The sequence below is a fragment of the Elaeis guineensis genome, chromosome 1 (genome assembly GCF_000442705.2).
Source record: "Elaeis guineensis isolate ETL-2024a chromosome 1, EG11, whole genome shotgun sequence".
Taxonomy (NCBI): domain Eukaryota; kingdom Viridiplantae; phylum Streptophyta; class Magnoliopsida; order Arecales; family Arecaceae; genus Elaeis; species Elaeis guineensis.
Window position 1 is genome coordinate 152,269,764 of NC_025993.2, and position 144,179 is coordinate 152,413,942.

At 37.2% G+C, this 144,179-nt stretch overlaps 5 protein-coding genes across 7 annotated transcripts; 2 read left to right on the forward strand and 3 right to left on the reverse strand.

The window, feature by feature from the left end:
• The first annotated feature begins 26,764 nt into the window (after positions 1-26,764).
• On the forward strand, positions 26,765-40,294 carry LOC105039050 (uncharacterized). Its single transcript, XM_010915027.4, has 5 exons — positions 26,765-27,279; positions 29,204-29,360; positions 39,368-39,588; positions 39,756-39,929; positions 40,021-40,294. Exons 1-5 carry the CDS (start codon positions 27,013-27,015, stop codon positions 40,105-40,107), a joined length of 906 nt encoding a protein of 301 aa, XP_010913329.1. The 5' UTR covers positions 26,765-27,012; the 3' UTR covers positions 40,108-40,294.
• Positions 40,295-43,013: 2,719 nt separating this feature from the next.
• LOC105039378 (peroxidase 40) lies at positions 43,014-45,141 on the forward strand. Its single transcript, XM_010915518.2, has 3 exons — positions 43,014-43,262; positions 43,412-43,603; positions 44,400-45,141. The coding sequence occupies exons 1-3, from the start codon at positions 43,014-43,016 to the stop codon at positions 44,949-44,951; spliced, it is 993 nt and encodes a 330-aa protein (XP_010913820.1). The 3' UTR covers positions 44,952-45,141.
• Positions 45,142-52,641: 7,500 nt separating this feature from the next.
• On the reverse strand, positions 52,642-57,300 carry LOC105039052 (heptahelical transmembrane protein ADIPOR1). The gene is made up of 4 exons (XM_073244029.1): positions 56,909-57,300; positions 56,702-56,797; positions 55,116-55,164; positions 52,642-53,500 (listed from the first exon to the last, which is right to left on the reverse strand). The coding sequence occupies exons 1-4, from the start codon at positions 57,151-57,153 to the stop codon at positions 52,814-52,816; spliced, it is 1,077 nt and encodes a 358-aa protein (XP_073100130.1). The 5' UTR covers positions 57,154-57,300; the 3' UTR covers positions 52,642-52,813.
• Positions 57,301-64,484: 7,184 nt separating this feature from the next.
• Positions 64,485-94,395, reverse strand: LOC105039053 (probable sucrose-phosphate synthase 1). 3 transcript variants are annotated; one of them, XM_010915030.4, is made up of 14 exons: positions 94,075-94,395; positions 93,832-93,921; positions 89,241-89,482; positions 87,651-87,714; positions 86,756-87,454; positions 86,491-86,604; positions 86,151-86,282; positions 85,806-85,982; positions 84,126-84,179; positions 83,982-84,044; positions 82,913-83,848; positions 82,662-82,789; positions 65,198-65,504; positions 64,485-64,711 (listed from the first exon to the last, which is right to left on the reverse strand). In XM_010915030.4, the coding sequence occupies exons 1-13, from the start codon at positions 94,255-94,257 to the stop codon at positions 65,228-65,230; spliced, it is 3,159 nt and encodes a 1,052-aa protein (XP_010913332.1). In that variant the 5' UTR covers positions 94,258-94,395; the 3' UTR covers positions 64,485-64,711; positions 65,198-65,227. The 3 variants fall into 3 exon arrangements, with proteins under 3 accessions (XP_010913332.1, XP_010913331.1, XP_019704018.1); XM_010915029.4 differs by having other exon boundaries at positions 64,554-64,793; XM_019848459.3 differs by lacking the exons at positions 89,241-89,482; positions 93,832-93,921; positions 94,075-94,395 and adding an exon at positions 89,111-89,210 and having other exon boundaries at positions 64,554-64,793.
• A 26,588-nt stretch (positions 94,396-120,983) lies between these two features.
• Positions 120,984-122,606, reverse strand: LOC140856679 (uncharacterized). Its single transcript, XM_073254799.1, has 3 exons — positions 122,525-122,606; positions 121,988-122,296; positions 120,984-121,363 (listed from the first exon to the last, which is right to left on the reverse strand). The coding sequence occupies exons 1-3, from the start codon at positions 122,604-122,606 to the stop codon at positions 120,984-120,986; spliced, it is 771 nt and encodes a 256-aa protein (XP_073110900.1).
• Between the last annotated feature and the right edge of the window lie 21,573 nt (positions 122,607-144,179).

A 144,179-nucleotide genomic window follows, 5' to 3' on the forward strand; every position in this document is an offset into this window, starting at 1 on the left:
TATCTACTAGGTTTACAAAGATGAGCAGCCTAGCTACAAAAGACCGCTACTTGTTGATGTACTTTGGTGAACTGATTGCCAACTTTCATTTACATATCTACATGGAATCCTTCAGTTCAGCAAACTTACTGCTTTAGGGATACTCGAGCAAACTTATTGCAAAAAAGCAAGATAAATATTTGCAATTAGCAAATGGAACGTGCCGAAGGCCAAGATGATGCAGTGTTCTATGGTGAAGTCTAATAAAAGGCCCATAATAATAATAAAAAAACCCTTGTTTACTATATAAAAGTTAGGAAATTTTTTTGTGCACTGCGGGCGGCGTAGAAAATTTAACGTGCATGGAGTGTATCATTTTATCTGATCAATTCATATAGTCATCATTTTTTAATATATATTTAATGTCTGTAGTTTTTTTTTTTAAATTTTGAACGATGAAAATATCTTTTCTCTTTAAAAAAATTATAACATCTTATAATATATTATGATATTTTGTAGTCAAATTATGATTTTTCGTGTACAGGAAGTCATAATTTAGCTCTCGGATGTCATAATATGGGAAGGGTATTTTTGTCCAATTATTTTCTAACACGCATTCACTGTCTGCAGTTTTAGTTTTTCATTTGAAATTTTAAATGATCAAAATATTCTTTTTCTTTGAAAAAATTATGATATCCTGTGGTATATTATAATATCCTATATCACATTATGATTTTTTGCACGTAGGATGTTATAATATGGCCCAAGATATCATAATATGGGAGAGATATTTTTGTTAACCACTTTCCAATGTGTATTTAATGTCTGCAGTTTTATTTTTTCGTTTGAAAATTTTGAATGACGAAAATATTTTTACTCTTTGAAAAAAATTATGATTTTCTGCACGCAGGATGTTATAATATAGACAAAAGATATCATAATTTTTTGGAAAGAGCAGAGGTATTTTCGTCATTCAAAATTTTAAATGAAAAAATAAAACTGTCGGTATTAAATACGGTTGAAAAATGATGACTATATGGACCAATCAAATAAGATGTTATACTCCACGTTAGATTTTTTATACCGCCCGTGGTGCACAAAGAATTTCTCATAAAAGTTATTTAGCAGGGGCTCATCCTGAGGTTTGGTGCTGGACAAACTTTGAAACTAGTCATGCAAATATTGGTTGGTTATAGATTAGATATTTGTTTTGAGAAACTTTTAATCCTATTTTATCTCATAGGGCCTATTCTTTTATGGATAAAAAAATTATTTAAAAATTTATATTTTTTTAGATAAATACTTTTCAGACAACATTAGATACGAAAATAATGTACCTATATTCTTTTACATATAAAAAAATAGCTTTGAATTTGTTACATATGTTTTTTTGCATTATCACTTTCGCGAATAAGTTGATAAAATTTATGCATATTTTTCTTAATATCTTTTATACTTTTTAGGCTTGGAGAAAATGGATAATTTAATTATTGGGCATGGAATGATGAAGGCATTGGAAATAAAGATGGAATATTTTAGAAATAAAAGTAAATACTTACTTTATTGGTTGATGAAAAAATGATTTAGCCACCTCTTAGATGGATAAGATTTTTTTCTCATTTTATGAATAAATGCTATTTATGAAAAATAACTTATCCATCTTGAAAAGTATGAGAATATGGGTAAGTTGGTTAATGAAAAAGTTGGCCAACTTCTTCATGATATTTATCTACAAAAGAATCGGTCCTTAGTAATATTATCAATCATTAGATTTTTTTTTTGGTACAAGCGGACGATCACACATTTGGTGCGAGTACATCCCTCAAGTCTTGGGGGCAAACATTATCAAGACGCCAGCTCCAATTGCTGGAGTGGTCAGCAATGAAGAAAGCCATCCAGTCCGCTGCAATGTTGGCCTCTCTGAACACATGCTGAGTGGACGCATCAGTGCACTGACCAAGCATCCTCCAGATATCTCCGAGGAGCGGATGTGCCTCGCGATACTTGGCTCCACCCTTGATCCAGTCAATGACCGTCATCGAGTCCCCCTCAATGATGATCCTACCAGCCCTCAGCTCTCAGGTCGCACACAACACACCAGCCCATACAGCACGAAGCTCAGCATCAAGGATGGACGGCTCAGAGAGCGGTGAGCCCCCCGCAGCAATTAGCCTCGAGTCTTGATCCCAAATAACATACCCAGAGCCATCTCTGCCTCCTCTGACATTGCCATCAAAATTGATCTTAACGAACCCAAAGGTGGGGACTCCCAAGAAATGCAAAGAACCCTCCGAGATGCTGCAAATGCAGCTAGGGAGTATTAGGAGCTCGGGTCGTGCAAGGGCAACTTAGTGGAGTTGAAGTGACGATACTCCATGGTCAAACTGTAGGCTTTTTATAGAACATGCCTAGTAGAAGCCACCACCTTATCAAAAACAAGACTGTTCCGAGATAGCCAAATCTAATAGGCAATGTAGACCAGATAACAGGCTTCGAGCTAAGCATCACCAGCACTCTAATGAATAGTATCTAGAAAGACAAGGATCCCAGGGCCACTGCCCTCTCCCCATGACTGAACACCCGCCAACCTTCAAATCAACTCCGCTCTAGGGCAGCATAGGAGCGCATGATCCGTGGACTCCTCCTCTAAGCCACAGATCGGGCAAATGATCAGAACCTCCACACCTCTCCTTCTGGGAAGCGCACGCATCGAGAGCCTATCCCAGACAACCTTCCAAAGGAAACGTCAGACTCTAGGATGAGCCTCCACCCTCCAAATCTAGGCCGCCTCGATCCTCCTAGCCGGCTTTAGTCTACTCATGTTGATAAGGTCTCTGGTTGGCACCCTGGGACAGCAAGACCGACCCCACACCCTTCGATCCCAACTCCAATGAACAAGAATCAGAATGGTGAGAATTATGTCAGCAAGCTACCCATCAAAGAGATTGGTGACAACCTCAGTCCTCCAACCTATCTCATCAGTAGTGATCAACTTGCAAACCCGCATATAGTCATCCACCTCAGTGTTGACATAAGTCGGCCAATGTGAGATAGGTATGCTAGATATCCAGAAGTCCTAGCTCACGTCAACCGAGGGATCATCTTCGATCAACCACCTCGCTTGAGCTGCAATGGTCGGGCCACGAGCATGGATCTCTTTTCAAATAAAAAAACATCCATGCTCGCTCTGGATCTATGACCTTGGGCTCCAGTAGCCATAGCAAACCCGCATCACACGGCTCCACAAGTAATCAAGCTGAGTGAGGAACCTGACCATATGTCTGGCTTTGGGAACCCGCCTCTCTCCTGACCAGAAGGGACTGGATCCCAAAGCTATCCTTCATGAGTTGGCTGGCACACCACATCCTAGAAAAGCAGATGGACTCCACGCCCCCCTGATGAGTGCCCTACAGAAAGGCCTGAAACTGCTACTCAAGACTCCTAAGAGTAGAGCAAGACACCACAGTATTCGTCAAGAGGTAGACTGGGGTGGAGCTTAACATCGATCTCAATAGGATGGTCCTGCCCATTATAGAAAGCATGCTAGCCTGCCAGCCATCAAGGTGCTCTCGGATCCTCTACTCCAAATATCTGCACTTCCCCCTCCGCAGTCTCTACCCAATGATCGGGACCCCCAGGTAGGTGAGGGGCCCCACCTGCTTGGGGATCTCCAGTCTATCTCGTATCGCCTGCTTTATCCGAACCTGAGTCTTGGGACTGAACATGATGGACGACTTTTGTAGATTCACTAGTTGGCCCGAAGCCCGACAATAGGCCTCCACAATGGTTGCAAAGCATCTTGCATTTTGGAGTGAAGCCCGATCAATAAGCAGGCAATCATCTGCAAAAAGGAGATGCGATAAAGGCAGGCACTCCGAGGTTAGCCGGTAGGGCTTAAGCTCTGTCCTCTGGACAGCCCCCTAGAGCATGCGGAAAAGGACATCAGCACACAAAATAAACAAGTAGGGGGAGAGGGGGCACCCTTGCCAAAGACCACCAGTTGAATAGAAGAAGTTTGTAGGGGCATCGTTGATCAAGATGGCAAAGCTTAGATTCTCCACACAGTCCATGACCCAGTCCACCCAGCTAGTGTAGAAGCTGAAGTCAAGGAGCATTCTACGTAGGAACTTCCAGCTCATCCGATCATAGGTATACTCTATGTCCAGCTTGATCGTCATCAAGCTCCAATGAATAGCTACATGCTGAAGGTCATGCATAAACTTTTGGGCGAGTAGGACATTATCAGTGATGCTTCGACCTCCAACAAAAGCTCCCTGCTCCAGACTAATCAGATGAGGAATCACCAACTGCAGATGCCCGACCAAAACCCTTGCACATATTTTGTAGAACATAGTGCAAAAGCTGATCGATCTAAAGTGACCAGGAGCAGACGCATCTGATCTCTTCAAAATGAGAAAAATCAGCATCTTCTTCCAATCCCCAGGGATGCCTTTGGACTCAAACACCAACTGCACAGTCTCAGCCACCTCACCGCCAACGATCGGTCAATACTGCCTGAAGAAAAATGAGAGAAATCCATCAGGCCCAGGGGCTTTATCTTGCCCGAGGGACCAAAGGGCTCCCCGCATCTCCTCAACGGACACCGATCGAGCCAGCACCTCATTCTCTTACTCAGAGATCCACTTCGTCGGTTGAGAATCTGAAAGGTGGCCCTCACCACCCAGGGGGTAGTCTAGCGAGATCTAAAAAATTGTAAGATCCACCCCCTAATCTCCTCACCATCCTCCACAGTACTGCCATCCTCTTCCCTCAGCTGTCTGATACAGTTGGTTGCCCTTTAGATCTTCGTAGATTGATAGAAGAATCTGATGTTTTGATCATCCTCTCTAAGCCATTGAACCCTGGATCTCTGCCTCCACATCATCTTCTGCTACCTCAATAGAGAGTGGTGGGTAGAAAGTCTGTGTCGAAGTACCCATAAGTCATACTCTTGGAGGCCACCCTCCTGGTACTCTCTCCTCTGCAGCTCTAAAATGTCTGCCTCAACCTTCTTAATGTGTCAAAAAATATCACCGACCTCCTGTCAACTCCATCGAAAGAGCCTGCAGCGTGCCAAATCTAATCTCCTAGACACCCGGTACCTCGCATCACCCTAAACTGGTATTCTCCACACATCCCTGATCAGGTTTTAGGCTCTTAGATAGAAGGTCTAGAACTTTTCAAATTTGAATGGGGCCCTACAAATGCGTAGCCCATCGATGGTGATCAGAAGCGGATAGTGATTAGAAGCAATCCTCGAAAGGTGTTGCACCTAATGCCCATAAAATCCTTAGAATCAAGAAGCGGTGGCAAGCGCACGATCGATCCTCTCTCAAACCCTGGCTGCACCAAGCTGGTTGTTGCACCAGATAAATTTAGGCTCGGTGTAGTCCAGATCAATGAGGCTGGAATCACCAACAAACTCTCTGAACTCTCTGAATTCAATTCCATCAACATACTGCCTCCCTCCCATCTTCTCGTGAGGCCCCATGATGCAGTTGAAGTCCTCAGCAACAAGAGAAGGAAGACCCTACGTCAGTAGCCTGGTCACCTCGAACCACAAAACTCTTCGCTCTCTGTACTCAGTGCTCGCATACACCTCTGAAAGAAGCCACGGGCCATCGATCTGCTCAAAGATGACGAGAGACACCTGCTGCTCACAATCGTGGAAGGCATCCACCCTAACCATGCCACAAAGCCACAGATCATGATCTCTTCAGAGAGACCCCTAGACTCCACCACATAGGAGCTCCACACCCAAGGAATCCATCGCCTGGCTCGGGCCAGGCTTGCCCCAGAAAAGTGGGTCTCAGGAAGAACACAAACATCCGGACCGTGCTGCTGAATGATCCTACCAAAAGTCATCCGAAACGAGGGCTTCCCTGCCCCCCTGATGTTCTAGATTAGCAACTTCATTGGGCCAGTTGGTGGTGGAGGAGGTCCTCCTCGGGAACCCCCTCCATCAAGATATCACCCTCTGGCTCTGAATCTGCCGCCTCCATGGCCACCAGCCTCCCCCCGGCTCTTGGATGGCCTATCTCACTCTATCAACTGCCTCATCATGATCCAGGCCTGGACTCTTCCTTGGAGGTCCTCCAAGCATCAGATCCTCCTCCAGAGTAGGCTGTTGACTCTGGCCTAGTGACACCATCGCCCGGGCCATGGGGTCGTCCATCGAAGAGTTGGGATGGCCCTCCACCAAACCTCCCCCACCAAGGGCCTCAGTAGAGAACTGAAACACCCCAGACCCCCCCCCCTTGAGTGGCTGATGGGTCCAAGAGGTCCATCTAGCAGGCTAGGGCCTTGCCCTTAGTAGTGCTCAGCTAGATAGGGCCCTTCTTGTGACCCAAGGAAGCTTTCCCCTTCCCCTTGGGCTTCTCCTGTGCTCGGCCTGCATTAAAAATATTGGTCTGCGCACGTTTGAGAGGCCCTACGTATGGCCCGCCCAAGCCCCCTTCAGTTGTGGCTCAGAAAGCCCTGGCGCCATAGCGCCCTCCATGCCCGTGAACGGGCTCATGCGAACCTCCTCCGCACCGATGAACGAGCTACCATGAACTCCCTCCACACCCATGCACGGGCTTTCCTTGCACCCAGCCCATCCTGAATCTAGCGGCTTGAACCGGTTAGCCGGGGGATGGGTGCATTTTCTGGAGGAATTGTTGTGACACAGAGAAATGGAATGATTGGGGGAGGATGATTACAAAATTACCAAATTAGTATTTGTAGGTCCAATGAAGATTTTCTTTTGTATAAAATTAGTATCCCAAAGCATTTTCCTAAATACATAATGAAAACTCCATTTTGGATTAAATTCCATAAATATTATTATGATGAAGTTTGAAAGAAACATTAGGCAAAGATGAATTATCCATGTTTTTTTTGTGCCTTTCTAATTAATTATCATCAAAATAAATATTTATGGGTTCCTTTGAAGTTCCCACTCAATTTGCAAGTTTGACAACAGTTGTCATTCCCTCCTTAAGATATTTGGGTGCTTAAGGTCACTAAAATTCTTAACGCAAATGCAATCACTAAAATCCTCAAGATAGTTTGAAAAGTTTAGGTGGCAAGTAAAAGAGGTGTGGATTGAACAAATGTAATCACTAATATGGTGATTTTGAGATGCATTGTTGTTCACAAAAGAGTTTGATACGTAGAGGATTGGTTTATTAGCATCCCCCTTCGTAGCCATTTACTAGGAGTTGCAGTGAAGTTCAAATCTTTTGTGGTGCATATTTTGCACGTAGAGAACCATGAATGTATAATTCGCTGCTACATCATCCATCCCAAAAATGAAAACCTTTTGCATTTTTTTGGAAACTTGGACGTTGTGTTGGACAGTGAAATATGCAGGTGGTACCAATCATGCATGTCAAGGAGATTGTGCAAGTACCCTTCGTTTTTAAGATGGGCCATATGATGGCAAACGGACAATCCAGACATGCATGATACTCTACAATGCAAAAAATGCACCCTAGAGGATTCGTAATGAGCATGCATGGCGACCAAAATCTTTTCCTTTTCAGTATCAGAAAACCTTAAAAGTATTACATGATAATTTTCATGGATCTAATATGATTCTCCATCATCTGCCCCTTTTTCTGCCATGGCTAAAGACCAAGGCATCTATAATTCAAGAAGCCTCAAAAATAATTTTTTTTATTATTATCCTAAACTCATGAAACAGAGTACTTTATCGTACTAATATTTTTTTAAATTTTTTTATCAAATTAATATAAATTTAAACTTATTTATCAAACTAATACAAAAAAAATATCATTTGGAATGATATTTTTATAGAAAAAATCATCATTCAGAATGGCATTTTTTGATCTCGTCAGCAATCCCTCCACTGCCTACGTGGAATAAAAAAAAGAGCTGAAAACACCATTTGAAATAGCATTTTTGAAAATGCCATTTGGAATAACGCTTTCGAAAGCACCATTTTCAATGGTGCTTTTGAAAGCGCCGTTTGAAATGGCACTCTTAGGTCATTCTGAATGGCTCCTTCCCGTGCTGCTTCTTCTCCATCCCGATGACTCCACCAACGTCGATGCTGTCCCTTCTCCATCCCAACCGGACATCCTCCCCTCGAATGGTGTTTTCAAAAGCGTCATTCAAAAAAGTGCTTTTAAAAGCTCTTCATTACCCTACTCAAACACCCCTCTGTCTCCTTTCCGATGCCCACTCCATCCTGCTGCTTCACCACCCCATTCGAAATGACGCTTTTAGGATCATCCCATATGGATTGATGGCTGGATTGAATCTCTACATCTTGATGCTCAGACAGCAGTTGTGCTATTGATGATGTCGGAATAGTATTGGCTAGATTTCTACTCGCTAGGACTGTATCTGAGATTGTTGGAGCACTACTGGCACTTTAGTTTACTTGTGAGACTAGTATTCGGATTGTAAGTACTATCTCAATTGGCTTGTTCCGGTGGTGGCGATGATGGTAATAATGGCGGTGATATTGGTGGTACTTTGGATGGCTACGATGGTGGTGACATCTTGGATGATCATTGTGTTTGCTGGAACTTCAAATCTAAACTTGGATCACTTTTACGGATAGATAATTTTAGAAGAGTGAATGATGGTCTTGGAAGATCAGTCGAGTCGACTCGAAGTTAGTCTGAGTCGACTCCTGAAGTCCTGATAGCCTGCTTTAGTTTAAATTTATAACACAATACTTGAATTAACTCACAGCTAGTGCACATATCTATTTAAAATTTTTAAACCTAATTCTCCTTTCTTTTGGGTTGTTTAGCTGGGCAACATATTTTTTTGGAGTATATCCCCTCAACTGGCGTCTTAACGTGATATGTTTCTCCCATACAATAGAGAAGCGGAGCTAAGTTGTCTAAGCTTGTTTTTTGCTATTTCAAAAGATGTAATATGATTTCTTGATATATTATTATTATTATTATTTATATTTTTATTTTGATTTATGTGTCCCTTTTAGCGTGGTATTTTCTTTCTTAATTTTTCGAGACACATTTAAAGATCTGTATCCATGTCCACAAACCATAGCACCCTAACACATAAAATTAAACAAGCAAAATATCTAAACTAATCTTCGATAGAAATAATAATTAATAATATAAGATAAAATAAAAATATCAAGTCTATAAAAAGAAATCTCATAGTACTACAAGTCTAAAAAATACTAAGTCCCACAAGGACGTCGTAGTGCCCATGATCGCTTGGATCTTCTCAGGAAGGTCCTTAACGGTCGCTCTTACTCCTGTGTTACCTATGATGGCCCCTTCTCTATATCAGTGGATGCCTTTTGTTCATGTGCATGAGGAATAACAGGTGTTGCAAGAGCATCTTCGAGCTGAGTGATTCCCTCAATCCCCTCATCTGGATCCAATTATGCAGACCACTCGGATGAAGACTTATGATGACAACTCGGATCTGGTGCTATCATCTGGGACATGTTGGAAGATGAAGGCCTTGGTATTTGTGGATCAAAAGGTCATAGCATACGTGCAGCATGCGGTGATGATATTTATGGAATATATAGTGATGGCATATATGGAACATGTGGTGACGGTGTATATCTCATATTTGATGCATCGGATGCTCTATGCCAAGGTGCACAGCTATGTGAATCATAGCCAATCACTATCAATATCCCTAAATATGATCTCTCTATCTTCCACAGTATCTGGATCCACTCGTCTTCATCAGTCATAGATAAAGCACGATGAGTGTCCAACATAAGATCCGACAAACGATCAATCTATATAACAAAAATAAAATAAAAACTTAATGAATTGAAATTTAATATGAGATTGATATAAGATATAATTTTTATGATCTTACTAATATGCGCATAGTAGAACTCTCACCCTCATATCCTGAAACTGCATATCGAGACTGCCCAATGACCTATACTGTAATATTAAGAGACCAAGCCATATAATCCTTGATATATGGATGGTCTTTCAATATGTAATCACCATGAACTATATGATCTTACTGTACGTTTTAAATGGTGATATACTCTGCATGCCTGATATGTTAGTCAATATGAGCTCTCCCTTGTCGATCAACACAATGAAGTCGCTGGTTGGTATTAAACTACTTTGGAATATTCTGAATCTATTCAAACTATCACAGCACACGATCTGAAAGGTGCGACTCCACCATATCAAAATAAATAAATGACATCTTAGCCACCCATATATCATATCCATCTGTGTAAATTTATGATAATATGGATAATATCTGATCTGTATATGGCTCCCACAAAAATTGATAGAGTTAAAAACAAAATCGAATTAGTAAACTCATTTTTCAATAGATTATGAATATTATAAAATTATATTTTTATATAAATTAAAACTATCTATCTAAATGTATCAGCCAATGTATCCAGTTGGCATTTATAAACTCGTGCTACCTTCATCGACACATGGTGAACATTAAATGCAACGTTCCATCTGTTTGACAGTGTGTTCACATGAATCAAATTTCATCGAATTAAAAATAGTACTGAGTTTCAAGTAATAGAATCAATATTTTTATACCTATATCTTCAAGGTGCATCTAGTCTGAATGAAATATTGGGGTCGTGCTGCTCTAATGTCATCTCAAGCAATTATCTCCGTAATGGATTGATAGTCGGCATCCTCTTTCATGTCCAAATTTATCAATTTCAAAGAAATCATACATCATATGTCCAATCAGAGCTATAACAGAATTTAAAAAATTAAAATTTGTATATCACATATCTGCAATAATATAAGATAACCATCAATCTCTGATTGATCTGCCGTAGAACTTCGGCACATAGCCCTATACGGACAAGCTAGTACTGTACTACCCCAACCGAGTCTACAAACAAAATCTAAATCCTCTAACAATAATAAAAACATCAACTTCACCTTGTTAGATGAAGTATAAGACAAAAGAAAACCTCCAACTTCACCTTGTCGCATCGTCTCCTCTGATGCATCATCTCCAATATGCAAATGTCAATAGTGATCATCCAAACACTCCATCCTCAATCGTGAATGATCAAAGAACTATGCCTTGAGCTGAAACTCTAGTAATCGATAGCATATAGTCTACCACTCTGAAATGTTAAGAGTGAGATCAGCTCCTGTAACTGCCTCATTATCAACTGATAGTCCGATGAGGATACTAATATCCTGTAACGTGATGGTCACCTTACCGAATGGAAGATAAAATGTGTGTGTCTCTGTGCACCATCCCTCAAGCGAGCAGTAATAAGACCAATGTCCATTTGTATCTCCCAATCTGATACACTCCATAGAACTCAAGATATCGCAAATAATCTACAACTCTATTTGGGATGTCCTCCATCCTCCATAAGTTAGCATCAGCTCATCGTAGTCGGAGGTGTCTCAACTCCTACAATAAAATAGAATAATTAGATAACATATATAACTTTAACAAGATTCTCTTTATAAAAATATAAACAGTAAGAGTAGGAATAAAATGCTTACATTGCCATCTAAGATGGCATGTGAGCGATGGATCTCCTGTAATGTAAGAATACTGCGGTCTCGAGAGTTTGGATGCATGCCATCCCTCATAAGTCATAACACACTAATGAATCTAAAACAATGACATACATCTCAAGTGTATTAGAGCATGCAAAATATAATATATAAAATAAGAATTCATCTCTGGATATAGATTACACAACAGTTCAATAATCAAAAAATGGATAAAACAATACATAACTCTGAACATAGAATACACAATAGTTCAACTATCGAAAATACATAAAATAATACATAACTCTAAAAATATATAGAGCAATACACTCTGCAGCCTTTAATTTCTTCCACTGCTTGAAGTTGATGTGTGTGAAAGTAATCTACGACAGCGACGACGATCATGATCCTATTCCTTACAAATGCCATAATGATTGTTGCTTCTTATTTGCCTATCATCCATCTTATTTCGCAGTCTTGTTGATTTTGACTTGCCTTTCTGCTTAGGTCTTAAACGATGATGATCAAAAATACATATGAACATATGTGTGAATCTTCAATAGTCTCATGTAGTAATGGATAAAACTTGTTACTCTAAGCATTCATGTATGCCGTAATTGTATATGTATCATCCATAAATCTATTAAAATGTACAGTAATTTCTTGACATACAGCTAAAATATGTGAACAAGGATATCTATAAATGCTCCACTTTCTATAAAAATATTTTCTATCACTTAAAGTCACAGTTTAAAAATTTTCTCTACCTCTTAAACCTGTGCTTGCTCTCCTTGTAAGCACTTCATATATGCCTTTTTTGAGATTGAATATTGTTACTGTGTGCTGATTAGCTTTAACCTAATCTTCTACGATCTTAATTGTAACATAAAGAATAAAAAAACTATTTGGATTCTCCTGTACATATCTTGAGACGGGCACGTCTCATATTAAAATATTTCACAAGATAGTAAAATATCATTTGAACACAAGCTGTAATTGATATATTTTTTGCTCCTCATAAGACACTGTTAAACATCTTCGATAAATTTATAGTTAAAACATGATAGCACATATCGACATCATGTGCCAATGTCCACTTCTCTTTTTCCAACTCAGACAGCCAACTTAATGCCTTTGCATTCACTATCTTGATCCTACCCATGATAAAGTCGAGCTTGTGAACTGGATGAGTACTCCTTACTTGCCATACTGCTCTTTTGAGCTATGCATTTTTAAAGTGAATATTGAAATTACTGCAGATATGTCTTAAGCAGTATCTGTGATAGGCACGTGGCGACTCTATCCAATAGACTCATCTGCAATGACGTTTAATATACCTAAATATCTGTCAGAAATTAGACATATTTCATTTCTATCTTGTGCAATATGTATTCTGAGCTGAAAATGAAACTAACTCTAACTAGCAGTCATCTCCTCATTCATAATTGCATATGCTAAGGGATAAATCTCATTCTTTGTATCAACTCCTGTTGCAATTAGTATCTTACCTTTAAATTTTTCATATAAGTGCATGCCATCAATGCTGATCATAGGATGGTAGTGCCTCCAATTCTGGATGGATGGTTGGAAAGCTAAAAAAATATAATTTAAAATTTGCACATCGAAATTTTTTGTTAGAAAGAAATCTCATAAAATAATAGTGCTGAGGTTTGCATTTTGGAGTGTTGCCATATAATAGGATAATTTTGCATAAGATGGCTTCCATTCTCTATAAATATCAATCAATACTTTCAATTTTTTATACCATGATTTTCTGTATGACACTGTATATTGAAATTGCTTATTCTACAATAGCTTCAACTTTAACATCTAGATCTTTCTCAACCAAATATCGGACTAGTGTGCTAATTATCCATCCACTGATATGCTTATGGTCTCGACTCAATTTCATAAACAAACAAGTATGAGAACCCTCATATCTTGTGATCTGAAAATATCCATGCTTTTTCAATAATACAGTATGAAGCCTTCATTTATATTCTTGTTCAGTATCTAATGATGCATATCGTATGAACCATAACTTTGAATGTGAATGAACCACATTGCATGTCTGGTGCTTTTGAATGTGATAAAGATCAACAACTCTTTTTAGCTTATCTTTATTCTCAAATATCAGATTTATAAAAAATTCAATCATCGAGAAGTTCTAAAATTGATAGTCAGAGTTCAATCTTCGACCAGCACTAACACCACCATCATGATCTAAATTTAACTTTTTTAAAAAATTATAGAGATTTATGCAAACGAGATCCAAGTTCTCCTATATTAATATCGGATTGATCATCTTCATCACCATCTTCATCTTCATCTTCATCATTGTTACTGTCCTCATCAAGCCATTCTTCTTCAGCTTCATTATCATCTGATTCAAAATTTTGGTTATCAAAATTTATTCCAGTGCTGACCCAATTATCGTCCCCCATTTGAGTGTCGTATCTCATACTTACTACTACTCCATCATAGAAGAAGTCACCATAGGAAAAATCACCATAGAAGAAGTTACTATAGGACTTTGAATAATTGGACAGCTAGGGCCAATAGTATTAGAATGTTATTCTGTAAACATGGCCTCAACACCAACGGTTCGTACCATAAGACTTACGAAAGGTGAGGAAGGTCCAGAAGTATTATCCTCTTAGGTTAAAAACCTACTAAAGTACCTAACCCTCGGTACCATCATTTGAGTAGCATTTTCAATAAAAGGGTACATCTTCTTTTTCAATATATAATTCAATATATTAATATTTTAAAAATTTTAAAAAAACTATTAACATTTCTTGGATATTTTCATCATCATCAATTAGAACTAAGATATATTTGCTTTGCATTAACTATCCCGATAAATTAGGAGATCTCCACCTCAATTTGATTTCATATTTTTTTCTGTTTATAGGAATACCACTATATAAATAGTCCAATAATTCTTGACATGATAATGATAAAGATAGCCTAACCATCTGGCTCACAAGCTGATTGTACTGCACGTCATCTTCATCATTTTTTATTATGCCATCATAATACAATAGCAGACAAATCCGAGTACTGATCATTTTCTTAAAAAAAATTATGATAATATTAAAATCAAAATATTTAGTATTAATAATTATTTTAATAAAATAGTTTACATAATAAATACATTCTATCATCAACTAATAGGTATAGATAGATCCTATCTCATTCAAAAATTATATTAATTCTATAGATAATTATAGTAATCAAATGATATGTAATAAGGACTGAAAAAAATTTTGACAATATTTTTTTTAGTTCTTCCCATACGGTTGAAGATGTGTGAGAAAAACTAAAAAAAAATACTGTTCAAAATTTTTCTCGAACTCTCTACATATCATTTAATTAATATAATTATCTATAGAATTAATTATAATTTTCAAACTATCCAAACTGGATAGTGAATTGATCAATGTACATAGTTCTCCTATCTATTTAAAAATATAAAAATATATAAATATACGGATATCATAGAATATATACATTAATCAAAAGATGAATCTATGGTTCTATGCAATGCCATATATTTAAAATTTTTAAATTAATCATCTACCAAAGTATCAAGTAGCATTACAAACGATCGAGCTGGGTCGGGCGCTACTCCAAACCGAATCTAGTTCAAAATTTTTTTTTGGGCTTTGGGTCGGACTTAGGCTTGATGATTTTAGAAAAAATCAGATCTGGATCTATTTTCAAGAATATAGCAAACAACATTAATAAATATATTAATTTAACGAATACATTAGCTGAAAGCAAAAGAAAGAAAGAGATGATAGAAAGAGCCCGAGGGGGGAGACAGAAGGAAGAGGGGTGAGGCGGGACGGGAGGAGGGGGCATTGGTTAGGAAGAGAGGGCTGGGGTGGAGAGAAAGAAGAGAAGTGGGGGGAGGGAGAGGAGGGGGGGCGGTCGGGCGGGTAGAGAGGGAGAAAGAAGAGAGGGTTGGGGGTGGGGGGAGGGGAGAGGGGGGAGAGAGAGAAGGAAGAGGGGCGGGCGGGCGGGCGGGCAGTCGGGGGGGAGGAGAAAAGGGGGAGGGGAGATAGAAGGAAGAGAGGGCCGTGGGGGGAAGAGGGAAAGAGGGGGAGGGGGAGGGGGAGGGCAAGATGGCTCACTGGCGGCAGGGTGTCAGATGGAAGGGAGTCGGCGTCCGCAGAGTTGTCAGAAAGAAGGTGCGGGAAGAAGAAGAAAAAGCAGGTAGGGCCAGCTGTTTATACATATACATATGTATACATATATATACATACATACATATATATACATACATACATATATATACATACATACATACATACATACATATATACAAACATGTATATACACACACACACACACATATATACATATATATACACACACACAAATACACACACACACACACACACATAACACACACACACACATATATACATATACACACACACACATATATACATACATACACACACACATATAACACACACACACACATATATACATACATACATACACACACACACACATACACACACACACACACATATATACATACATACACACACAAATATATATATATATATATATATATATATATATATATATATATATATATATATATATATATATATATATATGTATGTATGTATGTATGTATTTATGTATGTATGTATGTATGTATGTATATATATATATATGTATGTATGTATGTATGTATGTATGTATGTATGTATGTATACACACACACACACACATATATATATATATATGTGTGTGTGTGTTTGTGTGTGTGTCTATATATATGTGTGTGTGTGTGTGTGTGTACACACACATATGTATATATATACTATATACATATATATACATACATGTGTGTGTCTATATATATATATATATACATACATACATACATACACACACACATATATACATACATACATATACATATATACATATATCCACTCGAGATCAGCTTGGAACAGCCCTCTTCAATTTGAATTTTTTTCTTTAAGAAAATTCAGCCTGCTGAATCTGAGTGAAGCCTAGATCATGATTAATACTTGATCTCTTTCCTTGATCTTCTTCTTTTCTTCTCACTGAATCTAAGTGAAGTTTGGATCGCGATTGCGATTAATACTTGATCTCTTTCTTTGATTTTCTTTTTTTTTCTTCTCTTGCCTTTCTCCCCTTGAATTATGCTGCTACTAGCAGGTGGAAATCAGCAAAGAGGGATGTCCAATCAGCTTGGGCGTGAGGAAGATGGGACATCCCAACTAGGTGGGACGTGTGGGACGCCAAGGGAGAAAGAGAAGGGAGAGGAAAAGAGGGTGTGGGGGGACCTTTGAGGTATGGGGGGCTGCTGGTTTGGATGCTCTAAGAATCTTAGAGGAGGTCTCTTAAAATAGACATGAGGATTAAAATCTATTTAATCTCATAATATAAGTCCTACTTGCATTAGGCTTCCTAATAACTTAAGTTATTTAACTTATATTAGGAATACTATTAGGCACCAACTCTTGGAGTTCTTGCACCCAATTAAACACACCCTCTTTTACACCCAAGAGACAGCCATATCAGATTAAAAAGCCCTCTAATCATAGGACACGTCCAACTTAATCCAATCAAGATGGCGCCCCATAATAACTATCAAGGATATTAATAAGGGACTTGCACCCTTAATTCATATGATTCAAAACCTTAGATACTCAATAATTAGAGTCAAATAAATTTTATTCATGTAGGTTATTAGCAGGTAATTAAGTTTGAATTATCTTATCAAATAAGATATCCAAATAGAAAGAGAAATTGGGTTCAACCATGTACTAGCAAGGTTACCTTGAATCCAATCGGATTTCTCTAAATCCAATTGATACTTCATAAGTTCAATTACTTATTCCAGGCCTAATTTCTTTGTTGCATGACCCCATAGGTTCAATTCTATCCGGTAGTGAGATATACAATGATCTCTATCAAAGTATCATTGAAACTCTTTTCAATGGATTGGAATAATTTCACTCTAGCTCATCAAGGATTGTCGATCCAAAACAATCCTAGTGAGCTCTCACAATCCATTAGTGACACCTAGCAGTATGTAGTGGCAACCCAATAGAACTGAAGTAAACCTCTAGATATAGTTAACGTGTGATTCAGTCCCTCTATCGTGAGTCCCGACTAGATGGCAGGTCATGGATAAATCGTCAAACCTCAACATCAGTCATATGATAGATTCGATTAGCTCAAGTTCAGTTATAACTTCTATGAAATTTTTTTTCATTAATCACACTACTATGGTCACAAATTTTCAGACTTAGTCTCTCAAATTTCATAGGACTATTCTTTTCTATCAAGATTGATAGATCCCATTTTGATGCATATCCTACTCCTACAGTAAACCAACTGTCGTTAATATATATTATAAAAGTTCATTAAGATTCATGTTTATGTATCAATCAAACTCCAACAGGCTCACTGCGAGCAGTAGTGCCATCTTAGGTCAAAGGATCAGTCACACCACTACAGCATCGAGAGGATCACTGATGATCGAGTAGAATCTAAGTGATCTCTCGTATGGTCACTCTCAGTACTAGTTGTTCTCTAACAACTATTCGCACTCATCGTCCAGTATCTCTACACTGTAGATTAAAGACCTATCTATCTTGAACGAAGCGATCTGTGCATCTGTCTATCCGGATCAATCACCGTGCTCATGATGATCCTATGATCGGGAGTATTTAGGAATTAAATATATATCTCTAATTCTCAACTCTTTAAGAATATATATCAAAACTAATTTTATGGACGATTCAAGAACACATCACACTTGAATGAAGAATAAATTTATTTTTTTATTGATCAAATCAATGTATTAAGTATAAAATTATGTCATGAGATTATTATAATGTGTCAGTCATATTGGCTTCTAGAATATACATCTAACAATCTCTCACTTGGACTAAAGTCAATTGACCCTAAATCTAAGTCCCATCTTCTCAAGATGGACTTCCATTTTCGGTTGGCTCAACTGCTTAGTCAGTGGGACCGTCACATTGTCTACGGAGTTTATTTTTTGCACATCGACATGTTTCTTTTCGAGATAGTCGTGTATGATATGATACCACCACTCGATGTACTTTGATTTTTGATGAAACCTCTGCTTCTTAGCAAGTACTTTGGCTCCATTGTTATCGTAATAAAGTGGTATGGCATCCGATGTCATAACTTCAAGTTTCGCGATGAACTTCTTGAACCAGAAGCCTTCCTTTACATCATTCGTAGCGACATACTCTGCCTCTGTGGTTGAATCCGCTATGATGGGTTGCTTGAAACTCTTCCAGCTAATTATGCCACCATTGCAAATGAATACATATCCTGACGTAGACTTTCTATCATCAGGATCAGATATAAAGTCTGAGTCAGTATACCCCTCGACTCGCAACTCAGAATCTCCTCCAAAGATCAAGAATAAATCTTTAGTCCTTCTTAAATACTTAAAGATGTTCTTCACAACTATCCAGTGCTCCTCATTTGGATTCGACTAATACCTGCTCGTGACACTCATAGCAAGGACAATATCAGGTCGAGTATATAGCATGGTATACATGAGGCTCCTTATGGTCGAGGTATAAGGAATCCTACTCATTCATTGTACTTTCTCAGATGTAGTCGGACACATCGTCTTGAAAAGATTAATACCATGCATAAGAGGTAAGAGTCCTCTTTTGGAGTTTTTTATGTTGAACTTTTTCAGTACTTTCTCTATGTACAGCTTTTGTGACAGGCTTAGCATCCATTTAGGCCTATCCCTATAGATCTTTATTCCAAGAGTATAGGATGCTTCCTCTAGATCTTTCATGGAGAAACTTTTGGACAACCATCTTTTGACCATGGTCAGCATGGGAATATCATTCTCAATAAGGAGAATATCATCTACGTACAATATGAGGAATGTTATCGTGCTCCCACTGACCTTTTTATATACACATGATTTCTCTTTATTTTTGATGAAATCAAACGATTTGATTACCTCATCAAAATGATGATTCCAACTCCGAGAAGCTTACTTTAATCTGTATATGGACTTTTGTAACTTGTAGACTCTGTGATCACCATCACCAGACATAAAACCCATGGGCTGCTCCATATAGATATCTTCTTCAAGATATCCATTTAGGAAAGCAGTTTTCACATCCATCTGCTAGATTTTATAATCATAATAAGCTGCAACAACAAGCATTGTGCGGATGGATTTCAACATGACTACGGACGAGAAGATTTTCTGATAGTCAATGTCCTTGTGCTAACTATAATCTTTAGCCACAAGCCTAGCTTTATAGGTCTTTATCTTACCATCGGCACTTATTTTTCTTTTGTAGATTTATTTACACCCAATGGGTACGATACCCTCAGGTGGATCCACTAAGATCTAAATTTGGTTTGAGTGCATTGAGTCAATTTCTGATTTTATCGTATCTAATCATTTTTCAAAATCGATGTCAGACATCGTCTCATCAAAAGTATTAGGATCATTACCATGACTCCTATCTCCCATAAGGAACATTTCTTTTACTTCTTCCGTAAGCATACTTATGTACCTTTCAGGAGGTCGGAAGACTCTGTTAGATCTACGAGGTGGTAAAGGAACGTCTACTACTGGCTCATGAATAACGAATTTTTGAGGATCTATAGCTCTTTGCTCTTCAGAGATCTTCTCTTCGAGCTCAACTATCCTTCCATTGTCACCATCTTGGATAACATATTTTTTTAAAAATATGACATTTCGACTCACAATCACATTGTGGTCTTGTGGAAAGTAGTAGTATCTCATAGATTCTTTAGGATACGTTATGAAATGAGCTATAATAGATATATCTTCTAATTTATCCACCATCTGTCGCTTGACATAGGTCGGACATCCTCAAGTCTTAAGATAATCTAGACTCGACTTCTTACCGTACCATATCTCATACGGTGTGGTATGAACGAACTTTGATGGAACCCTATTCAATAGATGAATGTCGGTTAACAAAGTATGTCCCCAAAGATATAAGGGTAGATCAGTGAAGCTCATCATAGATCTGACCATATCCAATAGGATCATGTTCTTTCTTTCGGATACTCCGTTGAGCTGAGGTGTTCTAGGAAGAATCCATTGAGAGACTATGCCGTTGTCCTTAAGATATTTCAAAAAATTTTGACTAAAATATTCACCTCCTCGATCAGATCGAAGAACCTTAATGGGTTTACCAATTTATTTTTCTACTTCATATTTGAATTTATTGAATCTTTCAAAGGCCTAAGACTTGTATGTCATCAGATACACATACCCATATTTAGACAGATCATCGATAAAGATAATGAAGTAGTTATAACTATCCCTGGCCTGTACATCAAATGGCCTACACACATCGGTGTGTACCAAGACAAGTAACTCGGTGGCCCTTTTCTCATGTCCTACAAAGGGTAACTTGGTCAATTTTTTTTGAAGGCAAGATTCACAACTGGATACGACTCTAGGTTAAGAGAGCCAAAGATTCTATCTTTTTTTAGTTTGTTTATCCTGTCCTCTCTAATATGGCCTACTCTATGGTGCCACAAGTACTTCTGGTTAATTTCATCTTTAAAATTTTTTTGGCCTAGGCACTTATTATTTGCTTGTTTAAGTTCACATTCGCATCAACATGCAAGTGATAAAGACTGTCAATTAAAAGACTTCGTACAACCAATTTATTTCATAAATAAATAAAATATAAGTATTTATTGAAACTAATTTCAAAATCTTCCTATGCTAGCACAGACACGAAAATTAAATTCCGACTAGCTACAGGAACATAATAACAGTCTTTCAAATCTAATATAAAGACAGATGGTAATCGAAGAGGATAAGTGCCAATGGCCTCTGCAGTAACTTTTACTCCATTGCTGACCCGAAGGATCATGTCACCTTCTCTCAATCTCCTACTTTTTATCAAACCCTGCATTGAGGTATATATATGAGCACTCGAGCAAAATCTAAAATCCAACTTGAAGTAAAAGAAATCGTAAGGTTAGATTCAATTACGAGCATACCTTCGGAAGGTTTATCATCCTTTTTGGTCTTTAGGCTCTCCAGATATATTGGACAGTTCCTCTTCCAGTGACCTTCAGCATGACAATTAAAATATTTTCTCTTTGCTTCGATCTTATTAGGAACTTCCTTCTTTGGCCTGTTCTTCTTTTTCTGCTTCTTAGCAGATTTAGCCTTCTTCTTTTCAGTAGATTTTTTCTTGAAAGAAGTCTGCTCCACAGCAAGAATAGTGCCCCTTGAACTCTTCAAGGTTTTCTCCGTAGTGACCAACATGTTGATCAATTCGGGTATAGTGCAGTCAAGCTTGTTCATATGAAAATTTATAATAAATTGACTATATGAACTCGTAAGAGATTGAATGATCAAATCCATCGGTAATTCTTTTTGCATATCCAACCCGAGCTTTTCAAGCTTCTCAATGTCTTTGATCACTATCATAAAGTGCTCATGGACAGATTGCCCTTCACGCATCTTCAGATTGAAGGTCCCTTGGACACTTTGAAGCATACTGTATGTCTCTGCTCACCATACAACTCTTGCAGGTGAGTGATCATAGCCCTGACAATGGGCATATGCTCATGCTGGCTTTGCAACTCGTTTGATATAGAAGTCAGTATATAGCACTTGATCCGACTATCTTTATCCATCTACTTCTCAAAAGCAGTCCCTTGCTCAGCAATAGGATGGTTTGGTAGTACTATAGGTTCTTGATCGAGTATATGACCTAATTTTTTTGAGGTCAGGATAATTCTGAAATTTCTGAGTCAGTCTTTATAATTTATACCGATCAAACGATTGGTTTCAAAGATGCGAACTAGAGGGTTTGAGACTAACATTATTTAACTGCGAGACTACAGATTCAAGTTAGACTTTTATACTTAATATTATATTTACTTCTAGAAATTTTAAGATACAAATAATGACTCCCACTAATTTATCGAATCTCTCCACTCCTCAGGAAGAAAACGAAAATTCTAACATGACAAAAGATTCCTAGTGAATGCTGCAGTCCCATCGATGCCATGCACCTCACCTAACAGTTATTGGTAATATGCACACTGATGCGCAGGTAACTCTTTGCCCAGATATTTTTCTAAGCATGTTGTAGCGACTTGGTCTCTAAGTCGTATGGGCTCACCTAACAGTTATTGCACACACTCCTCAGTTAAGTCCGACCCATCATTCACAAGCAGGTACAAGATCGTCATTGGGTCTCTCACCTAACAGTTATTGGGCCCAACTCCATCCTTACCCTGGAGCAACTCTTTACTAATAGAGTGGTTGCATGTTTTCGAATGCAACTGAACTACTGTGACTAACCGAGAACAATCAACGCCGGTAGCACGCCCACACATCTACAACGGTGGAAGATCTATGACTTAATATTTATAGAAAGGTTTAGATTCAGGTCTCATCTAATCAGTCATCATATGATCGATCTACTTGGCATGGACTAAACCAAACCGCTAAGCAATCTTATTGAAGATCCAATCTTTCAAATTGGTCAGATAAGTGGAGATCGATGGGGATCCCTCCATTATTTTTCTTGGATATCAATAAATTGATCAGGTAAGTGAATGAAATCAATTAAAAAACCACATCTCAATTACTTGTCTGAGACACCAATAGGTCAATTGATCCAAACAGATTAGCTCAGACGAATCAGGCTCAAACCAATGAGTCAAACTAGGTCCTTAGGTTAATTGATTTTACATATGGGACTCAAACGATTTGATCAACAACAATTGCATGATCATTTAATTTAATTGATCTAACCATAATCAACACTTGACTTGATTCGATCAATTACTTAAAAGAATTAGATCCATATGACTCAAATCAAAAATCTTAAATGCAATCCTATTATATGACCTAATTTATAATTTTTTCATAACCAAAATCTTCATGCACAAACATAAATTTTATATTCTAAAATTAAATTTTAAATCTAAATTCTTTGCATGAAAGTAAATTTTAAATTATAAAAATAATTTTCAGATTTAACATACAAATATATATCACATATATGCATGTAAAATTCAGATCTAAATAAAACTCAGATCTACTACATGATATCATATATCTTATATACTAATCATGGATCATATCAAAAGTAATTTTATGATTTTAAACATACAATTACATATCTCATATATGAATTATAAATCAGATCATAAAAATTTTAGGTTTATGCATGCATCTACATATCATGTGAACATGAACTAGAAACCATTCTAGATCAAAATTCAGATCTATACATGCTTTCATATATCAACTATATACTCTAAAATCAAACTCAAAATTAATTTTTAGATTCAAAGATTCATCTATACATCTCATGTATTAAGAAAAAATCAGATTTTGAAACTCTTTTCAAAATATGTATGACAATTTCAGCAATATGAAACCCGTGGCTCTGATACCACTGTTGGAATTCGAAGTTTGGGACATGCATGTATATTTTAAAATTTTATTTTCTAAACACCACAGTAAAATATAAGATTAAAATATTTTTAATCTAAATCATGCATGCATAAAAATATAAAACTATAATGCTCTAATTCATGTGCTGAAATTGACGTATGCTGAAATTCAGATTGTGATCAAATCGCATACCTGTTTCGCAATATCTTTCTTCAAATCTGTATCTAAAAGAGAAAAAATTTTTTTTTAGCTGTACAAGTATCCGATCTCTATGAGTATGTACTCGAGATCGGCCTGAAACAGTCTTCTTCAAATTAAATTTTTTTTTCTAAAAAAATTCAGCATGCTGAATCTGAATGAAATTTGGATCATGATCAACACTTGATCTCTTTTCTTGATCTTCTTCTTCTCTTCTTCTCTTGCTTTTCTCTTCTTAGATTATACTACTACCAGCACGAGGAACTAGCACATAAGAGGGGACGCCAAGGCTCTTTTTGGGCTTGAAAGATGGGACATCCAAAGATGGGGCGTGTGGGATGCCCAAGGGAGAGGTAGAGAGGGCATGGGGAGATCTAAGAGGCATGGAGAGCTGCTGGTTTAGATGCACTAGGGACGTTAGGAGAGGTCCCTTTAAATAGGCATGAGGATTGAATCCTATTCAATCTCATAATACAAGTCCTACTTGCATTGGGTTTTCTAATAACTTAAATTATTCAACTTACATTAGGAATCCTATTAGGCGCCAACTCTTGAAGTCCTTGCACTTAATTATTCACACTCTCTTTTGCACCCAAAGGATGCCCCATATGAAATCAAAAGGCTCTTTAATCATAGGACACGCCTAACTTGATCAAATCAAGATGGTGCCCCATAATAACTATCAAAAAAATTAATAAGAGACTTGCATCCTTAATTCATTTGATCCAAAATCTTAGACACCCAACAATTGGAGTTCAATGAATCTCATTCATTTAGATTATTAGTAGATAATTAAGTTTGAATTATCTTATCAAATAAAAAATCCAAATGAAAAAAAGAATTGGGTCCAATCATGTGCTAGCAAGATTATCTTAAACCCAATCGGATTTCTCTAAACCCAATTGACACTTCATAAGCTCAATTGCTAATTCCAGGCCTAATCCCTTTGTTGTGTGATCTCATAGGTTCCATTCTATCTGGTAGTGAGATATACAATGATCTTTATCAAAGTATCATTGAAACTTTTTTCAATAGATCGAAATAATTTTACCTTAACTCATCAAGAATTGTCAATCCAGAACAACCCTAGTGAACTCTCACAATCCATCAATGACACCTAGCGGTATGTAGTGGCAATCCAGTAGAACTAAAATGAACCTCTAGGTGTAGTTAATGTGTGATTCAGTCTCTCTATCATAATTTTCGATTAGATGGCAGGTCATGGATAAATCGTCAAACCTCAACATCAGTCATATGATAGATTCGATTAGCTCAAGTCTAGTTATGACTTTTATGAAAATTCTTTTCCATCAATCACATTACTGTGCCCATAGATTCTTGAACTTAGCCTCTCAAATCTCATAGGACTACTCCTTTCTATCAAGGTTGATAAATCTCATCTTGATGCACATCCTACTCCTATAGTGAATCAACTGTCGTCAATATCTACTATAAGAGCTCATTGAGACCTATATTTATGTGTCAATCAAACTCCAGCAGTCTCACTGTGAGCAGTAATACCATCTTAGATCAAAGGATCAGTCACACCACTACAGTATCGAGACGATCACTGACGATCGAGTAGAAATTCAAGTGATCTCTCATATGGTCACGCTCAGTACTAATTGTTCTCTAACAACTATCTGCACTCATTGTCCAGTATCTCTACACTGTAGACTAAAGACCCATCTATCTCGAAGGAAGTGATCTGTGCATCAGTCTATCCGAATCGATCACTGTCCTTATGATGATCCTATGATCGGGAGTATTTAAGAATTAAATACATATCTCTAATTCTCAACTTTTTGAGAATATGTATCAAAATTAATTTCATGGACAATTCAAGGACACATCATATTTGAATGAAGAATAAATTTATCCTTTTATTGATCAAATCAATGTATTAAGTATAAAATTATATCATAGGGTTATTATAATTTATCAGTCATATTGATTTCTAGGACATACGTCTAAAGTATGTATGTATATATATATATATATATATATATATATATATATATATATATATATATATATATATATATATATATATATATATATATAATGATTTGAAAAATGTCGTTTAGAATGGTGTTTTCAAAAATGCTATTTTGATTGGTATTTTTAATTTTTTTTTTAATTTTATGTAGGCTATGGAGGGGCTGCTGACTAGATCAAAAAATATCATTCCGAATGATGTTTTTTTCCTATAAAAACGTCATTGGAATGACTTTTTTTTTTTGCATTAACTTGATAAATAAATTCAAATCTATATTAATTTGATAAAAAATTTAAAAAAAATATTAATATGGTAAAGTACTTCATGAAACAAGCTTCGCACGTTTCTCCTACTTTTTATCTTATTATCCATGTAATCGTAAGCCAATAAACTTGCATTATTTTTTCTCTAAGTTGGTTCCACCTCCAAGACTCCGCAATCTACACCGATTGCATCACACCACACGCCTTTAGGTTGTCGGTCACGGACCGGCTCCGGCTCGCCAAAAATACACGGAAAGACTTCCGTCCCTTTCCCTTTGCCTATATTAGCGCATGTACATATAACGTTCCCCCTATCCCAAGCACAGCGCATCCCCCTTTTGGAATTCGGAATCAACGCACGAGAAACCCCAGCCTCCAATCCCTCTCTCGTTCTCCTTCTCATCTCACCCTCTTCGCCTCCACCAACACCTGAGTTCCCCTCGCCGCCCCCGCTGTGGATCGATCCGGAGAGGCTTGCAGAAGGATTCCGGCCGATACCGCCGCCGCTGGATGGGAGAAGCGGCATAGGGACCAGCAGGAGGAGGCGGCGGCCGCGGCGAGCGAAGGGATCGGCCCCGAGGAGGACTGCAAGGCCGAGTCGAGGAGGAGACCATCATGTCTGCCCTAGTCTGCGGGAAGAGGTCTTCTTCTGTCTTTGAGGAGCTCCTCCATACCCCTCCCCCCGCCTCCAAGAGGGTCCGCTGCTCCGCCGGCGCCTCCTCTCCCACCGCCTCCCTACTCTCCCCGCCCCGGCCCTCCGCCTCCAGCTCCCCGGCGTTCGATCGGAGCGACGACGACAACAACAACAACCTCCTCAGCGGTGATTTTAATACAGCCCATCTCGCCCAACTGCGGTCCCTCTTTCCTGACATGGACCCACAGGTTCGAAGCCATTTCTCGCCCCCCCTTTTTTGTCTTTCTTCTGGTTTTTTTCCTCTGAAAACGATCGCTTCTTTGGCTGGTGCGTTCGAGATGCTGTTATATGCGGAAGTTGGATATTTTTATTCATGTGAAAAACGAAATCGTTTATGATGAGAATGATTTGCTGCAGATAATCTCAGCCTGCACTCTAGGTCTAGTGAATTTGATTCAGCCCTCTAGCTCTGGCATGCTTGATGCGTGAAACAATCAAGCATGCAAGGATATATTATCTGATTATATAGATCATTTTTTTTTTCTTTGAAAGGTCTTATTGAGGCATTATGATTGTGCTGCCATGGGCTCATGCACCGTACTATTTGCTGACTGGTTTTGGTTGGTTTACTTGATTTCGTTTTCTGAGCTGGCACTTGCTGATTGCTGCTTAAAGAAATGAAACCAAGGGTACGGATTGAAAGAAGGATCCTTGCATTGTGATGTCTTCTTTTATATCAGCTGATTCAAAAGGAAGACACCAAAAAAAAATAATTTTATACCCTTTGCTAGTGATTTGATGTCTTTTATCATCCGTTATGGTGGTTGCTTGGTTTTTTTTTTGTTTGGTTGCTGACATATTTTTAAGTGGCACTTGCTAATTGCTGGTGAACAAATTATGTTTAATGATTTGCATTTTAGATACTAAAACATAATAATTATGAGGTGTCATTTGGGTGAACACATTAGGGGAAAGACAAATTGTGTTATATTCTTAATTTGATAGTTGTTGAACTCTTCAAGGCATATTCATTTCTGGCTGTATGGCTTCTGTATTTAGATGGAACATTTGTTTTCTTTTCCTTTTTCTTGTCTACGTTTAGTTTATATAGAACACTAGCTGTCATTTCACAGAAATGATGGAAGAAGTATCCATTTCGAATGCCTGGGAAACTCCTCCCAAGGTTCGAATATGGACTGTCCTCCCAATGGAAGGGGGGTGCATCCGCCAGGCCATAGCCTTCTTTTCTTATCTGTTTTTTCTGTTAATATTAACTTCCCATGATTACGCCCTAAGAAAGGGAAGTTTACTTGGAACATTAGAAGCTATAGAACATTTACTTGGTGATAGGAGCACGACTTTCTTTTCTTTTCTTTTTTCCCAATTCCTCTTTTTTTTCAGTTTCCTTTTATAGTAGCTGTTTTTGTCGTTGAGTCAGAGAACATTAATGGTGAGTTAGTGAAACCCTACCACCTGTTTAGTGGATATAATATGCGTGTACTTTTGCATGGGATTCGTGGCATCCTTTTATAAACAATTGTCGGTGAATTCCTGTTCTCTCTCCCCCCCCCCCCCCCCCCCATCCCCCTCTCTTCCAAAGCTGGCAATCCTGTAGTTCTTGCTTCCCCAACAAGTCTATGCAATGGTTTGAGCGTAGTGGAGATCCTATTTGATCATGTGATTGTTCCTCTCCGAGACATGCAACTGCAAATCTGATAGAGAGCCCCAAAGTACCAACCTACTGCTTAGTAGGAACCAATTATAGAATTAGCTTCCTTTCAAACAGTCATATTGCTTGTTCTATCTATCTGTTTGGGAAAATGTTCAAGCGTGAAATCCAGGTCTGTTGTGAATTCAGTCGATTTTTATTTATAACACGCTTAGTTCTGTGAAGTTCCATCGGAAATGCATCCTGCTGCTTATGACGATTCTTTTTCATTTTTCGTAATTTAACCGTTCAATTTTGGTATCTTATGGCTAATATGTGTGATTCCGTTGCGCATAGTCTTTGCCTATTTAAGCTAGTTTTTTTTTTTTTCCCTGATGATTTTAAATGCTTGTTAATGTGAATCAGATGAACTTTCCTTCCGATGCTATAGACAAGTCAGAAAATTAGATTAATGGCTTATGATGTCTATCTCTAGCTAATAAATGGTGACAAAATTATTGCAGTTTCTTGAAAGGGCACTTGAGGCATCTGGAAATGATCTGGATTCTGCCATAAAGAGTTTAAACGATCTCCGTCTAGAGTCAGCAGATATCAACTTAGATTCTGTTGGGAGCAAACCTGAAAATGGAATTGAAACAAATGTTCATATTTCAACTGAAGGTATGCATGCATTCAAATACGCAGGCTGCCATGCAACATAGCTTTTCTTGGTCAATTAAAATGTATATAGTTTACATCTGTTTTTCTTATTATACACCCCATTACTCTTGTATCTTGTTCATGTACCACAATTTTGACTGTCAGGACTTTTACCTTTAGCATCTAGCTGAAATATAGTCTTACTTTTATAGAGCAGCATTTTGTTTAAAGTAGCGCAATATCATAATTGCTTGAAAATTCTTATGAGTCTACGTTTGTCTACATTTTTTATCAGAGATATTTTCAGTGACTTATCACTTTGTAGGAATGATACTGATAGAACTTAGACATGTGTAATTTGGTGGGTACATTTATTTTTGATTTTTTTTTTATATGGACCTTGTGCTCTGTAAGGCATAAAAGCTATTGACTTGTCAAATATTGTCATATAGTTTTTTGCTTCAATTTTGATCTTTCCCAATTTCTGCTAGGAATTTTAGCTGTGAGTTGGAAACCTCAACTTCAACTTGATCGACTTTTTTCTAAACCTTTTCTCATCTGAATCTAATCTTGAAAATCATTTCAAAATTTCTATTTCATTTATAATTTTTATGCTAACATTTCTGACTTAATATGGAAACAACCAACTGTCATGTACTGCAAACATCTCAGTTGAGGTACAGAACTAATAATTACCCTTTTTTCACTTTTTTTGATGATTGAATTTTACTAACCGATTTTGTGGATTATAATTTTGAATAATATTAATTTTACAAATGAACAAAATCAAGATCACTCCACAGCATGTTAGCATGGTACCCTACCCTTCTTAGAATTTGAGTTTGTAAATTTACTTTCGTCAGATAGATAGGAAGGGTGTTTCAGCTGAGATTCATTGTATCTAATTTTCTATGTATTTGTCAAGCTCGGGCAGTTTAGGGCTGAGAATCACCTCTTGTAATGTTAATCCCAGTCATGGCCATAATCATGACAACTTTCATCCCAAGCTTTATCCATGTAGGTTGCTATCAAAATCTGGATGTTAAACATCCCCTTTTAGATTAGATCCAAATCATCTCATAGGAGATGAGATTCAATTGGAAACATAAATTGTTACTCTGGTCCCGAATTCTGCTTTACAATATTTAACTGGTGCCAAGATCACCTTGATCTGAATCTGTTGTCCTTTGCCTTCAAATGTCAAGTGAGGGGGAGATGTCTGACAAACAGATCATGCAAGAAAAGCCATCTATGCTGTGACTGGAAGATGTGATAGCTCTTCTAATATGCAGGCCATAGTTCTTGTGAAGATATGCATTAGATTCATTGGAGTCTGGCAATCAAACTATGTATTTTAGAGTACCAGGGGCTTAGCTGATAAAGGGGGACAAGAATAGAGTTTTCATCACAAATGATGGATGCTGAAACCTCATCTAGGAAGATGATGGAGTGCTGCCATGCTGTTTGTGATTTAGTTAGTAAAGGATCAGGGTCATGAAGTTGGTGTTGCTCTGTATGGAAAAAGAAACCTTTGTCTTAATATTCCTTCTGAATTATATGCAGATCTTCTTAGTTTGTTCCATTTCTTTGACCATTTACACAAGATCTGAACTCAGCAACCTTAAGAATCTATTGCGCATATTTGCTTTGTTACATTACTGTTCCTCTTGAGGCAACATATGTCTTATTTATGTCTTGTTATATGTTAGAATACTAGTTTTGCGCCTGCGCATTGCGTGCGGATTCTAGATTACATAATTTATCATTTGCTGAAATGAATCATTAATTTTGATAATAAATAAATAAATAATAATTTTAAAATTAATATTGATAAACATTATTTATCATTAATAATGGAAAAACTTTTTTCAAACAATATCCAGTCATTGTCAACAACAAATTCATGGAATTCGAAGCAATAAATCCATGACAAAATAACGTCCATCTAAATTCTTGGTGTCCATCCATATTCTTAGCTAGATACATGAGTGGGCTTTAATGGCAAGAGTTTCATAATATAATGCTTTAATAACATTATTTAAGTCACATGAGTGGGCTTTAATTCAATCTTTTAATACCATAATGCTTTTCATTCTCTCTCTCTCTCTATGTTTTCAATGAGTGCTTTTAAGATGCTTTAAATGCTTGAAGAATACAAACTTATAGTCCTATGGCTGGGTTTAAATGTGTCAAAACCTCAACTTGGTTGCCCATCTTTGCCCTGTTCTGGTTATTGATGAAATAAAGCTGCTGTCTCGTGATATTTTTAGCTTAAAATTACCATATTCTTTCAGTAAACTACAGGACCTGTCCATTATGTTTCATGTGTCTGGCTTCCTTTTTGTGTCTTGTTAAACAAGACTCTCAATTAGCTAAGGTATTTGGAGTTTGAACTATAAAATTAACCATTGCTTAACCTTTTGCTGAAAGGAAAATATTGAGCAAGTATCTTTATTCTCTAGTTTAATGAGAGCTCCCCTCTTGCGAAAGGAATGTGGCCCTCTTCACTATCAAGTTTTGTTTGTTGAAACCAATATTTTTATTTTATTTGTTTGTGTTCATCTTCTGAGTTCTATTAAAATGGAGTAGAAACATGCAAGGTTCACCATATTGGTACAATACCAACCGGTGTCAGGCATAGCATACTATATCGGTACTAAATCGAGACTGGGTATAGGAGGTGCATTGAGTCTCGGTATGCCAAACCAACCCTATAGTAGGCATGGTGACACTCCACCAGCATGGTACTGCTGCAGGGTCTGGTACCGAGATGATGAATCTTGAAACATGATTTTATTCTATGTAAAGCAAGTTTATGGAAAAGAGGGTGAGACCAGGTTTATGGAAAAGGGTGCGAGACCCTTTTTACATGAAACTGTTTTTTTTTTTTCCAATTTTTAATTTTATGATGTGTTAGTTTTCCCAAAACAGGTTTTGGCAGAGGACCAAACTTATGTTTTGTAACTTTCATTTGTTTTAGGCTTTATATAAACATGTCCCAATAAAAGTCGACAACAAGATTGTTCCTTTGCTTTTATAAAGCTGACATTAGAAAAGATTTTTGATATATAGAGACATTCATTGCAATACGAGGGAAAGAAAAGTGTAAACAGATATTTGAATAAAACTAAAAGAATATCGAGAATACTAGAAATTTTGAAGGAACTTCATTTTTGAAATGATATGATGAATTTAGATTGTATCAATATTCACAACAAGAGCCCAAATCCCAATTTCTTTGTGGTTGTTGTTGTTTTTTCTTTCTTTTTTTTTTTTGTTGTTAAGAACAAAATTCATGCTCATTCATTTAAAAATAATATGTTGTAACTAGTTTTCATGTTACAAAAAGAATATAGGGTCAATCCAATTTCAATTAATTCCTAACCCTAGCTATTCTTGTCACCAAATCAGCCACCAGTATCTACCTATAGATACCAGTGGTGTTACAAAAGTACATCCTGCCAAGTTCCTAGCGGCGATCAATATAAAATTTCAATATCGGGTGGTGGGCTTATACAAATGACGTACATTGCTACATTTTGGGATTTAGGATATGCATTCTTGCTCCACTTGAAGGCATTGTAAGATTAACCAATTCTCCCACTAAAGAAATGATTTCCACCTGCAGTGCATCATCTAGCATGAATAAATATTTGTAGCTTTACCGATCCTCTCTTTCTATGAGAACCTGTGCGGGCATGTGTTTAGTCTTATATTGGTTGTGCTGGGAAGATGTTGGATACTTACATAGGACCAAAGAATCTAAATAATACCTTCTAGTTAGCTTTTTTAGATGAGATTCTAGATGGTTACAAATAGTATCAGAGCGGATCCGATTTATGGCCTATGTAAATTAGGGGATACTACAACACAGGTCTATTCGAGGCTAACAATAGGTTGGTCATGGTATTTATGATTGAATTTGATCAAATTTGTGATTGAATTTGGATCCATAGCTGGGCAAGGACGCAAAGGCTCAAATGGGTGGAGTATGTGAGAATTTGTGCAGGAGTATGTCTAGCCTCACATCACTTGTGTGCTCTTGGGTACTTATATAGGATCAGGGAAATCTAAATAATACCTTATGGCTAGTCTTCTTTAGGTGAGGTACTAGGTCGTTATACCTCCCATAAATAGATGCTGCAACAGACTATCAAGGTTGCTGAATTAGATAGTAATCCAGCCAATATCAGGTTTTTATTTTTGGAGAATTCATCAACTCAATTTTGATTAACAACAGAAAGATAAGCTAAACAAATACTCTATCTTCTGATCTTTGCCATAGTAAAGTACCTTAAATATATTCAATATGCCTAGTGATAAATGACACAAGTTTCCTTTTTTTTGACGTCCTTTATAATATTTTGTCCATCAAAATTTTACTAAAGGGTCATGCCCATTGAAATTGGTTGAAATCCTCATCCAGGATAACTCATTATAGTTTCAATCTCATTCTCTTATTCAGCATAACTTAGAGCTTTTAGAGAGTTTATATTCTGGGGGCACCTTGATATTCTAAATGCCTCTCAATCTCTAGAGATTATAACTTTGGTCAAATGGAGGTGTTAGAAAATATGCAGACTCAGCAGCAGATCTAACATTTTAATTCCATTAGAGTCACCACCACCTAAGGGTGCCATCTTCTTTTGGATTGGTGAGATGCACTAAATTATTGGCCTGGATAGAGGTCCAAAGACTAGGTCAGACTTTTGTGGACATGGTTTCGTAGAAATTTTGGCATAATCCTGTTCTTATTCACCAATCGGTTCCCATATTGGAGGCAAGATTCTTTTCTTTTTACTTGTGTCATCAAAGCCTGTTGACTGATTCATGCCCATTACACACTATGGACCCAAGATCCTTTTTTCAGCCAATGGGGCTTCTAACTAATTTGGGGCAAGCTAGAAATTTTATCCTTTTTTCAACAGATAAATCTTGCATCAGCTTTCTCTAAATTATCAAGCAGTGATCAGGGCACCTAAGAAGCTCTCAAACAATAAATCAGTGGTGACTGGAGAACAAATTTTTAAAGGGAAAAACTCTTAGCTAAAATTAACATGTTGTCACCAACCAGTAAGGTTCTTGTAGAGATTATCTATAAGGAGATTAAAGTCTTTTTAGCTTTGAGCATTACAACAGTAGGTTCCCTAAATGGTGCCTCCGTTAGCTGGGACAGTACGCTATGCACTCAGTAATCATTTTCCTAAAAGCTGCATATGCAACAACCGGGAGATAGTTGATTGGGTTTTTGAGATTGCTCCACTCATCCTTTATCCTCTTCGAGCATCCTTAAGTTTCAAAAAGTCCTGCAGAAAAGCTTGGAGAAAATTGTAAAATCATTAGCAGAAGCTACCAAAAGACTGTGTTTTAAGCACTAGTAGATTCTGCCTCCATGAGGTTGCCCTATCCCCCCAATATTTACATGGCAAGTTTAACTTTCAAAATAGAAGTAGAGATGGAAAAAAGATATTACCATAAGTTCATAACTATTCTTCGGTAATCTTCTTAACCAAAAGCATCATTAATAAAGTGGACTGAATATAAAGAAACCTGAATAATCAATCAATCTATATATTCCAATATTTTTATGAACCTAACCATTCACAATGTATCTACAAAAGAAAACAAAGTCGATAGCAATAAACTGCAATAGGGATTGCAATAAGGAAAAACTTACTAATCCTGTTTCAAGGTGAGTAGAAGAGGAGTCAAGTGATGTGGAAGATGTTGAAGGCTTCACAGCAGTGGCGGAGCTACGTGGAGGCACGGAGGGGCCATGGCCCCCCCAAAAATTTTACCAGAGAACCCCCCCTTGGACAATGAACCGCGGCAAAAAATATTGGACTGTGTCATTAGCTAGAGATTGGCATTTGAAGGTAAATCCAGTTCTATAAGGCTTGGGCTATGTGTCTTAAGTTCAAGATGAAGGCTTGGGCTGAAGCAGATGGAGACTTCATCAGCTTGACATTTAAAGATAATTGAAGGCAGCAAGTAGTTGGACATGAGGCACAGCCTCGTCCATCGATTAAATGGTGGCGATAGTGGCGGAGCTACGTGGAGGCACCGCTCGCCAGCCTTGCCTGCAATTTGCCGCTAGGGTTATTTTGATTTCGAATCGAGGAAGATGATGACATCGTCGCTTTTTATTTTTTTTAACAAGTTAAATGAAACGACGTCGTTTTGTTTAAAACCCTTTCTAAACCTTCTTAGCTAAAAATGATGCCGTTTTTGATAAGCATAAAATAAACCTTTCGTTCAATTCAAACATATCAATTTTGATGCAACCCCCCCCCCAATCCCCTCCTACACACTGTGCCCCCTCGGTTCTTCTTCCCATTCCCATTGCAATTGCCGTGCCCGTCACGTCAGTCGCCAAAAACTGGTGCTGGTGTCCCATTGGCCCTACACCATCGGGCATCATCGCATCGACTAATCGGAGAAGGTATCAGTGATTCAGCGAGGAAAACTCCTAAATTGAGGGTTTAAAAGAATGTCGTTTGCAATTTTAGTTTTAAGTGGTAATAATAAAAGACTTTAAGGTTATATCCTATATGTATTATTTTGGCCTCCCCTAACTCAATTTCCTGGCTCCGCCACTGCTTCACAGAGGGATGAAACAAGATTAGTAAGGTTTTCCTTATTGCACAGGCCAATTAAGAGTCATTAGCTGCTGTCTTCTTTCATGAGCTTAGCAGCAATATTTCTAAAATCTCAAGTATGTTTTATAAAGTGTATCAGGTTTCTGCCTATGTCTATAAATAGGTCCGTCAAATCTATATAAAGGAGACTCAGTTAGAGTTTTAGTTTTCTCTTTGTTTGGTCTTTTCTGAATTCATGACTTTGATTTAGAAACTTGTCTTTTGTTGAAGCATTGTTGGAGTTTTGTCAGCCTCTTTGAATTGCAATAACATCAATATTTGATTTGGTTAATTCTGTTTGAGCTTATTCGCTGGATAGAAATGTGCACCAATTGTGTAGCAGGTGAAGATCGGTTATGTCACACCTTGTTTGGTTTGTTCAGCAGTAAGAGACTTCAATATGGTTATCATTGTTGTATAGATGTGCAAATTATGTAGATTTTAAGGATATCTAGAAAATTTCATGTGCCAATGTATTTGGGTGATTAATGTTATGTTTGTGGTTTTTATGAAACAAAAGCAAACAATAACAGGGAAGGCTTTAGGTCCTTCCCTTTTGGCTTTTGCATTTGCCCTGCACTGTGTTCTGCTACTTTTTCTTACCTAGTGGAGCTAGTGCCTTAGAGTTTTGATTATTTACCCTTTTTTGAAAAATAGAAGATATTGGGAGAACAAGACCAGGTAGAATCTTGAAAACATGAAATGCATGTGCAGCATGGAAGAAACAAGAAAAGAATTTAGATGCTCATGGGATGTAGAAGGATACGTTAAATATCAGATATGTACTAAGGTCCTGCTACAGATGCTGATGTGTTTGTGAATTTTAAGTTCACTTGTTGTTCTTGGATATAGGAGGTGGTTCTATTGGTTTGAAGCGAGTACCTCTTTCTTGTTGTTGCTGTATTTGTATCTTTTGTTGTCTATAGTCGTTCATCATGTTCTTTCTTTTCATGCTAGGCAGCAGTGTCTATTATCTAAGTCAACTTTCAAAGGAGATTTGATAAGTATCGATATCTATCCTGTGTATATTTCCTTGGTGGGATTTGTACTGATTCTCAATAAAGTAAGATATATAGAAAAATGATGCCGCAATGGATCCACAAAATGATGGCAGCACAAAAGAAGCATGGAGTCGTCTTCTCCTTTTCTGTTTTTTCTCTGGTTATTTTAAGCATTGGAAGGTCCAGCTTTTACCAATGAAGGTGAAGTTTATGGTGAAGTACTTTGTTTAGGAGAAAAAGATTCATTCATTCTTATTATAGGAGCTATGGAGCTATGGAATTTGAACTTTACTAGTGAGGTCTATCTGCTCATGTTCTTTTCAGTGGTTGAGTTTTAGATTTGGAGCTTCAATAGTATGATCTTTATTTACGATTACAGAGCATCTAAGTAACAGGCTCATCATGAGAAAGAAATTAGTGACATTTTGTTTGGTGCTGGCCAACCATTATGGTATTTCTTATTATGGGCGGCTTACCTATGTTTCACATCTTGTTTTGTTAGGTTGATAAACATCTAAATATCCTAGCTTGGTTTACTATTTAACTTTTTATGCTTGAATTTTTAGTTGTAAAAAGGCAAAATAAAATAAGTTGCTGGAATATTCCAATTTTAGTGTATATAATAGTATAAAGCCAGCATGTTCCTTTTTTTAATTAATTAATATTTTTTTTGGCATTTCTAAAACTTGTGATTATGGAAATGATAGTTTCATGCAGAAACTTACATATTTGTTTGAAGCCATTGGAATCTCTGGCTTGTTTTATGATTTTTTTTTTTTTTAATTTTTTTTGGGTAAATTATATTCCTGGTCCCTGAACTAAGTTGGATTCTTTTAAATAATTCATGAACTACAAAATCCTAAATTTTAGTCCTTTAACTATTTGAACCGGTTTGATGTTATCCTTAAGGTGATTTCGGCAATTTTTTCTCACCGAAAATTCGATGTGGCAACATCCGGTGCTTATATGGTGCTTATGTGGCATTAAAATCTATAAAAAAACATTGATGTGGTGCTTATGTGGCATTATTTCTTCTTTTCCCATCGTATTTTCTTTTCTTCTTCTTGCTCTAGTCTCTTTTCTTTGAGGAGGATGGAGCCATAGAGGGAAGGGGATTTGAAATGGGAGGAGGATGAAACTAACGCCGGCTCGGCGGGAGGTGTTGGGAGGAGGCAATGGGAGATGAATGGAGGAGAAGAACTGAGCAAAGGAGGATGGGATCATGGAGGGAAAGAGGTTTTTCTTTCTTCTTTTACCATTGGGGTTTTGGGGATGAGAAAAAGAAAGATGGGAGATGAGAGATTTGAAAAGGGGTGGGTAGGAAGAGTTCAGTGAGATGGAGTAGTGAGAAATAAAGGAAAAAAATGTTGTGAGGAGGAGAATGGGCCCGACCATGGAGGGAAGGGGTTTCCTTCTATTTCTTATTTTTTCATTGGGATTTTGGGAATGAGAAGAAGAGAGATGAGAGATTTGTGGAAGAAGATGAAGATTTGGAAAGATGAGATATTAGGAATTTTAGCATTTGGGGAAGAAGAAGATGACATGGCTTAAAATAAGAAAGAAAAAGATGACATGGCTTAGCTATGCAAGCAAAAGATACTCCACATAGGCATCGGATTTTGTCATATCAGATTTCAGTGAGGAAAAACCATCGGAATCACACATGAGGGCAACATTAAACTGGTTTAGATAGTTTGAGGACTAAAGTTTAGGGTTTTATAGTTCATGGACCATTTAAAAAAATTCGACTTAGTTCAAGGACTAAGAACATATACTTATCCAAATTTTTTTAGAAGTACCGTTATATGAAATAGTTATATCTGGAAATTCATGTATGATCAAATATTCTTATGTTCTTTCTTACATTTATTAATTAAACACTACGATATGTTGTCAAAAAACCAGTAGTTGATGTGTTTAACTTATTTATTAGTATATTTAAGGTTATGTGCTTATATTTTTCTTATGTTGAGGCTTTTTGGCAGGTCTATGCTTTCTCTGTCTTCTTGTGCTGTATATGCTGTTCTAAACCTTTTCCTTTCTGTAACATTGCTATAGAGGGAGAAATACTGTCAAAGTCTAATTTCACATATTGTTTCATTGAATAACTCTGTTTTATTTTAGTGTCTGGATAGATTTTTGGTGCGTGTTCAATGATGATAACAACTCCTGAAGTACAATATCTGTTTCTTGATACCATGCCATATCAGTAGATTATCCTGGAAGGTCATGTTATGGGTTTCTTTTGTTATATGCTCCTTGCTGGGCATGTCTGGAATACTATTACCTAGAAATTGCAAAGATGCTTGTCAGTCACTGTGCTACCGGGCCAAGACCCTCAATGAATTGGAGATATATTCATCTTAACATGGACTCAGAAACCTTGCAGGTATCATGAATAATAGCGGTGCAGATGGGGATGCTGAAAATGCACATGGTGCAGAAAGTCTTCCAACCACTGGTTCTGAATGGGTTGAACTGTTTGTGAGAGAAATGATGAATGCCACTGACATGGATGATGCAAGGACTCGCACGTCTAGAGTTCTGGAAGTTCTTGAAAAGTCCATTGTCAGCTGTGGAGGTGCTGAAGCAATGCAGAGGTTTCACAAGGTATTTTATGCTTCTGTACAGAGATTGCAGGCAGGACATTCTTGCTCTTTTGCTCTAGTTGATATATTTCTTTTTTTGCCTGTTCAAAATATCTATTTACCAAATCAGAGGAATTCTTAATAATCAAGATCAGTTTTGCTTCTGAAAACTTCTTTTGCATGAATTAGGAAAACATGATGCTGAAGGAGCAAGTTGAAGTCCTGCTTAGAGAGAATGCTGTTCTGAAGCGAGCTGTGGCAATTCAGCATCAGCGTCAGAAAGAGTATGACGAGAGAAGCCAAGAGCTGCAACACCTGAAACAGCTGGTGTCCCAGTATCAAGAGCAATTGAGAACGCTAGAGGTAAGCAAGTTTTCCATTCATGCGGGCATAATTCTTTTGCCTAGAGACGGCCCTTCAGGCAAAACTCATCCAATGATTCATTGCGTGGCAGGTCAATAACTATGCACTTACAATGCATCTCAGACAGGCTCAGCAAAGCAACTCTATTCCAGGACGCTTCCATCCTGATGTCTTTTGAATGGACAAGCTGCCTGCCCTTTTCTTGCGGATTTGCAGTTTATTGCCTGCCTTAGCCTTACAGTCTTGTGCCCTTTGTGCAAGGATCCTGTGATAGGGACATATGTGTGACCAGTACAACAACATACTCAGAACCTTCTCTAGCTCTGTTGGAATGCAATAAAAAGAGTTTTAACTGTCTTTGATAATTGTCAGGTTGCATCAGTGGTGGGTTAAATCTTGTAGCAGAAAAAAGAGCTACATTCTGTTTGGTATAGTTGGGATTAGCTGATATCCAAATTTACGTTTCTATTTTTTGTTTGTGGTTTTGCCTGGGTTCAAAAAATCTGATAGACGCAATATGGTTCTCTTCTGCATTTTTAGTACCAGAACCATTTTCAGCAATTATTATGCATTAGTGCTGGGCATGTGAGATGCGCGAGGAAAAGACCTAGATGGCTATGATCACGTGAGAGGGAACGTTGATGGCTGCCACCTCCTAGAGGGTGCAGCTAGAACATGTTGAACGAGAAGAATATATTTCAACTGAAAAGAAAATTGATAAGCGTCCAACGATTCCTAAATTGGTTACTTAATATATAATCTGAGCATCTAAGTTCTTCGTAAACAATACACAGAGGCTAACTTAATAAGAAGCTGGAGTATGCCTCACTAATTTCTCTTTGGTCAGGTCAATAATTTTCTGATTGTTAACATGCATTATCATCGCTAACCGCCGAATTATTCTATGAATCACAATACTTTTTAATATATATATATATATATATATAGAGAGAGAGAGAGAGAGAGAGAGAGATTAGAAGGTTTTAATTCCTGTCTTTTCCTCTCCTATATACATCGGGTTGTTGAGGGCTGATTGCAACCGGAGTGAAAACCCTGCCCCTTGACCCGGTGGCGAGGGGTGATACCATCCTAGCTCTTCAGAAAAACTTCCAATGCCTACATTTCAGTTTTACGGTTTTAGTCACTTCTTTTAGATAACTTGACATGTAGAAACATCATCTTCTGAATATATACTTTAGTAACATGGATACTCAATTTATATATCCTTAAGCCACTATAAAATGAAAATGAAAAAGTAAAAATAGACGATAGATGACACCCCAATAATACTTCAGTATGCCGACACTTGCACTATTTTGAAGCCACACCCATTGATGGTTGCGGTTGGTGGATTTCCCACTCACTGGTTCCAGTTTCCTCACAGCATCAGCTTTCACTGTTTACTTCAAATAGTTGCTCACATGATCCCTTTTTTTCCCACGGCAAAGAATCTTTGAGTTCAGGCTCAGGGTGGACGACGGTTTCACCGACTACGCGCTTTTCTGCAACCTATCAAAAGATGAGATGATGAGATGTTATATTGAAGGCGTCAACTCTTCGGGACAAGGATCAGAAAAGAGGAAACATATCCCTTTCAGATTCGCATGTACTTGGCTATAGAAGAGTGAAGTGGTAAAGACAACTGGGGATATTACTTGAAACCACCACTAATTTAGGTGGAAACTCTCCTTTCTCTCTACGTTGTGTCAGCCAGCACGCAGTTCGATTTCCAAACAAGTTATATATATATATATATATATATATATATATATATATATATATTTTTTTTTTTTTTTTTCACAGCTGAAATATGTATCCAATGCCTCAACCTTCCTCCTAGGCAAGATTCAACACGTCTAATAGTACAATTATTAAAAGACTTAACGACTAGACTAGTATTTTTGCTCTCTGGTGAGCACTTCTCTTTCAACAAGGTTTTGCTGTAATGTATGAGAGATTTTCCCTAAAAGTCTCCTCAAACTTGTATTTGTACATGTCTAGCATCAGGCATGCATGTCGCACGCAAGCAAAATCATGAATACCCATAGTTATACAAAAGAAAGTACTAATGGCTTGTAAGTGCAATCAATCTCGCTGGTAGATGTTGCGCTCCCCTTAATTTTCTTTCTGGAATAAGAATTAAATTAATTGCGACATGCTTTTTTTTTTTTTTTTTTTTTTTGAAGGTAATCAAGGAGGAAGTGAGGAAATTCCCCTTTGCATAAATATTATTATATTTTAAGTAGACGATATTACGGCGTGAAGGAATGATTAAAATTGTACAGTGATTGTTTCAGGGTCCATATGGTGAGAGGTACTGATGTAATGTCATGTGGCTGTCTTTTTATCGCGAGGACGCCACCTGGAAGCACAAGGTAGAGTATGGGTTACACAGTAACCTGTAGTTCCATTTACACACTAAGCCCAAGATGAAGCCGAAGATGAAGATCATTCCGTCAAACCAAAATATTGCAGGGTGACAATGCAACCTGTGAACCGGACTGATATGGTTGCAAGGAGCTGTGCATAGATTGGACCTTTCCGATGGATGTGACAAACCATTGTTCCTTCTTCTGCCAGAGGCTTCTGTGATATGCTTTTTATCGATAAAACTTTTGAACTGTAAATCTAGAGATCAAATCCGAAGCCTCATTATATGTGTTTAATAATAACATACACAGCAATAAGAGATTGGTTCACTGGGAATGGCTCGAAGTGTAATATTTTTACCAATGTACTGACATTTATCTGCAAATTACCTTTTTAGCAATTTAGTAGGTGGGATTATACAGCATGGTTGGTCCCCTCAGTTTGACCGCTTCAAAAGGTTCTCCCCGTTCTTGCATGACGCGGTCGTGTCCAACGCACTAACCTTGCATGATCCTCATCTGTGGACCTTGTAATCATCTCTCTTCCTCTCTCTATTCCCCCCCTCTCCCCCTCTCCCTCTTTCCCACTCCTATATATATATATATATATGTATGTGAGATCTGTTACCCTCCTACTTCACAAGATAACCGAAGAGTTGGTAACATCTGCATTGGTTGTCTTTGCTTTGCTCTAGTCTTTTCCTTGGAAGAAAACATGGTCACGGTTTTAGCCTGTGCTTTCCTTGTGCTCACCCTAGCTAGCAAACCCAATGCCTCGATCACCAAAGATTGTTTTGGAAGTGGTGGCAACGGTACCGATGGATCGCTCCAATTTAATGTGTACCAAAGTAGTTGCCCTCAGGCAGAAGAGATCATATTTTCAGTGGTACAGCAAGCAGTGGCAAATGACCTCCGAATGGCTGCTTCCCTCCTCCGACTTCACTTCCATGACTGTTTTGTTAATGTAAGTGATGGGGACCCTAAAATCAAGTTTAAATATATGCACACATCCTCATGCTACCACTGACGTAGTATACTTGAAGGATAAGTTTAATTAATCATGCAAACTTGTTCTATTACTAAAGATTGATTTGGTGAGTTGATGATATCAAGGGCTGCGATGCTTCGGTGCTTCTCGATGATACACCAACTTTTGTAGGAGAGAAGACCGCTGGGCCCAACTTGAATTCCCTGAGGGGCTTCGACGTGATCGATGGGATCAAGTCTGAGCTCGAGCTAGCATGTCCTCAGACAGTATCTTGTGCCGATGTCCTTGCCATTGTAGCTCGAGACTCTGTCGTGCTGGTAAGTGTGTACAATATTTGCTGGCAACTTGAAAATTATGACAACTTCGGTGATATCTGCAAATAAAGTTGTTAGACTTCAATTGCATAATTTTTTTTAAAAAAAAAATCAAACATTCTCTTCTAATTTTTTTGATTCTCGTATATGTATTTATTCATATGTAGCTTAATTTAATGCATCTATTTTACTTTAAAAAAAAATCTTCTTCTAAGTAACTTTCATATTTTTTTTGTATTTAATTAGCATTATCCATTTAGTTCCGAAAAGAATCATCGTATTTGCACCTATTTATGTGCATTCTTGTTTGCTCTTGTTTCAAGCTTCATATACTTATAAAAAAATTAATAATGCAGCTGATTAGATGATAGTTTATATGGCCAATTATATTAAAATTATATACTAATTAAGATATTTCTGGTCAATTCTTGAACGTATTATTTTTTGAGTGTTACATATGTATTTATTTTCGAATGGTTTAATAGTTTAATTTTTTAATTTATTATAAAAAAAATGGCAGTCATCATAAAGCTCGTTCACTCCCAAGTTTATGTTTTGCTCATTTGGTGAAATTATTATATGGATCACATCTAGTGGACTAGTCCAAGATGATAGCTAATGGGCTCCCCTCATTTGTTTAAATACATGGGGCTCATGTGCTCAGAGTGACTATTGGACTGGTCCATCTAATAATTACGCCATTTGGTCCGTCCATCCTAGCTTCTTTCTTCCTTCCACCCAAAACTTTGTCACATATGAAGTGAGCTATATAATAATTAGTATGCTAATATGATAACAGTCAGGTGGGCCCACGTGGGAGGTGGAGGTGGGCAGGAAGGACAGTTTGACCGCCAGCCGTTCGACCGCCAACGCCACCATCCCAGCCCCGACCTCCGACGTCGCCACCCTCGTCCAAAAGTTCCGAAACCTCGGCCTCTCCGCCGGAGACATGGTCGCCCTCTCCGGTGCGCACACCATCGGCAAGGCCCGGTGCTCGTCCTTCAGCTCCCGCCTCGGCGGCGGCGGCGGCAATGTCGACCGAGAATTCCTCCAATCGCTGCAGCAATTGTGCTCGGTGTCCAATGGGACGTTGGCCCACCTCGACTTGGCCACGCCCGCCACCTTCGACAACCAGTACTACATCAACTTGCTCTCGGGCGAAGGGCTCCTGCCATCGGACCAGGTGCTCTTGAACGGAGCTGGTGAGGTCGGCAGCCTCGTCCAGGCCTATGCTATGGACCCGCTCCTCTTCTTCGAGGACTTCAAAGCGTCCATGGTGAGGATGGGGAGGTTGGCGCCGCCGGCAGGGAGCGGCGGTGAGGTCCGGACGAGTTGCAGGGCGATTAACTGAGTGACCGTGAGGATGCGAACTATGGTACTATCTGGGCCTGAGTCTGAGTGTTGTTTGGCTGTTTGTGTTTGGTGTTTGTAGCTTTGGAGTGTGTGGTTGGTATGTGTACTCTGGCAGTAGTTGGTAGATCTGGAAGAGAATAACATGCTGTCTTTGCTTGTTCTAGTTCTGCGCTTAAAAAGTTTATTACTGGATGCTGGTTGAGTGGCGTGTGACGTGTAAGTGGGGTTTGATTAGGTGAAGTTAATTCATATCCCATCCATGTGGGGGAACATAATTTAATTAGAAACGTCCAACAGCAACTGGGTTGAGGACAAGAACGTGAATGATCGAGAGAGATAATGTTAAGAGCCTGTTTGGATGGTTGGATCCAAAAGTTTATATGATTCAAGATCCAACCGTCAAAAATATTAGACTGTAAACTGCTTAGACTTAATGTTTCAAGTATTCAGCAAATCATTTCTTCCTCTCTATAGGATTCAGATCGGTCCACTCAAAAGACGACCCAGAATATTTGGAAACATAGCCCCAGTTAGCTTATAATCCAATATTTTTGGCAAATCCTATGGAATTTTGGTCCAACCATCCCAAAAGATCCTAATAGTTCTGATTCCTTATTTGGCAGATGAATTTTACTTTTAGCTATCCATCCCTCTAAAATACCTCAAATTTTGGTGAGAGGCAAGATTCGATCCCAAAATGTTTAAATCCACTGCTGGTAACTTTACATTTTATAGTGACAAATACAATTGGATACGAAGATAATGGTTTATTGCCCACGCTTTTCTTGTGAAAGGATCTCTAAATTTGATCCATGTAATGGTATTTGAAGATTTGAATTCGTATTCTTGCATCTCTACCGATCCATTCCAAGTTAGGGTCCACGCCTCCGCAATCCCGAATGATTTGGAGCGTGGTGTTGCATTACTCTGTCAACTGATTCATTCCTTGTCCCCTGTGGCAGGATTTTGTGATAAATACGCTTCTTGTGTTGTGTCGGCTTTTCTTTCCCCGTAGGAAGGGCTATTAGCTTAGAATGAGCCAGCAAGAAGGAAAAAAGGAAAGGCAGTATATAAGATATATGGTGCAGACATTTAGGATGTGTGTCAATGTCAAATCTATTTCAAATAATAATAGTGTATTTGGTTCGTGATTAGAATAAAAATAAAAATAAAAATATAAATGGATCAGAATAAAAATTAAAATGGTCATATTTCTCAATCGATTGGTTGGGAATCAGAATTGAAATCAAGATGGGATTTGACTACTAAAAGCAAGTAGGGATTGAATTTTAGAAGAATAACCTCTTTTTTTCAACCAAATGACTAATAAAGAATCATTCATTTTGATTCTCATTTCATAATTTCTCCTCCCAACCAAGCATGCCTTTAATTAATAAGATTGCAAAGTTCCATCCCACAATGGCTTCGATAATTAATATAAATAAAGGAAAAAAAAAGAAAAAAAAAAGTGCCCACTTGAATCATATTCATCTATCAAAATTCACAAACCTCTGCACTACATTTACCACGTACCAAGTTAACATGGCGCGATTCTTGCAGTATGAGTGGGAAATGGCTGAATAGATATGACCAAGAAACAAGATAGGGTAGCTGAAAGGACGTGCCAGGAGATTTGGTGGATACAGCGGTCCCTTCCAAACCCCAACAAACAGATTTTCCCCGTTATCTTTTTTACTTTTATCCTTTTTCGGCAAGCACTTTATTTTTCTTGTTTGTTCCAACAAACTCCTTGGAAGAGTCCTTTTCCTAATTAATATAAAAAAAATTTATTTATATAAATAATCTAATTTTTAATTTATTTATTAAATTAATATAAAAATAATAAAATATTATTTTGAATGACGTTTTATCATTGTCACATTACCTCCTATTTTCCACGTAAACGATGTTAAAAAAAAAAATTATTTGATGTTTTTAAAAATGCCATTTCAAATGGCGTTTTTAAAAACGCCATCCCAAATGGCGTTTTTAAAAACGCCATCCCAAATGGCGTTTTTAAAAACGCCATCCCAAATGACGTTTTTAAAACGTCATATTATTTGATGATTTTAATTTTTTTTTCAAAAAAAATAAAAAATAAAAATAAATAAAAATAAAAAATTTTAAATTTATAAAAAAATAAAAATTTTAATTTTGATAAAAATAAAAATTATCATTTCAAATTAGTATCCCCATTTCAAATTATCTTTTTAAAAAAATATCAGAAAAAAATTGATATAAAAAACATTAAAAATACCATAAAAAAATATTAAAAAATAAAAATTATAATTCTAAATTTAAAAAAAAATAAAAATTTTAATTTTAATTCAAATAAAAATCATCATTTCAAATTACAATCTCCTTTTCAAATTAATTTTTTTAAAAAAATATCATAAAAAAAGAAAAAAATGAGAAAAAAATAAAAATTATAATTTTGAATAAATTTTAAAGAATAAAAATTCTAATTTTAATTCAAATAAAAAAAGATAATTTTAAATTATTTTATCCATTTAAAATTAATTTTTTTAAAAAAATCTCAAAAAAAATCTTAAAAAATTAAAAAATAAAAAATACCATAAAAAAAAAATGAGAAAGAAATAAAAAAAATAAAAATTATAATTTAAAATTTAAAAAAATAAAAATTTTAATTTTAATTCAAATAAAAACCATCATTGCAAATTACTTTCCCCATTTCAAATTAATTTTTTAAAAAAAATATGTCAAAAAAATAAAAAATTAAAAAAAAATACCATAAAAAAGCAAAATATTTAAAAAATGAGAAAAAAATAAAAATTATAATTTTTAATTTAAAAAAAATAAAATTTTTAATTTTAATTAAAATAAAAAATACCATTTCAAATTACTTTCTTCATTTCAAATTATTTTTTTAAAAAATATTCCAAACAAAGAAGTAAAAAATGAGAAAAAAATAAAAATTCAAATATTAATTTAAATAAAAAATATAAATTCAAATTATTTTTCCCATTTAAAATTAATTTTTTTTAAAAAATATCCCAAAAAAATCTTAAAAAGTTAAAAAAATAAAAATATCATAAAAAATGATAAAAAAATAAGAAAAAATAAAAATAAAAATTTTAAATTTAAAAAAAATAAAAATTTTAATTTTAATTCAAATAAGAAACATCATTTCAAATTACTTTCTCTATTTCAAATTAATTAAATTTTTTTTCCCATATCGCAACATACGTAGCTGTTTGTGTCTGTACCAGAATGAGATGTACCAGTGCGGTCATATTCATCTCATAATTAAATTATCCGATATATTATTATTATTTATATTATAATTTTTATATCCCTTTTAGCATAACTTTTTCTCTCCTAATGTTCTGAGACACATTAGAGTATGTATAACCATATCCACAAAGCATAATATCCGATCACTTGAAATTAAATAATATAAAATAAAATTAATAATTAATAATATTAAATAGAATAAAAATATCAAGCGTATAAAAAATAGTATAATAAAAGTTTCAAAAATACTAAGTACAAATCTAAAAAAGACTAAGTCCCACAAGGATGTCGTGGTGCTCGTGGTCGCTTGGACCTTCTCAGGAAGGTCCTCAACGGCTACTCCTGCTCCTGTTGTGATGGCTCCTCCCCTATATCAGTGGAGGAAGTCTGCTGGTCATGCTGCTTAGGAATAACTGATGCTGTCGGATCATCTATGGACTGAGCGATCCGCTCAACCCTCTCATTTGGATACACGGATGGGCCTGAAAAGAAAGTATCACACTCATGTGGCCAACTGGTACCCGATGATGTCATCTGAGGGATATAGGAAGAAGAAGGCACTGCCATCTGTGGATCACAAGGCGGTGGCATCTGTGCAGCATCTAGTGATGACATCTGCGGAATATGCGGTGATGGCATATGTGGAACATATGGTGACGGCGTATATCTCATATCTGGTGCAACGACTGCTCCATACGAAGGCGCATAGCTATATGGATCAACATCAATCGCCACCAATTAACACCAACAGCTATAGAATATTCTACATTGATCAACTGATAGGTCTACGTTTTCATGAAATGCAATATATTTTAAAATTTTTAAATTATGATCGAATCGAATTTTAAAATAAATCTGAATCTAATGAGATAAAAATAAAAATAAAAAATAATGAGATAAAAATAAAAATTAAAAAGATTGAAATAGAAGGGTGCCGCAAGGCCGCACGGGCCCGCCATCGGAGGGCCGCCGGGCCCCGAGGGTGGCGGACCCCCGCAGAGCCGGCCGCTGGAGGGCCACCGTCAGGGCCCGCCACCGCGGATCGAAATAGAAGGGCGCTGCAGGGCCTTATGGGCCCGCCACCGGAGGGTCGTCGTAGGCCCACCGCCGGGGGCCGCAGCCGGGGCCTGCCGTGGGGAGCCACCGTCGAGGTGCGCGGGCCCACCGCCAGCCCTCTGTCGCCGGCGGCCAAAGAAAAAGAGGGAGAGAGAGAGGAAGAGGGAGAGAGGAAGAGGGAGAGAAGAGGGGGCTGGCCAAGGGAAGGGGAGGGCCGGGGCTCGCCGCGGGGGGCTGCCGCCGGCCGTCTGTCATCGGCGGCCAAGGAAAAAGAGGGAGAGAGAGAGGAAGAGGGAGAGAAGAGGGGGTCAGCCGAGGGAAGGGGAGGGCCGGGGCCCGCCGCGGGGGGTCACCGTCGGGGCCGCCGTCGGGGTGTGCGGGCCCACCGCCGGCCGTCTGTCGCCAGCGGCCAAGGAAAAAGAGGGAGAGAGAGGGAGGAAGAGGGAGAAAGAGAGAGAGAGGAAGAGGAAGAGGAGGGGGCCGGCCAAGGGAAGGGGAGGGTCGGGGCCTGCCGCGGGGGGCCGCTGCAGGGGCGCGCGGGCCCGCCGCCGGCCGTTTGTCACCGGCGGCCAAGGAAAAAGAGGGAGAGAGAGAGGAAGAGGGAGAGGAGGGGACCGGCCAAGGGGAGGGGAGGGTTGGGGCCCGCCGCGGGGGGCCGCTACCGAGGCGCGTGGGCCCGCCGTCGGCCCTTTGTTGCCGGCGACCAAGGAAAAAGTGGGAGAGAGAGAGAGGAAGAGGAAAGAGAGAGGAGGGAGCTCACCGCCGTCGGGAGCTTGCCGCCGTGCCGCCGGAGAGGAGAAAATGCCAAAGAAACGTCAGAGGAGAGAGAGAGGGTTTTTTTTTTGAATTTTATGCTTCAAAAATGCCAAAGGGAATGGCATTTTCAAAAACGCCATTCTCTTTGGCGTTTTCTTCTATTTTTTACTTTTTTATTTTTTTAATATTTTTTTAATATTTTTTAATTTTTTTAGTTATTTTTATGTGATTTTTTAATAAATAAAATTAATTTAAAATGGGGATAGTAATTTGAAATGATAATTTTTTATTTGAATTAAAGTTAATTTTTTTAATTTATAATTATAATTTTTATTTTTTTATCATTTTTTATTTGAATTATAATTATAATTTTTATTTTTTTAAATTCAAAATTATAATTTTTATTTTTGAATTAAAATTAAAATTTCTATTTTTTTTTCAATTCAATTCATTTTCCTTTTATTTTATGGTATTTTTTATTTTTTTACACCAATTTTTTTCTTTTTTTCAGATATTTTTTTAAAAAAATAATTTGAAATGGGGAAAGTAATTTGAAATGACATTTTTTATTTGAATTAAAGTTAAAATTTTTATTTTTTATTTTTTATTTTTAAATTTTAATTTATATTTTATATTTTTTTCACATTTTTTCCCTTTTTTCACTTTTTTATGGCATTTTTTTCTTTTATTTTTAATGAATTCAAATTAAAATTTTAATTTTTTTATAATTTAAAATTATAATTTTCATTTTTTTCCCATTTTTTCAATTTTTTTCTATTTTTTATGAAATTTTTTTAGGTATATTTTTTAATTTGTTTGAAATATTTTTTAAATAAATTAATTTGAAATGGGGAAAGTAATTTGAAATGATGTCTTTTAATTTAATTAAAATTAAAAATTTTATTCATTTTAAATTTAAAATTATAATTTTTTCTCATTTTTTAAAATTTTTAACTTTTTTATGGCACTTTTATTTTTTTATTTTTTTGAACATCTTTTTTTAAAAAAATAATTTAAAATAGGAAAAGTAATTTGAAATGATGTTTTTTATTTGAATTAAAATTATTTTTTTTTTAAATTTAAAATTATAATTTTTATTTTTTTTTCTTATTTTTTTTCTATTTTTTTCTTTTTTATGGTATTTTTTATTTTTTAAATTTTTAAAGATTTTTTTAAATATTTTTTAAATATTTTTTTAAAAAACTTAATTTTAAATGGAGAAAATAATTTAAAATTATTTTTTTATTTGAATTAAAATTTGTATTTTTATTTTTTAAAATTCATTCAAAATTATAATTGTTATTTTTTTCTCATTTTTTTCTTTTTTTATGATATTTTTTTTAAAAAAATAATTTGAAAAGGAGATTGTAATTTGAAATGATGATTTTCATTTGAATTAAAATTAAAATTTTTATTTTTTTAAAATTCAGAATTATAATTTCTATTTCTTTTCAATTCTTTTTTATGGTATTTTTTAATTTTTTTTACAATAATTTTTTTCAGATATTTTTTTAAAAAAATATTTTGAAATGGGGATACTAATTTGAAATGATAATTTTTATTTTTATCAAAATTAAAATTTTTATTTTTTTATAAATTTAAAATTTTTATTTTTTTCTATTTTTTACTATTTTTTTCTATTTTTTTGGGGAAAAAATTAAAAATGCCAAATAATATGGTGTTTTTAAAAACTCCATTTGGAATGACGTTTTTAAAAACGTCATATTATTTGATATTTTTTAATTTTAATTTTTTTTTTTGGCATCGTCTATGTGGAAAATGGGGGATGACGTGACGATGATAAAACGTCATTCAAAATGATATTTTATCATTTTTACATCGATCTGATAAATAAGTTAAAAATTAGATTATTTATATAAATATTTTTTTATATTAATTAGGAAAAGGACTCGAGGGATATCCTTCATTTCCGGCAAGCGCCGCGTAAATCTAATCCTGCCCCGATCCAAAGAAAAAATTCCGTTCCCTTGACCGAGTTGAGAAGGTAAAGGACACCGGCAAATTCCAATGGAGGGTCGTCTCTGTGAAATCGATTGGTAGAACATTAGATGTTATTTGGCGTGCTATGTCGTTGAATTTCATACAGTGATTTTGAGATACAGAAAGTGGAAAATAATTGAGCTAAATATTTTGAAGTACAAATGATCACAATTGTAATAATTTAGGATCTCATGCAAAATGGCTCATGGCTGGTTGAAAAATATTATTTATAGTTTTAGCTTTATATATAGAGTATCGTATCAAGGATCCAAATTCTTTCAAATTCAATTACAAACAAACGCTCAACCCATCGTTAACCTAAATAGACAATAGATTTCACCCGAACCCACCCAAAACTTCACTGATGGGCCGGTAAATAAAACATTAGAATCGTAGACCCAAAACAAAACAGAATGCACAGAAGAGAAAGAACCCTGGTACCAATTGAAATCAGCAATCTAGCGGCCTGTCGGATTAGAATTTTTGGCCACCACCAAATCATAAAATCTCCTGGCTAAGCTTGTTCCGCGCTCTCGCGGTAGCTCATTGCAGGGCAGGCAGCAGCAGAACTATCGTTGCCTCCAAACATCAATGACGAAATTTTTCAAAACAAATCGATAAGAAAAAATCCAAAGCTTCCGATCTTTTTTTTAATAACTCTTATCTTCAATTTCCAGTACAAGCTTCAACAAATGTTTGAACAACCTTCTGTCTTCCTTCCACCTATAACCTCGATCAATAATGAAATTAATACAATGACAACGTACAACCTACTAACAATTCATATCAATATCACACAACTCCACCACACCCCACCTCGTCACGATGCTCGAGCAAGATCAGTGCTGCACCGTAATGTGCCAATGCACCGGCGATCACAAACACATGGAATATCTGGTGGCTCTGGCCGGCGAGATCGAACTGGCCCGGTTTCCAGCGCTCGGGCACCCTGCTAACGTAGAATATGGTTCCTGTCACGTAAAACAATGCCATGGCCGACTCATAAGCCAGTGTGATGTTCCGCCGAGGGTCGCTCCAATTCACAACAGCAGCATGCACGGCGGGCACAATGCCGAAGAAGCCCATGCCGGAGAAGAGCAGTGCTCGGTAGGAGCGGAACTTTCCGGTGGACAAGTGCGGCGAGAGAAGGGTGAAGACTGTGACAAAGCCCATGACGGTGATGGCGGCGAGGTAGGTGAGCTGCCAGTGGGGATCGCACTGGAAGATGTAGTAGATGGGGGGGAAGAAGGAGGAGACGATCATGACGGCGATGCCGACGTAGTCGAAGCGAGCGAGGAAGAGGTTAAGGCGGTGAGAGTGGCAGCAGAGGAGGTGGCAAAAGCTGCTGGAGAGGAGGCAGAACATGGAGCCACCGAGGAATATGAAGAAGGGCCATCTTGCGGTAGGAGGCTGGTTGGATGGGGTAGCAGAGGTGGGGGAGGATATGGTTGCCTCCAGCTTGATGGATGCTGCTGCTCCCTGCCATGGACAAACTTGGATTAGGTTGATCGATCTATATGCATGAACGACGATGTAGACTAAGTTTCAGCCATGGAGACTCGGTTAAATGGTTTTGATTTCTGATTTTCTTGGTGATTTTTTTTTTTTTCTTTTTTCTTGGTTCTTCGCTCTTCATTTTTCTACGAACGAGCCTTGGAGGCTGGAATTATATATGCTCATGGACACAGAGGTTACATAGACTTCGTGGTATTTAGTTGGCTCACATCTACAGAACTGAGATTGCGTAGATTATGGAAGTGAGTTATAGGTTCCCAAGCTGCAGGAAAAACTTTGCAGTTGGTGATCTGTTTCGTCCATCCGAAGCTTAATAATTTTTATCTCTATAGCACATCAGACTCTGGTTGATTATAGGTCTTTTTTTCTTATTTGTTCCTTTACTCCATCCACTTCTCTGTACTCCTACCTCACTCTATTTTTTTTTATTCTTCTCCCAATTTTCTGATTCTGAATAAATGCTGGGTGGCTGTGTGCCTCCCTTAAACCTCCAAAAAAAAAAAAAAAAAAAAAAAAAGGAACGTTCGGGGCGATTGTGATTCATAGAGCTGTAAAATGTTCTATCATGGAAATGTTGGAAGGTCTTTGAGGGCTGAAAAAAGTGTTGAATTCAGCAAAGTGTTTAACATAATCAGTTGTAAAATCTTTCCAGAATTTGTGAAAAGCTCTAAAGCTATTGTGTTGGAGTAATAAATATTTGTTGCAACGGTGACACCAAGTCACCATTGTAACAAACCGATCAAAAGTCGGGAATCGGTGAAATACAAGGGATAGTGTGGGGTATTATCCACAGGAATCGATGAAATACACGATGTACAAGGGTTTTTATTGGTTTGTTACAAATTTGATGTGGTATCACCGTTACAAATTTGTGTACAAGGGTTTTTACTCGTTGTGTTGGGAATCTTTTGGACTCAAAATTATTTATTGGTTCTAGTCTGGGCGATTGTGTGAGAACACCTAAATTGCTCCCACCGATTTCCGTTCAGGCCACCCCCTTCATTTTGTATCAGCTCAAGGAGGTCGTAAATGTCTATAGCCAAACCCTTTGTATGTCTAGCTTAATAAATAACTAGTTGTTTTAAATAGACACAAATTTTTTCAAGTCCCTCTCTTCTTTTTTCCTGCTGAAAAAAGTAATCCTAGGGTTCATAAATGACAAAGGATATGTTTTGATATTTTTACAGGATTGGGCTAAAATTTCTATAGGATTCATGAATTAAGCTGTCTATTTAAGTATGATGCTATATCAACTAAATACCATCCAACCCAAATTCCGTGGGGAAAAAATGATCTTTATATATTTTTTGGTTTTCTGCAGCCCAAAATCTAGGATTCGAGTTACGTTTGGACATGTTCTAAGAAAATACAAGCAAGATGAGCCAATAGGTCCGATTCCTGCAGGATTTTCAGTTTAATCCTATAGGATTATCCAAATAGACCTAGAGGCATGATTTATCACAAGTGAAGGTTGTGGGAAGGAAACTTTGCATTTTGACTTTGGTTCTCTGAGATGGTCTTAGCTTTCATTTCCCTCATATTTCTTTCCATATAAAGTTAAAAGATATAATGGACTTACACTGAGGAGACTACTGGAGATGTTTTCCACTGCAGTCGTCGTAATAGACCTGCACCAACGTACACAAAGACATATAATACACTTGGTATAGAACCCTTTACTAAGAAAAAGATGATTAAAAAGGTTAAAAGATAGGGAACATGATTAAGTAACAAATTTAGCATTAACAAAGAAGGTTGTGTTAACATACATAGCAAAATTCAATTTTTGATAATTATGAGCATATCTTCTGTCACTTGCTCTAAAGAAACGCCAAACCTAATTCTCTTTCTTTTGAGCAATACCTGGGATTTGAACCCTAGCTAGAGCTCCTCCAAGTGCAACCTTAATATTCTTGTTAAATTAAAAATACAGACTAATCCTCAGATTCCTCTCCAACAGATTTTTCTTTTTTTCAAAAAATTGATTCCCATAAATTTTCATGTATTACATTATCCAACTTAATCCACAGCATCCAATCAACCATGAGCTGTTCCATATTTTTGAAACATGAATAAAGAGTATATTGATTACCTTCCCTTTGGCAGCAGATTTCATTTAAGAAAAATTGATGGAAGTCAATGGCAAGAATTTAATTTGCAAATATTCTAAATTACTAGGGATGTGCATGTACTTATCAAGGAGAGGTATACTTAATATATAACTAGCACATTGCATGGGATACTTTCTTTATTTTAAAAATATATCATCTTTAAAATATTATTTTTGTTAATTACATAATTATTTAGAAAATAATATATCTTTATATTTATATAAAATATTTATTTTATTAATATGTATATTTATTTAGTTTAATGCAAAAAATAGACTTATATTTTATTAATATTAAAAAGAATGATTAGGATCATTAAACTTGAACAAAAGAATCGGCACAAAGTCTAGAATATATGTTTTCAGATAAACATAGAATATATATTTACAGTAAATTTAAGTGGCTCAATCTGTATATGTCTATTGTGATTTATGTATAGATATATTAAAATTTGTGTTTAAGATAATTGTCAACCCAATTTCATCCAGTAGAAGTTAGGAAAAAGCTGTAAATCCAACTTAATAGGATCCAAATTGACCAGAGCAAGCTTCGACTCAAATTTTCAGGCTCGATTAAACCAACACCTAATCCAACCACCTACATTAGTTCACAATCCTCAAATCCAATAATTAGCTAATCCATTCATATCTTTAACCACCTGTATGGATCAAGGCTATGCCTACACCATAGTGTTATATAAAACACCATCCTCTCTCTCTCTCTCTCTCTCTCTCGCTATATATATATATATATGTATGTATGTATGTATGTATGTATCTATGTATGTATGTATGTATGTATATAACTGAACACCTAGATAACAAGGACAGCAAGGGAGAATTAATTTAATATTTCAATAGAAAAAGTTAAACAAATTAAAGGATACTAAACAATAAAATGGAATTCTTGTAGATCTAGTTAGGCATATCCCAAGCTCGTCCACAATAATCAAAATTTCAGCAAAAGTAGTCATCTCCTCAAGCATCATGACAGAATAATTGGGAAAAACAATTATTATTAATGTGTCAATTTATAAGAAGGAAAAACAACTAACCAAGGAAGATAGCCAAGGAGATCTGCCACCTGGGGCACATGATGTCTGAGATGCAGCAGTGTCAATCCCAAGAACAGAAAGAACCCGAGTAGATGCCTAAACCAATTACACAAAAATCCGCAAGTAATTCAGTTAAAACCTCCTCTATAGACTAATGGAAAACAAAGTTAAAACATCAATTTCAAGAGAAGAGTCATGAGCTCATACGTCCACACATTGAGGGTCTCATTGTGCCAAGAGAAGAGGCTGAGGAGGGCATCAAGTACAGGCCATTCCGCCCTGTAGTAGCCCAGTATGTACTCATTCTCCTTCATGTATTCTGGCAGCTCCTCATAGGTCACCAAACCATACTTCTTCTTCCTCTTCTTCTTCTCCTTCTGCTTCTTTTTCTTCTTCTCCTCTGGCGCCTTTTCCTCCATGCTTAAGTGCTGGACCTCAGGCTCCACCACCATGGCTCTATTCCTCCTTGCTGGTTTTCTTCCACTCCAACTCCTCCCTATCCTTCTTCTCCGATGGAGGGAGTACCAATAAACGCACAGCTGCGTTCTTTATGTGGGAGAGGGACAAGGAAGACAGAGGGCGAGGCCTTTTGTTCACGAGTTTAGCGGGGCTGTGTGGGGTGGTTGCAGTTAGGTCCTTTTAGGTCATTTAAGTGCAGCTACCAACTACCCTCCCACCAGTTTCATTTATTAGGGGGTCGGTTGGGACTTCTTGGTTTCACTTCTCCACAGTCCAGAGCAAAGCAGGATATAAACAGCAAAAAAAAAAAAAAAAAAAAAAAAAACAAAAAAAAAAAAAAAAAAAAAAACCAGCTCCAGGGTGCACCTATTCTTCTAAAAGGCGGCTCAATTTTTATCCACGGCTGGGTTAGGCAACCTCACATTCCTGTATCGGAAGTCTTTTGTGCTATGTCATTTTCTTTTGGATCCCATTAGCACTTTAGATGACATTGTGTCGAATTTGGTTGGAAGTGAATGCAAATTTAGACCAATACCAACTTCTTTATGCTGCCATGATAAAAAACCATCAAAGAGAATAACCGATTGTTCCAGCAAATATAAAGATTATAAATATAAATATTTTTATTGATTAAAAAAAAAAGATGATATTGAGATAACGTATTCATCCATTAAGTTCGTCCATATGATCGGAAAAGACCATTTATTCATCCAAATTCGGTTCTAAATTGAACATTCTCCAGTAAAATTGGGGTCCTATGATCACGTCCAAAAAAATAGATGTGCCGGATCACCCCCTCCAACTTCCATTTTTCTTAAAAAAAAAAAAAAATGCTATCTCGAGGGTATGCCATCACCAAATGAATGCTGCTATATTTATCCAATAATTTCTTTTGAATTGGTGTAAACCTAATGTCTCGGAGTACCATCATTTTACCATATTTGTTTGGTATTACATATAATAGCAGTTGATGATGGTCGCTACAACAAAAATTAGGCTTCAAAAATGGTCTAGATAAAGACTTGAAAGAGCAAATAATGTCTATAATCTGTGTCAAGTACCAAGCAGCAGTTCCGGATGGGTCCCATAGAGTATATCAACATGACCAGAAATTGCTTTATTTAATTTCCTTTTCTCATTCCTTGTGCTCTCCTCCTTTTGGATTAAAAAATCTAGTTAATCTGTAACATTCTGTCCACTCTCGCAATGTCTAGATGCTCAAGGCCAGCGGGAGTTCCATGTCACTCTCAAGAACTAATGTAGTTGAGGTAGCGGTTGAATAAATGACAGTTGGGGGTTGGGAAGCTCGTTCTCCATAATTATATTGGGCATCCCGGGTCAAATTGAAAACCAACTCAACTAGGGCTGGAAGTGGGTTAGGCCGGGCCGGAAGTGGGCTAGGCCGGGCCGAGTTATACCCCCATCCGAGCTCGGCTGAATTTTTTTTTCGAACTTCGGATCGGACTTGGGCCCGAAATTTTCTAAAAGATTCAGGCCCGAGCCAGAATCCAGCCCAAATCCGATTGGGCCAGCCCGCTGCAAAGGAGTGCTCCCGACTTCTTCGCTCCCGAAACCCCACCGCTTCTTGCCCACGACGGACAAGCCCCCATGTTCTCACCCCTCATCTGCCATTGTCCAAGCTTCCTACACCCTATCCAACCCCATCCGGCATATCCGATCTCGGCGATGGCCATCCAGACTCGATGATGGCCAGTTGGACTCCGTCGAACTCTAGCTTCGCCATGGGTGCCATCACAGGGTCTAGCATTTGATCGAGTAGATTGGTGTAGGTCAGCTTGGTTCTAGGATCGAGGTAATTGGTGGCGGAGTTGCCTCAGAAGAAGGCGTAATCGAGGGAGATAGAGGAGGGGCTGGAGGCCTAGGCAAAGTAGGGGTAGATGTCAATGAAGTAGAAAGAGCGGGTACGATCGGCGAAGCGGAGGAGGGGCGAATAACGGCGTCAGTGATATCATCGCGGAAATGGCTGGTGAGGGGGGGGAAGGAGGTCTTGAGGGCATCCATGGTGAGGGTGGTGCGACCTTGACGTTGCGGATGGAGCGAGTGTAGAGAGCACGGTGGAGGTTGGCTATGGCGTGGACAAGGAGGGCCAGGTGGAATTGATGGAGTAGTCGAAGAGAATCCCGTTGCCGACGAGGAGGAAACAGATGCGGGTCTGGGGTAGAAGGGGAGGAGGTTGGCGGCAAGCCAAGCATCGGCGAGGGACTGGTTTGCGACGAGGGAGGGAAGACCTGGTTGGGGACCATGATGGAGACACGGAGACGGGTGCCGGCGAGGGCACGAAGGATGGCCTCCATCTACTTCCCGATGTGCTGGTGGTATGAGAAGATTCGATCCTCACCCTCTCCACTCAGGCCAGATATTCGGGATGCTGATCGGGCTGACATTCGGGCTCGGGCTCGGGCTGGGTCCGAGCCGGGCCAAAGATAAGCTCGAGTCTGGTCCGAAAGACAAATGGACCCTATATTTAAGTCTAAACCCGGTCTGAACTGTTTCGGACCTAGTCCGAAGTCCGACCCAAAGTCGGCCCGGCTCGATGGGCTTCGGACCAGCCTAAGCTCAGTTCCAGTCCTAAACTCAACCAGTAGATCCATGTACTTTAGTCCAAACTAGTCTAAGTCATGTCTACTGCAGCTTGGGCCTACCTGCACCTAATTAGTTGTCTTGGCTAAATTAAGCACGTGTACTTACAAGATTGGTATAAACGTAGGAATCATAAATTACATCAAATCATAATAATTAGGAATGATAATTTTAACCGACCCATTGGATATCCGATCTGATCTGAATAAGATAGATTTTATCCAACCTAATTAGAATTCATGATGGATTTGAGTTCTAAAAAAAAAATCCGAAGTGGGTTCGAGTTGGTACGGATGATAGTATACTCCATCCTGAACCCAATCTGATATAATCTTAATATATATTTTTTTATAAAATTATAATAATTTTATATTTTTATATATATCCGATCTGATCCAATCTTTTTTATCTATCTAATTCAACCTGATCCGTATATCTACTTGACCCAATCTGACCCAATCCGATGTAGATACACGTGGGTATAGATATAGAATTTTTAATTATGAAGTAGGATGTGAGCCGATGCAACCCATATTTGACCTATTATCATCCCTAGTAATAATAAAACATGATTATATTGTGATTTTACCTTGATATGAGATTACGATATCTTAATTTGATTATGTCTCTCAAGGGTTTTGGAGAAGAAAAAAGTGCCGAGACTTGTGGAATAAGTTTCCATATGATATTGAATTTTGATGAGTTTTTGTCTTCTCTCAACCTGCCATTCCGTTCTAACTTTGTAAATGAATGGTCCAATCTGACTTGTTAGCATTGGTAGGCTCGAACCCACATGGGATGCCAACACAAATTGGTTGGCTTGGTCCTATTTGCACCCAACGTCTATAGTGGGGCTGCAATAGTAGATAGTCCCCCTTAGTGCTAAAATCAGGAACCTTTCCTGTGTCTATGATTCTTTTGTCGGCCACGAACTAACGGTAAAAAATGTGGCCTTAATAAGAACTATTGCTAGGTGAATATGCTATTGATGGCTCTCCTCTCTCTCTCTCATCTATTTAGTCATGCAATTATGATATTTGGCAGTATAGTTGTGATATTTGGTAGTACCATTTCGCACATTAGAATACAAGCATAACACATGTCAATAACACACCTAAGTATAGGTGTCAATCCAACAGTTATGCATTTTACATAGAAGAGGTTTATGGTCCGTCAGTTTTGTCACTTTGAGATGCTTTGAAGTTTGAAGTTTTTGGCTTATCACAGACATCGATCTATCGAGACAATTGTTATATTTGATAGACATAGCTCACGCATTGCTTAAAGATTGATGAAGGTGATATTACTTAAGCCTACTAAGCCCTTGACACCAATGAATAAGCTTGGTGAAGCTTTCTAAGACATTTTGCAATAGAAGAAAGTCATGAAGAAAAATTGCGACAAAAAAGAAATGCCTTCTCCAAAAAGAAAAAAAGGAAAAGAAATGGTGCCTCACATAGATATTGTAAGGGCTGCATCTGTTGGATATGTATTGATCTGTGTATGCCGTGAACTAGCGTTCTTTTACTAACTATTCTAATTTTCAATCCCCACCAAAATAGCTATAATTTGAACCTCTTTTTTTTTTAATAAAAAGGCACAGGTAATGGTGAAGGGTAACACTATAGATAAAGGCATGAATCGATCCCATGTCATTTGGCACAAATTAGTAGCTTGACAAATTGATACTTTCTTCAAACTTTTTTTTTTTTAACAGAAGAATAATTCGTTTAATAATTAATAATTTTAGACAGGGTTAGTAAAAAAAAAAAAGTCTTTAATCTTTGATTATTAGTCTAAGAAATCAAACGTTGAAAGCTTGCGCGATTAAACACTTCTCTTTGTGTATTCCTCGATGATTACTTGATATGCCGTTGAGTGCCTTGCAAGGGTTAGCCTTCTTAAAACTGATCCTTTGAACATGTCATGCGTGCTTCTGCCACCAATAACAAAAAAGAATTGACATGCAACGTAAGGCAGTGCGACACGGAAGCAAGCGGGTATTGCCGTATTGGCACAGATGGCCAACCTCAACCGTGTTCATTTACATGTTTTTTTTTTGGCCTGATATGAGTGTTCATTTACATGTCATGCCTGGTAACTGGGGTTGCGTGCAGCTGAAAACACTGCTACTGCTTGCAGTCAACAAATTTGTCGTTTAGGTTTGTAGGTTTGGATTCAAAGAACTCAACCTCTTCTTACCCAAAAAAAGAAAGAAGGAACTCAGCCTCTCAATCATCGTCTCTGTTAACCTGTTTCTTGCTTTACATTTATATCGCCTGAAATATTTGTCTTCGACTTTTGTCCTCTGCTTCCCGTGAGTCTTGTGGTCTCAAGTCAGGTTGTCGTTTCTGGGTCCAGCACTGTGATAGCAACTTGTAAGTTTCTGATCTTCTTTACCTCTTGAATACAGGCTAGGTGGCTTTCACCTTCCTTTTCCTTCCACAAAAGAAAAACTCTGTTTTGGAATCAAGCTATGGCTGCCAAAAAGTGAGCGAAATCTTGCTTTGGTTATTTGGGAGGCAAGTTCCTCCTCCACTGGAATTACCCATTGGAAACTCTCAAGAGAGATGTTCTAATTCTGAAACCGTGCCTGAGGCCATGCTTGTTTTTGCAAGCCAATCGACGATACCAGGTTATGGTATGAGGCTCGAGCTTGTTTCGATTTTTTTAATTGCAGGAGATGCGCCACTAATCAAGCCAAGCTTGAGTCTTCCAAGATTTTCAGTCATTTGCAATCCCAGTTACAACAAACTAGTGTTCAATAAATGTTAATTCCTGTTTCATAGTGTGACTTGTGGGAACAAGGCAGAGTTTAACAGTGATTCCTGCCACTTCAGCATCAATTTAGTTGCGTCACAGAGAAGAGAGTTCTCGGCTACTGTAAAATTAGGTCTAATCTAATCAAATGGAGATAATCCAAGTGGATCATGTTGAATCAACTTATTGCAACATAGAACCAGCCTGATCAAATTGAATCAGGTGCAGCTTGATTTGGTGGGTTACCAAATTGCATCTTGAATTTGTCTTATAATGCTCCAGCGAAAATCACGTCATCAAGAAAGACTCCATGAAATAGCCAATCAGCATAACACTAGTCAGGCAATTTTTCTCTTCTTAAAAAAAGAAGCATATCACCTGGACTGATTCACATGCACTGTTGCATAACATGTTCAGCTTAGAGATTTCAGACATCCCTCTTCGTCGAGCTCGCGACTCTCAGAACTTGACTCATCAGATAAGAGGGCATCCTTTTAACTTGATTTGCCAGTTAATTTGTCATGTAAAGGTGTACCTTAGGCTATCTATGCAGTGGATGGTAGAAACTTCACTTCAAACCATTCCGGCATGTCCATCAAAGAACAGGAGACCTCTAAACTCTAACCCTGTTAACAAATAAAACCTTGGACTTCTGCAGCTCGTGGAAATCGGGTGTGCCTAAATGAGCATGCAAGACCATGGTGATCGAGGCTAAAACAAGACAGCTTAGCCATACCTCACCCACACACGGAACATGAGCACTAATTATTTGAAAACCATAGTGCATGCCATACGTGACATTAGGAGCACTAATATCACTTTTAAAAGTCAAGAATGATATAATTTGGCATAAGAGTAGATCCTTAGGCTTAGAAGCAAGCTGAAAGTTGAAATTATGACTTGCTCATCTTTTCCACTTCATTAGCCTTTTTCTATAATTGCTGACAGTTAAAATGTATGATGAGGCCCCTCTATTTAGATATGATTAGCAAACAAGATGTGGTGAATAATTAATAAGATCTGAAAAACTGAGTGCCTGAAAAAGGAGAGAGAAAAAAAAAAAAAAAACTGTTCTAGACAAGGAATGCTGCCATAGGACCAGTGATTTCAGATGAATTCGATTCATTATATTCTTGTAATCTGGAAAGATGATAAAAAAGGTGAAAATGTTTTTTTCTTGTTGTTTTCCTTTCAATTAGGAAAGAGATGGGAATATTGAGATACAGTTAAAAACAGAGTTCTAAGTTGAAAGATGATTTTGTGCATCCCAGAAGCATATATTCGGTCAAACATTGAGCTAAGCATGGGAGATGAAGAACAAAGATACAGCACTACCCCTAATGAAGGTTTAAAATAGCCTCAATTAGATGTTAGACGCAGGAACCAACAAGAATTTAGAAAAACTTCAATATAGGTTAGAGCAGAAGATTGACAAGGAGAAAATCTATGAAAAGAAACCGCAAGAAGAGATCTTACTTTATAGGCTTCACCCTTGGAACCATAGAGAACATCCATAACCTTTGGGAAAAAAAAAAAGAAAATGTAGTTTAACGTCTCATGTTCCATTTCAAGATTTGTCACTTCTCCAATCAGCCCAAATTCATGCATGATTTTCAAGTTCGATGTTGTAGGCTGGACATCAGTTAACCTTTTGGTTTCTGACTTACGCATGCAAAAACATCAAAACTTGTTCATTACAAGTCTTGCAAGTCACAAGAAACCTTGAAGGTGTTGCTCCTAAATTTCATGGACTAAGAGGGGAAAAGGAAATGATGGCTCAGCTCACTAGTCAGCCTTCAAGACTCATTGCATAACCCTGGAACTCAAAAATCATCAATGCAGTGGTGAATTATAAATATCAATTTCGGAGCCTCCTATAACATTATGAAACTTTGATCCACCAATAGCAAATTGGAGGAAATATGATATCTAAGAAAATCAAGTTTTGATGAGCCTCAAGCTATGTTGCATACATAGTCATTCAAGTATTGCATTTGACAATATCATAAAGTTTCTGCACTAGTCATAATGCTGTCAAACATTGATTTATTAAGGACAATGCACCTAGTACATTATTATATAACTGGCTTATAGAAGCTTTCAATCATCAAGATGCTTGTATGTAAAAGAGGTTGCTCGATAATGTCCACTTTGATTTCTAAGCAGGCTGACAAGAAGATCCTTTGCTTCCTGCCAAAGTTTCTATATAATGTCATCAGGCTCTTCTTGTATTTTGACTTGAGATGCAAGGAAATATTCTCTTAATGCCCAGCTGAAAATACATTTCAGGCAACCATGAAAGAAGCATTATTTTGGTTACAAATTTTGAAATTTTCTTCTGATATTTATTAAGAGGGCAACTACAAACTAGAAGCAAGATCATTAAAGGTAGCAACACAGAAGCCAGAGAGGTCCTCTTAGGTGAAGCACCGGAGAACCATATGAGAGAACAGCAGAAGAAAGAAGTCAAGAAGTTTGATTTTGAGCTGGCTTGACAGAAATTCATGTCTATAATTGATATCTACAGTAGCACCGAATAAGATTTCATAACAAAGGCCTTGAGTTTGCATAGTCACGAAATTTTATGAAAAGCCAGCTCTGAATACAAACATATTAACAGGTTAAGCAGAAAAGAAACAATTCCAGCAACTTGCTGAATATAATAATCTTTGTTACCTTGTAATTTCATGATAAGAGTGCTCCATGCTATTCTTTCAGTACCCCAAGCTGGCTCAGAGCTAACTGTATGTCATTGGAGCTGCAGCCCTCAGTTTGAACAACATTAGGGCTGTCAAATGCTATGACATCTCGTAAGGGATAGCTTCTAGCCTCATGAAGCCGACTTGGAGGAAGGTTAAATGCACCTCTCAGTATGATGGTTTTATGTACACCTCCAAGCAATCCTTCATAATCTGTGTCACCGCTCTCACCAACAAATACCACCATATTTGACAGCTCCGTACCCCACCGAACATATAAATACCTAAAAAAAAATTAGTCTTGAAAATAAATTCAAAAGTGCTTCATAAATTTAGTTGTGCCAGAAAGAAATGTGCAGAGCAGAGAATATGGACAAAGAAAGTAATATAACCAGCCGAAAAAGGTCATCACCTAATACTGATCAACAGAATTTGTAGAATTGTTAAGCTACAGATCAACAGCTTATAGTAGTCCTACGCAGTCATGTGAAAGATAGATCTGCATGCACTCCATTCTTCTTGAGTACAAATAAAGCACCAGTAAAATTGCAATAATATATAAGTATATATTTTCCCAATGCTGTATTGCTAATAAATTTCTCACATGCTTCCCTGTCAACTATATTGATCAGTGCATCAAATGTAACATAAAAAGTATTAAAATCCTTAATATTTAAGTCATATTATTTTATATTTGATACTTTTTATGTTCTTTTTCAGAAAATAATTGATTATAAGATTTAATCGTAAATCAACAAGCAAACGGTCTTATGAAGCTCATATCCAAATTCAGACCCGTCAAGCGCACGATACGCAATTATTCATGGATATCCGACAAGAATTCAATGAATAAAAGTAAAAAAAAAAAGGAAAAAAGAAAGAAATAATTTTTTATGGGTCCTGTGGCTCTTAAAGGAAGAGAGAGGGGGGTTGTAATGAGGAGGGACCCATAGGCTTTTTATGTTTGAATTTTTAGAGGCTGAGAGAAGAAGCCTGGGTGCATGGGATTTGGTGCGTGAGATTTGAATAGGCCTGGGTCCTCACAACAAGCAGGTGGACGTGGGTTTTCATGTATGGCGTAGTTTAAACGAGAAAGGACTGAGACTTGTGGTGCGCCCATGGAAATAACGCGAAACGGACGCCTAATACGCGACGAACAGAGAAGCCGTAAGGTTTTAAATCCTAAAAAAATAAGAAATCCGTGAAAAAGTAGGAGATTGAACACGGTTAAGACTATGGAGGCCTATAATGCCTATAAGAAGGGGACCAGGCTACAAGAGAAAGGCATCTAAGAGTGGGAGAGGCACAGAGAGAGCACAGAAGCAAAGCAGAACAAAAATTTTTTATTTTGGATCTTGAAAAAGGAGAAAATATGAAGCTAGAGATCTTGATGTGTGGTTAAATTCCTTCAATCCAGGAATACAATGAAGCTTGTAAACGGATTTTTATTTTCTTTTATGTATTTAATTTTTATGCAATAAAATTGTACTTTTATTTCATATCTTTTTATTCTGAGATATTGATCTAGCCTACACGGCCTAAACCATCTACTGACGTGCCGTGATCCCTGAATACAGTAAGTGCCTAGGAGAAAGAAATCGTGGTATGTTAGATTAAAACCTTATATCTTGTAATTAAATTTAGATAGTTTATACTCTAATAGGATGAGCCATGATCTACTGATACAGTCCGTACCCCTTAGAGATAAGCTATACTAATACTCTAATCACAAAAATCAATATTGCAACATAAAAAAAAAAAAATCTAATTTGCACGGTGGATTCGAAATTCCTGGATTATCTTTCTGACTTATTTTCTTTCAGAAATTAATTCACATTTGCAATTGAATTCTTGCTATTTTATTCTTTCTTTAATCCTTCTACAATCAATTCTCTTTTATTTCTTTTAAAAAAAAAAAAGAAAAACAATCGTCCTAGATCCCTGTGGAAACGATCCCGACTCACCCTATTTATATAGTTTGAGTTGGTTTTTTATTCTTGATCGCCTACGATAGCAATCAAATTTTGACGCCGTTGCCGGGGATCGAAACACGATTATTTTTTTATTAAAAAAAAATAGTCTTATTCTTAGTTTCTTTTTATTTGCTTTCTAACTTGCTTAGTTTCTTAGTAAAACTTACTTTCTTCCAAAAAAAAAAATCTCTACATTGACACCTCATAATCTACTTAGGGAATTAGATACTTAATCACAAAATCTAAAAAGTGAAACAAATCAATTTACTCTTGACTGACTACCAAATCTGGCCACCTTTTCTTCTTGCATTACATAATTTCATAAAACATCTTAAGGACAAAAATCCTAAACAAGATAAGGTGGGGATTTCATCACCCTTCCTTGGCCCACAAACCACCATCCTACATATTGCATTGACCTAAATCTTAACCTAAAATCAATTAGACATTGGCCCTTAAGGACTCTCGAGCTCAATAGGACAAGGGATCCTAAGAGTTGGATCGGATTAGGATTAGTCAGATTGACTGGTGTCTAAAAAAAAGATTTAGAGATTACATCATGAAGGAAAGTGATTATTTAATTAGTTCCGTTCGCTTATCTGGCCAACTCAGTTGGTGACTAAGGAAAGCAACGGGGGACCCCCATCAACTTTACACTTATCTGGCCAGTTGAGTGGCTAGTCTTTTATCTGAAGTGCTCAAAGACAACTTTGGCAGTTAAGAGCCGTCTAGATCTAGGATTACCCTTAGCTAGGATTGACTGTATAACTTGATTACTAACCTACAACCATTAACCCTAATTAAAACACTCTTCTCTATCATCTCTCGGTTTAGAACTCCTTAAGCTCTCATCTTTAGAATTCTCTTCTCATCTATCTCTCTTTCCTCTTCTCTTTAAAAAAAATAATAAAAATAACTAAAAATTCTCAAATTGCTTCTTGAACAAGGAAATCTAGTCGATTAGTGAAAATAGATCCAAACTTTGCATCGAGTCCAGTAGACCTTAAGCCCACCATGGGTGAACCCGAACATAAACTTCGAGTACTGAAAGACCTTTGCTATCCGATTGGATCAGCCCAACCTTCATGTATCCGACTGCCACAAACTGATGCCAAGTTTGAAATTAAACCTCAGATCATAAACATACTTCCCAAATTTATCGGAATCGAGGATGCATACATTTTCATGAGAGAATTTGAGGAAGTATGCGCCACGATGCGACTTCAACAGCTCATGAGGATGCTGTAAAACTTAAGTTGATCAACTTTGCCCTCAAGGATAGTGCTAAAAAGTGGTTATACAGTCTTCCTAACCAATCCATAGCATCATGGGAGGGTTTTGTTAAAGTGTTCCTGAAAAAAAAATTTTTACATCATAAGACTGTCAAATTTAAGAATGAAATTAATCAATTTTACCAATTACCCGATGAGTCTTTTTGAAAGTGCTTTGATTATTTTAAGAACCTTTTGAGTCAATGCCCACACCATGGAATAGAAACTTGAAGGCTGTGCCAAATTATTTATGAAGGACTAGATCCAAACTCTAGAACTATATTAGAATCAATGTGTCAGGGTCAATTCATGAACAAAGAGCCTATAGAAGCCTGATAATTTCTAGAGGACCTAGCAGAAAAGAGCCTACAATGAAAATTACTAGGAAACCTGATAGACTCACACTTTCAAAGGGGGTGTATATCAAGTTCAACCTTCTCTTGCTGAAGAAACTAAATTTGCATCTTTGATCCATAGGATAGAGGCCCTAGAACTCAAGGACACATCCAAGTAAACCAAGTTGCCACATTCACTTGCAATGGGTGTAATGCCACAGACCACACAATAGAAGGATATTTTTTCTTAATGGGTCCAACCGAGAACAAAATAGCACAGGTGAGCGCAGCCTATCAAAGACCCACAAATGACCCCTATGCACCAACGTACAATCCAGGATGGAGGAATCATCTCAATTTTTTTTATCACAAGGGTCAAACTCAAATAGATTTGCCTTCACTTAGCCCAACCCTAGATTCACTCAATCATCAAATAACCCACCAGGTTTCAGTAATGATTAAAGACTTAACTCGCCAAAAAAGAGTCTAGAAATCCTAACAAAATCGACTGCTAGCACCAACACTACACTAAACAACTTCATGCAGACCACGAGCCAGCTTTTAACTTCCAACACCCAGGCTATTGCCCGTTTAGAGATGCAGTTAGATCAATTAGCCACGACTATGAGTGAAAGAGAAAAAAATGAACTACCGAGTCAACCCAAGGCTAATCCTAAGACCCAGAACAATCAAGGACCACAACAAGGAGTCCAGATCAATCAATTAAATGCAATTCACACCTTAAGGTCTGAAAAATAAATAAACAACCATGTCGATACAGCTGAAGATCAAGATGACCCATTGTCTAAACCATCTCATGAGCAAGTGACCGATCAGACCAAGTTTAAGAAGACAGACAAGTCTAAGGAGTCAACAGAGATTAACAAACCACCCAAACCACTTGTAGAATCCATCTCAGGGTTTAAGCAAGTCAAAACATCACCCACCAATCCTATAGCTCCTTTTCCAAATAAACTTAGGTCCAACAGACATTCAGTCCATATGGATCAAATCTTAGAGATGTTTAAACAAGTGAAAGTAAATATCCCTCTTCTAGACATGATCCAATAAGTTCCCACATACGCTAAATTCTTCAAAGACCTATGCACAAAGAAGAAGATCACCAATATTCCCAAAAAAGCCTTCTTGACGGCCAGTGTGAGCTCATATCTGTCGAGCCACATGCCTGTTAAGTACAAAAATCCAGAATCTCCGACAATCTCGTGTCATTGGAGAACCATCATTGATAGGGCCTTATTAGACTTAGGAGCTAGTGTGAACATCTTACCTTATTCGGTCTATGAAAAATTGGAGATAGGAGAATTAAAACCTATAAAAATCACATTGCAATTGACAGATCGATCAGTGAGGGTCTCCAAGAGAGTTGTGGAGTATGTGTTAATCAAGATCAGCAATTTCATTTATCATGTGAATTTTGTGATCCTCGAGACTGAACCAGTGTCTAATCTAAAAGATCACATCCCAATAATCTTAAGAAAACCATTCTTAGCAACCACCAACGTCTCAATCAATTGTCGCAATGGACTCATGAAGCTCTCATTTGGAAACATGACCATTGATCTTAATATTTTCAATCTTCAAAACAAAAGGGACCAATTCGTTGATGTAAACCTTATCCAGAATGAGATCTATGAGACCATTGACCTAGAGGAAGAAGATTTTGACTGTAATCTCTGATCAGATCAAGAATTTGAAATGGCTTATGAAATTTCTCCATCTAGTGATCAGAGAGTTTATCCACAATGGCAACCACCTGTCGAACCACTTGTAAGGATGGATGAATCAATACACAAGCTATCGATTGAGGAAACACCAAAATTAGAACTCAAAACACTCCCTGAGCACTTTAAATATGCGTATCTAGATCCATCAGAAACCCTACCCGTAATCATCGCATCAAACCTAGATCAAACCCAAGAGGAGAAACTTTTAGCTGTCCTCAGAGAGAATAAGAAAGCCATAGGCTGGATCATGGCTGACATCAAAGGGATCAGCCCTTCAATTGTTCAACATCGAATTTATTTAGAAGAGAAAGCCAAGCCAATTAGAGACCCCCAAAGGAGACTTAATCCAGCTATGAAGAAGGTAGTGAAGAAAGAGATTCTGAAGTTACTAGACAATGAAATTATCTATCCCATTTCAGATAGTTCATGGATTAGCCCAATTCAAGTAGTGCCTAAAAAGTCAGGGATAATAGTGGTCCAAAACGAAGCAAATGAGTTAGTGCCGACTAGAGTCCAAACTAGATGGAGAGCCTGTATTGATTACAGAAAATTGAATACAGTCACAAAAAAAAAATATTTTCCTCTACTATTCATTGATCAGATGTTGGAAAGATTAGCCGGACATGAGTTCTATTATTTTCTTGATGGATATTCCGGCTATAACCAGATTCCTATAGCACTAGAAGACCAAGAGAAGACCACATTTATCGGTACATTTGAAACTTTTGCCTATAGACGCATGCCCTTTGGTTTATATAATGCTCCATCTATTTTTCAAAGATGCATGGTCAACATCTTTTCTAATATGATCGAGAAATTTCTAGAAATATTTATGGATGATTTTTCTATCTTTGGCTCCACCTTCTCCGAGTGCCTACATCACCTAAGACTAATCTTAAAAAGGTGTAAGGAGAAACACTTAGTGCTTAATTGAGAAAAATACCAATTCATGATCAAAGAAGGCATAGTACTTGACCATGTTATCTCAAAAAAGAGAATTAAAGTGGATAAAGCCAAAGTAGACTTGATTGCAAATCTTTCACCACCCAAATCAATCAAAGAAATTCGCTCATTTTTAGGATATGCTGGCTTCTATAAAAGGTTCATCAAAAATTTTAGCAAAATAGCTCGACCACTGACCAATCTTATTGCCAAAGATGTCAAATTTGATTTCACTTCTGAGTGCCTCGATTCTTTTGAGCATCTTAAAAAGGCATTGACATCCACACCCATCATTCATCCACCCGAATGGACTCAATCCTTCGAACTCATGTGTGATGCATCAGATCATGCCATAAGAGCCATTTTAGAACAAAGAATTGATAAATTGCCGCAAGTTATTTACTATGCCAGTAGGACCCTTAATGATGCGCAGCTCAACTACTCAATTACTGAAAAAGAATTCTTGACTATCGTCTTTGCCTTCGAAAAGTTTAGATCTTATTTGCTTGGGTCACATATCATTGTATACACTGATCACTTAGCTATTAGACATCTCTTAACAAAGAAAGATGCAAAAGCACGTTTGTTCCGATGGATTTTACTTCTTCAAAAATTTGACCTAAAAATCAGGGATAAGAAAGGAACCGAAAATGTAGTGGCTGATCACCTGTCCTGATTGACTGATGCACCCTCTAATGAACCATCAATAGAAGAGTCTTTTCTTGATGAACAACTCATGTCCGTGACCAAAGAATCATGGTACGCTGATATTGTCAATTACTTAGCCACTAGTAGTATTCCCTCTTACTGAACTACTCAGGATAAACACAAATTCTTTGCCCAAGTAAAATATTTTATTTGGGACGATCCATATCTGTTTGAACAATGTCCTGATCAAATCATTAGAAGATTTACTTGGGACGATCCATATTTGTTTAAACAATGTTCTGATCAAATCATTAGAAAATGTGTCCCGGACCATGAGATCAAAAGTATCTTATCCTTTTGTCATGATCAAGCCTGCGATGGCTACTTTGGATCCAAAAAAACTGCCGCAAAAATTCTCCAATATGGATTCTATTGGTCCAAATTGTTCAAGGACGCACATAAGTACTGTAAAAGCTGTACTAGATGTCAACAAGTAGGATGGATCACAAAAAGAGACATGATGCCATTAAATTCGATCTTAGTTTGTGAAAATTTTGATGTGTGGGGTATCGATTTCATGGGGCCACTTTCAAACTCTTTTGAGAATGAATTTATCTTAGTGGCTGTCGATTACATATCCAAATGGATAGAGGCTATGCCGTGTAGATCGAATGATAGCAAAATTGTTATCAAATTTCTAAAAAAAATATCCTCTCGTTTTGAAATCCCTAGAGCCATTATAAGTGATCAGGGAACACATTTTTGTAATCGATCCTTTGCAATTCTAATGAAGAAATACATCACCCATAAATTGGCCACTCCCTATCACCTCCAGACTAGTAGACAAGTTGAAATTTCAAATCGTCAAATCCAACAAATCCTAGAGAAGACTGCGAGCACCAATAGAAAAGATTGATCATTGAAGCTAATGGATGCTCTTTGGGCATATCGCACTGCTTTCAAAATCAATTTAGGAATATCTCCTTATAGGCTTGTGTTTGGTAAAGCATGTCACTTGCCAATTGAGCTTGAACATAGAGCTATGTGGGCTATCAAAAAGTTGAACATGGATCTAGACGAGGCTGGATAACATAGGAAGCTACAAATTGATGAACTTGAGAAAATTAGGAATGAAGCATACGACAATGCTAAGATATACAAAGAACGAACTAAGATATTTCATGATCGAGTAATCTTTAAAAAATCAATTTTATCTGGTCAAAAAGTTCTTTTGTATAACTCTAGGCGACATTTATTTCCTGAAAAACTTAGATCTAGATGGACAAAGCCTTATATAGCAAAAAAAAATTTCTCTCATGGGGTTATAGAGATAAAAAATTCAAGCAATGGTGCTACTTTTAAAGTAAATGGACAACGATTGAAACCATTCTTCGAGTTGCCTACTGAAATTGAGCCGGCCATGGTTCTCCATGAGCCTATTTATTCTGATTGATTCTGTATCACGGGTTCAGTCCGACTGAAGACTTGAAACTTAGCATTTTTTGAGAGACAACCCAATTTTTTTTACTTTATTTTAACTAATGTTTATTTTTTTTAGAAATAATGGATCACTCTGTGTGGAAGTACCTATCAATAAATATGATCTGACTGAAGACAATAAACTTAGCACTTTCTGGGAGACAACCCAGTTCTAGCTTTTGCTTTCTTTTGTATTTTGTTTAGGTTAATCGAGTTTTACTTCGTATCTTTTATAGAGATTTGAGGACAATATTGGCTAAATTGGGAGAAGAACCAATTTTGAAAAGATTTTTAAATCAGGTGATATCTCTCATTTTTCTTTCTCTTTGTATGCGCACCTTTCATTTTTTCTTACTCCATTGAGGACAATGTCGATTAAGTTGGGGGGGAGAATAAAAAATTTTTAAGTCCTCAAGTAAGTTAGTATTTAGCATTTAAGCACCTGAGTACACTTAAGAATCGAGTTAAATCAAGCATTAAAAAAAAAAAATTGATGTACAGATCAGAGAGTTTGTGAGATATCGAGGGATCAAGTATTAAGAAAACTCAATAAAGAGTTAAGTTCAGAACTTAAATAATTTTTTTTGAGCATTTCTAAATTTTTCTACCAGTATCAAAGAAGAGTTTACTTCTCATGGACTTGTGTAGGATAATTATACGTTTCTTTATATATATACAAAAAAAATATGAAAAAAATTTTCAAGTACTTCATGCTGAATAATCGGGCCTCTTTGCTTAAGCAAGCATTGAGTTTCGCATCAAAAGATATGAAGGGCAAAGAAGCTTTATTGTAAAGCTAGTTTTAACTCGTAACTTATTTGATTCGAGCAAGTCCGAAGGATATTCTATACCTAGTATCCTAAAGCCATCGGTTTTGAGAGTCATTGGCTGAAAACTCGCTACATAGATCAAACAGAAAGCTTAAGAGATTAAGACACAATAGCGATACCACGTTAAAAAAAAAATAATAAATGACGAACGAAAGTAACAATATACTTGTCCATATGAAGGTTAATAATTTGGAGATAAAGGTAAGAGTAATTTAGAAAAAATTCAGAAAAGATTTAGTGCTCTTAGTTTAACTCCCACATTGATTAGTATTAATATCCCAATGACATATCTTACTCACTCTACTGAACATCAGTGGGCCCTTTTGAAAAATACTTGGTGAAATTCAAAATTCTAAGTTAAACGGTACTTAGCACTAAATTCTTTCTTTATCGAGGACTAGCAAAGTTCAAATTGGGGGGTGTGATCAGTGCATCGAATGTAACATAAAAAGTATTAAAATTCTTAATATTTAAGTCATATTATTTTATATTCGATACTTTTTATGTTCTTTTTCAGAAAACAATTGATTATGAGATTTAATCGTAAATCAACAAGCAAACGGTCCTTCAACACATGCAGATGAAACTCATATCCAAATTCAGGCATGTCAAGTGCACAATATGCAATTATTCATGGATGTCCGAAAAGGATTCAATAAATAAAAGTAAAAAAAAAAAAGGAAAAAAGAAAGTAACATAAGTTTTTATGGGGCCTGTGGCTCTTAAAGGAAGAGAGAGAGGTTGTAATGAGGGACCCACAAGCTTTTTATGTTTAAATTTTTAGAGGCTAGGAGAAGCCTGGGTGCTTGGGATTTGGCGCGTGAGATTTGAATAGGCCTGGGTCCTCACAACAAGCATGTGGACGTGGGTTTTCATGCATGGCGCAGTTTAAATGAGAAAGTGTTGCTCTTTGAATTGATTTTGATGATTACAAAGCAATTGAGGGGGTTACTAATGATTTTAGCTTGAAAAAAGATTTATTATTTTTCAGGGGCAAAATCGTAATTTTATCAAGTTCTGATTCGAAAATCTCAAGAGCAAAAATAGAAGATTTGTGATCTATTGGAGGCAATATCAATATTTTTGGATGTGTATTTTGAAAGAAAATCATGTTTATAAAATTGAGTCGACCCCATGAGTCGACTCATATCAAAAGAGGCTGAACGGCACGCTGATTCTTTGACTGGCACACCTAATTGAGTCGACCCCATGAGTCAACTCCTGTACATGAGTCGATCCTATGAGTCGATCTCTGTTGCTGTGCATGCCAAAATTACAGAACAATCATTTTATGTTCTGTGCCACAGAAATCGACCCCATGAGTCGACTCATATGTATGAGTTGACCCTATGAGTCGACCCCTGCGACGAAAAAACTCCGTAACGACTAGTTTTTTAACTCGTTTTGACGCATTTAATGCTCATTTAATGATTTCCAACGGCTCTAAAACTATCCAGATCATTCTTCACCATCATTTGAAGCTATAAAAGACACTTAAAGGAGGGAATAAAGAAGGTGTTTCAAGCATTCATTTTAGTCCTAAGCAAAGAGCCTTCTTGAAGTTAAAGAAGCTTTCATTTCAAGTTTACCAACCCCTCAAAAGCTCATTCAAGTCTTCAACAACCTTGAGGAGAATCAGAAAAGCTTCTTTATTGTTGTGTAAAGTGTATTTAAAACTTTATTTGCTTATTAAAGGAGCTACATTTGTATTTCCGTATGATTAACTGTTATACTCTGTTTTTGAGTTGATCTTTAGTTTTGGAAGGATTCTAAAACTTGAAAAAGTTGGTTCGAACCTTGAATCGGATTGTCTTGGGTTGACTTGTACCCAGAAAACAAATATTCTAGCTTGGGATAGCTAGAGTCGGAGGTACCGACATTGTATTCTTGTTGAATACGGTTTAGTGGATTTGAATTCTCAAGTAGGAGCTTGGGAAGTAGATGTAAGTGCAAGGTTGGCACCAAACCACTATAAATCTTATTTGTTTGTGTTGTGCTTACTTACTCTCTCTTTCTAAATTTTCTTATCTTCTTGTATTCTTGCATCTATTTTTTAGACCTTGCTTAAATCACTCTCTACATATATCCTTCTCATTGTTATTTAATCCTCATAGTTTTAAATTTACGTTAAAATTTTAAAAACCCAATTCACCCCCTCTCTTGAGTTGCATAGCTGGGCAACACTAGTGCTATCAATCTAACTAAAAATCCAATTCAGCACTCTAAATTAAAACATATTGAAATTAGACATCATTTCATAAGAGAACATGTTCAAAACAATAATATAATTCTTGACTATATATGTATTGAGAAACAATTGGCTGACATTTTTACCAAGGCCTTAAGTGAAGATAGATTTTGTGAAATTAGAAGAGAACTAAGAATCCTTGATCCATCAGCTTAAGTATCTCTCTAATTCCAAGTTCTTAATGCCAAAGAATTCATTGAACCAAATTTGTTGAGCTCAATTCTCATCTCTTCTTTTCTCTTAAAAGCTCAAAACTGTACTTCACATGATCAATCTCTAGGTAGACACTTTTCTCTTAAAGTTTCAGATTTTTTCAAATTTTTCCATCATTCTTATGAATTTTTCTGTGCCATGAGTCGACCCCCAAGGTCGACCCTATGGTAAACTTGTAATTCTGTCAAAACCTTTTGGACGCTCTCTTTTTATTGAAAAATTTTCTTTGAGCCGACTCAGCCCTTCTTCTTCTTCTTCCTCCCACCGAACCAAAAGCTCTCCCTCTCTTCTCCCTCAAATCGAAGATTTCTCTCAAATCTCTCTTCCCATCGATTTTCACCCTTCAAGTAGCCTGTTTAGGAACCAACTTCCTCTCCTCTTTCTTTCTCGTTTGGGTGATTCGAGCTTGCCCTAGATTCTACCCCTCTTCTCCAAATCGGTGATTTATCTTCCCAAAATTCTTGCTTTTTCTTCTTAAATATTTTCCTCTCTACCACTCATTTAGTCTCCTAAGCTCCTTGCAAGTCTCTTTTGTCTAAATGACTCCCAAAATGAAGCTACCGCAAAGAAAAAAATCTGTTCGCGGGTTGGAAGAGAGTGTGCATAGAAAAAGAATAGCAGCCGAGCCCTCTCCTGCTCCAATCCCAACTCCAGATCCTGCTTCAGCTTCTACACAATCCCCAGTTAGTCCAAGCAAGGTACCTCTCTCTGATCGAAAAGTGGAATCCGAAAAGAATATAGATTTCAAGTTTTTTGAAAAAGAAGGATTCTCTATTGGATCAAAGATTAAAAATCAAGGATGAAAGTTTTACTGTTTATTAAAAAAAAATACTTATGTTGATTTGGTCAGAAAATTTTACTTAAATTTAAGTTACTTCAATGGAACAGTAAAGTCTACAGTGAAAAGTATTGATATTATTCTTGATCCTTTACATTTGGAACAAATCCTGCACTTGCCTTGTGAAGGCTATACTACTATGGAGCTCCCAATCAAAGAAGAAGGAATTACTGTTATCTTAGGGAGAATTTTTACTAGAAGTTTGAATAAATTAGAAGCCAAGATACTTTCAGTGGAAATGAGGCTTTTGCATCACATGGTGACCAAGCTCTTTGTCCCTAGGAGTAGTAGGCATGACCTCTTATCTGGTAGGGATATTAGCATCATGTACCATGTGATCACCCAGACCCCCTTGAACCTTCCTGCTTTGATGTTTGAAGCCATAAGAGAGACCCTGAACAGGTCTAAGGCTCACTTGCCTTTTGGTATGGCACTCACCTTGGTTTTTAGGAGGTTCGGAGTCAGTTTTGAGGGGGAGACAGTTACTAGATTGTCTCATTCTGACACCATCAACCGCCACACACTGCACCACATGGATTTTTCAAAGACTGATGGCGGTTGGTCAAAAGGTATCGAAGAAAGAGCAGAGGAGCCAGCTGAGGAAAGAACAAAGGAGAGACTATTTTCACCTCCTTGTGATCACAAAACATCTCCAGATATTCAGTTTGTGTCTGATCACGAGGCTGGTCCCTCAGAGTCAGTGAGGAGACATGCTTCAGTTCCACAGTCAGGGAGCAGGGTACATTCTTCGGAGTTCAGACTTGTAAATGATCAGATTGAGCTGATGTCCCAGCATGTTTCCTCCATTTTATCTTAGCAGTTTGCCACTTCAGTCTTTGCTCAGAGGTCAACATCTCAAGATGACTCAGACCAGACTTTGATCCCTCATATCTCTACTATTTTTCAGATGCTCACAGCTCAGTCCGTACGACTTGAGGAGCTTGAGGGATGTGTTCTAAGACTGACGGATATAGTTCTAAATTTGCAGAGGCAGATATTAGCCTTAGCCCATCCCTAGCCGCATGAGGACATCACAGAGGTCTCCAATCTGCCTGCAGAGGCGGCTAGACTTCGGAGAGTTTTGGAGGGTGGATTTGGCTTTTTGAGGAGAGATCAGGGACTCCAGTGAGACTGCCTCTACTCAGTTTAGTACCCTGATACAGTCTGTGTCGAGAGCCTTGGATTTTTTGGATACCATCAGACTTTCTCTTCTAGCACAATCCGTAGCTTCCCAAGCTCCAGGATCCTCTCGCCCCTCTACTCGTGTCGGTACTTCTACCCGTGGCCGAGACAGACATGGTTGAGGTCGTGCCCGTGGATTTGATCCTACATCTCCTCATCATATCTCTGACTCTTCAGATTCTGATCCCTCTAGCCATGATATCTATTAGATCTAAAATAATTAATCTTTTTTTTCTATTTTTGTCTAGGATCTATCTTATGGCCTTTGTATTTTGTTGGCTGATTGACTCTTGGATAGTTGTTATCCATGATTTTTGTATGATCTATGTATTTTGACTTAACGTATTCAGTCACATTTTGATATATACATTTTTTATGCTTTGAATTTCAATAAATGTCTTTGGATTAATGTTTATGAATGAGATCAATTGAATTGTCTTAATTATGAGATATGAAAAATAACTCATATTTGTGCTATGAAATATTATGAATAGCAATATCTTCTATACGAGCAAATTGATATGTCCTTTACGATTGCTATAATAAAGGAGAGTAGAGAAATAAACAATGAAAGAGGAGTAAAGAAATAAAATATGGTATCAAAAAGGGAGAGTAGAGAAAATATGTCCTTTATGTTATCCTTTTTTTTTCTCTTCAAATTTTTTTAAGATCTTAATTGATGCTGTCAAAAAGAGAGAGCAGAGAATCAAAAATCGAGATCGAGCAATAAGCAATAGAGAAATAGAATCGAGAGCAATAAGCAACATTGTCAAAGTAAATGTGTCAAAGAACCCAAATTATCATCAATTTTCAAAGCAAATGATCTAATAAGCAAATTTCAAATTGATCTTCAAACTACTCATGATGCATTTCATTCAAATAACTGGCTATGATGTTTAAGTGATGCATCTTCATAAATTTGAAATTCATGTTCAATGCCTTATATATGTTATACTCTGCTTTTGCTCAAGTGTTTTGTCATCATCAAAAAGGGAGAGATTGTTGCTTCTTGAATTGATTTTGATGATTACAAAATATTTGAGGAAGTTACTAATGATTTTGGCTCGGAAAAAGATTTATTGTTTTTCAGGGATAAAATCGTAATTTTATCAAGTTCTGATTCGAAAGCTTCAAGAACAAGAACAGAAGATTTGTGATCTATTGGAGACAATATCAATATTTTTGGATGTGTATTTTGAAAGAAAATCATATTTATAAAATTGAGTTGACCCCATGAGTCGATTCATGTCAAAAGGGGCTGAACAACACGCTGATTCTTTGGCCGGTACACCCAATTGAGTCGACCCCATGAGTCGACCTCTGTGCACGAGTCGACCTCTGTTGCTGTGCATGCCAAAATTACAGAACAATCATTTTCTGTTCTGTGCCACAGAAGTCGATCCCATGAGTCGACTCATGCGTATGAATCGACCCTATGAGTCGACCCCTGCGACGGAAAAACTCCGTAACGACTAGTTTTTTAGTTCGTTTTGACGCATTTAATACTCATTTAATGATCTCCAACGGCTCTAAAACTATCCAGATCACTCTCCACCATCATTTGAAGCTATAAAAGGCACTTAAAGGAGGGAATAAAGAAGATTTTTCCAACATTCATTTCAGCCCTAAGCAAGAGCTTTCTTGAAGTTAAAGAAGCTTTCATTTTAAGTTTACCAACCCCTCAAGAGTTCATTCAAGTCTTCAACAACCTTGAAGAGAATAAGAAAAGCTTCTTCATTGTTGTGTAAAGTGTATTTAAAGCTTTATTTACTCATTAAAGAAGCTACATTTGTATTTTCGTGTGATTAACTGTTATACTCTGTTTTTGAGTTGATCTTTAGTTTTGGAAAGGTTCTAAAACTCGGAAAGATTGGTCCGAACCTTGAATCGGATTGTATTGGGTTGGTTTGTACCCGAAAAATAAGTGTTCTAGCTTGGGATAGCTAGAGTCGGAGGTACCGACGTTGTATTCTTGTTGAATACGGTTTAGTGGATTTGAATTCCCAAGTAGGAGTTTGGGGAGTGGATGTAGGTGCAAGGTTGGCACCGAACCACTATAAATCTTGTTTGTTTGTGTTGTGCTTACTTGCTCTCTCTTTCTAAATTTCTTTATCTTCTTGCATTCTTGCATCTACTTTTTAGACCTTGCTTAAATCACTCTTTACATATATCCTGCTCATTGTTATTTAATCCTCATAGTTCTAAATTTACGTTAAAATTTTAAAAATCCAATTCACCCCCCCTCTTGGGTTGCATAGCTGGGCAACAGAAAGGACTGAGACTTGTGGTGCGCCCACAGAAATAACGTGGAACGGATGCCTAATATGTGACGAACAGAGAAGCCGTAAGGTTTTAAATCCTAAAAAAATAAGGAATCTGTGAAAAAGTATAAGATTGAACACGGTTAAGACTATGGAGGCCTCTAATGCATATAAAAAGGGAACCAGGCTACAAGAGAAAGGCATCCAAGAGTGGGAGAGGCACAAAGAGAGCACATGAGCAAAGGAAGCAGAACAGAAATTTTTTATTTTGGATCCAGAAAAAGGGGAGAATATGGAGCTAGAAATTTTGATGCGTGGCTAAATCCCTTCAATCCAAGAATACGATGAAGTTTGTAAATAGATTTTTATTTTCTTTTATGTATTTAGTTTTCATGCAATAAAATTATGCTTTTATTTCATATCTTTTTATTCTGAGGTATTGATCTAACCTACATGGCCTAAACTATCTATTGATGTGCCGTGATCCCTGTATACAGTAAGTACCTAGGAGAGATAGATCGTGGTATGTTAGATTAAAACCTTATATCTTTTAATTAAATTTAGATAGTTTATACTCTAATAGAATGAGCCATGATCTACTGATACAGTCCGTACCCCTTAGAGATAAGCTATACTAATATCCTAATCACAAGAATTAATATTGCAACATAAAAAAAATAAATAAATCTAATTTACATGGTGGATTCGGAATCCCTGGGTTATCTCTCTGACTTGTTTTCTTTCACAAATTAATTTACATTTGCCATTGAATTCTTGCTATTTTATTCTTTCTTTAATCCTTCTACAATCAATTTTTTTTATTTAAAAAAAAAAAACAATCGCCCTAGCTCCCCGTGGAAACGATCCCAACTCATCCTATCTATATAGTTTGAGATAGTTTGAGTTAGTTTTTTATTCTTGATCGCCTACGACAGTGACCATATATGCACAGGTATGCACAAAAAAAAAATCATCCGCATAAATGACATTTTATGAAATATGTTAGTGCAATCAAATGGAAACAAATGAACCACGCTATTCATGAATAGCTCAGGCTCGGCACAAAACAGGCTTGATTGAGCTTGTTCCATGGGGAACAAGCAAAGTTCAAACATAAATAGAAGATCTAGGTGTGCTCGCTAACAAGCTCACAGTTCAGGAACAAGCCAAGCTTTTTAACAGCCGTCATCAAATTTATCTTGAGCTCAAATACCCCTTTCCATAATGAGCAGCCGAGACTGACCAACTTAGTACTTGGATCCACTTTGCTTGTTTGCACACTTGTTGACATTGGTTCAGTACATCAAAAAAATTCATTTTATGACACTTATAAGACAAAAGATTCTACAAAAGTTCAGATAAAGAGCATTGTGTTTGCACCAAAAAAAAAGAGCATTGTGCTTTCCCAAGAAACAAATAAAGACATTTGATTCAATAGCAAATTCAAAGAAAATACAGCTAAAATTTCATTGATACCTTAGTGCCTGGGATCTAGAAGCCAGAACAGGAATGACATGCAGCTTGGTACCATCATGACTATATAGGACATGACAATGGAGTGCTTGAATTCTCATCAACTTCCTAAGCTCCTTCACTGGAAGAACCTGTGAAAAATTAAAACATACCAGTGTTATATACTTCAAGTAATAATATTACAAGTTTATACCGCTAAAAACACATATCAATTTTTCTTAGAAAGAACTCTAGCATGCAAATAACAGACTAACCAGTGCTGGGTTCTTCACTTTAAATGCATGACAGAAGGTAGATGAACGTTGGTCATCTTCAATGACAATTTGTTCCTCACTTTCTCCCTTTTTCTCAACAACTGAAGCAGCCCAACGAACTAAAGTCTTTCTCAGTCCTTCTCCACCCCAGCGATACTCAATCTGTGAATGATAATCATCATCGATTGCAAAAGGAAGCTCGGAAGAGCTAAGCATTTCATCAGAATTTGGTGACGAGTAATAGAGATCACTGCCACTATTGCATATAAAAGCATCAAAATCAGTAGGAGGGATGCCTCCGGAGGTGAGAATAGTGTGTATTTCAGATATTGTCAGCGATGTTGACAATACGAACCCAACAGAACCTGACATCCTGTCCTTATGCGCAGCCTCAAATACACTCTTAATAATCTCAATAAGATCTTCATGAATAACAGAATCCAGGGCAATAACAAAAATATGTTTTCTTCTCCTCAACAGTGGTAGCTTACTAGAATTTTCACTGGATGCGTCCTTATGATTGGTTCTTATGACACTCTTTGACAGTTTTGCTACAAGACGTTCCAGTTTACTCTTTTCATTAACAGCACTCTCTTCAGATTCTAAGGCGCCATTATCTTCAGCCTTTTCACCATCTAAAGATAGTTTTAAGTTCAAGGATATATCTTGAATATCCCTCAAAGAATCACCCGGTGAGTCTGATTCTGAATTTTCAAACCCATCTTCACTCCTTTTCCATTGAGGATGTCTTGGCCTGAAAGTAGCTAACCTTGATAAGTAGGTCTTGCAATGCTCTGGCCAAGAAAATAGGTGGATATTTTTCAGCCCATTCTGTCGACATCGTGCCCAAAGCTGTTTATCAGAAACAAGCTTATAAAGTGCATCAGCAATGGCTTGCTGATCACGGGGATCGACAAGGAGACCATTGTCGAGAACCTGAAGCAAAATTCAGTATAAATGCTTAGGTAAAGAAACAAATGATGTTTCACCAAATGTAAGAGAACAGATGCTAACATTTTGTACATTAAAAAGAAAAAAAAAAAACAAAGATAAAAAGTCATAGACCAACCCGATGTATATCAACAGGACCTCCATTTTTAGTGGCCACAATAGGAAGACCATAAGCTGCAGCCTGCTCCAGCAAAGAATGTAGATATGCTGTTAAGGGAAGTTCATTTATATATTAAAGTAGTAGAAGAGATCAAATTGTAACCTCTATCAAGGTGAGGCCAAATGGTTCAATGAAAGCAGGATTGATGAAAACACCCTGCAGAAAACAAAATCTGTCAGGTCAATGAAACTATATGGTGTGCAGCACGATTGAAGAAATATATCTTGGTAATAAGAGTAACAAGGATTTAAAGTGAATGAGCCAAGGTTCGCAATCATGGTACCAGACCCTGTACCAGTACCATGTTGGTATGGTGTTAGCATGTCTGGTACAGGGTCGGTTTGGCGTATAGATACTCAGTACATCCCTTACACCCAGCATAGGTTGGTACTGGTATTGTATGGTACAGCGGGTACAAGGTAGTACATATTGGTACTGCAAACCTTGGAAAGACCGTATGCTCACCTGGAAAGGGGGAAATATATCATCAATGTTGTTAGCATTCTAAAGGACTTGCACTCATTTCTGACATAAGTCACATGTAACCAGGATGCTACTATTCTCAACCAGATGCCAGTTGGTTCAAGGTAAGGTTTAGGTTCCAAGCCATCTTAATAACCATACAATATATCACATACTCAGCTTCAACTTAAGTGAACACCATTGCAATGAGTGATATCACGTCTGTTATTTTTCAAAACTACATGGGTTAACAAGTTTTCACTGTTTCATTGTTTTCTTCTTTTGTTCTGTATGATGTCCAAACCAATGTTACATTTTGAAACAACAATCTTTAACTCTGTCACAACCGACCATCAAGAGATGCTCCACGACTCTCAAGTTGATTTAGGCAAAAACAATCAGTTATTAATATAAGGACTGCTAGAGCAGTTACATGGAAAGCACTATTTGCATTATCCGAACTATGTTACATATGGAAATATATTGCATAATTACAAAGAATAAAACAAGAAAAATAAGGAGTGATTTTAGTCTAGATCTTACATAAAATAATAAATATAATTTATTGAAACTCTTCTTGCAAAAGAAATGACATGCTGCATATACTTGCTCAACATTAGGGTAATCTTGCACGGATAATGCCTCACAAGTTTAAGCATGAAGAGCATCTCTTCAAAATTAAAGAATATATCTAGTCCAAGAACCTAGAAGTGCAAGAATTTTTGTGTAGCCACCATTCTATATGGTAGACACTTATTATGTGCATTGATTATATTTTTCTTTCAGGTCTGGTTAGAAGATAATGCCATCAGAGGACAAGTTGCTAAAGAAGGGCAAATTTCTTCAGCTTTCTCACCCTTTCTCTCTCTCTCCCCCCCCCTACAGAATGGTAATGCCGCTTACTCTTTTTCGCTTTTATTCTCCTCACAGATGATAAAAGAAAAAAATTAATAGTTTATACAATCATTCAAAACTTAATCAAATGGAACATTCCAGGCTTTCAATAATAACTCCTATGGACTGTGATGCCAACCCCACATTATTTCTCAATAGACAATTAGACAAGATATATGCAGCTGTGCACAAACATATTACCTCCTATGGTTTGATTTGATTGGTGACATGCACCCAAGATAAAAAGATTAGAAGTGACACAGCCTGCAACAATTCACACAGGCTTTCTCCCTCCCCCCCCTCCTCTCACTCTCTCACTCTCTCACTCTCTCACTCTCTCACTCTCTCTCTCACACACACACAATGAGAAGCTTACTTGTCAAAGGACTGCTAAATTTTGATAATTGACTAACATAAGAAGCATACCTTCGTCTTTGCTGCCAACCGATAAATGTCAGGAACTTCAGATTGCTTGTGATGCTTAGGATATGCCACTTGTCCATATAGATCATACTTGTCAATTAATTTGAGCACTGAAGTCAGGACAGCAGCATTTGTACTTGACATTTCATCAATGGCATCACGATTACCCATTATCAATGTCTGCAAAATATGAAGTTCCAAAAACATCAGAAAGCAACTAAACATCAAAAAATGAAATTATTTGTAACTTTGATGGACAAATCATCATAATCGATTGACAGAATGAGAGTAATCACACAACACTAGCTAAAACGAATAGCTATACTAAGAGCTTTAGCTTCCACTTACAAGGTTTGCAAGTTCCCTCAAAGGGCGGCATTCACCAAAAGCCTTCACGAGTGTTGTGATGTTCTTCTTGGGGTCTGCTCGTGCAAGAGCAAGGATCATAGGTTTGCGAGGGTTGGTAAAGAACCGCATTATCTGCCAAAGGTAAATAACACAAAGCTGTGAACAGCAGCAAGCAAAAGCAAACCAGGGTAGATTGGATTTTTTTTCTTTTTTAATCCCTGGGGGTGGGGGGTGGCTTAAATAAGTTAAATTAGAGACTATATTTCTGTCACAGTTATGGCAGAAAGAAGATACATTATAATAGTTTCATGAACAAGGACTCTGAAGTAAATTTCTGGACCTCAGACCAAATAGGTGGATCTGGAGATGCTGAATTATCCTCATTTCCTTCAACTTCATCCATATCACCATCATGTACAATAATATGATTGAACTCCATTCCAGGAGGAATTATCTGCAAAAAAGCAAATAGATTATTTACTGGAACAAAACAACAAATGACCTCCAATTTAACAGTCAAATCAAATGCATGAACTGAAACCTTGCAAATAAATACATTTGGAAATTTCTAAAAGAGAGAGCACTAAGAAATGTAATATACTTACAACCATACGAGGCATGTAACGGCCATAACAACTCACACCACGCTTAAGTCTAGCTCTCAGTTTGCGCTCAAGAATCACATCAAAACCATCATACAATTGCCACTGCTGTTCTATCTCTTGTCTAGTGCTTGTGATAACAACCTCAGAGGCATCAAGAGCCAGTTCCTCAGCCTCAATCCTACGCATTATTTTGTATGTAGAATTAATTTCTTCCCTTGTTTGTCGCCCTTGTTTCAGAAGTTGTTCTAACTTATCTCTCCCAAGAGAATGACCAGTGAATAACATGGGGATATTTAATGCCCCAGACAACAAGGCAGCAGAGTCGCCTGCATCAGCATAATGTCCGTGAATAACAACAGGCCATACCGGTTGTCCACCACCAATTTGTTCTCCTAGAACTTTGGACATCTGCATAATGTGGACGAGTGCACCATCAACAAATTCTTGAATATGTGGCCAAAGAAGTTCTTTAGGAATATATTTATCTTTTGGCCCAAAAGGAATGCGGATGATATAAGCACCACCACTCTCTCCAATTTCATGCATAAAATTTTCAGAGTTTCTTGAAGTCAGCATCTCTGTTGGTTCTCCATAACTCCAATCAACATCTGGTGCTGATATTTGCCTGGTCAGCAAATCGACCCGATAAACTCCAGGCATCGATGCTAAAGCCCTTGCAAGTTCAACAACATACTTGACCTAACATAATACAGGAAAGATCAGGTTATTTCATACGCTTAGAGCGCCCACTAAATTTTAAACACAGCAGAAAAGGAAACATAAGCAACAGATCTTCCTATCTAAAAGGGAAGAGATTATAAATATTTTTTTATGTAATGAATCTCAGAAGGAAAATCATTATGGATTTCAAAGGCAAACATCATGGCAGAGGTACCTGACCACCAGTATCAGAATCACGACCAAGCTCCATATTTTCACCACGTATCAGTCCATGAATGCTGCATGAAGTTGGGAAAAAAAAAATCTGTCAGAAACAAGAATGTGTGTGAAGAATCCACACAAGCCAAAGGTATTATCTGTTCTTTTTTTTTTTTGCTTATATATCCGTTGCATATTTCAGTTCCTTGACAATATTTACAAACTTGAGGACACAGAATCAAACCCAGTTTACACATCTAATGATTGTTATAATGTTGATGATGACAATGATGATGTTATCATATTGTGACTAATACTATTATTATCGATAAATTCATTGATGCTTCTGCTTCAATATTTTTCTCAAATAAATTCAAGTTTTAACTTCTGGACCTCTGGTAAAATATATATTGAGAGAAGATTGCCTTTTCTTTGGAAAGTACCAGGTCATATTATCGTACATGTCTGTCCATGTGCATAGGCATACATACATATGTACACACAAGTATTTACCTATGGAATAAAGGAGCCAGCTAAAGCATAACTATCATATCAAAACTAAGTATGAAGTCCCCAAATTTATAATATTACATATACTCCCCACATCTATATTGATTGTTGACACCATACCATCTGATACCAAGATAAAAATCTGTAAACAGACAACAAAAAAAAAAAAAGAAACTATTATCCATATTTGAACCAGCTGGTTCGGTGTGCACCGTATCAAATTGGTGCAAAACTAGATTGGTTTGCTGATTTAGTATGGAAACCAATCCGAATCAATCTGAATGGAACAGAACAAAACTGCCAATTACCAACCTGTACCACCCGGTTTTTGAGCAATACCATAAGAGAAGAGGGGCCGGAAGTTGTCTCAATACGGGATGTGTATCATACCATACCAATCTGATAATACGATCACAGACCTTGACCTACATCAAGATTTGCTATCTTAATATTAGACTCTGTACCGGTACCATCCTATTACAGTGCCGATACGCAGTTCGATATGGTACGAGACAGCATATCGGTGCGAGACCGATACATTATGGTATGCCCCATACCAAATGGTGCAAGGCGGTACAGCAAACCATGATCTACATGATTCATAACAATCTACAAGCTACCCTTTTCCTCATCATTTAAGTAAAGAAGTTTGACTACTTAAGAACTATTCAATTTGATCCTCCCACTTCCAAACTACCAATGTCATTTTAAGCATTCATTGCTACCATCTATTTCTTACATCCAACAAATAGTAAGTACAAAAAAGGGATCGATAAAATAGTCAAAAAGCAAAATCAGAATTGGCTGTTAAAAAGCTCTGAAAATTAAATTGTGAGAAAAATGCCTGCAGTATTATAAAATTTCTATTTTTCCACAATGAAGAAATTTTGTCAGTTTCATGTTTAGTGCTGCCACTTGAAGCCAAATTCCAGGTATACTAGAAAATACTAAGAGTCAAAAACGAACCTATGTCATTTTGCCGCCAATATGGTTTGAAAATGCATCGTCTAAACATGCAAATTACAACAGTAGCATGGCTAGACCACCAGAACAAAAACTTTTAGCTGTTGTAATTTCTTTAAGTTGAGTTCCATGCCTTATCAATACTATATAAAGTTTTCTTTCTTTAAGTTGACTAGCCCATGCCTCCATAGCATCAACAGAACTGATCCTAGGAATTCTGCCTCTTGTGCTATCACCATGAGCAGATAGATCGCTAACTACGTCTCCTTTCTCTCCTTCAGATAAGTCTTCAGACATATCAGCAGTTGCATCTCTGCGCCCTCTTTCACGTTCAAGACGGCGTTTAGACATGCGAAGGGCCTCCTCTCCCTCTATCTGCATCAGGCAACCAAAATAAAACATAGTAAGCAACAAGTTTACAATTAATAAGCATGTCTTCTCGGCATATTGAACACAGATTCACAAGTTTAGAATGATATATACTTCTTTTGATTTACCTAAAGTCTACCACCTTTGGCAACACAAAGTCATGAATATGGCAAACTGTTCCATCAGCATGTTACTAATTTCTTCATTTTGCAATTCTCAGTACATAGCAGAAAGCAGACACTTGACTTATTAATTTATTGCTGTCATATTCTGTGATGTCCTTTTACATGGTGGAAGCTGATGCTAAAGGAGCATCCTTCCGGGAAAGAAAAAAGAAATGAATTTAAATTATCAATAAGAAAAAGGAAGAAACATACTATGATAAAATACTCTGATGATCAGTCTGCTAATTTCTTTTAGTTTAGCATTTAAGCCTAACCTTGTCTTACCACTGACACTATAACATATCATGATATCTCCTCTTGACTGATTTATCTATGACAAGTGTAAAGACAAATTTTCTTGGTACTCACACTTGGCATAAACCCACTGCCAAAAGAAAGTCAAATATCCAACTATTAAGAAGTTTGAATACATCCCATTTTCCTGTGTGGCATATGCCCTCAGCAATTTTCTACATATTAATTGAGAAAGCTTTCAAACATAATGCCCTGTACTCTATGATGTGCATTTCCCAAGTCCCAAAAAAAAAAAAAAAATCATGTGGAGATTCTTACTTTTCATTGAATCTTTCATTGACCAAGCAAGAGAACTGATGCCATCATTACCCTTCCTAGCATAAAACAAATCTAGGAAGTTGACATCATCTTCCTTACTTTTTTTGTTCCAATAAGTGCTCCGATAACTTCAAAAGATCGATAAAATTTCATGCAGTACTATGTATTGCTATTGTTACTGTAAATAAATATTCCTTATTTTTTAGGACCTCATTAAATAAGCTAGTGACCCATTTAGTCCAATGTTTTCTCATGATTTTCCATATACTGATTGATACATCATCTGGCTGTAAAACTAAGAACCATGTCCTTTCAAACAAAAAAGAACCTTTCTTGGAATTTCTAACTGAAAATTTCCAATAGTTCTAGAAGGAAAATGTATGGAAAATTAAAGCCTATCAACATGAGGCCATTGTCATGCATGACATCATTGCACAATAGATATAAGCTAGATACAAAGAGAAGTAGTCAACACAAAAAGGGAACACCGGCCTCTAACCAGATAGTTGAATCTTTTCACATCAAATAATGTAGATAATTGCCAGCTATGGTAAAACTGCTATGCCGATTAGAAACACACATCCACTATAATGCCTCATCTGTTATGCAACTATACACCACTTACAACGTCATACTCCACAAAGATACATATTCCAAGATTTTCCAAGCAATCTTCAAGCCTTTCCAGGGTATGAATGATATAAGTTTTCATTGATAGTCTGTTGCCCCTTGCATATACAATTGCAACTCACATTTATCTTCTCAACTGAAATCTGTCTTCTGTATGCAGCAATCAGCATACCAACATGCATAAGTAGACTTTGTAGAATATTTTATGTGATCATAACTAGCAACTTCCCTTTTCACGTCATTTTCATGTGATACTTCTATGACTTCATCAAAGGGTAAAGCAATTTTAGATTATCTACTCTTAAGTCTTCAACTTTAGAGGATAACACTTTCCTTGGTTAAAATTTCTAAGCTCGTGATACCAAAAGGTGCAAGTACAAGACAAGGAATAACTGAAGTTCCTCCAAATATCCCACCAAACTTGTCTACCCCCACCATAATTAATTGAAGATGCCACCAACTCTTGACTCAAATACCTATCGGTTTCATACTACAGTTACAGTCAACAACTTTGGTTGAACAAAAAAGTTTACAAAAGAGGATAGAGTAACCAAGGGAATGAAAATAGTAAACTACTCATAGACATAAGAAAATAATGGGATATACATTAATGGCAAGCTTTGATAACAAAACAACCTTGTTTCCAAAGGAAAATATCAGGTCATCTCTTATGCTTCGGAATTTATGCAAATCTCTACTCGATTCTAAGCCCTAAACACAAAAGATCCATTAGTTACACTCTTATGAATGGCAACTATTTGAATTCTGCCTAATATATGAATCTGAATGGCAAGCCTTTGTTTCCCCACAATCATGACCTCCCATTTGATTCTGTCACTTGTTAATCAAATGTAAAGATAAGTCTTCATTGTTCTTGTCAAAATCTATATCTCTAACCAAACATATATTAAAAAAACACGCATTTCTTTATGTTTCACCTTATTATGATAACTAAATCAGAGAACAGGGCAAATCCACATAGCCATTATGATGTTCCACAATCCACAAAAGTTCGAAGGTCACCCCAGCCCATTGTTATTGCAGAAGATAAGAAAAGTTTGAAGGCAAATTGGACAGAAAACATAAGAAAAGTGATTTGCAAACATCATATTCTGTTGCAGGTTTCTCTTGAGCTCATGGAGATGCCACCAATGCTTATTGAGAAGAAGGGAACTCTACATCCTTTGGTTCTCATCAAATAGCGAGCATTGAGTAACTCCATCATAGAAACGTTAAGGCATTGAGCTAGGGAAGGAAACAGATAAACTATAGCTTGAAGATAAGATTTAAATGCCTGAATTGGAACAAGTGATAAGGGTAATTTAAATGAAATATACAATAGCCATGTGCCGGTAAGCATGCAATGTACACATGAAATGGCAATACATGATGGTTTTTCTGTTTGCCATATCAAAAAGCAATGCCTGATACCAAGGCACCATACTGTACTAGCAGCAAATTGAGTATCTCAGTACAAATGACTTACCAAGTGTCAGTACCATGAATTAGCCTGTAAAGACCTTGTACCAATATGGGACTGATACAAGTACTGAAACCAATGCTGTGAATGATGGTTTTTCATGCAAGTTCATTAAGTTATTTAGTTATAGTTTATAGATCTTATGTTTTGGGGTTACTTTAGAAAGAGCTTAGTGTTTGGTAATCTTACCTCTCACTCTTCCTATTTCTTCAAGGCCTGTCATGATTAGTGACTCTTGCCAAATGCTTATGCATTAACAATGAATACAACACATATTTTCTGAAATTCTATGCAGCTTCATAATAATGCCTATATGTTCCATCAAAACAAAACTTGATGAAGTTATCAAACAGATGACAATTAAAACTAGTATAATCCTATAGAGAACTTACCAATTAAACAGGAAGGTGATTATCTTTTAGATTCAGTGAGATAAGAAAATTGCACACTGAACACAATTTGCTAAGATGAAGTTGCCCCCATTTAGTGAGAATAATATTAATATAATCTATACCTAACATCTTGCTTCAAATTAACTAGAAAAATGAAGGAGAAATGTAGAATATACATACTCCACATAAAGATGATTTGTCATATTAAATATCTAGCTAGATAATACCATTTTAGCATCCGTTTTCTATTCTCTCAGGAAAGTTGGGTAAAGAAATGGATTCCTGTAAGAGTCAAGATTAAGGTTGCTTAGTCTGGTTGAATGAAAGGTGGAAGACAGAATAAGGGAATTTTTCCATGAAATCTCTATTCTTGTAATTTTTTTTCTTGAATTGTTTTGAACGCCAGTGTGACAGCTAGACAACTAATGTGACACGTTTTTCTTATGTCTATCCATGTGCACTGATTTCTTCTTTCTAAGATTGAGATGTAATACATCACATCAACATCACAATGCTGCATTAACAACACAGCCATAACCATCCGGGCTTTTCCCAACTCTTTGCAGTTGGCTTTATGGTCCAGCACTAACAACATCAAAACGACCCACGTTTGAGGTTCAATGTCTATGCACCAAATAAAAATGTGACAGTACTTCCTACTAGAGAGAGAGAGAGAGAGATCTCGCATAGTCACTGTCTATACTGATAACAAAGTAATGAGACAGAAATTTTTTGCCTCGCACGCTTCCAAGCACCCATGCAAACATAGAAGCACAGATGCCACCTAAACAAATATCCCGTCTCGTGGAGAAGAAGGTTTTTTAGATTGGATCGCCAACATCCTTTAGAGCCGAGCGATCAAAGAGACCATCCGAGTCTATATAAAACCATCAGAAACTCACACAACAAAAAATCAATTGATATACCGAACACGAAAATAGACCAACAAAATCAACATAAACCAAACAAATAATCCAAGTCTCGATCTAACCCCGGGAGAAAAAAAATAAAACATAAAACATAAAAACATAGATTTCATCCAACATACAGATAAATCAACAAACAAAGCAGAAACAGAAACATTTTTAATCCAAGAACAGAACAAAAATAAAACACCTGCTTCTTCTTTCGGGCCAGATTCCAAATCCTCCAGCACATGTTCTCCAGCCTCGTGTTCCTCTCCTGAGGACTCCTCATCGCCGCCGCCTACCCATACGATAATTAAAAAACACAAAAAAAAAAAATAAAGAAAACAGAGGAAAACAAAACAAGATCACTTCCGAATCTAATAAAATTTTTCGATCGAGAAGATTATTAAAAACTCAAAACTCAATAAATTATTAGAATCAGAAGCAGTACCCGAACCCATGTCTTGTAGAGATCGGTCTCGTCAAAGCCAGTGATGACTTCCTCGACGAAGTAGCGAGTGGGGCTGAACCTGCCCCTCTCCCTCAGCAGCAGCGACGACTTGGACGCGTCGATCGCCGGCCCCGCGTCCAGAATCGCCTCCAGATAGCTGTTGATCCAGTCGTTCCCCGGCATTACCGCCTTCGTCCGATGAACCCAGAGGATGAAGAAGCGAAGTAGAAGAGAAGAGAGAAGAAAGACGAGACTTTTTATTTGTTTTATGTCTACGGATTCCAATGAGAGAATATTTATAGTGGTGGGGCGGTGGGGGGAGAGAGAGAAAGAGAGCAAGCGACCGAGAGAGAGAGAGAGAGCGCAGGCGATGGGGAGGGGAGATGTACGAGATCGCGATAGTCTCGCGAAGAGCCGTCAAAACTGGATTTCTCCGGATTTCACCCCCTATTTTCGGAAATAATGAAATGTCGTCAGCGAAAGTGGAGGGGGGAGAGTGTAAAGAGTAATAATATTCGGAGGATTATGCCTTTGATGTCTTCGCGTGCAATTATTAGGTAGAATGAGCCCTCTGTTTTTGGACACGGCACATGGGCATGACGTGTCCCTGTTTGGACCTAAAATCGTTACAGGTTAGATGGACACGAATATTTGTTAGTTCCATTGGTTAGCGACCATGCAGTTTATTTCTGGACCCCTCTTGCTCTTGATGATATCTGAATTGTCGCGAAATATTTGTATGATAGCTTCAAACTGTATGACAATCCTTTTTATTTTATTTTATTTTTTTTTACCTCAGAATCTTGGTTTAGATGGTGCAACCATATTGCTGCGTATGGCAAGAAACTGGGTCCGATTTTGAATTATTCGATGAAAATCTTATTCTCCAGTACAATTCATTATTAAAAATTTAAGTTTATTGGAAGCTCGGCCTATCTAGAAGTATCTAAATGGATGCTGGGTGCTGAGATGATCTGTCCCGGATTACTGATGCTATAGTGGACAAATATTTCACCAAATTAGTCGTAGCTTCCAACCCTTCACATGCATGGAACTTGCTTTCTGTGGCTTTATTTTGTTTCATTTAGTTTGGAAGTGTAAGCGGACCCAGTAGCTCATATCCAACGGTAACTAATCTGATTTAGATTTGTTCGGTAATTAATGTCCATCTTCTCTCTCTCTTTTGGCGGGTGAAAAGAAATGCTCATATCTTTTGATTTGACTCAGAGACCAAAATCAAAATGGCCGCCCACTTGCAGAGGCACTCTTGACTTGTTTTCCGTTTTTTTAATGCAGTACAACAAGGCAATGTAGTTCATATCGTTATGTTTTAGTTGGCTCGATCTTAGCAACATCAATGTATGGTACATTATTCTCTAACTTGACAACGAGCAAGCCATGGAGTGACGGAGATCCTTTTTTCTGATCAGGTGAGCCGTGTGGGATAATTCAAATGACTAGACATATGTTCGACCCAGTATCCATCCCCAAGCTTTGTTGTTTATAATGTAGGAGAAAATGTGCAATATAAATTTATGCAGTTTTCATTTTTTTTTAATAAAACTAATTAAAAATCAGTCTTAGAATAGATTAACAAGATCATTTAATAATTCAGATTTTTCCATCTGTTTCTTCGTTGCCGTCTGAAATAAGCATATCAGTTTAGGCAGATAGACCCAGAGTTCATTTCTCACCTCCATAGTTTGGATACTTTTAAAGCATCGACCCTCAATTACACCAAAAAAAAAAAGGATTCTTATATGATCTTGTTCTTTAGAAAATATTTTGCAGTCTCCATATATGTTCTCTTTTTAATTGTTTTCGTATTGACTCTTAACTCTTTCAAGTCATCCATTGCCATGAGAAATTCAAATTCGTGAGCAAAAAAATATTCGCTTACCTCACCCACAAAAAACAGTTCCCTGTCTGAACGTGAAACATAGGAATCTGAGAATTGATAATATAAATTATATACATGCAAGCATGCAGTGGCATATATATATCGTGTTCTGAAATAATAATATTTCTTATGGCACCAAGTTGATGGGAAAAGATGCGTCTAGCCCAAGCCCTTATACTTTGATCTCTTCTGGTGGGATCATTACTCTCCACTATCAAGGCTAGCGGAGGGATTCTCCTAAAACAAAGTGACAGGTGTTTAACTTTCTGGAACTTGCGTGAAGAATGATAGAATCCAAAACCCCGGGACGGATGGCGGCAGGTTCTCTCGCTGTCTTGAATGGTTCGCGTTTATGGGCCATGCTGAAAGGACCCTCCCATGGCACCACGTAGCATAAGAATAACAAATGTTAATCTTAATATATTATGCGTTGTAGGTACTGATATTATAATGTTTTGGTGCCATGTCCCTCGCCTGTCCCTTTAATACAGTTGGTTCCAATGCTGTTAAATCATGCTCTGCCGAGGTTGGATTTTGCCAATTTAGCAGGATGGCTTTTTTCTATATGTTCAATATAACTTCTTTGCCCAGTCAATCCATCAAAATAATCAAAAACAGTTCTTTGAAAGTATATTACTATACATCATATTTTGATTCCAAACATACTCAAGTTTAATCTGATACAATGAAAAAAAAGAGAAATAGATAGAAAAACTTATTAGATGTCCCCTAGATTTTGACATTGGGCCATATTCAGCTTTATCTTGAAATAAAATCTATTATATCTAATATCTCTTTTGGTCTTTCCTCTCAGTTATTGCCATGCCAAATTCATTTGGCAAAAACGTGGAACCTCACATCTATCTCATTTAGATCTACGTACTATCCTTATAGCTTGCTAACAGCTAACTCAACAGTGGAGTATACTCAGCCTTAAGTATGAATATGCTCTTATATAACACATTCTGTTGGAGCAAGGGACTGATCTAAATTGGTACTTAAAGTCAAAAATTTTCAATTTCAATTCTTTCTCGACCAAATTCTTAAAAATAAGATTCATCATTTCAAAGATATCAAAAGAAGAAAAAGAGGTTTTTGTCTATTCAATTTTTAAAAAGAAGGGAAACGTGTAGTCTACAAAGATGACCACTTGCTATTCTTTGAGCACTTGCTATTCTTTGAGTATGCCATTTTCTTCTATTTTCAAAAATTTGTTTATCTTTGGAGAAGATTTATATGCTGTTCTATGAGAGTTGGATTGCCAGGAGGCACGTGCTCTAAAAAGGCATATAGAATTTGCTTCTAATAGAGCTTCTCATTTTCAACCTCTCTTGTTCGCTCGACCCTCTCAAAGCCTTCCAGTGACATCCATCCTTTTTGCCTCAACCCATCTCCCTTCTACTATTTATAGGCATTGGAGTCCCTGTACCTCACTTTGATGGAGTTGTATTAGTTCTAACGTAGATTTATGTACCGGTGAAACTTTTCTTTCCTCGATCCTACTTTGTGTTATAGTGGATAGAGGAAGAGAGGAGTATTGTAGTATTTCTCACTAAGAAATGAAAAGAATAGAGCTCTTTGCAAGAAGAGAACTTTAGTTTTCTTTGATATTCTTCCAACTCTCTTGATACAAAGTGACTCAAGTACATCTCTTTATATAGATGATTTTACAACCCTTTAACTATCCTCCACACAAAATATCAAGAGTCATATTTATGAATGACACTTTGGTTTTATACATGGAAAGAAATTCTAAGTGCATTTCATAGAAAAAGTCATTGCTAATAACAAGATAACATTAATTTAGTTTACTAATTCCAATACCTTCTCTTGAAACAAGGTCTCTTGAGAACACGAAAAGTTTTTTTGACTAGCATCTCTTGATTCCATGCACAATTAAGTTTATTTATTTTCAACACCCTCCTTTAAACTTAATTATCTTCCATCCTTCATACCAAGTAGACCTTTGAATTTGTTGAAGAGATCAACTCCAAGTGGTTTAATAAAAATATCCGCAATTTGATCATGAGTCTTTATATAAATAAGCTCCACATCTTTATTCTTCACATGCACCCGGATTGAATGAAAGCGAACATCTATATGTTTGCTCCTTTGATGATAGATCGAATTTTTTCCTAAAGTAATTGCCGATTTGCTATCAATATAAATTTGTGTAGCTTCATTTTGATCAAAATTAATTTTTTTTAACAAGTTCCTTAACCATATTGCATGACTAACACATGAAGATGCTGTAATATATTCGGCTTCACAAGTTGAAAGAGTAATAATCGATTGCTTCTTTGACATCTATGAAAATGCCGTATCATCCATGAAAAATATAAATCCAGAAGTACTTTTTCGATCATCTATATCTCCATCCCAATCACTATCAGAATAGCCTTCAAATTGAAAATCATTAGAATAAGAATAGAATAAACCAAGGCTTAGAGTACCTTGAATGTAATGTAGGATTCTCTTAGCCGCCTTCCAATGTGTTGATGATTTTGGTTCCTCGATGAATCGACTCACCAAACAAACACCATATAGTATATCTGGTCTTGTACATATCAAGTACCTCAAACACTCTACTAAGCTTCTATAAAGTATAGAATCAATCACCTTGCCTTCATCATTCTTGGATTATTTTGCACCATAATCCACTGGTGTACTAATAGGATTGCATTCTTCCATCTTGAACCTTTTAACCACTTCTTTTGCATAGTGCTCTTGGGAAAGAAAAATCTCATTTTCTAATTGATTCACCTCTAAGCCAAGAAAATAAGACATAAGTCCCATGTCAGTTATTTCAAACTTCTTCGCCATTGCTTGTTTGAATTTTTTGATCAATTGTGTAGAATTATCGATGAAAATAAGATCATCAACATATAATGAAACAAGTAATATATTCTCATCTTTTTTTTGGATATAGAGAGCTTGTTCATGGGGGCATTGAACAAAGCCATTAGCTTTAAATATACATCAATTCTTGAGTTCCAAGCTCTAAGTACTTGCTTCAAACCGTAGAGCGCCTTTTTTAATTTCAACACTTTGTCTTCTTGCCCACTTCTGACATAATCTTTGGGTTGATCAATGTACACCTCTTCATTCAAGTAGTCATTAAGAAAGACTGATTTGACATCAAATTGAAAAATCTTTCATTTATTTTGAACTGCCAAAGAAATCACCAAACGAATGGTTTCCATTCAAGCAACGGAAGCAAAGACCTCCTCGTAGTCAATCTCGATCTTTTGCTTGTAGCCTTTAGCCATAAGTCGTACTTTGTATTTCTCCACTTCACTTTGTGCATTCTTCTTGACTTTAAAAACTCATTTTACTCCAATCGATTCAAGCCCTTCTTGTAGAGAAGTGAGTTCCCTTATCTCATTCTTCTCTATAGCTTTTATCTCTTCATTCATGGCTTTCCTCCACTTCTCATCTTTGATAGCATCTTTAAAAGAAATTATTTTTTCATTAGCAAAGAGACAAATAAGATTTAGGAGAGTTGTCACCTCATATAAATCTTAAATGCTCCTTGTCTTTAGTGGTGTTGAATCATCTTCATCTGATAAAATAGAAGATGAAAGTGGTGTTGGTTCTCTAGTTTGCTCCTTGATTTGCTCTTCATCTTATATCATCACCATGTTAGTGTTCCAATTCCAAATGCCGTCTTCTTGAAACTCTACATCTTGACTTATAATGACTTTCTTCTCCTTTGGTTCATAGAGTTTGTAGGCCTTGGATCTTGGATCATAGCTGATGAAGATGCATGACAAGCTTTTATCATCTAACTTGCTTCTCGTTTGATCTAGAATATGTGCATAAGCTATGCACCCGAATACCTTCAAATGAGAGATATTGGGCTTGTAACCACTCCATGCTTCTTGTGGTGTTATCCTTTTCAAATTTTTTAGAGGGCATCTATTAAGCAAGTAGACTGCACAATTGACAGCCTCGCTCCAAAACTCCTTCAGCATCTCTTTTGTTTTAAGCATATTTTGGACCATGTCAAGTATAGTCCGATTTTTTCTTTCTACGATGTCATTTTGTTAAGGTGAGTATGGTGCGGTCAAGGGTCTCCAAATGTTATGAGATTTGCAAAAAGCTTCCAACTTTTTGAATGTGAATTCTCCTCCATAATCTGATCGCAACGTCTTGATGGTATAGCTATTTTGATTCTCCACTAAAGCTTTAAACTCCTTGAAAGCTTGAAATGCTTCTAACTTTTCCTTCAAGAGGTACACCCATATTTTTCTGCTAAAATCATCAATAAAAGTTAGAAAATAACGACGACCTCCAAATGAGCTAGGAGTGATCGGTCCGTAAATATCAGTGTGGATGAGTTGAAGTGATTTTTTTGCTTTATTGTAAGACTCCTTTGGAAAGCTCCTCCTTGGGTGTTTGCCAAAAATACATCTCTCACATATATTATTAGAGGCATCAATATAGGGCAGCCCCTTCACCATTCTTTTACATGAAAGAAGTTTTAGAGCACCAAAGTTTATATGTCCGAACCGCAAATGCCAAAGCCAAGAAACATCCTTCATACATGCACTTAGACATTTAGCAATAATATAATTTATATTTAGCATAAATATGTGAATATTTGACATAGGAACATGAGCAATCAATTTGTTTTGTTTCTTTAGATAGAAGCTTTCTTCTTTCAGTTGCATATCAAATCCTCTCTCCAAGAGTTGCCTAATACTAAGAATGTTGGTTTTTATATTAGCCACATAATAGACATTAGAAATAAATTGTTGGCTTCCATCTTTGAGTTGAATAAGTATCTTATCAATGCTTTTCACCTTTATCTTAGAAGCATCTCTAAATGAAATATGGTCATTCACCGATTCATCAAGCTCTATGAAAATTTTTTTATGTCCAGACATGTGGTTACTTACATCAGAGTCCAAGTACCATATATTTTGATCAGTAGCATCTCCTCCTTTTCGTGCTAGTAGAAGCACGTCATCTCCATCATCTTCTTGTTTGGCATAATTTGCTTTTTCATGAACTTGATTAGATTGATTAGAGTAGCACTCAAAAGAGTAATGCCCAAACTTGTTGCAATTATAACATTGAATTTGACCATTGTCATACCTTCGGCCTCTACCTTTTTGTCCTCTTCCTCCACTATTTTGGTTGCCTTTCTCAATATTGTTAACTACAGCCTCTACCACGACCATAGGCTCCACCTCGACCTCTACCACAACCACATCTTCGACTACGGTCACGACTTCTTTGGCTACTTTCACCTCTTGACTCATCCTTCTTGTCATTGACGGAGAGCTTGTTTTGTAGAACTTGCTCCTATGGCTCTTGTCTTCTCTTTAGTATTCTTTGCTCATGGACTTGAAGCAAACCCATAAACTCATCCACCGTCATAGTGTCCAAGTCTTTGGACTCTTCAATGGCCACCGCAACATAATCAAATTTGTGATCCAAGGATCGTAGGATTTTCTTCACGACCCGATTGTCATCAAGTGTCTCACCATTTTTCTCCAATTAGTTTACAATGGTCAAGACTCTTGCAAAAAAATTCGAGATGGATTCGGACTCTTTCATTTGTAGGGCTTCAAATTTACCTCTAAGAGTTTGAAGGTGAATTTTCTTCACTTTCTCAATTTCTTTATATGCATTTTGAAGAATCTTTCATGCTTTTTTAGAGGTGGTGGCCACCGCAATTTTCTCAAAAGTCAACTCATTTATGGCTTGATAGATGAAGTAAAGAGCCTTCTTATCTTTCTTCCTCTTGTCCCGCAAGACCTTTCGTTGTTGCACTATAAGAGTATCCCCTTCTCTGACTTTTTCATAGCTTCTTTCAACTATGTCCCAAATATCTTGAATCCAAGCAACACCTTCATATGGATACTCCAATTCTCATAGTTGGTGTTGGTAAGATGAGGAAGAGGAAGTTGTGAAAGTCCCCCTACATTAGCCATAGCTCTGATACCACTTTGTTATAGTGGATAGAGGAAGAGAGGAGTATTGTGGTATTTCTTACTAAGAAATGAAGAGGATAGAGCTCTTTGTAAGAAGAGAACTTTAGCTTTTTTGATATTCTTTCAACTCTCTTGATATAAAGTAACTCAAGTACATCCAGATATAGATGATTTTATAATCCTTTAACTATCCTCTACACAAAATACCAAGAGTCATATTTATGAATGACACTTTGATTTTATATATGAAGAGAAATTTTAAGTGCATTTCATAGAAAAAGTCATTGTTAATAACAAGATAACATTAATTTAGTTTACTAATTTCAATACATTCTCTTGAAACAAGATCTCTTGGAAACACAAAAGGTTTCTTTGACCAGCATCTCTTGATTCCATGCACAATTAAATTTATTTATTTTCAACAGTTTGAAAGAGCACTGGACTAAAGAATGGAGGGTTTAGCATTTTTCTTCCCATGATTGACTTGACTTTTTTCTTTGGGCAAAAGGTCAAGATTCTCTGAGCAAAACACCCTCTAATCAAAAAGAAATAAGGAATGTCTTAGTTTTCCTACCGCATGGTATGAGAGTTCCCACTTGAACTAGACGAGAAGCTTGCTCCTTGGAACCTAGAATAGAAGGAATTTATATGGCACTGGAAAAAAGAAGAAAAAAGCAACCCTCAACTGTTCTCATTCACTTTGAGCTCTGCTTTATCTCTAGCATAAAAGAAGATGGAAAGAAGTTAAAACAAAAATTTGGGGTTTCGTCACAAGTAGGCGAAAAATTAAAGGTTCACTAAGGATTTTCAACTCAAAAGAGTTTGATGGAATAGAAAAAATATAGTCTCAAAGCATGAGTTTGCTCAACAAGATAGGTCCTTAGCCTCAAGTTTTATCAATCAATTAGTCATTAAAAACTCTCCCAAGTCCTCTAGCGGAAATTGAACCCGCATATGGCGGATTCATAATTTACTGTCTTAATTCGCTTGGCTACATATGTCCCTTATACAGCTAAAGAATTTTTCCTTTTATCCATTCATCCCTATTATATTTATCATGACCGCTTTTTCCTCTCTTTATAGGGTCATGGGCCTAATAAGAGTTTTAGCGCCCCCTTACACATCTGTTCCATTTATTCCCCCATGGAACTTTCTATGGATGGGGCTGAACTGCTTTCTGCACCTACCGAATGATATCTGCATCACTCCATGCTAGTCTCATAAGTATTTGGATATCAACACCTGTGTGGATAGGTGGAAGGCTTCCAACTTGGATATCATTTTGGCTTCTTCGATTACTTCTTATTATCTCACATCAAATAGGTAAATAAATAAGTTAAGCTGCTCGCAAGCTATTCAAACTTGACTCAACTTAGGTACTATCAAGTTCGAGTAGCAAGATGCTCGATTCGAAGACTTGAGAGTCTATTTGAGTCTATATATATTTTTAATTATATTATTTTTATTTATAACAAATATATATATTATAAATAGACTAAGGCTCGATTTTCAAGCTCAAATACGTGTTCGAGTATGACTCGATTGATATTTCAGTCGAGTTGAGTCAATCTTAAGTATTATCTTTTTTCATCAAGTCGAGCTCGAGTTTGAGATGTTAAGTTTAAATCGATCTCGAGTTGAGTTTCGAGTCCAAATATTTTGAATTAGATCGAATTTGAGTCTCTAGCTATTCAACTCAGCTCGGTTTGATTGCACTCTTAGCATCAAATCAAAAGTTATTTGTTATTTATATAATTAAAAGCACATCAGTTTCCATATTTTCAACAATGAGCTTAACTATTGGATGCTATTTCAATATCACATATGATAAAGAAAAGACTTGTGAATGACCCGAATCCTAGTACTTTGATTCAACCTCTGAATTTTTTTGGTTTGTGATTCAGAAATCTATTTTCTCTCTTTTAGAAAAGTAAGGTTTTTAAGCAATGTGCCTTTTGAGAAACAATCAATCAAAGAGAATAATCTAAACTGGATCCCATAAAAAATGGAAATTAATTTTTGAAAAAGAATAAGTACAATGGGATGAAACAAATTGAGAAGGAATTGATAAAACAAATCGAGAAGAAATTGATGAAACATATCAAAATACAATGAACTTTATTTCAATAATAAAAAATTATTTCTAATATTAATATAAGTAATAATAATTCAAATATTATTATCATAATTATGATTTATCCTACTTTTGCCATGCATATATATTTTTACAAATTATTACAAATCCAATTACTTAGCAAGTATTGCTTGGGATCGATCTACACTTCAATATCTTAGGACCCATTCTTTTGTTAAAGATAAAATCTAGGATTATTGAATGACATGATGAATATTTGAATACAAATCAGAGCAAAAGAAAATATACAAAGCTATCAAATCCAATTCCGATTGCGTAAGTCATGAAAATCACTTTTTCATATGAATTTCGCACATGACTCCTCATCATGCATATTCGAAACCACTATTTGAAACTTTTTTTGTTCTCTCTTATTCCCATAATTCGTAAAACTCGTGATAAGGAGGGAAAGTCTTTGAAATCTGGCATCCCATACTGAAATATTAGATTATTATATTGTTATGATAATAAGGTAATATTGTATGAAGTGATTGAAATATTAGATTATTATTTATGTATTACAAAGAGTAACCTGTAGAAATTCTGCAAGTTTTTAACTACTTGCGTCATAACCATCATCTTGGCATATAGAATGTAAGGAATAACAAACAAGAGATGTATCATAGATCTGTTGTGAGTTTTAAAGTAGATGTTATGCGTGCTTCCGTCAGCGGCTCCCTTTTAACGAGGAAAGCAAGGATCTATGCACAATGTAACAATATTTTTATGTTGCAATGTATCTTCTACCACCTGCTTTCTGCCATATCATGGTCACCATGACTTGGGTTATAGCTACCCGGTTTCCTAATTTGGCGCATGGTGCATCTCATGCCTTCTTATTAAATTGGTGTTTCACCAACCCAGTATTCAGTCCGATGTACAAGCAAAGAACCTAGCTATGATACATACGAGATTGGAGAAGAATGTGATAGAGATATAGATGAAGCTAAATGTCTACTTCGGTTGCACTCTAGAGCATGTGTAACATCATAAACTTCTCTTGTAACATCAAAGAGTATCAGTGTTGCCTTCTCGTTCAAATGTCGATGTTAGGAAAATAATAGGATACAACTAAGTAATAGAAGGGAAACGACACCAAAAGAATGAAACATTCATTAATTTCATACTCTCAAGCACGTCATCCCTCGCCAGCATCAGTTTGAGAGGGACAGTGGTCCATTAATTTATCCCCGTAGAGGCGAGTTTTACTTCGCCAACTCGAGGCCTTTCATGGGCACAACAATGCTTATTTGGCCCCTGCCATTCTCAACAACACACTAATAATTAATCAGCTTACGAGCGGACCCACTTTATATTAAGTTCCTCCCCTTGAAATGGATTTGTTTGGTGTTATCCCCTTTGTTGATGGGTCAACATCCCATGCGTTGTCAAACACACCATGATTCCTTTCCACAAACAGAAGCTTGAACTAGTTTATAATACCGTCAAGCCTCACTTGGTGTTATCTCCCATGGATCTTTAGGACCTTTTTTTCCCCATCTTGGGATCCTGTGTCCATACCATTCGGTAATTCATCATGTCCACCAAGTTATAATACCATCAGCCTCCCTAGTGATGATTTAAGTTGTTGCGGCCAATTCCCTCATTGTCTGATCGCCGAGAATGGGCACCTGCAAAGAAAGTCCTCACTGATCGGAGATGTCTCCGACGGGGACCCTTCGATGCTTAAGTCAGAAAGAAGACTAGACAACAGTGGAAAGAACCAGGGGCTCAGCTTGAGAAAGCTTGAGAGTGCTTGAGAAAGCTTACCAAAACTGTTGCCTTACCCCGTTTTATAGTAGAATGCGGTATGGTCCCGCCATTAATGGTGTAGACAACTGGGGAGTTGTCAAATCGTCGGGGACTATCAAATCATTGTGGATTGTCAGGTCATCAGAATTAACCCATGTCCTTGATGGGACAATGCCTCATGGTGGTCGTACAGCATGTCGTTGGCAGGACAATAGCCCATAGCGGTTGTACGACGTTTGGACGGACTGGCCGACTATATATCGGTATTTGGTTGTCGGGACATCGAATGATGACTCGAAAACACCGTCGGCTGATCTGGTGCCTTGTGGAAGTCATACGTCGGCCGCCACCTCCGACAGTGAGTCGGTGATATGGGTTCGGCCACTCGGCCGGTTGGAAACAGTAGTAACCTGTTTGGCCGACATACCTTTGGTCGGATACTGTTGGCAGTCATTGTCGGAGTCGTCTGTCCATTCGGTGGGTAGAGTCGGGCGTCGGCAGGACCGTTCCGAAGATAAGTCAGCGTATAGGGGTCAGTCGGTATATCCCAACAGTTGCCCCCCCACTCCTGAGTCTGATGTCGTGTTGGCCCGTGTTACCACGTGGGCGACGGCGTCGGACGAAAGGAGTGATTTTTCATTACGTCACGCCCCGACTCTGCGGACGATCTGACGTCAGACGTCTCATTGGGAACGCAAACCACCGTCGGTTAATTAAAACCGCCGTCGGTTAATTAATTTTGAGACGCAATTTTTTCACCACATGTTGGGGAGCTATTGGACCGGAACCATTCGCGCGGATGGAGGCGACGTGGCTCGATCTAGGGCAGGTGCGTCGAACCATTGGACCAAGGAAGGGCCCAGGCGCTGCCACATGTCAGCATCTGAAAAACCCTCGTTCGGCGTGCTTTCAACTTCTACCGTCGAAGGGCTTTATATATATACGGCCACTTGTATCCAAAGCTTCACTTTTTACTGCTCTGTTTCTGACGCTGAGGCCTTGTCGAGTTGTCTCCCGGTCCCAGGTAGCTGCTCCTGTCCTCCTCCTTTGAAAACTCTTCTCGAAGCTTTTCATTCTTGTCCCTTTACATCTTCGCTCCCTTTGCATTTTTCTTTTTGGTCTCTTTTCTTGGGGCTAGCGTTATGGCTAGAACCTCTTTTCAAGGAAGTCAGTCGAAGAACCCGACCGATGATTCCCGATCGACCCCGGAGGTGGAGGCTCTTCACTTTTGGGGCCGAACGTCGAAAGGCTTAGGGAGCAGTATGGTATCCCGGAGTAGTTCGGACTTTTCACCCCTGGGGCTGAGAGTTGGGTTAACAACCCGCCTCCGGGCCAGGTGGCCTTTTACGTTGAGGACCTTCGGGCTGGTCTTCGCTTTTCGATTCCGGAGTTCGTCCAGAATATCCTGGATTATTACGGGCTTTGCCCGGCGCAACTGGCGCCGAACTCAGTCTGACTAATAATCAGCTTTGCCTTGTTGTGTCGGCTCTTGCCGACTTTTCCCCGCATCTCTCTCTTTTAGGCATTTTTCATCCTTCGACCCCACCCAAAAGCCCGAGGGTGGTGGTTCTTCAATCCTTGGAAGGACCTTTCATTCATTACCGATCTTCCATCGTCGATCCACGGGTGGAAGAACTAATTTTTTTTCGTTTCTACTCCGCTACCCTGGGGATTTTCTTCTCGTTGGGGCGACCCCCGAACTCAGCCGAACGAAAACAGCCGAGTGGAGGCAGAAGATCGAAAGAACTTTCACCGACTGAAGGATATGTCGGTGCCGAAGCAGAGAGAGCTCGTCACCGAGCAAGCTCTCTATGACACCGGCCTAAGTTCGATTCTCCGCTTAGGTACAGTTCAGTCTGTCGGTCATCTTTTGGTTTTTTCATCCATCTTTGGACTTGTGCTAATCTTTCGTTGAAATTGCAGGCATGCCACCGAGAGTAAGGCTAACAGATACCGACATTCGGCAGCACGCGGCGAGGAAGAGACCGGTGCCCGGGGCTGGACCTTCGCGGCCACCCAAGAGGCCCCAAACATCATCCCCGACTGTCGTGGCGATGGTGGCTGTGCAGTCTGACACTGGACGAGCGTCGGGCTCTGAACCAGTCATCGCCCTATCGGCGTCGGCGGTGCCACCCGAGGCACCAACCGAGGAAGGGACGGCGGAGGGTGTGGCCGAAGGAGTACCGACGGCATCGCCTGTGGAAGAGGTTCGGGTCAAAGCACGAGAGCCCGAACGACCTGCGGTGGCTCCCGTCGCGCCCTCGGGAGGAGCTCAGTCAAGTTTAAGCTTCCCAACTTTCTCCGACCCCAGGGCCTGGGCGACCGCTCGAGGGAAGGCTCCGATGGAGCCGACGGACGACTCAAGGTCGGTGGACCATGTCGCGTCGTCCGACGCTCGGGTTCCCGAGGGAGCGTCAGTCCTGGCCGACCATAATTTGGCCAGGAGGTTGTGTCAGGCAACCATTCTCCCGACCGATCGGGAGCTCTTGAAGGATCGACAGGTGACCGAGATGCTCTCTTCCTTTTACCCAACCATGATCGGGGTGAGTTCTTCTTTTTCTTTCCTCTCCATCATTATTTTCATCATTTTATTTTTCTGACGACCGGTCTTCTACTTGCAGCTGGTCCACACCATGTCCGAATTGGAGGTCGAAGGTTCGGCGACATCCGGACGGCTTGGAAGGATAGGGCAAAAATCACTGAAGCCGAGAAGGCGACATTGGTGGAGCAGCTGAAGCTGTCGGTCGACTGCGAAGCCAGGCTCGAGGAAGAGATTTTTCGACTCACCGACGGCCTGGCTGCCTCGGAGGCCGAACTTCAGTCGGCCCATGAGCAGGTCCAGTGCAAGACCCGTTCCGCTCATCGGCTGTGACGTGAGCGGGATGGTTGCATTAGTGAGCTCGAGGCCGATGGCGGAGGCGGAGTCAGCTAAGGAGGCATTAAGCCGGGCGATGGAGGACTTTTATGGCTCGAACGAGTACTAGGAGGAGCTCCTAGAGAGCGGCTTTGCCTCCTACTGAGTGGGGTATGAGAATGCCCGAGATGCAATTCAGAGGCTGCACCCGGAACTCGACCTAAGCAGCATCATCTCTCCGGGATCGGAGGACCAAGCTGCAGAGGAGGAGGCCGACCCAATACCGGAGGATCAGACGACTGCGGAGGAGGCCGTCCCTGGGCCTGTGGAATGAGCTACCGAATGTGAGGCAGCTCCAACCTGCGATCCCACCCCGACCCGAGCGGGTACATCGATCGCTCCTGAACCCTTTTCGGTGCAGGAAGTCGATTTCGATGAGTAGTCGGAGTGTCTGCTCCATCATTTTCATTTTGTTTTTATTTCGCCTTTAATATTTGTAATCGAACTTCAGCCCAATTTTGTAAGTCTAACTTCAACTAAATGAAATCGAAGACTTTTCGAATTTTTCTCTGCGTGCGATTCAAAGTGTATGTCTCGCCGAGACATCCCCGAGTGTATAGGTCATAGCTCCGACATACCTCGTTAGGATATTCGATAGAATCCAGCATAGTTAATCAAGATAGTCAGTGGCGTGCGTCATGCTAAGGGCAAAGCAAGCCCCGATCGTAGATCGGCATCCTGATTGTCATACAAGTTGTGTAGGATCCGATGGTCGAGAGTCATTCGACACAGTTAGCTCGGGTGTCGACTGTAGGTCGATGGCAGGTCGAGCGTCAGTCGCCCAGACCTTGGTCGGGCGTGCACGTCGAGCCGGATGTCGATCAATCTCCGAACGTAGCTCGTTGACATGACCATTCCGTAGAATCCAATAATCGAGTAGTGTCCGACTATTCGGTTAGGATAATGATGGCAAGTCGAATATCCATTGCCCGACCCTTGGTCGGGCGTATACGTCGCGATATATGATAAACAGTGGCAAGCCGAATATCCTTCGATCGGTCGTGACCAAGTCGGTATGTCGCAAGTGCGACGTAACTTGTTGACACGATCATGCCGTAGAATCTGATAGTCAAGTGGTGTCCGATGTATTCGGTTAGGATAACGATGGCAAGTCGAATATCCATTGCCTGACCCTTGGTCGGGCATATACGTCGCGATGTATGATAAACGGTGGCAAGCCGAATATCCTTCGATCGATCATGACCAAGTCGGTATGTCGCAAGTGCGATCGCGATCGTCTTGGTATTTTATCCTTCTTAGTCGAGGCTAAGTCGGCAAGTTAGCCAGCCACGTTGATCGAGAGTCGACTGTGGAAGGAGCGCGGCTTCAACTTAGAGAGGTTTCATCGCCAGCGCTGGCCTTCCGTTAGTGTAGACAGAACGGTTCTCGTAAGAGTTTGATGTGTCGTCGGCGATCGGGCCGTAGGTTTCCAATGAAACGTCAGGCCCAAGTCAGGGCGTCGGGGCTCGTACCTCTGGCGAGGGCCGACCCTCGACGGAGAGCTGAACTTTGTAGACTCTAGGGCTTTGAAATTGAGTTGTATTCCGAACAAGGGCATACAGAATTCACTGATAATACAATTTCAGGTTGTCGGCATTTCAAATCCGGAGAATGGTCGTCCCTTCCAGGGTCTCAAGTCGGTAGGCGCCCGGCCTGCAGGTGTCCGCTATCTTGTAGGGTCCTTCCCAGTTCGGAGATAGTTTCTCTTGATCCTGAGGCTTTGAGACTTCCGTCTTTCTTAAAATCAGGTCTTCAGGTTTGAAAATTTTTGGCTTAACTTTAGCATTGTAGTATCGGGTCACTCTTTGCCGGTAGGAAGCCATGCGGAGTTGAGCCTCGCATCGGAGTTCGGGTAGGAGGTCCAAGTTAGCTCTCCGACACTCGAAGTTGCCTGGTTCACAGTACTGCTCAACTCTAGTCGATGGTAGCCCGACCTCGAGTGGGATCATTGCCTCCATTTCATAGGCCAAGTTGAAAGGAGATTCTCCGATCAGAATACGGGGTGTCGTTCGGTACGCCCACAAGATCGAGTATAATTTCTCGACACAGAGGCCTCTGGCTTCGTTCAGTCAAGTCTTCAATCTATGCAGAATGGTCCGATTGGTTACTTCGACTTTTCCATTGGACTGTGGATGCCCGTCCGAGGTTAGCTTGTGTATGATATGAAATCTCGCACAGAACTCTCTGAAGTCTTGGTTGTCGAACTGTCGCCCATTATTGGTGATGATAGTGTGTGGCAGTCCGAATCTGGAGATGATGGACTTCTAGATAAAGTCTTCCATCTTACGCTCGGTGATTTGTGTCAGGGGTTCGACCTCCACCCACTTAGTGAAGTAGTTGATTGCGATAACTATGAACTTTCTTTGGCCAGACGTCGGAGGGAAAGGATCAAATATGTCGATTCTCCATTGGGTGAAGGGTCACGGGGCGACGATGGAAGTCAGCTAGTTGGCGAGCCAGTGTTGTATGTTGGCGTACTTTTGACATGGCTCGCACCTCCGAACCAAATCAGTCGCATCTTTCTTCATGGTGGGCCAGTAGTATCCTTGCCGTAGGACTTTGTAGGTCAGAGATTTGCCCCCCAGGTGACTTTCACAGATCCCTTCATGCACCTCTCTGAGTGCGTAGTCTGCGTCCGTCGGTCCTAGGTACTTTAGCAAGAGAAGGGAGAATGACCTTTTGTAGAGTCGTCCGTCCATCATTACATATTGGGAGGCTGTCCATCGGAGTCACTTGGCTTTCGTGGGGTCTTCAGGGCTGGTTCCGTCGGTCAGATACTGAACGATCGGATCCATCCAGCTTGGCTCGGCCGTCAGTTGTAGCACCTCCTCAGCCTTATCGACACTCGATTGCTCGAGACTCTCTACGAGTGTCCGGCCCAAAGCGCCGTAGGCGGATGTCGCAAGCCTGGAGAGTGCGTCGGCTCTAGCATTCTCCGTCCTGGGAATGTGAGAGATCTCAAAATACTTGAGGTGCACCACGAGATCCCTCACCTTCTGGGAATATTTCGTCATGGTCGGATCCCGCGTTTCGAATTCGCCTCTGACTTGCCCTACAATCAGCTGGGAGTCGGAGAAGACTCTGAGGCTGTCGATCTCGAGCTCCTTCACCACTCTCAAGCCAGCAAGAAGTGCTTCATACTCGGCTTGATTATTAGAGGCTTTGAAGTTGAATCAAAGGGCGTACTCGGTGACTACTTTCTCCGAGTTGGTAAGCAGGAGCACGGCCCCACTCCCCTGAGCATTGGAAGCTCCGTCTATATGTAATACCTAGGTTGACCCGGAGTTATATTCAAAAGTTGCAGCTTCTTTGGAGCTCCCGTCTTCTGACATTTGGTCGATTGTCAGGCATTCCGTAATGAAGTCAGCCAGGACTTGGGCTTTCAAAGTAGATCGCAGTCGGTACTGGATGTCGAACTCGCTCAGCTTCACCGCCCATTTCGCCAGTCGTCTCGATGTGTCGGGGAATGCTGGATCGCCCTCAGGGGTTGGTCGGTGAGGACCACGATGGCGTGCGCTTGAAAATACGGACGGAGTCGTTGCGCTGAAATGACCAAGGCAAATATCATCTTCTCCGCTCTTGAGTACCGAGTTTCGGCTTCGTGGAGCACTTTGCTGGTATAATATATGGGTTGGTGAATTCGGCTCTCGTCCTCCCGGACGAGTACCGAACTAACCACTTTTGGAGCAGTAGCCAAGTAAAGGTATAATATTTCTCCGACCTCTGGCTTTACAAGCAGGGGTGGAGAAGTCAGATATTTCTTCAAATCTTCGAAGGCTTGCCGGCACTCATTTGGCCAAGAGAAATTCTTTGTCTGCCTCAGGATTTTGAAGAACTGGAGGCATCTCTCAACCGACCGAGAAATGAATCGGCTGAGAGCGATGATCCTTCCATTGAGTTGCTGTATTTTCTTTTTGGTGTTTGGGTGCCGCATATCGATAATCATCTTTATCTTCTCGGGGTTGGCCTCAATTCCACGTTGAGAAATGAGGAATCCGAGGAACTTCTTCGAAGTCACCCCGAAGGTACACTTGGTCGGATTTAACTTCATCCGATGTCGTCGAAGAGTGCGAAAGATTTCTTCCAAGTCTTGGACATGATCTGAAGCCTGTGCGCTCTTCACCAGCATGTCGTCCACGTACACCTCCATGTTGCGCCTGATTTGAGCTTTGAAGACCTTATTGATGAGGCACTGGTAGGTGGCTTCGGTATTCTTCAGACCGAAGGGCATCACTTTGTAACAGTAAAGGCCCTTGGCGGTCACGAAGGCCATATGCTCCTCGTCCTCGGGTGCCATCCAGATCTGGTTATATCTGGCAAAGGCATCCATGAAGCTGAGCAGTCGATGATCGGATGTCGCATCCACCCGTTGGTCGATCTTCGGTAGTGGAAAGCTATCCTTCGGGCAGGCTCGATTCATGTCGATGTAATCGATACAGATCCTCCACTTTCCGTTGGCTTTCTTCACCTTGACAACATTGACGAGCTAGTCGGGATATGTGGTTACTCTGATGAATCCTGCCTTAAGTAGTTTGTCTACTTCCTCATCGATGGCCTTCTGTCTTTTGGGGGCGAAAGATCATTTCTTCTGTCTCACGGCTTCATGCCAGGGGCGATGTTGAGTCGGTGAGTCATTATTTTCGGAGGGATGCCGGACATATCAGCTGCCAACCAAGTGAATATGTCGGCGTTGGCTTTCAATAACTCTATCAGCTGCTGTCGCTTTCGGTCGGACAATTGCGACCCGACCCAGATCACCTATTCGGGATCCTTTATCATCGGGATGGAAATCAGCTGTTCAACCGGTTCACCTCGTTCCTCATCTTTTTGTTGGTCCAACTTGTCGATCGACAGGAAATCTTTCGATTTATTATTTTGAGTTGAGATTTGGAAGCATCGTCGAGTAAGCTGTTGATCCCCGCGCATTTTTCCAGCTCTATTTTTAGTCAAGAACCGGACCAGCAAGTGATATGTCGAGACTATCGCTCTGAGAGCGTTTAGTCTGGGTCTTCTAAGTATGGCGTTGTAGGTTGAAGGTACTCAGACGATCGTGAAGGTCAAGTAAATGGTGCTTTGTCGTGGTTCGACCCCAGCTATCACAGGAAGAGCAATTTCTCCTTCCACTGTGACGGCATCCTCGGCAAAACCTACTAGGGGCGTAGAGACTCTCCTGAGTCGATCGGTCGACAGTCGCATTCGGAAGAAGGTCGAGTAAAACAAAATGTTAGTCGAGCTTTCATTATCAACAAGAATTCTTTTTACATCATAACTCGCTATCGTTGCGGAGACAATAACAGCGTCATCATGGAGAGTTTGGATTTCCTGAGCATCTTCATCTGTAAAAATGATTACATCATCCTGACGTGGCTTCTTCGTCGACTCCCCTTCAGCAGTCGTCCCTCGGTCCAGTCGTTTGGAGATCATGTTGATGACTTCGACAGTAGGCTGATTGTTTGCTGTCTCTTCAGTCGGTTGCGGTCGTCGGTCGGGAAGGGATCAAGTTGGCGGGTCCCTTCGATACTTTTTGAGATACCCTCGTCGTATGAGGGCCTCTATTTCATCCTTGAGTTGGATGCATTGCTCGGTGTTGTGACCGTGGCCCCGATGGAATCGGCAGTATTTTCTCCGATCGAAGCCCTTTGCCTTTAGAGGCGAAGGCCGTCGCAGATATTCCACTCCTTCGATCTCCATCAGGATCTGCGCACGAGGAGCGGCGAGAGGGGTGTAGGAGTCATACCTGTGATGCGTCAGTCTCGGACTCCGCCGTTGGGGCAATCTCGAGCTCCGTCATCGGGGCGAGATCGGTTTATCGATCGAGGGCCTGCTGGGTTCGGCAAGAACCTGATTTTTCTTCCGCTTCTCCTTCTGGCCCGTGCTCTCGATCAGGCGTCGGTCGGAAGTTCCTTCGTCCACACGCATGTATTTGTACGCGCGCTCCAGTAATTCAGCATATGTCCGGGGGAGGGTCTTGTCCAAAGAATATGTTAATCGGGACCTCCTTAGCCCCCTCTTCATGGTCGAGATAGCCATGTCTTCGTTGAGGTCCCGAACCTCAAGTGTGGTCGTGTTGAATCGGGCCACAAAGTATCGGAGTGTCTCATTTTCTCCCTGCTTGAGGGAGAAAAGACTGTCCGAGGTTCGTGGCAGTTTTCGACTGATGCTGAAATGGGCCACGAAAGAATACTCGAGCTGTCCGAAGAAGTGGATACCTCCTGAGCGGAGGCCGAAGTATCAAGTCCTGGCAGCTTTACGAAGGGTGGCGGGGAAGCCGATGCAAAGAAGGGCATCAGTTGCCCCTTGAATTGTTATGAGAGTCTTGTAGCTCTCCAGATGGTCAACTGGGTCGGTGGAGCCGTCGTAAGGCTCCACATGAGGTATCTTGAACCGACTAGAGATCGGTTCGTCGAGGATAAATCGGGAGAAAGGTTGGGTGGTCCGAAAGTTGACGTCGTTTGAAGACTTCTGACCATCCATCTGGAGCTGGGCAAGCCGACGGTCGATTTCTTCGAACTTACATTCGTAATCGTCCAACCGTTGGTGTTGAGAAACCCCAGGAGTCGAGCCTCCCGACGAATTTGAGAGGGAGGCGGACGGTGTCCGCGGTCGCTTCTCCTTTCTCGCTCGCTCCAGCTGGGAAGGAGAGGGACGCCGAGATCGGTGGGTGTCGCACCGTGGCCGCCTCCCCCCTTCTCGGTGGGAGTGCTGAGACAGCTGCTCTTGAGGAGGAGACGGAAGTTGATGCGGGCATCGGCGGTTGCTTCTGGACGGCATCGGGTGCGCCACCGGTTGTTCCGTCGGCGGTTGCGGCAACTGGGTCGGTTGTTGTTGGAGGTTTTTGACCGCGTCCGTTAGAACAGTCATTTGCCTCACGATCGCCGCAATCTGTGCCTCCATGGTCACCACGGGATGCGGAGAACTGGATTCTGCCATGGAGGGTGAAGGAGGGGCCTCTTCCCGATGGGAAGAGCACCTCGCTGATCCGGTAGCTCTCGATCGCTGAGCCCTGATTTTTGTCATCCCGAGAGGTTTTTCAAGCTCTATGAAGTACGAGCCGCCCCCTACTTGGCGCGCCAAATCTGTTGCGGTCTCATCGCCTGATCGTCGGGAACGGGCACCTACAAAGAAAGTCTTCATTGACCGGAGATGTCTCCGACGGAGACCCTCTGATGCTTAAGTCAGAGAGGAGACTAGGCAACAGTGAAAAGAACCAGGGGCTCAGCTTGAGAAAGCTTAAGAGAGCTTAAGAAAGCTTGAGAGAGCTTGAGAAAGCTTATCAAAACTGTTGCGTTACCCCGTTTTATAGTAGAATGCGGTATGGTCCCATCATTAATGGTGCAGACAACTGGAGAGTTGTCAAATCATCGGGGGCTATCAAATCATTGTGGGTTGTCAGGTCATCAGAATTAACCCGTGTCCTTGACGGGACAATACCCCATAGTGGTCGTTCAGCATGTCCTTGGCAGGACAACAGCCCATAGCGGTTGTACGGCGTTTGGACGGGCTGGCCGACTATATGTTGGTATTTGGTTGTCGGAACATCGGGTGATGACTCGAAAACATCGTCGGCTGATCTGGTGCCTTGTGGAAGTCGGACGTCGGCTGCCACCCCCGACAGTGAGTCGGTGATATGGATTCCGCCGCTCGGCCGGTTGGAAACAGTATTGATCTGTTTGGCCGACATACCTTTGGCCGGATATTATCGGCAGTCATTGTCGAAGTCGTCTGTCCGTTCGGTGGGTAGAGTTGGACATCGGTAAGATCGTTCTGAGGATAAGTCGGTGTATAGGGATCCAGGGCCGGTCTTGGGGCAGGTCAAATTGGGCGACCGCCCCAGGCTCCAGGCCTAGATCTTGTATTGATGTTCCAATAGAGTGCAAAGATGACTTTCTACAATATTATAACAAGAAAAATAATTAAATAGGTTAATGATAGATTTTATACACTGCTTAACGAATATATCTATAGAAAATTATTGCACGTAGATTAATTTTTCAATGATAATTAATATTTAAAGTATGTTAATTTTTAATAGAGAATGTCCCATTTTTTTATTTAGCTCTAGGTCTAAAAAATGTCAGGACCGGCCCTGTAGGGATCAATCAGTATATTCCAACATAAGTTATAATATTATTATCCAAATTTATACATAGCAAACATAACATATTTTTATACGGGTATATGGCATGAAAGGGGCAATGCATGCAAACTGCAGTAATTGCACTTCCACCAACTGTAACTCTGAAAAAAAGGATGTCAAACGTTAAGACAAATCTACCATTTTAAATTCGAACGCATTCACGCTCTTTCCTTTGCGTATTTGACTTCCTACAGAACCGCTCTAGTTTGGCAACACCATTGCTTGGATTCATGCATCATTGAACCAGTACAAAGAGAACGAAATCCAGAGCATTGTGTCATCCAAATTCCTATTCTACACCTATCATGCACCATGGGTCCCGCCACTTTTATATTCCATAGGCCCCACCAGTTTGTGAATCACAAAACATGACGTATGCGACAAGGACGTGGTACCGAATGGATTTTTGGCATTGCTTGGCTGGTAGAACTTTCGTATGGATACCATCCCGACCCACTGAAATTGTGATCGTAAACAAATACAACAAATAAGATAATAAAATAATTTTATTATACATATATTTTTGACACATGATTGTTTTATTTTATTTTTAAAAAATAATATATAAATCTTACGAAAAATAAGATCGAAATTTTTAAAAAATATTTGGTTAGAAAAAATAAAGATCTGAAATCAAAATCAGAATGAATGACTTTCATTTCAACCATTTGGTTGGGAGGAATTTCATTCCGATTTCGATTTCGATTTCAGGATGAAATAGGAACGGTTCAATCTATATAAAACTCAATCCTTACTCTTTTTTAAGATTCAAGTTTTTATTTCAATTTCGATTTCAATTTTAATTTCGGTCACAAATTAAATATTTTGGAAGATTTGATCGTTCTGATTCTGATTCCAAACTATTTCAATTTTCATTCTCATTCCAATTTCACTTACGCCTACGAACGAAACATCTCTCGACGAAGGAACTTCACTCATAGGTGATGCTAGTATACACACTAATTTACAAGTTTATAACCGCCTCTTAGGAAGATCTGCAGCCAGAAAAACATGTATCACAACTTACAAAATTAATTTGTGACTTCAACGTGGCAATCAAACCATCATTTCTATGAATAAGAGTTCCTGCTGATGATAAGCAGCTACAACGGGGGAAGATATGAATTATGAGTAGTATAAACATATTTAGAATACTAAACGATACTTTCTAAGACAATCTAACATCTTTTTTCTTCTTAGACATGCACAGCATCTACCAATTTTAGCATGTGCAATTATATAAGACAATAATTACATTGCAACTGGAACAACTGACCCCATTTTTTAATTATTAGTAAAGAATAATATATAATTCTGTACATATTGATTTGATGAGAACAAGATATGAAAACTATGAATCCAACTATACTGATGATTCAACAACATATTTAACAGGTACATTTGTATCCAACAAAAGGGTGACAAATAGTAGTGATTTACATCAAAGGAAAGAAAAAAATATATATATAAGGCTATAAACAACCATAAAGGCTTGTCCAAATTATCATGGTTCAGTTTCTTGAATACTTATTCACCAATTAGATTAATTAATAAACAGATTGGATTAACAAGCATTTAATAATTTAAGCTCCTCTTTTTCTCGACCGGAAGGAAGGAGTGGGAGCAGGTGAAAAGAAATTTGAGAGGTGTTTGGTTCGCAATCAAAATCAAAATGAAAATGAGAATTGAAATAGTTTGAAATTAGAATCGGAATGATCAAATCTTTCGAAGCATTTGGTTTATAATCGAAAGCAGATTCAGAATCAGAATTGAAATAAAAAATTGAATCTATAGAGAAGAATAAAGATTGAGTTCTACATAAATTGAACTATTTTCGTTCCATCTCGAAATTGAAATGGGACTCTTCTCAACCAAACGATCGTAATGGGAGTCATCCATTTCAATTTTGATTTCAGACCCTATTCTCTTTAATCAAATATTTTTTTGATGAGAAACAACGGAAAGGAGGAAAAGTGAGGTGAAAGGGGAATCAGAAATTTTTTTTTTTTTCCTTTGGGTCGCAAAGCGATTCAAATATGATGAAGTAGATCTATAATTGAAGTCTGGTCTAACGATACGGTCGAAGATTAATTGCACGGAAAATCACATATACTTTTCAATAAGAAGAACAACTCTGTTCAGTTTCCCAGAGCTTACCATCAGACACCTCATTTTTCAATACAGTCAATAAACCAGGTTTGCTTTAAGGTCTTCATCGAGCTTCGTCCATTTTTAAGTTCACAATAGCTCTAAGATATGTCTAAGAAACATAAAACAGAGTCTTTTGGATTAGCATTATGACCAGCAATAAGAGAACAGTGGAGAGGCCATTTTTGTCCAGGATTCATGTATGCAATTATTTGTCATCTAACTTGGACATCTATTATATTATTGCCCAAAAACATCACATGCACTATTTTGTTGCCTACAAAGTTACAAACATCAGTTTGTTCTAACCTCTCAACCTATACCATGAACAGAAGCTTCTCCTGGCAACAGGTATTAATCATGTTAAGAAGACTTCATTTACACATTTCTGGTAATGCATCTTTATTTGATGCAAACAGATGGAGTCATAAGGTTTTGAATAAAATTGATAGTCTAACTTAGATCTGGACAGATCAAAACAGAAATTACAGCAATTCCACATGAAATTGCCCTTGCAATCTTTTGAGCTGCTTCCCTGGCCCAATTCTCATGAAACTTTTGCAACAATAGATTCCAAAAAACAGAAAAATAGCTGCTACATGTTAATGTTTTATAAGCATAAGGGAACATGGGGGTCCAAAAAGAAGTATTTAAAGTTGTTGAGAGCTTTCAGTGATAGGATTTTTCCATAGATCTCATGCAGAAGATTAGAACACAAAATTATCATTCAAGAATAGATCTCCATGAGTAAGAGATCCATAAACCAAAATCTAGAATATATATCTATATTTGCCATAGATTCTGAATAATAGATCAATCTCAGATACTCAGACAAACACCGAAAATCAAGTACTTCTCTCCAACTTTCTCTCAACAGGTGGCTATTCAATGGGACAAGCCTGAGAACTAATCTCATGATATTTATAGAAGTGGAGAGGAGACCTAGCCATCTAAAGCTAACCCTAGTAGGGCCTTCCATCACGAGCTCAAGTCAGACCTACACTGTGCCGCTCCAACCACACCACCCAACATAAAGTCCGTATGGTCCAAAACATAAGGATCACTAACAACATTGGACTTACATGTATGTCCATCAATCTGAATCATATAATCAGTCCATTTTTAATAAAATAAAATAAAATAAAAAAATAATGACAGCCTATAATTAAAAAAATTTTCAAATTCAGTACAGAGCTAGTATGGACCCATGCGATGCATGGATTATGGTATAACAATAGTATAAAATAAAAAATATTTAATTGAAAGAATGTAAAATATGCTTAATAATTTAAAACTATTGTTTATAGCTATTTTAAAAATAGACAATATATAACCTTAAAATAACTCTATACTTCATCCACGGTTGTCGATATAACATGATAAAAAATATCTGTAATTTGAGAGATAAGATTAATTAGTACTACAATATTTTGAGTACTTAATTGAAATGAAATAGGCATAACTACTTATAAAAGAAAAAAAACTATAATAATTTTGTAGACCATCTTTGATTGTGGATTCGTGCTTACAAAGATGCTTATAAATTGAAAAATAAATATAATTAATAAAATAATATCAAATATAAAAATAATAGCAAATAATCATAAGTAATCATATGGATAAAGGTTGTATAGATAATAACCTAAGATAAGTTGTTGAATATTTTTTGGTACACAACGTTGGTAGTACTCTTCGAAGGATTTCTGTCTTTATCAAGAATTAAAATCTTTAGTCCACTTCTACTCCATACTCTTGAAATGGCGATATATAGTTGTCCATGAGTGAATACAGGACTGGATAGATATAAACCTACATTTGAAAGAGATTGACCTTGGCTCTTATTTATTATCATAGCCAAACATACTGCTAAAGAAAATTATCTCCTACAAAGCTTAAAAGGTAATCTGGCATCTGAAAGTGTTATTACCATCCTTGGAATGATAATCTTCTGACCAACATTACTTTCTGAGATAAATTTTGCTTCAAGCACGTGCTTCCCTAGTTGACTGATAATTAATGCACAACTCTAAAGATTTATCAATATTTCTAAGCAACATCACAGGAGCACCGACTTTCAACTTTAACGTATGATTTGATAGGCCTGACATCCTTATGCTGTTCAAGTATTCTATTGTGTACAAATTATCCATACTATCAACATTTGCATCTGCCCTACAAACACTGTCAAAACTCAAATATATTCTCTCTTCCTCTGGGATCATTGAAAGCATATACTCATTAACAACGTCAACATTCAATAGGGTGGGAGCAAGAATGGCTCTTTCTTGAAAATAATTGAGGTCATTTATATTTTTCAAAATATTAGGATACGTGCTTTCAACAATTACCTTTATAAGATCATCTGAGACATTTGTGAGAACATTGTCAGGAATATCAACCATAGCTTCACCTTCGTTGCTTTCATTTGTTTCTCCTTCACCTATTAAGATTATCTAGTCTAAAAATTTATTAATCTCTTGATTAACAATGCTTGACTGTCCCGAATGGAGCCTCATATTTCGTGTTAATGTCAATAATTCACAATGATTCCATATATATGAGAAATTAATAGTTGAGAAGACTATCTCCTACCTTGTTCCTTTTGGTATTATTGGTAAAATCTACCTAAAGTCTCCTCCAAATACTATTACCTTGCCTCCGAATGACTGATTTGCACATTCTGGATCTGAGAACCTCATGATACCTCTTAAGCTCCTATCAAGTACTTCAAAACAAAACTTGTTTGTCATCGGTGCCTCATCCTATATAATAAGCTGAGTATGCACCAAGAGCTCAGCTAAATCACTGCCTTGCCTTATGTTGCAAACTGAATCTTCATTTATTTGCAATGGTATACTAAATCTAGAATGTGCTACCGTACCACCAGGGAGCAATAGGGATGCTATCCCACTGGAAGCAACATTTAATACAATATTTTTCTGTGATCGCAATGAAGCTGAGAGAGTCTTTTAGACAAATGGCTTACCTGTACCTCCATAACCATAAACAAAGAAGACACTACCATCGTTGGAATTCACGGCACTTATTACCTTGTTATAGATACACCTTTGCTCATCAATGAGTGAATTTAAAAGGTACTGAAGCTCTTCAACTAAAATACTTCTGTTGTAACTTAGCTCATCATGCATCAACTTGTTACTGCCCTTTTGTGCTCTATTTATATCTGGATAAGGCATTGATTCAAAGTCAGCAAGACTTCTCTCATTACGTTGTAACAAATTTTCAATTTCAATAAGAGCATAATTCTTTAGCTCCTCATCTGTAAGTTGCAAAGCTGTAACACATGAAATAGTTAGCTATTAAAAAAAATATAAATTTATAATAATTAAAATATTTAAATTAAATATTTAAATCTATGGGATATTAAAAAAAAACTTACAATCATGTCCTAGTAGTGTTCTTTGTCTATAAATAATATCGTCGGATAATAATTCTCAAGTTTTCTCTTAAACAAATTCTGACTTAGACAAAGTGTTAGAGAAAAGCAACATAACAAATAAACGCCTTAAGTACTCAGCTGATGCCCATGAACTTGCTTCTACTATTCCATCAATGTATTCTTTCTCATCATCTAGTAAGCCCATTGCGTAGCATGCATCTTTAAATGAACAATAATGAACTCCATCAACTATCCTGATATCTTCATAATATGTTGGTCTTTTGACTATGTTCAATAAAGTACGTAGATAATAAACTTTCCAACTTTCGGGTGGAGTGTAGTACAATCTGCCAATTGAGAAACCATATTTTCTAGGAGACCACTGATGAATATCCTTTTTGAAGATAAATCTTATAGGAAAATCAGCATAAGTCAATTTCTTACTTTTGAATATTTCTTGTTAGCCTCTAGCCAAGCATTGAATATTGTGACCCTATGTACATTACACTCAACAACAGAATTATCGGCTCATCATTAGAAAAAATCACCATCTATTGGTCTGGCAAATGAAATGATAGTCTTTCAACTGGGGGTTCTCCGTAGTTAATATCAAATCCAAAAATTTTTCAGACAGACTCGCATAGAGATAAGTACCTACAATCATAGAATATTTTGATTTTATCCCTGCATTGTTCAGATCTTGAATTCTTCATACCACTATAAAAGGCTGTAATGACTCTATCATCACCTTTATTCACATACTTGAAAAGATATTTTATGGATCTGGATTGATTGCATCGTTCCATGTTTATGTGAGCCATATACTTTGTCAGTAAGTTTGGATTGTAAGGTATGACAAATCTATTGTCCAAAATCACTCCATTCTTCTCTATCGTCACACCATTATTTGATCTCTTGTACCATGGATAGCCTTCTTCATCGAGACAATAAACTCATTGAATGCTTTCGAAAAATATTTTGAACATTTACCGTCAACCATGCAAGGTGAACTGTCATTAGCTTGACCACATAGACCATGAATCATCAAACTACTTACTGCCTTAAATAATGCAGAAAACTTTTACTTATCAGGTATTTCAGCTGATATAATCCTATCAATATCCTTTGCCGTAGGATACTTATCTTCCTTGCAAAAAAACAATAATATGTGCGCATGAGGCAATCCACGCTTTTGAAACTCAATTGTATATATCACTACATAGAAGAACAAAAATGACTTCACATACAAAATTAAGTAAAACATTACGTTGAGTAAAAATGATACGAACTGGTTATAAATTATTACCTGCTTTCACCCTTCCAAAGAAATTATTTTTCTTTAGATCTTTGATTAACTAGTCAAGCTTGATCTTGAAAACTCTACATACAATGTCAGACCTATCTTCTGTTCTCAAGTAGTTTGACTCTAAAAATCTAGAAACTTTAGGCCATTTTGGATTACATGTGAAAGTTATAAATAAATCTGGATATCCAACCAACTTGCATATAGTCATTGCATCCTGATAATTCTGTATAGTATACCGTGCACCTTCTGTGAAGGACGAAGGTAAGATAATACTTTTTTCTTGAGATGATGGATTTGTCTCTCCTCTAAGCACAGCATCCATGAGGTCTTCGTAAAGATCTACTTTCAAATTCTTTTGATGTATTCTTATGTAAGATAGCCTTTCAGACTCGACTATTGTGTATCTATTTATTAAAAATTATTAAAAAAGCTTATCCGCACTCACAATGGTTTGATGCTCATTGTCTTTATCTTGAATTCTAAAGGTAAAGAATTATCTTAGTGTTACTTTTCTCCTTTTAGCAGTAGAGTCGGTATTTATTATGCTGAGCTCAACATCATCTCTGTATCCATCTTTCCTATATGGAAATAATAATGGATATTGCATTGACAGATATAGTGGATGAGCCTTATGGATACATTGTAATAGTTCTGATTTATTTTATATAACAATATCTCACTCATGTTGTGTCGATCCAATGTCACCAACTATCAAAGCAGCAACTTCAAAACACATTGGCAGGTTGTATCTCCTACCATCTATAGAACATTTGTGTATCAATCTAATCTTCAAATTATCGATCATATTAGCATGCATTCTGTCCTTTGCCGTTTTAAAGGTCTTAACCAATGGATTTGATGTATCTAGCATGTTCTTCAATGAAGCCACAATATCAACATCAAATTAGCCATTATCATCCCTACTCTTGAAGTAATAATTCAATAAATTAAGTAATTATTGGAAATAAAAAATATATATTAAACTTATAGTTGTATTTAGAATATAAAATATTATATTGCAGAAATCCTATTTGACACTTCATTGTCTATATCATAAATATAGAGTTGTGCAAATTTTGGAGTCGAACCAGTATTTGGCAGCAAACTACCAATCATGTGAACATTTTGTCCATTTATTCTGTACACATAGGGACCATGACTTCTATGTATATCCTAATCCACTTTACCTCTCATTGACGTAAAGGCAAATATCATGTTATAACTTCTTATGTGATTACGAAAGTGGTTGCTTCTTGCATCTCTATCATATAATAACTTATGCAGCACATAAAGAGGATGTTTCAAAAATGATAGCTCAACCTTGCCTTACATGCAGCACATGGAGAATTTAGGATTTCTTTTCTTAATATCTTTCGTGCTTCTCTCCTCATACCACATCTTTGCTCCGCAATACTCACATACTGATAGAGGATCACCTATATTCCAATAATATAATATTTCATAATATATATATATATATATAATTAACTAATGAATAGTAAGCTTTATACTTTAAAGAATAAATAAAATTAATATATAAAAAATAAATATAAATAAATTAATAATATACTTTCCTCAGAATGATGAATATCCTCACCAAAATTATCTAGCATGAAATTAAAATAATACATTATATATCACATAATCTAGTTTCTAATTAATATATTATGTTATATATCTTAGTAAAAGAAGATAAATAAAAAAAATAAAATGACATATTATGTTCAACTTGTGTAATATCTGACCTCAAAGAATCATTCAAACTATCATCACCAATGACATTTAAGTCTGCTGTATAAAGTTTGCAATAATAAAGATATCAATAAAATTGAGTCACATTAAATTAGATGATATACTAATATCAATAATAATATTTAAAAAATAAGTAATTTAATAATGAGTGTACTATAAATATCATCTTCTATCACTTGCATATGAATAGAATGGTTGGTAACCACACTGACATTAGAAACGGATGGTAAAAATTGCTTGCTTCTCTTTTTATTATTCGTATCTCGCATATTCTCCATCTGATATTCTATAATATATGAGAATAAATTTGATTGTGTCCTTTTTGAACTCCCTTGTACTGCCAAAAGATTTTTTTCAGTTGGATTAATTTAATATTGAGTATAATTAATTAAAAAGTATATAGTAATTTCATTACTTATAATTAACTCACTATTCGTAATATTAGATAAAGGAGACAACGAAGAGTATTGTTCTAGCATAATAGAGCCACTTTCTTCATAATAAAATACATTAAAAATTTGTGAACCTATAAATGTGTGAGTCAATTTATTAGTAATGACTGAGGATACACACACACACATATATGGCAATTTCAAATATCTTTTTTTTTTGGATAGTGTTTGAGTATTTGTAAATATGTAATTTATAAGATAAAGTAATATATATTCAAAATAATAATCATAATTATTATGAGGAATTGTATATAACAAATTATATACAAGTATCTTTAAATTTAACGAAGTTGAGATAACAAATAGCATTAAAATTCTATTACTAATTAAAATATAATATTTTTTTAAAAAAATAAATTTTATTAATCATTAAATAAATATAATGATATAAAGATAAACTATAAAATTGCACAGTATTCATGATTCATCAAAAGAATCATAATCATTAAAGCCTTACGAAATTTACTTACCACATATAATTAAAATTCTATTACTAATTAAAAGATAATATTTTTTAAATATAAAAGATAAATTTTATCAATCGTTAGCAAAATATAATGATATAAAGATAAATTATAAATTTTTATAGCACGTGATTCTTTAACATAATTATAGTCATGGTATATATTTTGTTTGCATGAGAGTGGTACGAACAATAAAGAAATATGTAGAGATTAAGATTCTCTCAAAAATCATAAACATACCATCTAAAAAAATTTAATTTGAACAATGAAGAGAAGAAGATGATGAGGCGTTCTTACTCCTCAATATATTTTTTCTTCGGAGCCTTGCAAACGCTGCTTCTCTTAAATCCATGTAAGCAACACCAGAATAAAATTAGCATGAATAGTGGCCAGCTGTTAATAATCACACTATTATTTTTTTTTTCAAGATTGATCAAAATATAATACTTAATTACTTAATGATATATAAAACAGTCAAGACCAACATAAAAAAAGGTTAATAAATATCAACAAAATCACAGAGATTAAATACCAAAACCTAAAATGGAAGTCTATTTATTTAGAGAATTCTTATTGATTAGTGTTATTTGGAAAAATTAAAAATTAAAAATGAAAATCTATTGATACTTTGAAGCTACTTTTCACTCCCTCGATCAAGCCCAGCAAAGAAACATGATCAGAAAGGAGTATAGAACAATAAAAAGGATTGGATGCATCTTTTCCTTTATTTTTTTGGGGTTGGAAGAGGTTATTTTTTTGCTATATTTTTTTCACTGCTGGAAGATCACACGGCGAACATCATTTGCTTCATGTGAACACATGGACGAAGGAACACATGATGGTGGAATAGAGGTCGGATTGATTGATCAGCTAACACATGAATTGGAAAAGGTTGAAACAGGGAGGGCGGGATGATTGATTTCTTTTGTGATTTGACTATCATTCTTTTGTGATTTCTTTTCATGATGAAATGCTTTAGCAGAATTAGTAATGTTGCTGGATGAATCAAATACTGCGAGACTGGAATAGTGTTTGTAATTTTGTTTACTTCTTGCTCATATCTCTACTTATATAGGTACACATAATTGATTAATTGATTGGACTTCTTTTACCAAGATATGCTATAGGATTATGTACATGTAATTAAAATACAAAAAATGCACAGATCATATAGGAAGTCGTCAGGATCTAAAAAAGATGCTTGCCATGTTGGATTGTCATGCATAGAATTGACAAACAACTGATGAAATGTCTGGTTACATAGAAAGAATTTTATAATAAAGTAAAATTAACACATCATTCATTCAATAATATATATATTTCTAGGCACCCTTTTTATGTGTGAAATTTGATTGCAACAGAGGAGGAACAGATCAAGTCATCACTCAACACTTTGTCTAGAAATACAGAAACATTAACAAACCTATCAGTAGATCTAAAGAACAATAAACAGGAAAAACCCACCTGTATGAGTTGCAATGAATCCTTCGCTGAAGACAGAATGAAGCAGAGGGCTAGCAATAAGGACAGTGCAGAATCTGATGGAAGTTGTGATAAGTTGGGAAGTGAAAGAGGTGAAAGAATGAATGAAGGCACTATTAGAAATAGCCTTATTTAAATAAATTTAAAACCATTAGTTTTTCCTTAAGAATAGGTTGGCTAATTAGGAAACACATGGGTGGTTTTTTCTAAACTTTCTATCGTAATCTTTTCTGATGAGGAAAGCATGACAAATGGAGACAATTTTTAATGCTTTGAAAATAGCTTTTCTAAACGAATTTAAGGCTGCCATTTTTTCATTAATAATAGGTGGCTAATTTGGAAATAGGGGAGATTTTCTTTATTAAACTTTCTATGATACTCTTTCTTTAAGAAGATGCTGGATTGATAGATCAGGGAACATATGAATTGGGAAAGGTTGAAACAAGGAAGGGTGGGATAAGTGGAGGTAATTTCCACTACTTTGAAAATAATTTTTTTTTAAAAAAAATAAAACTATTCTTTTTTTCCTTAAGAATAGGCTGGCTAATTAGAGTATTCGTCAGTATTCATAGAAGATATTAGAAATCAATCAATTTCAAAAATATATTAATAAAAGAGTGAAGTTCTTCATTTATGTTAAAATTATCCATTTATGTTAAAATATATTAACAGAGGTATTTTTTGATATGGAAATGAAGTTTTTTAAAAAAATAAAGATATGATGTTAAAATTTTTAAAAGAATCTGTTTTTGTTAAAAATTTTGGGCCAAAAACTGCTGAATAGGAGAGGATATATATAGATATATAGATATATTATATATAGATATATAGAAGATAGTGAACCATTTATTTGTAGCTTGCCCTTGCACTCAGCAAATATAAAAAATAATAGAGGAGAAAACGGACATCGCTTTGCCAAATAGCAAAGTTAAAGACTGCTGGATGAGAGAAATCAAAAATTGTTAGGATTCTTTTTTCGATAGTCTGCTGGTGTCTATGGAAGGAGAGGAATCCAAGGGTCTTTCAGTTTCAGGCCAGAGCCTCTTCTCTAGTGGTGGTCGAAATTATATTTCTACTGTAAGGCTGGACTACGTTCTCCATTGGAAGGCCAAGTCAACAGGTCTCTCACATCCTGAAGGACTTGAGGAATCATGGTAAGTAGTAACTCAGGGAGTTATAAAGAAGATCAAGTTTGAGTAGCTTTGAGAAGAAAAGGAAAATCAAATACCTATTCCTTTTCGTTCCAAGAATCATGTTGCATGGGCAGCGTTGTTCCTATATCGACCTCCTTTTTCTCAGGTCCACGTCCTAAAGTGGTTCCTTCTGTAAATATTTTGTAAATAATTTTCGATAAAATATGTGGGCAACACCTTCAAAAGAACCAAAAACTGCATGAAGATTGAAGCATGAGACACTCTCTTTCTTTTTTTTTTGGCAGGCTAAGAGGGTGCAAAAGTGTGTTGAAACTTTAGATGTTCTAAAGATTTCAAATGCCAGATTAAATCATGTAGTCATTCTAAAAAAGTGGGGGAAGTTATGTTTCCAATAAACATCCGTTATTATGAGAAAATAAATACCAAACAATCAAGAACAACACCAAAAAAAGGTTCATAAATACCAACAAAAGCACAGACATTAAGTACCAACATGGTTTGACAAAATTACAATTATTGTGAAATAGACCACCAAAAAAGTTCATCATTATGGTAGAAGAAAAAAGTACTTCAAATTAACCAATAAAATATAAAACTACTGCTCCATTTTGATTTTTTTCTTGACATTAGAAGACATCTGGGCTATAAGGTTTTTGTTGTCATCTAACTTATTGCTTAATTCTAGAGAACTACGTTTGGTAGGTGTTAATCCATCAGAGGTGTTTCCCACTTCAGACTCAATTGTAGCAAACACCATCCTGCTCATGCTCTGAGCATCAATATCTTCTTCATATACCTAAAACAAAAATTTCGTTAATCATATGAGAAATACATAATTAAAAAAATATTATTTTTTTAAATAAATATGTACTTGTGTTAAATCATTATTAGAACAATAGGTTGCAATCAAATCTTCATCATTGGTCATACGCATTACCAAGTATATGTAGGTATAACCCCTCATGTTCCTATCAGAGATTTGCACTTTGAAAATGAACTTCTTGCGAAAAAATTGGTCTAAACGCTTGGGAGTTTGATTAATATCATTGAAAATTAACATAATTGATTAGATTAGGTTAGAACCCTTTCTGATTTTGAGCAATTGATCAAATCTAATCAAGAGTTAATTAAGATTAGATCAAAGGGGCTCAAAATTGAATTTAGTTGTAGTTGGTCAAATTGATTCACATGTGATGTGAATTAATTAAGTAAAGACTGAATTTGACTCAATGGTTCGAGTCTGGATCTATAGGTTAACCTAATTAATTCTAATCAACCAATTTGATGTCTAAGAAAAGTCTTAGATAGTAGTTCTTTAATTAGTTTCATTGTCTAACCTGATCAATTTGTTGGTATCTAAAAAAAATGAGGGACCCCCACTCATCTTCACTTATCTGGCTATCTTGGGAGATTATATTTTGTATTAGGTTATTTGTTGACTCAAGTTCACCCATACCGACTAGATTGGTCAGATATAAAATATGCTGATCCAAACTAAATTAGTCATTACATCAGATGTATATGACTAATTAAAAGAGATCTAAACCTAAATCTTTTTACTAAATATTAAGTTTACTGATCATCTACCGTTGTAGAGATGCGGATGCCTTTTCTGACGTTGATCGTTCTCGACTAGTTATAGTGGTTCAGTTGCATCGGAAAGGCACAACCACTCTATTGGCATTAGATGTCCCGAGGTAAATATGGGGTTGGCCCCAATAACTATTAGGTGAGGGATCCAATGATGGCTTTGCACTCGCTGGTGAACGGTGGATCAGACTTAACTAAGAAATATACCAATAACTGTTAGGTAAGGCCACAGGACTTAGAGATCAAGTCACTACAACATGCTTGAAAAAATATTTGGATAAAAAATTATGCACGCATTGGTATACGTGTCATCAATAACTGTTAGGTGAGGTGCCGTACATCGATGGGACCGTAGCACCTACTAAAATCACTTATCATATTAGAATTTTTATTTCTCCATTCGAAGAGTATAAGAGACTCGAAAAATTAGTGAGAGCCTTTGTTTGTTTTTAAAATTTTTAGAATAAACTATTACAAGTATAATCATTTAATTAAATCTTTACTCTCTATGATCAATTCTTCAGCTTCCAATCCTCTAGATCAAATCCTACATATCAACCACTTAATCGAAATCAATTACATATTCTGGCTCAAAAATTTAAGAATAGTTCTTAACTTTTAGAAATTAAACCATAGTTCTTGATTAGGTTAACCTAATGTCATCAGCTTGTCCAATCCATAGTCAACAAGCTATACTTGACAAATGGTTGGACATTGACAATTAGGTTAGGTGCTATAAATTGGACTTCATAGTTGATGAAATCCAATATATGCATAAGAATATATAGACTGTCAATGACATGCTATTTCATCTGCAACAGTTGTGAGATGATCAAAGTTGCACAGTGCATGAGATGCGTGATGGACAGTTTATCCATGATCAATGATTAAGGATATTGAAGAGCTTGAGAAGCTCGTCATGATCATGCATAAGAAATTGCTAATGGATTTGATCCTGTAATTTTTGATTCATACGGATAGTTTATGAAATATTATATGAATAAATATTATAGCACCTTAACTGAATTGGTCAATATGCTGGTAACTAAAGAACCTAAAAAAATTTAGAGGTACATACCTGGAGAACCTAAAGAAATAATGACATACCTTTAAAAGGTATGTTGAATTGCTCAAATTTGATCTTATGATTTTCTCTTTTTCATTAGACTCTAGTGCATATTATGTACTTTAATAAAGGATCTAAAGAAGGAAGAGGACTGAGAGAAGGTGAAGTAACTCTTTTGAGTCAACAATAGTGTAAAAGTTGTACTAGATCGTGGGTACCTAATATCGGTGATTACCGTTTGGATTTAATTCATTATCATTTGCATGATGATATATTTGTGAACTTATTTGAGCAAAATAGTAAATGCCATTAGGTCTGAGAGATCCAAAACTAAATAACTTGAAGTATATAGATGGTTCTTTTGGCTAGATCATGTATGAGAAGAAATAATTTATCGACTGGAGAAAATAGACCTTTGGGCCTATTGACTGTTAAGTCATATCTCTGTAAATCATCTCTTTGAGAATTAATGATCAAGATGTTCTTTATGGGTTAAAGGGATAAGATCACTGAGATACTTATTCTAGTACATATACGATGTGCATGGCTCATTTGATGAGCCAGACTAGGAGGTTATCACTACTTCATCATCTTTACTGATGAACTGTCATGGTATAGGTATGTATGTGAGATACAAATCTTAAAGATTTTGAAAGATTCAAAGAATTCTGATGTGAAGTCGAAAAGATAAATCAAAAAATTTTTAAAGATACTTCGATCAGATCGAGGATGCAATACCAAATAAAAAATTTATCGATTATCTAAAAAGAATGACATAATTTTATGATAAAATTTTCCTTGTATACCTCAGCTCAATGGAATATTTGTAAAGAGCGATGGTGCTATATGAGATATAATTTAGTCCATCATGAATATCACTAATTTAATTGTTATTTCTTTAGGAGCAAGATTTAATTTTTAAAATTTAAATTAGGTTTCTTCTAAAGTTGGTTTCACCACACCATATGAGATATGATATGATGGATAAGTTAGAGGATAGATCTGTGAAAGCTCGTTTATGGGGTATCCTAAAAGGGTTTGGGATGTCACTTTCTCTTCTCAGTGGTTCACAATGTAATTGTGAGCAATCATACTATTTTCTTGGAAATAGTGAGAGGACGAACTCAAAGAGAAAATCTCTAAAGAACAACGAGTCACAGGACCAGTACAATCTATTTAAGATGAGCCAGTATATGTAGTACTTCCTCCACCTTATAGATCTAGTAGGATCTTTCATCCTTTAGAAAGGTACTTGATATTCTTATAAAAGATTCAGAGAAGGTGTTTCTCAAGCGAGATTGAGAACATAGGGATAATCCCAAAAGTCCTACAACGATGTCATATGAGGAATCATGTAGTTACATGAAGGTCAGTGGGAGGGTCCTATACTGACATCGATTATGATGTGGTTATATATAAATTTTTTTTTTCAAAGACCTAGGTCAAACATTCTGAAAATAAAAGTCTATAAAGATAGATCCTAAAAGGATGTTTGTTTTTCACAGATAAGTACATAGAAGAAATGCTGAAAGGGTTCAGCATTGAAACCTCCAAGAGGGATCCGTTATCCTGTTAGACATAGGTGTATGCCATACTATGTACTCGACTTGGTATATCTTACTGTGAAAATCACGAGCAGATATTAGTCGAATCCAGGCTGGAAGCATTGGATTACTGTGAAAATACCCTTGAGTACATGAGAAGCACAAAGGGATCATTCCTCATCTTTGAAGAAAGATTAGAGCTAAGAGTGGAAGGATACACTGATGCTAATGGTAGAATATCTACATCAACATATATTCTTGAGTTATATTGGTAGGGTATGTTGGAAGGATTCCAGTCAATTGATCAATAGAAGCTGAATATGCTATAGATGTGCAGGATGTGTTCTGATTCTTATGAGAGTTGTAGAACTAGATGTCATACCATTAGATGCTATGACATTGTACTATAAATATAATGATCCATAGCCCTCGCTAAGGAGCTAAGGTCTCACCAGAAGTCCATGCATATAGAATAAGAATATATGCAATTATCTCAAGTAGAAATATATGGAGGTACAAAGAGTAGACTCCACATAATAGTGATAGGTCCAAGTCACTTAGCCAGCTAAACACCAAAGTTTGTCTTCAGAAGATGGGGCTCAGGTATATGACAGATTGGCTTTAGTGCATATGAAAGTTTGTTAGATGTGTATCCTAGAAGCCAATCTTGACTGACACATACTTTTCTCTAGGACATATTATGTATTTGATGGGTAGTCTTTATAACCAATCATGTTATTTGTGTCCATGATTTGTCTTAAAAATTAACAAAGATGATTTTGTATATTCTGAAGGTATTGATAATTTGAGACATACATCATTAGTGGTTAATTTCTAAATACTTCCGATCGAAAGATCATCACGAAAAATAGTGATCAATCAATTCAAGATCGGTGCACGGATCACCTCCCTTTAGGACAGATGAGTCTCGAATCTGCGGTGTAAAGACACTGGGATGAGAGTGCAGGTGGTTGTTAGAGAATAACTTGCATTGAGCGTGATCAACATGAGAAATCACTTAGATATCTACTCACTCGTCAGTGATTTTCTCAATGCTGTAGTGGTGCGACTGATCCTTTGACCTACGGTGTGTTGGCTATTCGCAGTGAGGCTACTTAATTTGATGATATATTTTTTTGATCTCTAGCCATTCGGATCCTTACTGTGTACGTTGGCTATTGTAGGTTCAGATTCACTGTTTGGAGTAGGATGCACCTAGATAGAATCTATCGATCTTGATAGAAAAGGAGAAGTCCTATGCGATTTATAAGACTGAGTTCAAAATTTTTTGACCAGAGTAAGTGTGAATATTAGAAAAGAATTTTCACAGGATTTATACATGAACTCGAGTCGAGCCAATCTAGCATATGACTAACGATGGGGTTTGACGAGTTCTTCATGACCTTCGTCAAGTCGGGACTCATGATAGAGGGATTATATCACATGATAACTGCATCTAAAAGTTTATTTTTTTATTCTACTGGGTTATCACTACATGTTGCTAGGCATCACTGGTGGATCGTGAAAACTTACTAAGATCATTTTTGGATCAATGATCTTTGTTGAGGTGAGTTAGAATCGTTTCAGTCCATCGAAAAGAGTTTCGATGATACTGTGATCGAGATCATGGTATGTCTCACTATCAGACAGAATAGAATCTGAGGGGCCACACATAAAAAGAAGCATGACCTGATCAATGACTTGGATCATATTCGAATTATTAATTGGATTGATAGTTTGAATTTTAAAAATTACTAATTTGTAATCGTTATAGTTTTTACAACTGCTAATTGTTAGCGCAGGGACTTAATTATAAATATAGTAGTTTTATTGAGATTGATTAAATTATGAATTAAATTTTAATTAATTTAAATTTAATTTAATTTAATTATATTTAATTTAATTTAATATTAATTAGATTCAATTATCCAAATCAAATTTGGATTTCAAGCTTGATTGGATCAAGCTTGACAGCCTTTTGAATTTGACTCGATTCGGACTCAATTTGAACCCGATTGAGACCTAATCTGAATCAAATGAACTATGACTCAAAGAGCTCAGGTTCTCTAGGACTCTTTCTCTATATTTTATACCAATAAGGGAAGTGGGGTGATGGTTTTCTCACTACTTTTCTCTTTGCATGCATGAAAAAAGGAGGGGCTCCAACTATCCTTTCGGGACTCTCTCTCTCTTTAAGACATTCATCCAAATTTGATTTGAATAGATGCTTTATCAAGAGAACTTTCTAATTAGACAAGATTTGGATGTGAAATATTTTTTTGTGTGATAAAAAAATTTTGGAAAGGATTGGCGTGCACTATTTTGTGTGGAGGTTTCTTTCTTATCGCACAACTCTATCTCAACACCCTTCCAACCTTTGATTTGGATTTGAACATCTTAGATCAAATGGGATTTGATCTTTTAGGGCATTAAGAAGTGGTTGTGCGTAAGATGAGAAATAGAGGTGACAAAACAAGAGATGGCATGAGGTTTTTGGCGTGAGAGGTGTGGCAACTTCTTTTGGACATCATCTCCTTTCTAACACCTCCCTCTCCCTCTTTCTTCCTTATATCCAACACCCAGATCTGATGGTGATCAGATCTAAGAGTGAAAAAGAGAGAGAAGAGGAAGGGTTCTTCTTCCTTTCATGGTGATCTAATTCAGATCTCATCGGATCTGCGCGAAAGAGTTCGCACAGCGATCTCCTTCTTCAAGATCTAGAAGAAGAGATCTAGATCTAAGATTGAGGAGCGAGATTTGTAAGGTTCTAGCACATCGATGATTTCGGTGCTCCAATCAAGCATCTTCGTGTGGATACCAGCAGAGGTTGGGCATGTGCGCGGCTATGATCGGAACCCAGGACATCCACAAAATCTAAGATATGGAGATCTGATCTCCGTTTGATGTTCACTAATGTTTATTTTTTTTTTCAGATTTCAGATCATGGTTGTATGTTCGTATTAAGATCTTTACCATCAGTCAATTTATTTTACATCTTTATCTTGGTACAACGGAATTCATAAGCCTATTACATTTCTCACAGTAAAATTTAGAGCTATCCGGAATAACTTTTTTGGTGCATTTCTTGCAAAAGTTATAAAACCACCCACGCTCCATGTCGATCCTCATCACCATAGCAAGTGTCACATATATAGTCTCCTGAAATGCATAAATAAGAGATTGAAGGTAACATGAAGGGTGGATGTCAACTTTAAAATCAAGAATTTAACATACATCATGATACTCCTTTATCTCGTTAATAGTCTTCCTCCCTTGAATCTGTAAAAGGTCATCAATGGTAGAAATAGTAGTCTGACTACAAAGCTCACTAGGTTGCTGTGATAAAGCAACCTCATCAATCTTCGATCTGCACCAATAAAGATGACGTGTAAAGGATCAAGAATTTTAAACTATGATATGTCTATTAATCATAGCGGTACTATCATTTTTTTTAATATTCATTCGAGTTAAAGATCAATGAAATTGTATAATTTTTTTATTAAAATAAAAAAAGGAGCATGGTAAATAATGGACTGTTACAAAAAAAGTATCAAAGAGAATTATCACGCTACACACTTTTACATATCTATAGATGCATAGAGAGAATTTGGTATTTTATCGAGATAGGAATTCGGTGACCTCTGAAATGGTGGGGTTTATGAGCATCCTAGATGCATATAGAAAATTTGATATCTTTCTATTGCCTATATAAAATAGAACAAAGATAATTAAATATGTAAAAATTATATATTAATGAAGTTACTCATAAGACAAAACTCATGCATAGAGAATGCATACCAGAGAAGTCTTTAATCTTACACCTTTGGACAGCAGCAATAATAGGATCATTTTTGGTATTGGATATAATTCCAACAATATTGTTGGCAAAAGATCCCCACAACGTACAAATCATTCTTTTGCCTCTGCAAACATTGAATAATTCAATATAAAAATATAAACAGTGCGGAGTATTTATTTTTTTTGAGCTCGTGACCCATTTTTCATGTGAACAGAATACATGTTAAAACAATAGTGAATAGAATACATGTGCATCAAGAGTGAAACAGAATACATGTTAACAGAATGAGAAAATATCAAACATATGAATAGGATATATGTGCATCAAGAGTGATAAAAATTACTCTGTATCTTCAAGCTCTATTTCCATTCTCTTTTGATTGCTGCCATCCTTACAGCTTTCTTCCAATTCACCAATAGCGGATAACTTGCCAATAATATCTATAAGAATCATAACAAATATAAAATAAGAATTAATTTATACATAAAAAAATAAGATAATATTTTCAAGAATATCATGATACTTATATTAATAATAGTATATAATGTAGTGATCTTACCAACCAAATAATTCTCATCAACTTGTCTTAAGGTTATTTATATGAATCGAGTAAACTCAAAACTATACATAGATATCCCAGAATCATCCTCAGTAACACGCACATTGGTGGAGTATTGAAAGTTAATTTTAAAGGGATGTTTAGTGGTCCTATAAACACCACTATTTTGACCAACCCCGAACTAACCTATAATAAATATTTTTTTCTTTCAAGATAATATTCTTAAATTTTTGAATAAAAGAATGTTTTATCGTTGCATGAATCCTCAATTCCTAATGAAAAATAAATAAATATAAGATTAGCTACTGATTAATGAATAAAAAAATATAAAAATGCTTGTTATGACACCACCTCACCATTACATCTTGAAGAACCATCTCAATATTGTTAATCTCTTTGAGAAGATTAAATTCGGGTATCGTCCACATTCGAACCACTCTTGCTTTGATCCTCTAATTCTCTCTGAGTGGAGTTATGTTCTTTATAGAATCATATCTCATGGCCATGCTGAAATGAGAATATAGAAGGATAATAATAATGCTCAATGTAATGGATAGAATGAGAAATTTGGTCTAAACACTGTTCTATCTATTAGACTTGATAATAGAGCAAATAATTTGAATTGAAAATCTAGAATCTAGAATGGAAGTATATTTATGTTAAAATTCTCCATTTATGTTAAAATTTTGAAAATATATTAATAAATGAGTGAAAAATTCTCCATTTATGTTAAAATTCTTCATTTATGTTAAAATATATTAATAAAGATTTTTTTTGATATGAAAATAAAGTTTTTTAGAAAAATAAAGATGTGATGTTAATATTTTTAAAAGAACCTGTTTTTGTTAAAAAACTTAGGCCAAAAGCTGCTGATATTGAGAGGTGCCATACATAGAGAGAACTAATTAGGCCATGTCATATTTTTTTAGATTGATTCTTTTTTTAAATGATGCTCTCTTCAAGATCTCCATTGTTCGAGAGAAGTCATCTATAGATGGCTATTAATAGCATAAAGTTGAGTTGGTTAATATCCAATGAAGCTGGCAGTGGAATACCAAATGCTGGAGTACAAATTTTAGTCCTCACACCCCTTCTCGCTTATCTTGTAAATGCTTTCATCCTTAGTTATTAGCTGAGTATGATATTGTTTGATTCCTTTAATGAATTAGTTAATCAAAGTGTCCCGTGCCTTCAACTGTGTGGTGGCAAGAAGCCTTCTGGGACAGGAGGATTTATTTAGCATAATTGTTGGTGGTACCGTTTGTATTTTTTTTGTCTTTCCTTCCAAAATAGCTTTTCAAAGGTATTTAAGGCTATCATTTTTCTTTATTAAACTTTCTATTATTGTTTTTACTGACTAGGAAAGCTAGACAGATGGAGATAATTTTTAATGCTTTGAAAATAGTTTTTCAAAGATATTTAAGACTGTCATTTTTCATTAACAATTAATAATAGGTGGCTAATTTGGAAGCAGGTGAGATTTTCTTTATTAAATTTTAAGAATTAAACTTTAAAAATAGAAGCTGGATTGACAAATCAAGGAATATATGAATTAGAAAAGGCTGAAACAGGGGAGGGTGGGATAAGTGGAATTGATTTTTACTATTTTGGAAATAGTCTTCTTAAAAAAAAAATTAAAGTTATTGCTTTTTTCTCCTTAAGAATATGCTGGCTAATTAGGATATTTGTCAGTATTCATAGGAAAGATTAGAAATCAATCAATTCCTAAAATATATTAATAAATAAGTAAAAAATTCTTCATTTATGTTAAAATATATTAATAAAAAAAATTTTTGATATAAAAATGAAGTTTTTTAGAAAAACAAAGATGTGATGTTAATATTTTTAAAAGAATCTATTTTTGTTAAAAAATTTAGACCAAAAGCTGCTGATATGGAGAGGTGCCATACATAAAGAGAACTAATTAGGCTATGTCATATTTTTTTAGATCCACATGTGCATCTGAGGTGGAGGGCTGAAAATTTGACACATAAACCTTAACTACCCCATTAAATGCCCTAGATGGAACTGCTTTAGTATATTATATATATTGCTCAAATTTGATCTTACGATTTTCTCTTTATCATTAGACTCTAGTGCATATTACGTACTTTAATATAGGATCTAAGGAAGAAAGAGGACTGAGAGAAGTTGAAGTGACTCTTTTGAGTCAGTAATGGTGCAAAAGTTGCACTAGGCCATGGGCACCTAATCTTGGTGATTACCATTGGGATTTAATTCATTATCATTGCATGATGATGCATTTGTGAGCTTATTTGAGCAAAATAGTGAATGCTATTGGGTCTGAGAGATTCAGAACTAAATAACCTAAAGTATATAGATGGTTCTTTTGGCTAGGTCATGTATGAGAAGAAATGATTTGTCGATTGAAGAAAATGGGCTTTTGAGCTCATTAACTGTTAAGTCCTATCTCTGTAAATCATCTCTTTGAGAATTAATGATCAAGCTATTTTTTATTGATTAAAGAGATAAAATCATTGAGATATTTATCCTAGTATACATACGATGTGCATGGTCCATTTGATGAGCCAGACTAGGAGGTTATCACTACTTCATCATCTTTATTGATGAACTGTCATGGTATAGGTATGTATGTGAGATACAAATCTGAAAGATTTTGAAAGGTTCAAAAAATTCATATGTGAAGTAGAAAAGATAAATCAAAAAATTTTTAAATGTACTTTGATCAGATCGAGGATGCAATACCAAATAAAAAATTTATCGATTATCTAAAAAAATGACGTAGTTTCATGATGAAATTCTCCTTGTACACCTCAACTCGATGGGGTATTTGTGAGGAGTGTTAGTGCTATATAAGATATGATCCAATCCATCATGAATATCACTAAGTTAATTATTATTTTTTTAAAAATAAGATTTAATTTTTAAAATTTAAATTAAATTTCTTCTAAAGTTGGTTTCACCACACCATATGAGATATGATATGATGAACAAGTTAGAGGATGGGTCTGTGAAAGCTCGTTTATGGGATATCTCAAAAGGATTTGGGATGTCACTTTCTCTTCTCAGTGGTTCACAATGTGATTGTGAGCAATGATATTATTTTCTTGAAAATAGTGGAAGGATAAACTCAAAGAGAAAATCTCTAAAGAACAACGAGTCACAGGACCTATACAATCTATTTAAAATGAATCAGTATATGTAGTACTTTTTTCACCTCGTAGATCTAGTAGGATCTCCCATCTTTTAGAAAAGTACTTGGTATTCTTATAAAAGATTCTGAGAAAGTATTTCTCAAGAGAGATTGAGAACATAGGGATGATCCCAAAAGTCCTACAACGACGTCATATGAGGAATCATGTAGTTACATGAAGGTCAGTGGGAGGGTCCCATACCGACATCGGTTATGATGTGGTTACATATAATTTTTTTTTTTCAAAGATCTAGGTCAAACATTTTGGAAATAAAGGTCTATAGAGATAAATCCTAAAAGGATGTTTATTTTTCAAAGATAAGTATATAAAAGAGGTGCTGAAGGGTTCAGTATTGAAACCTCTAAGAGAAATCCGTTATCCTCTTAGGCATGAGTGTATACCATGCAATATACTCGACTTGGTATATCTTGCTGTGAAAGTCACGAGTAGATGTTAGTCGAATCCAAACTGGGAGTATTGGATTACAGTGAAAATATCCCTGAGTACCTGAGAAGCATTGAGGGATCATTCCTCATCTTTGAAGAAGGGTTAGAGCTAAGAGTGAGAGGATACACTGTTGCTGATAGTAGAATATCTACATCAGTATGTATTCTTGAGTTATGTTGGTTCGGTATGTTGGAAGGATTCTATGTAATCGACCAATGGAAGTTGAATATGCTATAGATGTACAGGATGTGTTCTAGTTCTTATAATAGTTGTAAAATTAGATATCATACCATTAGATGCTATGACATTGTACTGTAAAGATAATAGTCCATAGTCCTCGCTAAGGAGCTAAAGTCTCACCAAAAGTCTATGCACATAGAACAGGGATATACACGATTATCTCAAGTAGAAATATATAGAAGTACAGAGAGTAGACTCCACATAATAGCGGTAAGCCCAAGTCACATAGCCAACTAAACACCGAAGCCTGTCTTCAGAAGATGGGGCTCAGGTATATGGCAGATTGGCTTTAGTGCATGTAGGAGTTTGTTAGATGTGTGCCCTAAAAGTCAATCTTGGCTGACACATACTTTCTCTAGGATATATTTTGTATTTGATAGATAGTTTTTATAACCAATCATGTCATTTGTGTTTATGATTTATCTTAAAAATTAATAAAGATGATTTTGTATATTCTTAAGGTGTTGAGAATTTGAGACATATATCATTAGTGGTTAATTTTTAAATGCTCCCGATTGAAGGATCGTCACGGAGGACAGTGATCAATCTATTTAAAAATAATGCACGAATCATCTTTCTTTAAGGCAGATGAGTCTCGAAAAGCGGTGTAGAGATATTGGGGTGAGAGTACTGGTGGTTACTAGAGAATAACTTGTACTGAGTGTGACCAACACGAGAAACTACTTGGATATCTACTCACTCGTCAATAGTTTTTTCGATGTTGTAGTGGTGTGACTTGTCTTTTGACCTATGGTGTATTGGCTATTCACAGCAAGACTACTTAGTTTGACTGCACATTCTCTTGATCCCTAGTCATTTGGGTTCTTGCTGTGTTCGTTGGCTATTATAGGTTCAGGTTCACTGTTTGGAGTAGGATGCACCTAGATGAAATCTATCGACCTTGATAGAAAAGAAAAAGTCTTATGCGATTCATAAGACTGAGTTCAAAAAATTTCTGATCAGAATAAATGTGAATACTGAAAAAAAGTTTTCATAAGATTTACAGATGAACTCGAATCGAGCCAATGTAGCATATGACTAACGATGGAGTTTGACGAGTTCTCCACGACCTCCGTCAAATCGGGACTCACGATAGAGGGATTGTATCACACGATAACTGTACTTAAGGATTCATTTTTTTATTTTACTGGATTGTCACTACATGTTGCTAGACGTCACTGGTGGATCGTGAGAACTCACTAAGATCGTTTTCGGATCAATGATCTTAGTTGAGGTGAGTTAGAATCGTTTCGGTCCATCGAAAAAACTTTTGATGATACTGTAATGAAGATCACAGTATGTCTCACTATCGGATAAAATAGAACCTAAGGGGTCACACATAAAAAAGAGCGTGACCTGATCAATGACTTGGATCATATTTAAATTATCAATCGGATTGATAGTTTGAATTTTAGAAACTGCTAACTTGTAATCGTTGCAGTTTTGGCAGCTACTAATTGTTAGCGCAGGGACTTAATTATAAATATTATAATTTTATTAAGGTTGATTAAATTATGAATTAAATTTTAATTAATTTAAATTAAATTAAATTTAATTATATTTAATTTAATTTAATATTAATTGGATCTAATTATCCAAATTAGATTTGGATTTCAAGCTTCATTGGATCAGGCTTGACAGCCTTTCGAATTCGACTCGATTCGGATTCGATTTGAATCCTATTGAGACCTAATCTAAATCAAATGAACTATAACTCAGAGAGCCCAGGTTCTCTGAAACTCTTTCTCTAGATTTCACGCCAAGATGGGAAGTGGGGAAATGGTTTTCTCGCTACTTTTCTCTTTGCGCGCGTGAAGAAAGGAGGGGTGCCAATAGTTGGCGCCCCATCCTTCCGGGACTATCTCTTTAAGACATCCATCCAAATTTGATTTGAATAGATGTTTTATCAAGAGAACTTTCCAATCAAATTAGATTTGGGTGTGAAATATTTTTTTGTACGATAAAAAAATTTTGAAAAGGATTGGCGTGCGCTATTTTGTATGGAAATTTCTTTCTTGCCGCACAACTCTATCTCAACACCTTTCCAACCTTTGATTTGGATTTGAACGCCTTAGATCAAATAAGATTTGATCTTTTAGGGTGTTGAGAAGTGGTTATGCATAAGATAAGAAATAGAGTGTGACAAAATGAGAGATGGCGTGAGGTTTTTGGCGTGAGAGGTGTGGCAACTTTTTTTGGACATCATCTCCTTTCTAACGCCTCTCCCTCCCTCTTTCTTTCTTACATCCAACACCTAGATCTGATGGTAATCAGATCTAAGAGTAAAAAAGAGAGAGAAGAAGAGAAGAAGAAGGATTCTTCTTTCCTTCATGGTGATCTAATTCAGATCCCATCGGATCTGCGTGAAAGAGTTCACGCAGCGATCTCTTTCTTCGAGATCTAAAAGAAAAGATTTAGATCCAAGGCTGAAGAGTGAGATCTACAAGGTGCTAGCACATCGATGATCTCGGTGCTCTGATCAAACGTCTCTATGTGGATATCAGTAGAGGTCGAACGTGTGCGCGGCTATGATCGAAACCCAGGACATCCATAGGATCCAAGATATGGAGATCTGTTCTTCGTTCGATTTTCACTAACATTTATTTTCTTTTTCAAATTTCAGATCATGGTTGCATGTTCGTGTCAAGATCTTTACTATCTGTCTATTTATTTTACATCTTTATCTCGGCACAATAGAATTCACAAGCCCATTATATTTCTTGCAGTAAAATCCAGAGCTATTCGGA

Excerpts from the sequence above, each read along its gene's own strand:
- LOC140856679 (XM_073254799.1), bottom strand. The coding sequence starts at position 122,606 with ATGGGCTTACTAGATGATGAGAAAGAATACATTGATGGAATAGTAGAA. Across the intron at positions 122,297-122,524 it reads ATCAGCTGAGTACTTAAGGC|CTTTGCAACTTACAGATGAG; the intron begins GTTTATTTGTTA and ends CATGTGTTACAG. Across the intron at positions 121,364-121,987 it reads TTATGGTTATGGAGGTACAG|ATGATCTTATAAAGGTAATT; the intron begins GTAAGCCATTTG and ends CAAATGTCTCAG.
- LOC105039050 (XM_010915027.4), top strand. The coding sequence starts at position 27,013 with ATGTCTGCCCTAGTCTGCGGGAAGAGGTCTTCTTCTGTCTTTGAGGAG. Across the intron at positions 39,589-39,755 it reads CAATGCAGAGGTTTCACAAG|GAAAACATGATGCTGAAGGA; the intron begins GTATTTTATGCT and ends TGCATGAATTAG. Across the intron at positions 39,930-40,020 it reads AGCAATTGAGAACGCTAGAG|GTCAATAACTATGCACTTAC; the intron begins GTAAGCAAGTTT and ends ATTGCGTGGCAG.
- LOC105039378 (XM_010915518.2), top strand. The coding sequence starts at position 43,014 with ATGGTCACGGTTTTAGCCTGTGCTTTCCTTGTGCTCACCCTAGCTAGC. Across the intron at positions 43,263-43,411 it reads TCCATGACTGTTTTGTTAAT|GGCTGCGATGCTTCGGTGCT; the intron begins GTAAGTGATGGG and ends GATGATATCAAG. Across the intron at positions 43,604-44,399 it reads CTCGAGACTCTGTCGTGCTG|TCAGGTGGGCCCACGTGGGA; the intron begins GTAAGTGTGTAC and ends ATATGATAACAG.
- LOC105039053 (XM_010915030.4), bottom strand. The coding sequence starts at position 94,257 with ATGCCGGGGAACGACTGGATCAACAGCTATCTGGAGGCGATTCTGGAC. Across the intron at positions 93,922-94,074 it reads TCTACAAGACATGGGTTCGG|GCGGCGGCGATGAGGAGTCC; the intron begins GTACTGCTTCTG and ends TCGTATGGGTAG. Across the intron at positions 82,790-82,912 it reads AAGTGAAGAACCCAGCACTG|GTTCTTCCAGTGAAGGAGCT; the intron begins GTTAGTCTGTTA and ends AATTTTTCACAG.
- LOC105039052 (XM_073244029.1), bottom strand. The coding sequence starts at position 57,153 with ATGGTGGTGGAGCCTGAGGTCCAGCACTTAAGCATGGAGGAAAAGGCG. Across the intron at positions 56,798-56,908 it reads GAGACCCTCAATGTGTGGAC|GCATCTACTCGGGTTCTTTC; the intron begins GTATGAGCTCAT and ends TAATTGGTTTAG. Across the intron at positions 53,501-55,115 it reads TCTCCAGTAGTCTCCTCAGT|GGAGCAGCAGCATCCATCAA; the intron begins GTAAGTCCATTA and ends TGTCCATGGCAG.